We start from the raw sequence: 144,179 nt of genomic DNA, 5'->3' as shown, positions 1-144,179 counted from the left end.
CTGGGGTTGTAGGCACATCACGGTACACATTCTCCTTTAACGTACCCCACAGAAAGAAGTCCAGAGGTGTAAGATCAGGAGAACGGGCTGGCCAATTTGTGCGTCCTCCACGTCCTATGAAACGCCCGTCGAACGTGTACCTCACCCCTCATGGTAATGTACATGTGCATCAGTGAAAAAAACCAATAAAAAGCTGTTAGCATGTGGACGTAATGTGCTGTTCCAGTCTCTTCTGTACCTAAGGTCCATCACCGTTCCCTTTGGATCCCTACGTAATTCGGTGCTCTCCGATACACACGATCCAACAGCGGAGGAGTGGTACTCAAGCGTCAACTTTAGGTTACAATATCTCCAGATGTAATTAACATTTTACAATGCAACAAACGGCACTGATTACGTATTTGTTTATATGTTCAGATGTGCTAACAAAACTAACGGGGTTCCATTTAAAAAAACGTAGGTTTGTGTTAAAAAACATACTTCCGTGCATTTTTTTATGGTTTGTATTGACCAATTACACTAGCCCCTCTCCTCACGTTCGGTCTGTGGAATCGAATCGTCAGTATTTGACGTGGTTTGCGAAATATATCCAGCGGTAATGTTAGGTGACTCACCCTGTATATATACATATATTGTGAATAGCAACGGTCCTACGACACTCCCCTGCGGCACACCTGAAATCACTCTTACTTCGGAAGACTTCTCTCCATTGAGAACGACATGCTGCGTTCTGTAATCTAGTAACTCTTCAATCCAATCACACACTTGGTCTGATAGTCCATATGCTCTTACTTTGTTCATTAAACGACTGCGGGGAACTGTATCGAACGCCTTGCGGAGGTCAAGAAACACGGCATCTTCCTGGGAACCCGTGCCTATGGCCCTCTGAGTCTCGTGGACGAATAACACGAGCTGGGTTTCACACGATCGTCTTTTTCGAAACCCATGCTGATTCCTCCAGAAAAGTCATTATACCCGAACATAATACGTGTTCCAAAATTCTACAACTGATCGACGTTAGAGATATAGGTCTATAGTTCTGCACATCTGCTCGACGTCCCTTCTTGAAAACGGGGATGACCTGTGCCCTTTTCCAATCTTTTGGACGCTACGCTCTTTTAAAGACCTAGGGTACACCGCTGCAAGAGGGGGGCAAGTTCCTTCGCGTAGTCTGTGTAAATTCGAACTGGTATCCCATCAGGTCCAGAGGCCTTTCCTCTTTTGAGCGATTTTAATTGTTTCTCTATCCCTATGTCGTCTATATAGATATCTACCTTTTTGTCATCTGTGCGACAATCTAGATAAGGAACTACAGTGCACTCTTCCTCTGTGAAACAGCTTTGGAAAAAGACATCTACTATTTCGGCCTTTAGTCTGTCATCCTCTGTTTCAGTACCATTTTGGTCACAGAGTGTCTGGACATTTTGTTTTGATCCACCTACCGCTTTGGCATAAGACCAGAATTTCTTAGGATTTTCTGCCAAGTCGATACACAGAACTTTACTTTCGAATTCGTTGAACGCCTCTCACATAGCTCTACTCACACTACATTTCTCTTCGTGTAATTTGTGTTTGTCTGCAAGGCTTTGGCAATCTTTATGTTTGCTGTGAAGTTCCCTTTGCTTCCGCAGCAGTTTTCTAACTCGGTTGTTGTACCACGGTGGCTCTTTTCCATCTCTTACGATCTTGCTTGGCACATACTCAACTCATCTAATGCATATTGTACGATGGTTTTGAACTTTGTCCACTGATCCTCAACACTATCTGTACTTGAGACAAAACTTTTGTGTTGAACCGTCAAGTACTCTGAAATCTGCTTTTTGTCACTTTTGCTAAACAGGAAAATCTTCCTACCTTTTTTAATATTTCTATTTACAGCTGAAATCGCCGATGCTGTAACCGGTTCCCCTGTACTGCATTAACTGTTTCAAATAATTTGGGTCTGATATGTTATCGCCACGAGTGGGTTCTCTGTTTAACAGCTCAAGGTAGTTTTCAGATAATGCACTTAAAAAAGTTTCACTGGATTCTTTGTCCCTGCCACCCGTTATAAGCGTTTGAGTCTCCCAGTCTATATCTGGTAAATTAAAATCTACACCCAGAACTATAACATGGTCGAGAAATCTACTCGAAATATTTTCCAAATTATCCTTCAGGTGCTCAGCCACAACAGCTGTTGAGCCAGGGGGCCTATAGAGACATCCAATTACCATGTCTGAGCCTGCTTTAACCGTGACTTTCACGCAAATTATTTCACATTTCGGATCTCCGTCAATTTCCTTCGATACTATTGCACTTCTTATCGCTATAAGCACGCCTCCCCCATCACTGTCCAGCCTGTCTCTGCGGTATACATTCCAATCTGAGTTTAGAATTTCGTTACTGTTTACATCTGGTTTCAGCCAACTTTCCATCCCTAGTACTGTGTGGGCATTGTGGTCGTTTATTGATTAGAGCAATTCTGGGACCTTTCCATAGACGCTCCTGCAGTTTACTATTACCACATTAATATTGTCATTCCCTGTAATAAGACTGTCTCTACCCTTACCTTTTATTGACTTTTTTTTTTTACTTTCAATAATATGTGAGTTTTAAGAACTGAATCATACTTCGATAACAGGGCGACTAAAATTGCAGAGTCACAGAGGAATTAAGGACATTGGCTGCGAGTGGGCATTGATTTAAAGCAATGGGGAAAGACGAAAATTTATGCCGTAGCTGCTTACTAGGGCGTATCGTCGGAAAGAGCAGACGCCACACGTCCACATAATTAGGGCGAAGGCGGCCAGTGGTCTCTTCAGGGCGGATGCACAACAGGCTCCAAATCTTACGGGAATCGGCGACATGTGGAGACACTCTCGCATTTTCGTCAGCTGCCGGCGACGTACTTCAATCTGCCTTTACTATTTTTTTAGTAATAAAATGAAATATTTCAGTTCAGTACTATTTAAAGTGGTCTCTAAGAGTACCAAGTGAAGGAATAGAAGCATGTTACGTCGTACGCTGTTATGGTCTATGTAAGCTACTGCACGACATTGTTAGCTCTCTTCTGTTTGTCGCTTGCTGCACTTATTCGTCGCTCTTGTTGCTAATATACGGTTTTTGATACGATTTCTGACGTCTATATTGACACTGCAGTGAAAGTTTCTTTATTTGTGCTGTGCAGAGAAGGTACTGAAAATGCAACAAAGTTTATTTTAAACAGTGTACGTCCTTTAACCAAAGATATCCTTGCACCAACTCGGCGCTAATTTCATCCTACGAAAGAGTTACTTTTCAAATTTGAAACTACGGAGAAAAAGAGAGAAATATTAATTAACTGTTTATTAGATGAGAACTCATTAAGAAGTGACTTTTAACTAAATACGCTACGAGAGTTTAAAAAGTGATTTTAACCCGAATTTTTAGAGTAAATAGTTTACTACGAACCACAAAGATATTAACAGTGACAGTCGTATATCAGCTTTAAACCTCAATAAGGTGCAAATAATAAAATCTCTGGTCAAATTTTACGTGAACTGGCGGGAACTATTTCTGCTGAGTAATTAAATCATATTTCTGGGCCTTGCATATTAGTAGAGACTAGAAAGTTTAATATCATAAAATTATTTAACTGAATGTTAACGCAGGCCATCTTAAATAACCGTCGCAGTCCGTTATATAGCGAGTGAATAAACAGTGCGTTAGTAACGAATCCCACACAGTACGTAATAAAAACTATTCAAACACTATATAATATGGAACTGTGTTGCTTGGAGCCAGGTTGTGTATCTTCTCAATGTCTAAATATGACCCGAGTAAGAATATTTATAAAATAGCATCGTCGTTACAATGTGAAACAATCTTCTCTGCCATGGCGACGCATCGAGATCACAGCTGCTACGAAGAGAGCCGCAAAGTTCCCAAGGAATGAGTTACAAGACTTACTGCCGAGTACGAAAGACAAGACAAGCCGCAAGGCGGGATCGACTTGAAATGGCGCGAGTAGTGGTGATGACGGCCGAGGTTCACTCCGTCGGCAGTGTGTGGGTGGGTTGAGAGTTTGCTGGGGTGGTCCGGGCAGAGGCGGCAGTGGCGCACCTGCCTGCTCAGCGGGAGACCTGGGTTCGAATCCCAGTCTGGCGCATGTTTTCAACTTACTGCATCAGTGCCGACTCGCAGCCGATGTACGTAATACCCCTGTGATTTAATTCATAGTGGCTGCTGGAACAAAATGGTGGCTGGTCTTTCGGACATGTCGGAAAGAGCTGCTACAGCGTACATAGAATTTATATTCTGGTTTCAGCCGTCGGCGATATATGTCAGTGAGTACATGGCATCACTTTTTCCACGATAAGTCATACATTGTTTGGATATAAATATTATCATATCGATGATTCATTTTCAGAACAAGACGGCTATTGGAAATCTCTTGCATATTTTTCCGCCTTAGACTTGGTTGAACATTTCCTCGTATTTTTGGTGTTTGCAAGGCGACGACGGCTAACAGATGACTGTGTCTTCCTTCGTGTTTGACGAGTTGTTCAAAAATATTTATTTAATGGAGTGACACTGAAACGGAACTTGTTGTACCGTTCCAATGTTTTATTAAATTGCTAGCACGCAGAAATTATTAGCAAGAGTTTCTTCTCTTGCAGGTAATACCTCAGCTGGTGTCCAAAAGGAGAGAATGGACCAAACAGTGTTAGTTAATTCATTTTTTTCTGTTGTGTACCACGTTTCCCATTTTCCTTTCCTTTGTGCGGCCTGGACGGGATAAATGAGTGAGTGTGCGAACTAGCAGAAAGCTTTAGGCACAGATTGTAACACTGCATGAATGGTCGTTCTGGGGCAGGGTAGTACCAACCCCCCAAGCGTGAACAAGTTTAGCAGAGATCGAGTTTGCAGGTCAGGGCAAAGACGACACGGAGGCGCGCGCATTGGCTCTGTCAGGTTGGCGCGCCACAACCCGCCACGTTTGTAAGCGGAACGGTTAGGCGAATTCTGTTAGAGGAGCTCTTGTTCCTGGGTCGTGGTGCTGGACAGACGTGGAGACGCAGCTCTTGTTTTGGTAATGTTAACGTAGGTATTACATTGTATGAAATCTGCTCTGTAATCAAGTCCAGATGTTGAAATCAGGCGCGAAATGAAGGGAATTGATTTTCTTAATTTACTCGAATTTCAGTAGACCTTGCGTTAGTGCCTTGTTCGGGCAACGCACCATGTGCCTTAAGCTCACGATCACGTTATTGCTCTGAGCTTAACGGAAATTCACTCATTCAATGTATTTTAATCTGCTCTTCCATTTGCAGTAATATTTTGGGGATTTTCATTTATTTTCCATATGTTTTCTTTGTGAACTTGCCACGTGGTCGGTTGGAGCAACCGCCGCATTGATAAATTGTAGTTTCGGTCTGAAGATATATTGTACACGACGAATAATCATACGATAGTGAGCGAGTGTAAAATGGGGAAGGAATAATCGTGTGGGTCCATATTTTTCTGGGTTTCTGTTGGCTACTGAAACTTGGCCATGTGGGTTGAACAGCATTGATGTGATGTTTCTTGTGCACCCCCTATAACGATTCGATTTGCTGGCGATGTTGTGCGTTAAGTAAAATACTCGTACCACTAGGAAAAGTATCGGAATTTAATGCCCACTGATTTGATAAAGGTTTGCGAAATACTCTTCCACCCTGACCTAGTTCTGCTTGTATTGTCTTTTCGGAACTTGTTCTGTATAATGTATAGCAACTGAATGTAATAACCGAGGGTTTAGGTATAACTGTGCGGCTGTATAGAATTACATTGAAGCCAGGTCTGCGCTCCTCTGTCCCATTCCATAATTACGTGGCGAAACTGAACCATGTTAAGTAGAGACCGGTTTTGATGATGTACATTGCAAGAGAAACACGGCTAGTTGTTGGAATACCATCGGTACTGAATAAATGTCAATTACTCTCTACCCCCGACTGATTATTTACTCCTTCCATCATAAAGAATAGGTGGCCGTCAGTACCACAGTCGAATCCTGGGTCATGAAAGCAAAAGCAAAGCTATATAATGCCTATTAAGCCCCGTATAGGTGCCTTCTGTAGTGGTTCAAAATAAATGCGTTATCCGTTGCGTTCAAATTTCTACCGGTTCGTTAAGACCTTCCGCTAGAAATTATCACTACCCAGCAATAACTCACAGGGGCCAGTAATTTCGTGGACCACACGAATTTAAGAAACCATTTACTACAGACGGTAGCTCGCAGGAGCGCTAGGACATGCCAAAGCGACGGTAATCCACCTGCTTAGGTGGAATTTTACCACCACCAGTACTGGGAGGTCACGTTGCAACACCATCAATAAATGTACTTCTTCCCTCCTTCATTTTTCTTGTACCGTCACACGCAAAACACATGCAGGTAGTCCAGAATAGCTCATTTAATTCGAGAGAATTAGAGACATATTCTCTGGTTAGTCACTTTCGGTAGCAAACTCGATTTACATCAGAAGGCAAGCTGTTTTTATCAGCCGAGCACTGGATACGGTGGACAGACAAAAAATGCAATTTCAGTGCATGGGTGGCATTTCTTTCGTGGTGGAGCAAAATCTGAAAGTTTGCGAATTCCACTGTAATCGTCGTCTGTGAGTGCAAGTCTGCGCCAGCTCCGGTATCGCCAGAGACGGAGAGAACTGTGTCTGTAGGATCAGAAGTGCAGGCATTTCCTTCCTGTGGTGTGTCATGACTGATTTGTAAAACATGACCTAAATCTAGTCTAAAACGTAATTTTAACAGATTTCAGTCGCTTTAATTTTGAAGATAAAAAGGAATAAAAAACTGAAATCGAGGGTAAATTTTGTTGCTAGCAAACTATAAATTGGACTTGTTAAATCCGAAAAAGGGAACTGCATTAAAAAACTAATTTATTAACGAGGTTGCGTTTCGTTCTGATTTTGAGAATCTTCAGGCTCTTGAGATGTAAACGTAAATGAAAGCTTGGATTGCTTTGGATTCAAAATCGCTCTATGTAATTCGAACATTGTTTTATTTTTGCCTTTTTCGGAACCAGATGTGTGTTTATATGCGCCTGAATGTGTCTAAAACATACTAATTCAAGTAATTATTAGACACGAAGGTTGCAAATTAATAACTTTTTCTTCGGAAGTCAATTAAATGAAATGTAAATTATCTGTTCATTGTAATGGACGATGTAGGTATTCTCTGTACTTAACAAATGTAACGAGAATCAAAACCATCTACACGACGCCGGAACTTTTAACAACATCAGTAAATGACAAGAACCCGTAGTACTATAAACTTGCACGAACTGACGTCCGGGCGGGAATAAACAATGAAATACGATGCCGGGAGCGAGAGATAGCAGGCTACGCCTTCAAAATGAGGTAATTTCCCCAAGTGCGTTGCTAAGGCTCTTTAAAGTTGCGTTCCGTTTCTCCACTATTATAAAACTCAATAAATTAGTTACGTTCTATATCTGTTAATTTATAAATGTCATTGACAATTTCCTGTTATCTATTTTTAATAAAAAATAGCAAACCAGTAAGAGTTTAATTATAATTAATGTAGAATGGTACGAAAATTTTTAAATGTGGGATAATTATTGAATTTAATCCGAGTTTAGAAAATCTAGTTTCCGGTAGATCTCGACGTTGTATGGTTCTAAATATTCCTATTCTCTCCGACTGTGAGTAGTACCTCCTCATTCGTAAACTGATCAGTCCACCTAATATTCAACATTCGTCTTCAGCAACACACCTCAGATGCTTCGGTTCTCTTCTGTTCCGGTTTTCCCACAGTCCATGCTTCACTACCCCAGAATGCTGTTCTCCAAACGTACAGGCTCGGAAATTTATTCCTCAAATTAAGAAGGCCTGTGTTCGATACTGGTAGACTTCTCTTGTCTAGGACTGTCCTTTTAGCCATTGCTACTCTGCTTTTGATGTCCCCCTCACTCCGTCCGTCACGGGTTATTCTCCTGGCTAGGTAGCAGAATTCCTTAACTTCATCTACTCCGTGGCCATCAGTCCTGATGTCAAGTTTCTCTCTGTTCTCGTTCCTGCTACATTTCATTACTTTCCTCTTTCTTCGATTTACTCTCAATCCATACTCTGTACTCACCAGACCGTTCATTCCTTTCGCCAGATCATGTTATTCTCCTTCACTTTCACTCAGGCTAGCAAATCGTATCACTGATATCTTCTCAGCTTGAATTTAATTCCACTTCTGAACCTTTCTTTTATTTCCATCCTTGCTTCTTCGATATTCAGATTGAACAGTAGGGGCGAAAGGCCCTTTCTTACACCCTTTTTAATCCGAGAACTTCCTTCTTTGTCTTCCACTCTTATTATTCCCTCTTGGCTCTTGTACATGTTGTGTGTTATCTGTCTCTCCCTATAGCTTACCCCTACTTTTCTCAGAATTTCTAAAATATTTCACCATTTTACAATGTCGAGCTGTTTTTCCAGGTCGACAGATCCTATGTGTCTTGATTTTTCTTTAGTCCTGCTTCCATTATTAACCGCAACGTCAGAATTGCCTCTACGGTGCCTTTACCTGACCGTCAACTAACACATCCTCAGTTTCCTTTCCCATTCTTCTGTATATTATTCTTGTAAGCAACTTGGATGCGTGAGCTTTTAAGCTGATTGTCCTGTAATTCTCGCACTTGTCGGCTCTTGCAGCCTTCGGATTTGTGTGGATGGTGTTTTCCCGAAGGCCAGGTGGTGCGTCGCCAGACTCTTACGTTCCACACACCGACGTTTTGTTGCCACTTCCCCCATTGGTTTTAGGAACGCTGATGGAATACTACCAACCCCATCTGCCGTACTTGATCTCAAATTTTCCAAAGCTGTTTCAAATTCTGATTCTAGCACTAGGTCACATATCCCCTGTTTCTTCCTTCATCACGCCATCGGACAAGTCTTCACCGTCAGAGTGGCCTTCCGTTTTCTCTTTCCACCTATCCACTATCTACTATAACCGTGGAATTCCCATTGCACTCTTAATGTTACCATCCTTGCTTTTAAATTCACCGAATGTTTTGTCTTTTCTATGTGCTGAGACAGTCCTTCCGACGATCTTTTTTGATTTCTTTACATTTTTGAGGCAGCAGTTTCGTCTTAGCTTTCCTACGCTTCTTACTTACTTCGTTCCTCAGCGGCTCGTATTTCTGTATTCCGGAAATTCCCTGAACATTTTTGTACTTTTTTTTTTCATCGGTCAACTGAGGTATTTCTTCTGTTATGCATGGTTTCTTTGTTGTTACGTACTTTGTAGCTATATTTTGCTTCCCAACTTTGCCATTTTTAGAGATGTCCATTCCTCTTCAACTGTACTGCCTACTGAGCTATTCCTTACTGCAGCATCTATAGACTTAGAGAACTTCAAGCGTATCTCGTCATTCCTTAGTACTTCCGTATTCCAGTTCTTTGCATTTTTATTCTTGCTGACTAATCTCTTAAACTTCTGCGTACTCTTCATCACTACTACATTTAGATCTGAGTCTGTATCTGCTCCCGGGTATGCCTTATAATCTGATATCTAATTTCGGAATCTCTGTCTGACTATGATGTAATCTAATTGGAAATCTTCCTGTATCATCCGGTCTTTTCCAAGTGTACCTCCTACTTTTGCGATTCTTGAACAGAGTATTCGCTATTACTAGCTGAAATTTATCACGGAACATATTCTCCTGTAAGCTTTTCTTCTCCTCCACACCCGAATGGGGGACTATTCAGGAATCTATGCTAATGCAGGGATCATCATGACAGTTTTTCAATTACAGGCCACATGTCCTGTGAATACGCTTTACGTATCTTTAATGCAGTGGTTTCCATTGCCTTCTGCATCCTCATGCGCTTGATCACGACGCTCCATTGGGGTCAGTTCCCAACCCAAGTACAGGGAAGTGTCCTGAACTTCTGTCCGTTCCTCAGCCCTCTTTGACAAGGCCGTTGGCAGAGTGAGGGTGGCTTCTTATGCCAGAAGTCTTCGGCTGACAATGCTGATTATTAATCAAAGTGTAAGCGGTGGCGGGTTTCGGCCCGAGGACGTTTTAGTTACTAATCAAAGACGCTGCCCCAAGACCACGGACATTCTAACCATAGATATCTTGAAAATTTGAAATATTTTTTTAAAACTTTCATTTTAGTATTTTCTCAAAATTTATTTCTAATCTCTTTTAAACGGCTCTACTGACTGACTGCAGAATCTAATCAACACTTTGTCTCAACAAACAACGTCAAATAACGCGTATAAAAAAAACGGTAGATTCGGCCAAAAGTTATCTCTTTCAAAAATTTCAAAAAAAAAAAAAATGTTTTTTTCAGAATAACTTTTCGATTTCTTAACCAAGAGACATTTTTGTGAGGAGGCAACTGCAAGAACTTACAACAGCACGTCGAATGCCGTCAAAATCGTTTAATTCATTTGGGAGATATTACAAAAAGTTTACGGAAAAGTACCTTTTTGAACTAACTTTCAGATATCTTGATGGAACAACAATTTTGAAGAGACATTATTTCTTGTACTGAAAAACAGCATGGAGTGCCACAATTTAGTTAATCTCTCGGTAAATATTGTCTTTCAAAATCATAAAAACGGCCATTTTTGTTAAATTTCGACCTCCTTGTGCTTTAAAAATAATAAAGTCCAGTTCTAGAGCTCAAAGAGCTCAATAACTATGACAAGAGGTATTTATGATCGTTTTGAGCTCGAAAATAGCGGGAAAATTCATAGATGGCCACGTGGTGAACTGTTTTTCAAATTTTTCTCTCTCATTTTTGTCTATTTTACATGTGGGTCGCAACCCACGCGGTGTCCTCCAGTACAACAAAAAAATATTAAAACGTTTGTTGCGATTAACTCCAATGGTGAATATGCATGGAGAAACACTAAAATCGTTCTCGTATCTCCGAAATGAAACAAAAGACACTTTTTTTCTGTCCTAGCTTCGTTGCACCCAGGATATCGAAGTACGCGAAATATCTTTCATTAGTTCTGCCGATAGTAGTTCATAGACATGGCTTTGGAGAAGACTGTTTCGTACTACACTATTTAAATACGCAGCCATATAGGTATGGCGTTCGCTTTAGGCTATTAAAACACAATGTAAGTGTTCCTTTAACGGGACTTGTGAAATCCATTTTTCGTTCCACATAATAGGCTACTGCTTTGCACCTTGCGAAGTCACTTAATTGTAAGTCCCACGCACCGTCTGCCAAAAACATGGCGGACAACTTTCTTGTTTTGGCCAGCATTCGCAGCTGATGTGTGTCGTAGTAGTTATACGGTTTTTTTCGTTGTTACCTGCTGCTTGTAGACTTGAAACAGTTAACGGAAAATTTGTGCCTAACGAGTAAATACTTCTTTCGCGGCTGAATTAAGTTTCCTCGATATTTTATCCACTGAACCGCAGCCAGGCACCTGCTTTCCCCCTCCTCCCTGGGTGGTTATTCCTGGCTGTTTTACGCCATTTATTCTCCCCGTCGATGTATCGCCAGCAGTGTAATGGAACAGTAGCTGACTCAGTCGCTCTACATTCCGCTCCAGGCCTTCCAGACAGACAAAACTTGCGGCAGCGTGCTGGAGAGCGGTCAGCCGAGGAGCGCGAGGGACGCCGTCTCTGTCAGTGTCGTCACTGCCGTCTGAGGCTGGCTGCACTCGCTAACTGTGCCGAAGAACGCACCGAGTGCTGACACTTCCAAGTAAACCGTCTCTGCCATTTTCCTATTCACTCCCCATTCGTAACTGACGACCTTTGTGCCGGTTGTTAATTTCGTCCATTGGGAGGAAAACTGAGGAGAAGGAGGGAGAGAGCGAGCCGTCTGGACTCCAGCGAGTGGAGTGGCGCTGAGCCACTGGAGCGTCACACCTCGGTAACGATGCAGGAGCACAGTCTGGAAGGGCGTCACTCGCCCGTAACTTGCCCAGAACTGAGGAAAAATGGCCAGCTGGCAGACCAGTTCCGGTCAATGTTCTGAAAACGCAAGCTGGACTGGCATTATTCTTCAAGTCCACTTCAGTTTCTCCTCGGCGCAACCAGAGCTCTTTTTTATTAGGCCACATTCCTTACAACGTAACATCAGACTGCCAGGGACAGCTGAGAGAGATAAGAAATTACTGAGCTGAGCAACAGCAGAAGCAAGGAACGGCGATTCGTTCAGTTGGAAGAGAACGACAAGACGATTCTGTATCTGAACAGGCCTTATTCGTCTTGCTCACGTTAACCCTTTCAGACCCTCTGGCTACAATTGTGCACACCAACTTTTACCGTGTCTCAGCTGCGACGGAAATAATTTTTCCCAATCGGAACTTGAGCTACGCACTTGTGAACGTCCAACCTTCTCATCATTCACAAGTGCTGCCAACTGTTGGGCATCACTGTGAAAGTACCAGCAGATCGGTGCAGCAGTGGACAGCATCTCGTGACAGCCAGAATACACGGATGTCGTTGGTTCCCTATATTCCGCTGCATAATTAAATACTGTTATTGTTATTTTGCGTGATAATTATTGAATGATCGTTTTACTATTTGTTATAACGAAGAGTATTTCGTAACTAGTCATTTTAGTACATAAACTTAAGCCAAGTGTACAATGTATGTTTTGAAAATGAGTGTATATTTTTGTACAAATCTTGCGTCTAAAGTCATTAGTAAATCACATATCAGCATTACCACACAAAGAAAAATTTTCCTTCCTTGAGAAAAAATTGACGTTTGAAAGGGTTCACATTTGATCAACAAGGCTAAAAATTATTTTAGACATCCTCACATCTTGATACCTAAAGGCAACTGGGAGATCAGCTCACACTGGGAATTACTGGTGGTACCCACTTCAGTATTGCCACAACACACCCACAGGTCATTGTAGACCAAGTTCCTCATAAGAAGATACCAGCGAACCCGAGGAAGATGTGAAATGTTTGAGCTGGAAATTTGGACAAGTAAGAAATGCAATATTGTCGAGCTGCAGAATCACGTGACACGACAGCTACAGAAACAGGTGGTGACTGATTTATTATTCTCGCAGTTAACGTCAGTTTTTCCTTAAGAAACAGCAGACATGCGTTGCAGAATGAATTTTCAATTTACAGCACAGAGGTGCTCAGTTTGAAAACTGGCGGCAGATTAAAACTGTGTGCTGGAGCGGGTCTCGAACCCTAAACCTTTGTGACTCAGGGAGATCTGCCCAACTTAGTAAACTACTGGATCTTGACTCGCTGTCCTCCCTAAAATCTTACTACCTGGGGTGCTGGTCCCGCAAGAATTGGAGCAGAAACTCCTCGAAGTCTGGACAGCGGTAAAGACTTGCTGGCTGAAGGAAGCCAGGTTTACAGGTATACAGTGGACAGCTAAGCTGGTGGAACGACGGCGCACGAGAGGCAGAGTGTCTGGACCCGAGACCTGATCTGCTAATTTTTCAGGAAGGTTCAGAAACCGTAGATAGCTTCAAATAATGGTACCTCGTAAAATAATGTCCAAAGAAGGTCCTGTTTGTTGCTGCAAGGAAGCTGAGAAACATGACGAAAGGGTGAGCGTTGAAAGTCACAGAGAAGGGGGCGTTGTGCAGCTGGAAGACCACATCCCAGCCGTTCTGTAGCACATATTTCATTTTGCCTACTTCAGTGTGTCATCAACAAAAGCAGGAGATGGTCCTGTATGTAACTGCAAGGCAGGTAAGGGTCATATGGGATGGTTGAGCTGAATAACAGCGTAAGCGAGAAATGATGCGTTGTCGTCCTGGAATATCATGTCCAAATACTGTCGCAGAAACAAAAGGAGGGTTTGCTTTGTAACGCAACACACTTCAATGATTCGTTAACAAAGAGCGGAGGTTACTTTAAGTTACTGTCCCCTCCTGCCTGGCACCTACAGTTTGTATTGTTTGTGACAGCAAGGGAGCTGAGGAACATACGTGACGGTTGGAGAACAGTAACTTTGTAAAGGCTTCATTATATGCGGCTGTAGTAACTGAAGAGGACTTGGCTGTATTTATATGGTTTACTTCAGTATTCACTCCAAAAATTCGGAAAGTCATTTTAGATCAGCATTCACGGGTGACGTACATTGGAGTAACGGACCTGAGGAACACGTCGAAGAGTGAGAACAGCTACACAGTAAGCAAACTGTCCAGTCGGATCCTGGTGTGTCGCTGATGGCGCAGGAACGGAAGCAAAGTACACTCACCGTGCACACCTCGTCGTCCCCTGAGAGAACACAAGAGTCTATTCGAGGTCACTGTTCGCTGCAGCACGGTACCCGGAGTTGCTCCAGTATGTCGCAGCAGAGGAGTTGAGGAAGAGTCGCGAGGGCTGGCGAGGGTAATGAGGGAAGCCCGGAGCAGCTGGAAGGCCGGCCGCCGCTGGCTGACAGCCGGCTCTGTGTGTCCCCCAGGCGTCATCAGGTGGTGGCGGCTGGCAAGTAGCGACTGCCCGCGCCCACACAACCGTCTCAACCACACAAATTTTGTGTGAAATGCGGATGTAGGGACTTCGCATTTTCCCAACTCATTATTACCTGCATCCCGGTCCAAGGCATATAGTCCTGCATTAGCAGTCCAATGATACATTTAATCGTTGACGAAAATCATCCAAAAATGAGTCTAAAACCTTAGTAAGGTTTAAAGTTGAGATTGTTTATAAGTAACTAATCTTTTCAAAGATGCTTGAAAGCGCTAATAATTGAAATTTAATGTTTGCAAGAACTATTTAAAAGAACATGATCTAGTCAAATTCATTAGCTTATTCATTCATATACCTAAATAAAGGAATATTTTTCACCTGTTTTTTGTGGATTTCTTGCCTACTGCATTGTAGCATCGAAAAAGTGTTTTGTCGTTCACTTAGGGGCTTTATTATTACGCTAAAGGAATGTTATTAATGATATTCAGGTAGCTGAACAGAACTATCTATTACAGTTTTTGGCAGTTACAGCAGGAGTGAGGTCACACCATTCATAATCATCATGTTGTGCACATCCACTATTCAGTCGATTATGAGTCTATCAATCTCTGTGTAAAATAAAACTAACTTAATGGTACAATATTTGCTCCTAATTAAATTTCACTCTTCCAAAAAAGACAAATCTTTTTGTCAGCACGACTACTGAATGACGTCTTCAGAGCGAGTAGAACCCATTCTTATGTGTAAATTATTCTCATCATAATTAATTGATTCAGTAGTAAATTATCTGCCCTAGGAGTGCCGACTGTATTGTACACTCCTGGAAATGGGACACCGGTGTGTCAGACCCACCATACTTGCTCCGGACACTGCGAGAGGGCTGTACAAGCAATGATCGCACGCACGGCACAGCTGACACACCAGGAACCGCGGTGTTGGCCGTCGAATGGCGCTAGCTGCGCAGCATTTGTGCACCGCCGCCGTCAGTGTCAGCCAGTTTGCCGTGGCATACGGAGCTCCATCGCAGTCTTTAACACTGGTAGCATGCCGCGACAGCGTGGGCGTGAACCGTATGTGCAGTTGACGGACTTTGAGCGAGGGCGTATAGTGGGCATGCGGGAGGCCGGGTGGACGTACCGCCGAATTGCTCAACACGTGGGGCGTGAGGTCTCCACAGTACATCGATGTTGTCGCCAGTGGTCGGCGGAAGGTGCACGTGCCCGTCGACCTGGGACCGGACCGCAGCGACGCACGGATGCACGCCAAGACCGTAGGATCCTACGCAGTGCCGTAGGGGACCGCATCGCCACTTCCCAGCAAATTAGGGACACTGTTGCTCCTGGGGTATCGACGAGGACCATTCGCAACCGTCTCCATGAAGCTGGGCTACGGTCCCGCACACCGTTAGGCCGTCTTCCGCTCACGCTCCAACATCGTGCAGCCCGCCTCCAGTGGTGTCGCGACAGGCGTGAATGGAGGGACGAATGGAGACGTGTCGTCTTCAGCGATGAGAGTCGCTTCTGCCTTGGTGCCAATGATGGTCGTATGCGTGTTTGGCGCCGTGCAGGTGAGCGCCACAATCAGGACTGCATACGACCGAGGCACACAGGGCCAACACCCGGCATCATGGTGTGGGGAGCGATCTCCTACACTGGCCGTACACCACTGGTGATCGTCGAGGGGACACTGAATAGTGCACGGTACATCCAAACCGTCATCGAACCCATCGTTCTACCATTCCTAGACCGGCAAGGGAACTTGCTGTTCCAACAGGACAATGCACGTCCGCATGTATCCCGTGCCACCCAACGTGCTCTAGAAGGTGTAAGTCAACTACCCTGGCCAGCAAGATCTCCGGATCTGTCCCCCATTGAGCATGTTTGGGACTGGATGAAGCGTCGTCTCACGCGGTCTGCACGTCCAGCACGAACGCTGGTCCAACTGAGGCGCCAGGTGGAAATGGCATGGCAAGCCGTTCCACAGGACTACATCCAGCATCTCTACGATCGTCTCCATGGGAGAATAGCAGCCTGCATTGCTGCGAAAGGTGGATATACACTGTACTAGTGCCGACATTGTGCATGCTCTGTTGCCTGTGTCTATGTGCCTGTGGTTCTGTCAGTGTGATCATGTGATGTATCTGACCCCAGGAACGTGTCAATAAAGTTTCCCCTTCCTGGGACAATGAATTCACGGTGTTCTTATTTCAATTTCCAGGAGTGTATTTTTACCCGATTTTCCATTTGTAATATAAATTACAATAAACCATACTTTTAGCTTATGAATAGCAGTTAAACATTCTCCCAGGTAAGCAATCAAAAATGAACTTTATTGATTGCAGTTATTTTAATTAAGTGTTGACTGAGACAGTACAGTAAATGGCCATGTTGGTGATTAGTTGTACGCTTTCTCGTATCGTTTTGTTCCCAATAATTTGGAACTGATACCTTACCGTATTATTATATACCCATAATCATTGTCGAAATTAATGAAGCCTTAGTGTGAGGACCACAACCTGGCTGCTCTCAGATTTGATCGTGTGCAGGTGTATCGCCTGATGAACTTGTCACCCCGCAGTTGTACTAAAGTGGACTTGGTGTTTTGCTTCCATATGCACTCGAGGATTTACATCTGCCCAAACTTGGTTGTTGTGGTAATTCATTGTCTATCTCTCCTCACCTGGGAATAAAAGGCAAGTTGTGAACTCTGAATCTTCAGTGCCCCGTCTTAGTATGCACTGGTAGAACTGTAATCTCCCATGACTTGAGGGCTCGCACAGGCTTCAAGTGGTGTGGACAAAGTGAGTGTCTGTGCAGAACTGACCAGCCGAGAGCGTGCGTAATGCCTCAACAACTACAGTTATCCACACACTTTTTACAGGACCATCTCCTAGTCGTGGCAACACTCCCCCCTCTATCCCCTCCCTCCCTCTCCCCCCTCTGCCCTCTCCCCCCTCCTGTCCCCTCCCCGGCATGTCATGTCTTGTCCTTGCTGCAGGTACTCCATGTCTGAGAGTCGCCAGAACGACCTGATTGATGCTGTGCAGTGTTGAAGATGTCGCTCAGCATACCCGATCTGTACCTCTCGGTTAACACCACAGCGAGCACCATGTCTGTCATTTCCCGTGTGGAATAGTAGAGTAGAATTTCACTGTTTAAAGTGGTCGCACTCCACGGTGCGATTAGCCCTTCCCTGATGCCAGCACCACCTCAAAATGATACGTGGGTAATGGCTGACGTACAAGGCACTTGCAGGTGCTGTGTCTGAGATAATGGCAGCACAGTAAGAGGGAGTGAGGTCAGAGACAAACACGACCAACAGGAAATGAGCGACGGCCGTCTACAGGGAGTCTGCCAAAACCACTGAATACTGGGTCTAAACTGTGGGAAGAGGTGCGTGACGTATGGTATGTATAAGGACAAAGAGGCAGAGAATGGGACCAGGTATGAAGTGCTCAGATTAGAGATGTTACAAGACATGGATGTATTGTCTAGTGCTATTGTTCATGGTTTGCATGACTGAAGTAATGAGAGAAATGAAAGAGAGATTCAGGAGTTGGATTAAAATTCCGGGTGAAAGGGTGCCGACGACAAGATTCGCAAATGACGGAATTGAAACAATGCTGTGTTGAATGGAATGAAGGGGGTGTTGAGCACACGTTGTGGGTTGAAAGAAAACTGAAGACGTACAAAAGAAATAACGTGTAGCGGTGATAAATTTAATATCAGAATTGTGGGGAGCGGCAACAGAGCAGGCAAAGTGAAGGAATTTTGCTACGTGGGAAGCCAAACATAGACCTTCATTTGCAGAAAGAAATGTCTGGGGAAGTGATTCACGGACTGTGGAGACAACTGGAAAGGAAGAGAATCTGAGCGTTTCTGATTTCGTGCCGTCAAAGGATTCCGAAAACTGAGGGGACTCACAAGAGACGGGGAGGTTCTCCGCAGGAATGGCGATGAGTGCAACAAGTGGAAAAGATTGACAGAAAGAAGGGAAAGGGTGATGGGACACGTATAAAGATGTGGAGGAATAAAGACGTGAAGGAATACCGTCCGCGATAGTTGAGGGGGCTGTAGAGGGAAAAAACTTTTTGGGAAAGGCAGATATTGGAATACATCCAACAAAAATACCTTAGGATGTTAATCGCAAGTGCTACTCCGAGATGAAGAACCTGACACAGGAGGGGATTTCGTGGGGACCCGCATCAAACCAGCCACAGGACTGACTACCGAAAAAAAAGGACAGAGAGATCCAAAGTAAGAAGTTTTATCAGGCATTTACAAATTCCCAGACGTCAGTATTTGATGTGCCAAAGGTTTATACCAGCTCCTTGCAGCTGATCGGCTATTCTACCGCCATTTTCGCGACTGCTGCGACTCGGCAGTGTTGCGAGGATTTTGGCAGGGCGGCCTGCGTGCCGGCCACGCCTCAGCGCAGTCTGCCTCGGTGCGCAGCGTGTTGGGTGGACCGCGGTGGGCGGCGAGGGGCAGAGCCGCGCCGCCCCCCTGGCGGCGGGACGTGCGTGCCGCGGCGGCGCCAGCCCCAAGTGCGGGGGCGTGACGACCGCTGCCGGCCACTGATTTCCTCCTGAACGGTGTCTCAATATTTTTCTCATTCGAATGGTTTCTTTTAACAAGTCAGGACATTGCTTCACTGCATTTAGGTACAAGTCTGTTGGCATTTCATTGCACTTACCTGTGTCTTACAGTGATACTTATCAAGGTCTGGGAAAAAGCCAAAGGAATTATTATTTGCGTCGACTAGCAACGATAATAGCAGTGGTCGTGCGTTGGAAAACCTTCGGGTAGGCAGGTGTTGCGCGGAGTGGGCGTGGAGAGAGGCAGAGAGGTTGCGGCGCTTGCAGGGTGCGGCAGTGCGGCGTCGACGCTCTCGCACCAGAGGGCACCAGTTCCGGCTGCATCGTGTCGGCGCGCCGGCCGCATGTCCAGCAGCAGCAGGGAGGGCAGTGGACGGGCCGGACAGGCTGTGTCGACTACGACTGCCCGCTCCTGTGATTAGCCGTGCCTCCACGACATCCTGCCGCCCTCAACAACAACAACAACAACAGCAGTTCCGGCAACTCGGATTCGCCGCCGGCTCCGAGTTTCGTCGCACGCACAGCACTCAAGTACTAACGGCTAACCCAGCACCGCAACTGAATGTGATCTGATTCGTAAAATTTATTTCAATAATAATCAGTTAAATTCAGGGCGATTGTGTCCTCTTTGTCGCCAGACATCGTTACCAACCAGGATCCTTGTTCCATTTTTTCCCCCTTATATGCTAACCGAGTACCAAAAGAAACAAATTGAATATTTACAGCCAGTTTATTAATGAATAATTTCACTTTTAAGAACTTCAGCCTCAGTCTACTTTCAACTAACTGTCGTACAACAGAGTCTTCAGTATTTGAGTAAAGTAAAGCAATTCCAGTTTTCAAGTTTCACAATCTATCACTGGAAAAAATCCAAATCTAAACAAAATGCACAATTTAAGAGTGCAGAAGTTTTATTTATTTTACATATAGCTTCGAACACATGGCTGTTTAGTGTGGTACGTATTCTAGTATTTAATTCTGTTCAAGTCGGTAAGAAAAAGGCTCAGTTGTTCAGACAAATATGAAATCCAATTTGCAAAACAAGTGACTTCAAAGTAAAAGGTGCTTGCCTTTTTTCTAAATTTCTTTGATGACGTTATGTTGGGGTCGCTGAAAGTCATTGTTCACGTAACAAAATTCAGTACTAACATATAGTATAATTGTATATTTTCAAATCATTACTCAACTGCCTCTTTCAAAATTTAATGCCAAACATAACGTAAGACCGACTTCTCAGTTTTGTTTATCATTACATACTCACTTACAATTAGTGTCAAAAAACGTCACAACCTTCAGTTGCCACGTCAGTGGTTAATAATACGTGTTTTTGTTTCCCATCATCTTGTAGAGAATTTTGGATATAAATTGCCCTAGTGGGCTGGCGACCGTTAATTATTTCCTTTTTGTTCATTAGTCTAATTTTTGCATTCATGATCGGTGGTACCCCTTTTCTGACCAGTGTTGTTCGTGAGTGAATGTATAAAATAAGATTCATTTTTCCAAATTATAGCCCTGTTCGGTTAACTACTTTTTATTTGTAGTAGACTTTTCCATCAGAAGGGTCGGTTGTACACTTTCCTCCTACTTGTTGATATTACTCCTTCGGGAAAGATAGCCTTATCCAGTTAGTAAAAATCCAGCAGGCATACACGCGATCCACGGTCATATTTCATATCGCAGGCAGGATAGGCAGGTTAGTAAGGGGGAGGTTACACGTGGCGACGCAGGGGATAGGACAATACCAGTTTGGTACTGTTCTGGGTACGAATTTGCAATGTGCAGTTTTGTAGCGAATGGTAACTTGTTGCTACAAACAAAGTCACTAACATACAATAACAGTTGTTGTTGTTGTGGTCTTCACTCCTGAGACTGGTTTGATGCAGCTCTCCATGCTACTCTATCCTGTGCAAGCTTTTTTATCTCCCAGTACCTACTGCAACCTACATCCTCCTGAATCTGCTTAGTGTATTCATCTCTTGGTCTCCCTCCACGCTGCCCTCCAATACTAAATTGGTGGTCCCTTGATGCCTCAGAACATGTCCTACCAAACGATCCCTTCTTCTTGTCAAGTTGTGTCACAAACTTCTCTTCTCCCCAATTCTATTCAAGACCTCCTCATTAGTTATGTGATCTACCCATCTAATCTTCAGCATTCTTCTGTAGCACCACATTTCGAAAGCTTCTATTCTCTTCTTGTCTAAACTATTTATCGTCCATGTTTCACTTCCATACATGGCTACACTCCATGCAAATACTTTCAGAAACGACTTCCTGACACTTAAATCAATACTCGATGTTGCCATTGCCAGTCTACGTTTTATATCCTCTCTACTTCGACCATCATCAGTTAGTTTGCTCCACAAATAGCAAAACTCTTTTACTACTTTAAGTGTCTCATTTCCTAATCTAATTCCATCAGCATGATCCGACTTAATTATCCTCGTTTTGCTTTTGTTGATGATCTCTTATATCCTTCTTTCAAGACACTGTCCATTCCGTTCAACTGCTCTTCCAAGTCCGTTACTGTCTCTGACAGAATTACAATGTCATCGACCAACCTCAAAGTTTTTATTTCTTCTCCATGGATTTTAATACGTACTCCGAACTTTTCTTTTGTTTCCTTTACTGCTTGCTCAATATACAGATTGAATAACATCGGGGAGAGGCTACAACCCTGTCTCACTCCCTTCCCAACCACTGCTTTCATGCTCCTCGACTCTTATAACTGCCATCTGGTTTCTGTACAACTTCTAAATAGCCTTTGGCTCCCTGTATTTTACCCCTGCCACCTTCAGAATTTGAAAGAGAGTATTCCAGTCAACATTGTCAAAAGCTTTCTCTAAGTCTACAAATGCTAGAAACGTAGGTTCGCCTTTCCTTAACCTTTCTTCTAAGATAAGTCGTAAGGTCAGTATTGCCTCGCGTGTTCCAACATTTCTACGGAATCTAAACTGATCTTCCCCGAGGTCGGCTTCTACCGGTTTTTCCATTCGTCTGTAAAGAATTCGCGTTACTATTTTGCAGGTGTGAGTTATTAAACTGATAGTTCGGTAATTTTCACATCTGTCAACACCTGGTTTCTTTGAGATTGGAATCATTATAATAGTAAGTGGCAGAAATAAGCAGCACATTTAAATTTCACAGTAATCAGCAAACTGGCCAACATGAATAAATTAGGCGAAACAAGTAATTTGATTGTACCAAATGCGGAACAATCGGTCGAACAATGCACTATCATGAAGCGGGAGGCATTGTTCAGAGTTCGGCAGCTAGCATCACAGACGCTGCTGCAGAAAACCGAACAATGGCGGAAATGGAATTCCACGCACTCGCAAATGCTACGGAATACAGAATAAAAAGTAAAATGGAACCTACTGATGACGCATACGAGGAATCTATTAAGACAAACCGGTGTTGCAACGTGTGATTTCCGGAAATATAAAAGGTTTGTTCAGTTCGTTAATGAGTAAAATGGATGCCCAATCACCAACAATAGATAACCAGAATAAAGCAGTTGGAACTGTTAACGGTAATGTTGGGATTATTAACTCAAAGGTAGATAGAATTGGAGCAGAGGTAGTGGAGCTGAGTACAGAAATCGGTAATCTGGAGAGTGATGTGGAGGAATCCCAAATAAAGATGGGAGACATAAATAGTCGTTTCGAAACTGAAGTAGGGAGGATCAAACAGAAGCTGGTAGGGACTGTTGGCCCCACAATAGAGAGCTGAAAAATTGAAAGTAGCTCGAGAAGAAGATCCTGGAAAAATAATGAGTTTACAGACTTTAGTACCCGACGTAGGTGCTAAAGTAAATAGACAATTGGTTGTGTGTGATGAAAAGAAGCAGGAGGTGGAAGCGTTATCAGTTACAACTCGCCAACTGGTTACAAATGAGTTAGAGAGACGATTAGGAGAAAATCAGCACTGTGTGTCATACCACGCACATAGCGCCGAAATATTAGCGGAGGAAAAGCGTTTAGATCCCCTCAAAAGGCTGGGTGGACTGCACGCTGCCGACTTGATTAAATATTGTGAAAGGGGATTGCCGGAATCATGGCCAGACAAGGGAAAAATATATGCAGTAATCGACGTGTTAGCTGGCTAGGCTAAGCGATGGGGTTTAAACCTCGACATAACAAACATGACGTTTCAAGAGTTCAAAATGTATTCTTGAAAGAGTTGTGGTCAGAGCTGATACAAGAGTGTGTATGGCACTATTTCGTAATGTCCAGGCCCTACGATGTAAACACGCGAGGCTCCATGAAAGAATTTTGTGGAAACTGGATCCGCAAATTGGAATATCTGCGCGATCGGAAAAGTGAATCGGAGATTTGTGTGGGAGCTGTGGCAGAAGCTTCCAGATGACTCCAACAGATACTTGGGCAGTAGTTCGAGAACGATTGCTGCGTTTGTAGAGAAAACAGAAAACGAATACAAATAGCGGAATAACGGCGAAAATGTTAAAAGTCGTGGCAATGGTAACAATTACCACCAAAGTCACCGTGGCAATAATGGTATCAACCACCATGGTAATAACAATCCACAGCAGTATAACAATAATGGTTATAGTAACAGTAACAACAACTGTAGAAATGATAGAGGCCAGTATCAAGTAAGTACGGTACGTGGTCCTTGGAGGAATGGTAGTAGAGAGGAGCGGAATGACAGTTCACGCCGGTGTGGCAGCCACAGGTCTATGGGAATTGGTGAGGGAAGCAACCAGCCGCACCCGTTAGGGGGCGGGGAGACCTCGGCGGCCCAAACGAGAACCTAGACAATGCCGCTATGAGAAATCCGGAAGGATAACTCAGCGATGGGGGAATGTGCGAGAGAGTAAAGAGGGCGGCGCACCTAGAGTAATGGTGGAAACGGCAGGCGACGCAGCTGTCATTGCTCGTAAAAGTAATAACGATATTAGCGTACCGGTAGGGGAGAAGGAAGCGGCCCCAACAACGGTTACCCAAGTTTCAGCACAGTACGAGTCGCCAGCGGAAGAAATAGAGCCGACCTCGAATAAAGTTTCCGGAATCGAGCAGGGAAATGCGAGGAGGCGTGGTCGGTCTGTTCGGTCGGATGTACTACGAGCTGAAAAGTTAGAGAGGATTGTATGGGAGGTGTGTTAATGGGGAGAGCGGACAGAAACCGACGCTTCTCAGCCCTCAAGAAATTAACGTTTCTGAAACGGAAAGCACTGTACCTGAACGGCAGGCTTGTCCAAATCAAGTTTTTGAAGTAGCCAAGCCCAGCGACGCTAGTCGTTGAAAACAGAGGCGGATGTTGCGAGGAGGGGCAAGATGAATTTGGCCACAATGACCAGGTACGAGTAATTGAAAGCCACGTAGACTGCAGTATCCACGGGGCCAGACCTGACGTTACACGAGCAGTCGAGGCTGATGACGGTAGCGTGAGCTCGCGAGATGAGACAGAACACAAAACAGAGCACTTTGCTCCAAACATCTCGGAAGATGACAGCCATCTTTGCGAAGAACACCTACCTGACGTGACAATTAGGGAACTATTGCATAAGCAAAGTTCATTAATCGATGAGCCAATAAATAACTGTCCTTCGCCGAAGAGTGGGAAGCAGTTAAAGAGTTTCCTAGGCCTCTCAGGATTCTATCGCAAGTCGGCGCAGGGCCATGCGTTAAACGATCCAAACCTGAACAGCTTGTTGCGAAAAGATACGCCCTTTGTGTGGAGTGACGAGTGTGAGGCCGTATCTAAAAGACTGAAAAATGAATTACTGCAGAATAACATGTTGTACCATGCTGATCTTGCGTTGCCATTTCGTATGGGAACGGACTCGTCTAATTATGGCTTAGGAGTGGAATTGTTTCAAGAAGTAGGAGAAGGAGAAAATAAAGAACTCAGAACAGTCGCGCTCGCAAGCCGAACGTTGACGAAATGTGACGGAAACTATACGATTTCTGAGAAAGAATGTCTCGCTACCGTATGGGTTTTCAGAAAATTTAAAGGTTATTTGTGGGACCGAAAGGTGATAATTCACACTGACCACAAGGCGCTCACTTATCCAAAGGATCGTCGTTTCCCGCGTGAAAGACCGACTCGGTGGTCTCTCTCTTCTTGCAGCAGTTTTACTCTGACATTTGTCACGTGAGAGGATCGGCCAACTGTATAGCGGACGCGCTGCCACGTCTGCCTGAAACCGGTCATCGGCTTGTGGAGGACGAGTCTGAAGCCGCACTGAAATTGTACTGCTTTCAAGATGTAGAAGGTCGTAAAAGAGTAGAGACCGTCTGTAAAAACATGCGTCGTCAGCAAAACGCGGATGACTGTCTAATAATTGTTAAAAACGAGTATGACGAAAAGAGTAGACAAGGGGAGAAACTGAGAAAGTATTACAAAATATATAACCATATCTTGTACATACGTAAAGGTGAAGAAAGCTATAAATGGCGAGTGTGTTGGCCAGGCAAGTACGTCACGGACATGATTGACTACTATCATTTACAGTCAATAAACTACTATCACTTAGCGTATGGTCACTGCGGACTAAAGAAGTGCGCTGAGAAGCTGGCGGAAGTTGTAAATATTAGTAATATGCAGAAAAGAGTTGCTCAACGAATAAGGACATGTGACAAGTGCCAGAGGGTGAAGGTAACGAACTGCACGAACCGTGGCCCTAGGCAGAGCATAAGACGTAACGATGTGCTGGATTTGGCCTGTACGGACCTCTACGGTCTACTGCTCAAGACTTCAGTGAATTTCGCGTACACGTTAGTGGTGCTGGAAACATTTCCTAACTGTGTCAAGTTTCATCCGATAAGAAAGGCTACAGCTAGAGCGGTTTATAAGAGATTTGAAACTTCCTGGCAGATTAAAACTGTGTGCCCGACCGAGACTCGAACTCGGAACCTTTGCTTTTCACGGGCAAGTGCTCTACCACCTGAGCTACCCTAGCACGACTCACGCCCCGTCCTCACAGCTTTACTTCTGCCCGTACTTCGTTCCCCACCTTCCAAACTTTACAGAAGCAATATCCTTTCTTTCAGAAGTGCTAGTTCTGCAAGGTCTGCAGGAGAGCTTGTACAACAGTACAACAGTATTGAGTAAAGTAAAGCAATTTCAATTTTCAAGTTTGAGAATCTATCACTGGAAAAAATCCAAATCTAAAGAAAATGCGCAGATTAAGAGTGCAGAAGTTTTATTTATTTTACATATAGCTTGGAGCACGTGGCTTTTTAGTGTGATACGTATTCTAGTATTTAATTCTGTTCAATTCATTAAGAAAAAGGCACAGTTGTTCAGATAATAATATGAAATCCAGTTTGCAAAATAACTAACTTCAAAGTAAAAAGTGGTTGCCTTTTCTCTAAATTTCTTTGATGACGTTATGTTGACGTCACTGAAGGTCATTGTTCACGTAACGAAGTTCAGTACTAACATACAGTTTAATTGTATATTTTCAAATGATTACTCGATTGCCTTACTCAAACTTTAATGCCAAACACAATGTAAGAGTGACTTCTCAGTTTTCTTTATCATTACATACTCACTTAAAATTAGTGTCAAGAAACGTGACAACCTACAGTTACCATGTCAGTGTTTAATAAATAATACATGTTTTTCTCTCCCATCATCTTGTAGAGGATTTTGGATGTAAATTGCCCTAGTGTGCTGGCGTCCGTTAATTATTTCCTTTTCGTTCATTATTGTAACTTTTGGATTCGTGATCAGTGGTACCCCTTTTCTGACCAGTGTTGTTCCTGAGTGAATGTACAAAATAACTTTCATTTTTCCAAATTATAGCCCTATTCGGTTAACTACTTTTTACTTGTAGTACATATCTCCATCAGAAGGATCGGTTGTACATTTTCCTCCTACTTGTTGATATTACTCCTTCGGGAAAGATAGCCTTATCCAGTTAGTAAAAATCCATTAGGCATACACGCGATCCACGGTCTTATTTTATATCACAAGCAGGGTAGGCCTTTTAGTAAGGGGGAGGGTACAGCCTCCTCAGAAGGTACGGTGCGCTAGACTGAAGCGAACTTTGGCCGTTTGTCAGCTGTGATCTTTGTCACTGCTGCACTAACACCTATGTAAACTTGTACACCACAGGACTTGGCAGTGGAAAAATTATAAATTGCTTAGGGAAAGAGTTGACCTATTGTCTTGGGTTGATATCAGACACTGCTGCCGGGTTAAAATGCATTTACCTGGAAATGTCAGTGAGCTGACAACACGTGATAAGCTGAAAGGCGAGACCACCTTATCGGAATTCCCCACACTCGTGGACACCAGACCGGCGACGTGCCGGCGCGCACGTTTCGAGGCAGGCGAAGGTCACTCCGAACAGCCCGAGCGACTGCGTAGTTGAGGGGTCAGAGCTGGCAGCAGGGTCAGCCGCCAGTGCGCGCTCCAGGAGTCTGGAGGCGGAATGTGTCGACATCCGTACGGAACTTGACTTTGGAACGGGGTGCTCGGATGTAGCCTAACCCCGCTGCATGTGACGCACTGTGGGGAAGGGTCACTCGCTGCACTGAGAACCCTGTCCACAGTCCAGACTGTTGACAGACGGCAGTGATGTGTGGCTTCTGTCCCAGGATTCAGTACTGCAGGCGACATCTGACTGGCAAGTAGTGTTTCGTATTCCAAGTGTTGTGGGCGTCAAGGATGATTAAGAATGGGCATCAGTATATGGTGGACTATATCATAAAAAAGGGATGTAACTCACTGCCATTGTGTAAACATCATAAAGAATCAACTGAAGACCAACCATTAAAAATAATGCAGTTTTGGGAGATGGTGCCCACGCTTGTATTCCAGATGAAGCAGCAAATGATGTGTGAAAATGTTTTTCAACTAAAAAAAAAAAAAAAGTGAAAAAGAAACAGATACTACAATTTCGTCAGTTTACGTTGAAGAAGTAGTGCTTCAATCGAGGCTAAGACTTTTCTAACTACGTTACCGTCTCGTACAAGTGCAAAACAGTAACTGCATTGCATTAGGAAAAACTGCATCCGACCAATTCTGGAGGAATATTCTTTCAAGAAAAAATTTACTGCCGAATGATGGCAGCAAACTTTTATCTGCGGATGATCTCAGTGGACTGAATGACAGCACTGGTGTCTGTTGGCGGAAAAGAAAAAATCGTGTTCATCAAGCTGTGAATCATTCTTTACGGATGTAACGCTGTAAAATTCGAACAAGTAGTTTGGACATTTGTTTATAATACATACCAGTATTACGAGTTCTTGGGAGGAACCATGCACAATTTCATTGGTGTATGTTTCTCTACGCAATAAAAAGCGTGAAACATACGGTTTTTTGTTTATCTGATGAAACGTGCTTGGATGGAATCCTGGTTCTCTCATGATGGCTTTGGAAGTCGCTGTTGTCGAATCAGCTGGAAATTTCTTCCCTGAGCCAGATATTATAGGTTGCAATTTCCATTTTGATCAACGTTTGTGGAATCAAGTTAAGTTTCGCTGATTTTCTTACCTGTCTTTAGCACAACGAAGAAATACACACATAAGAACGTATGCAGCTCTACCCTATGTTACCTTATAAATACTGCATGATGGTGGGCTGTCTATTCAGAAGAAAAACAAGAGTTTCATAACTTATTCGACTATTTTTGGACCAGCTGGTTGATAACGAGGATGTGCCAAGACAAGAGAGATGTGGAGTTACGGTGGAAGGCCCCATCACACTATCAACGCCTCTGAAAGATGGAACCAGGCGATAGACATGTTAATACCAAAACTTCGACCAAATGTTTACTCATTACTGAAAAGCCTGGTACAGTGTCCTTTGACCACAAGTTTGACCCATTAATTTCGAATTTCGGTGGGAAAATAGGAGAGAATTGAGAAATTTAGACTGATGAGACTACTGTAAAGAATCAAACTGATGCCAGCTTAAAATCATTTCTGACCTGTGTCACCTCTGTACGGAAATTGCAGTGAAGAAGGAATCGTGACAACCATTGGAAATTATGTGAACATTGAAAACAAGTTCACTGTAACTCGTACACACTGGAATGCTTATAAATCCACGAGTCTGGATGGATGTACCGCTTGTTGTCAGACAATATGAATGTGTGTGTGTGTGTTTGTCTAAAAGCTCCAGAATACATCTTCTGGAAAGGGAGGCAGACTCTCTCATCTCTGAACTGCTCATCCTGAAAATGATGGCTGGATACACGGTGGCTTGCAGTCACTGGATAAAACGCCGACGCTGTTTATGACCGTTTTATACTGCATTCTTTACCACAGAGATGGGCCCTGCATCTTCTTCTTCAGGAAACAAGAGGTAAATATCAGTCTGTTCAAACGAGTGTTGGTATGTCAATCTATTTAGACTTGCAGTGGTAATGGAAGCCAGAGGCTGTGGAGGTGCCAAGTTAGACGCGTTAGGTGCTGCTGGTAAAAGTATCCGCCAGCCACACACCTCGAAGTAGTCGACACTATTCTCACCTCCTTACGGCGCAGACCGAGGTGTGCAGGCAGACATCGTCCCTCGATTGCCACACGACCACAATAAGACAGTATGCGGATAACATCGCTACAGACCTCACACCTCCCTCCGCCAAACACCCACCTCTGTGTCGAGGATGCTACAGGATGTTTGAAAAAGTGTCCCGCGATCTTTAAAGGTAAGCGCGAGAACTCAAACGCTTAGAACTCGACGAAAATGAGCTTAGAATATAAGTCGCTCATCCCAGAAATTACGCTACGAAGCACTCGCATGCCAAACAGCACGTCTTAGCACGAGACACATTCGAATGATCACCTTTCGGAGGTCCAAGAGAAGAACTTTGGGAACGCGAAGAAACAAAATGTCGACATACTAGCGCCAAAAGCACGCGTGTATCATCGCCGTGCTTGTCGCTACATTCCGCTCTGCTTAAAATAATTACAGCGAACTTTTTCTGCTCAAAATAAAGTGTTGCACAGCCATTGAAACTTGGGTGTACAGGAGTTGGGTACACACTAATTACATTTTCAGACGCCGTTATTTATACGTGAGTTCGTGACCTGCCTTTTGGTAAAAGTGTTGTAACGTAAGCTTGCATTTCGATGCAAAAAGTCTACTGTATGGCACAGAGTGAAGTCTAACGGTGAACCTACGATCGTGTAGCTTTACGCGTCGTTTTCCACTCTGCGTTCTTACAAAATCGACGACCCTTCTCACGCAGAGCTTACGCAGTGTTTTGGTTTCCCTCGCTGTGCTTTCGGTGCTGTTGTACGGACACTGGAAATGTTCCTCCCTCACCCCTCGAACAGGTGGTCGTCCAAATGCCTCTCGTGGTCAGACGGGCTGTTTTGTACACGAGTGCACAGGGCGTACCAAAAAGGACTGCGCAGAGTTACACGGCTGAAAGTACACGACAGTAGAAGCGCAAATGTCGAGTAGACATGGGCCCCGAGACGCACACCTCAAAAGTTATGAGCACTTGTACACTGGAAGAGTTGTGTTCCAAAGTACCGAAGGTGAACAGGTGCTCAAAGTGTGCTGCCCCTGAGTAAAAATTCGCTCATATTTTATCAGCACAAGATGTACATAGCCTCAAAATACGCAAAGTGGTAGGATAATGAATACATAAATTTTATTTGTTAAAAGGAATTCTGTTATATGTTATAGACCGCAAGACAAAGTGGTGGGCGTGGCTGCCGATCGCGGTACAACAGCGACCTGGCGTCTAAAGAAAAAAAGAATACAGAAGGCCAAAAAAGAGTTAATCATTTAAAACAACAATGATGTAAAAGAATAAGAATTTTAGTAGTATGTGAGAAGTAGGTCTGAAGCAGACACAGAGTTCGTCGTTTGTTCTTGGTTAGGACACTAGTTCAGCGTTTGACTCTTAATTAATATTATATCTGGCAGTGGGAGAATTTATGATCTGACTTACGTATTTACATCGATACGTAAAGAAAGGAAAATTAGCAAGATAATATTGGATTCTATCCTGATTGGAAAATTTGAAATTTGTCATCACTTACGTAAGGCTCATGTTTTCGTTTAATTCTGAAGAAGATAAGTCTGTTTTCACTTAAGATGAGTGAACAACCATATAAAATTCGTTGTATAAAAGCGAATAATTCTCGGTCGGAGATCGTTCTTATGTTAATTGAAATGGGAAGTTTTAAAGCTAGATGCTACCAAATGGTTTATAAAACAAGGACTGAGCTGTTCTAGAAAGTTGAACAGAGGTTCAATGTAGTATCTGAAGTTAGTTTCAGAATAAATTTTGTTTGGGTTGAAAAGTGACGTAGCTGACTTTGGTTGAACTTTCGTTGTCTTCGGAGTAGTAGTTCTATATTGTAAAATGCCTACTACAGTAGTACAAGTTTATATGACTACTGGCTCTGCAGATCATGAAGAAATTGATGAAATGTATGATGAGATAAAAGAAATTATTCAGGAAGTGATGGGAGGCGAAAATTTAATAAAAAAAGTGGCTCTGAGCACTATGGGACTTAACATCTAAGGTCATCAGTCCCCTAGACTTAGAACTACTTAAACCTAACTAACCTATGGACACCACACACATCCATGCCCGAGGTAGAATTCGAACCTGCGGCCGTAGCAGCAGCGCGGTTCCGGACTGAAGTGCCTAGAACCGCTCGGCCACAAAGACCGGCCAAAATTTAATAGTCATGGGTGACTGAAATTCAAGAGTGGGAAAAGGGAGAGAAGGAAACATAGTAGGTGAATATGGATTGGGAGTAAGAAATGAAAGAGGAAGCCGTCTGGTAGAATTTTGCACAGAGCATAACTTAATCATAGCTAACACTTGGTTCAAGAATCATGAAAGAAGTTTGTATACATGGAAGAATCCTGGAGATATTGACAGGTTTCACATAGATTATGTAATGGTAAGACAGAGATTTAGGAACCAGGTTTTAAATTGTAAGACATTTCCAGGGGCAGATGTGGATTCTGGCCACAATCTATTGGTTATGAACTGTAGATTAAAACTGAAGAAACTGCAAAAAGGTGGGAATTTAAGGAGATGGGACCTGGATAAATTGACTAAACCAGAGGCTGTACAGACTTTCAGGGAGAGCATAAGGGAACAATAGACAGGAATGGGGAAAGAAATACAATAGAAGAAGAATAAGTAGCTCTGAGGGATGAAGTAGTGAAGGCAGCAGAGAATCAAGTAGGTAAAAAGACGAGAGCTAGTAGAAATCCTTTGGTAACAGAAGAGATACTGAATCTAATTGATGAAAGGAGAAAATATAAAAATGCAGTAAATGAAACAGACAAAAAGGAATACAAACGTCTCAAAAATGAGATGTACAGGAAGTGCAAAATGGCTAAGCAGGGATGGCTAGAGAACAAATGTAAGGCCGTAGAGGCTTATCTCACTAGGGGTAAGATAGATACTGCCTACAGGAAAATTAAAGAGACCTTTGGAGAAAAGAGAGCCCCTTGTATGAATATCAAGAGCTCAGATGGAAACCCAGTTCTAAGCAATGAAGGGAAAGCAGAAAGGTGGAAGGAGTATATAGAGGGTCTATACAAGGGTGATGTACTTGATGGCAATGTTATGGAAATGGAAGAGGATGTAGATGAAGATGAAATGGGAGTTACGATACTGCGTGAAGAGTTTGACAGAGAACTGTAAGACCTGAGTCGAAACAAGGCCCCAGGAGTGGACAATATTCCATTAGAACTACTGGCGGCCTTGGGAGAACCAGTCCTGACAAAACTCTACCATCTGGTGAGCAAGATGTATGAGACAGGCGACATTCCCTCAGACTTCAAGAAGAATATAATAATTCCAATCCCAAAGAAAGCAGGTGTTGACAGATGTGATAATTACCGAACAATCAGTTTAATAAGTCACAGCTGCAAAATACTAGCGCAAATTCTTTACAGATGAATGGAAAAACTGGTAGATGCCGACCTCGGGGAAGATCAGTTTGGATTCCGTAGAAATGTTGGAACACATGAGGCAATACTGACCTTACGACTTATCTCAGAAGAAAGATTAAGGAAAGGAAAACCTACGTTTCTAACATTTGTAGACTTAGAGAAACCTTATGACAATGTTGACTTGAATACTCTCTTTCAAATTCTAAAGGTGGCAGGGGCAAAATACAGGGAGCACACAATTTGTACGGAAACCAGATAGCAGTTATAAGAGTTGAGGGGCACGAAAGGGAAGCAGTGGTTGGGAAGGGAGTGAGACAGGGTTGTAGCCCCTCCCCGATGTTATTCAATCTGTATATTGAGCAAGCAGTAAAGGAAACAAAAGGAAAATTCAGACTAGGTATTAAAATCCATGGCGAAGAAATAAAAACTTTGAGGTTCGCCGATGACATTGCATTTCTGTTAGAGACAGCAATGGACTTGGAAGAGCAGTTGAACGGAATGGACAGTGTCTTGAAAGGAAGATATAAGAGGAACGCCAACAAAAGCAAAACGAGTATAATGGAATGTAGTCGAATTAAGTCGGGTGATGCTGAGGGAGTTAGATTTAGAAATGAGACACTTAAAGTAGTAAAGGAGTTTTGCTATTTGGGGAGCAAAATAACTGATGATGGTCGGAGTAGAGAGGATATAAAATGTAGACTGGCAATGGCAAGGAAAGCGTTTCTGAAGAAGAGAAATTTGTTAACATCGAATATAGATTTAAGTGTGAGGAAATCATTTCTGAAAGTATTTGTATGGAGTGTAGCCATGTATGGAAGTGAAACATGGATGATAAATAGCTTGGACAAGAGGAGAATAGAAGCTTTCGAAATGTGGTGCTACAGAAGAATGCTGAAGATTAGATGGGTAGATCACATAACTAATGGGGAGGTATTGAACAGGATTGGGGAGAAGAGAAGTTTGTGGCACAACTTGACAAGAAGAAGGGACCGGTTGGTAGGACATGTTCTGATGCATCAAGGGATCACAAATTTAGCATTGGAGGGCAGCGTGGAGGGTAAAAATCGTAGAGGGAGACCAAGAGGTGAATACACTAAACAGATTCAGAAGGATGTAGGTAGCAGTAAGTACTGGGAGATGAAGAAGCTTGCAGAGGATAGAGTAGCATGGAGAGCTGCATCGAACCAGTCACAGGACTGAAGACCACAACAACAACAACAACATTGTAAAATACGCGAAGCTATCAATTGATGAGAAAGTGACGACAAGCGTAAGTGAAGCCTCTGTTGTATATTGATTTATTTTGATGATAGGTGTCGGTATATGTAGTGGTAATGGTAGTATGGACCAAAACAAGAAAAACATGTCCAGTAAACATGTGCCCTAAAATGCATACCTTAACAGCTTCTGAACTGCTACCCCTGAAGAAACGTTATTACCGGCCAGTGTTCAACAGAAGATCCCAAAGAGGATGGAAATAGATAATCGCTTTAGACTACAATGTGAGTTCTGAGGAAAACAGCACACCACTTCTGAGCTGTGGTTGCCTGGCTGACGTATCTGAAGATTCCGGTGAAGATATCAAGAGAAGATACTGACAGGGTACGACACCATAAATCGATGACGCTACCCAACTAGCGTATCAAACAGATTTTCAAGGAATAGTGTCAATAGGCAATCACAATATGATACAATCTACCTTCTTAGTTGTGGAATCAGTAGAAACGATTAGCGGTGTTAAAATATATTGATGTACAGTTGTAATCTCTCACGATCAATATCGTAAATCAATCCACAATATATAAGAAAACTTCTGAGTACACTACAGAGAATCTTTAGGGATGGATTCTCTACACTAATGTGCGTTAGTTGGGCCTATACTTTGGTAACAACAACTTCCTTCAGTAATATAACACCACAGTTTTATTTAGGCCGTTAGTGTCGAAAAGTGTAGGCAACCTGTACGCGTACGTTATATGCAACAAAATTAATCTGACACCGACTCATTGGATCAATAGTTTTTTTCTCTTTTCAGAATACGTCCAGCGCCACCTCAATTCAGCACCCAAATAAAAACTCATAATGTTGTAATTCCAAGTCGGCAAATCACAAATCACAAATGTACCCATTTGTTGGCGGTTGTGACTACTAACCCCTGTGGAGAGTGTAAACGATTGTGTGATTAAATCCTGGCCATTTCACCTGAGGAATTTATGCTGTTGTAATAGTTGTTCTTCCCATTTCATACTGAAATAAGCAATTGCGAGTTTAATTACTGTGAGCACTTACGCTGATGACATTACTATTTGATAGTAAGTAAAGTGAACAATTGCCAGACAAACTAAAAAAAAAGTTCTTATTCTACATTTAAAAAGGGTTAGTAACCGCAAATGTCCAACGCCTGAAGAGGTTGAGTCTTGTACATTATTTCATGCAGGGACAAAAGTGGCGGTGGAGCTTACTCATTTGTTTTTCTTTATTTTTGATTTATTATTCAATACTGAAAGTAGGGACTTTTTTTTCAAATCTTTTCCAGCAAAATATTATATAACAACTGAAATTGTTGAAACATAAAAGACTGAAATATTGTGTAACGTTCCTCAAGGACAATAAGTTAATGTTCATCGTTAAATTAAAATCAAAATTCCACTGGTGTCCGAACTCATTGCGTAGTTAGTTAATACTACTTATATTCTTGTGTCAATGTCTCTGATCATTTTAAATGCAGAAATAATAATACAAATACTTCTGAAGAGAAATATTTAGTAACGTTTTTCTCTAAAGTGAAAAGCATAAGATTGAATTTTGACAGTTACGATATAAAGTTTAAACTGTCAGAGAGGTTACCTGCCTCTGGTAGAAAAGATATATTTTATCACATCCAAACAGTACGCAAACAGCAGTCATTTGTCTATCAGATCAGCTGAACGCAAATAGTCGTTTTTGTGTCGTTAATTTTCTTTAACGTTGTTTTATCAATCTGATGGAAATAACGATTTCTTTTATCATCTAAAGAAATACCTTTTTATATTAATCCTCTTCAAATACATGGCACAGGCATAGGATTGTTTTATCGTAAGCAAACATGACTTACAGATTGCAATACTCGGGTACGTAATATTTTGTGCGTCTCTGCACTGAGAGTCCCACTAGTATCTCTATTGGCATTTATTTGGGCGGAAGCTATAAGTAGGGCAGTAATTTGTGAATTTGTGATTTGCCGACTTGGAATTACAACGTTGTGGTGTTATATTACTGAACGAAGTTGTTACCAAAGTATAGGCCCAACTAACACACATTAGTGTAGAGAATCCATCTCTAAAGATTCTCTGTAGTGTACTCAGAAGTTTTCTTATATATTGTGGATTAATTTACGCTATTGATCGTGAGAGATTACAACTGTACATCAATATATTTTAACACCGCTAATCGTTTCTACTGATTTCCCAACTGAGAAGGTAGATTGCATTATGTTGTGATTGCCTATTGACACTATTCCTTGAAAATCTGTTTGATACGCTAGTCGGGTGGTGTCGTCAATTTATGGTGTTATACCCTGTCAGTATCTTCTCTTGATATCTTCACCGGAATCTTCAGATACGTCAGCCAGGCAACCACAGCTCAGAAGTGGTGTGCTGTTTTCCTCAGAACTGATGTTGTACTTTGAAGTGATTATCTATTGCCATCCTCTTTGGGATCTTCTGTTGAACACTGGCCGGTAATAACGTTTCTTCAGAGGTAGCAGTTCAGAAGCTGTTAAGGTATGCATTTTAGAGCACATGTTTACTGGACATGTTTTTCTTGTTTTGATCCGTACTACCACTTGCCAAAATATGGGAAGCAAAGAGCTTGCAGTAGAAGAGATTTATTTCACAATATTGAAAACCAAGAATACCTCATAGCTCTTAAGGTATGCGTTTTAGAACTCATGTTTACTTGACACTTGTGCTCCTATTATCGTGTACTTTCAGCTCGGTAGGTTTGCTCCATCCTTTTTTAATACACCCTGTATACACACACACACACACACACACACACACACAAACGGTGATTCTCATTCCGGAAAACGGAAGGTGTCCCTGATCTTCTGTAGCTGTGTAGATACAGAGAGGACAGCAAAAGAAATTTTGTAACATCAAACTTAATGAAAGAAGAAATGTACATTCTTTTGCTAAAGGGTGAGATAGCGTGTCCGACACTTTCAGACTCTCCTTTCAAGTTAAGCTCGATTTATCTGCAGACGTCGGCTGTGTTGACGTTATCGCACTTTGGAGTAAGCGCTCGGAGAGATAAGCTGGTTACCAAGTGACCCTTATCGCAATTTAACAATTGTGAAGTCGGCTGACAGATGTACCGCGCTGTGTGCTCTGGGGAGAGTTAAGTTTTTCAAACAGTGATTCCCGTTAGCGAAACTGCTAAGAAAATACGGTAGCTCCCATCAGAGTGACTCTTATCAACACAATAATAGCAACTACAAATAAGAGAAGGAAGTCGGCAGTTACGTTTGGGATAACATCTCGAGCCATTAATATCACGAATTGCTATAAAATATCACGAATTTCTATAAAATTACCACTACAGGGAGCGAGTGGACTCGTATTTGACATTCTCTTTTCTACTGGTTCGTGATAATTTCGAGGAGCAAACTGTCTTTCTTTGCCCTGAATCGACAACAGATTACCTTTCTTCGAAAATCATTCACCAGATGTAGTGATGCAGCAATAAATTTACAACTGCTGCAAGTTTAAATTTCAGTTTTGTGACCACAGCACAGAATAAACGTCAATAAGGTAACTTCGAGAACGAGTGTTACGTTTCTGATGCTTCAAGGCCGGTGTCGTACCCCATCCTCGAGGTGTCCACGAGAGTAGTTCTTCGACAAGATAACGCGACACCCGGCCTGCCTCAGTACGGAAGGCACTGGGCTACTCCCCCGGCTGGCGCACTCTCCGAGTCTCTCAGCCGCCGGACACTTTCGGTGACGGGCCGCCGACAGCCTGTCGCAGACGCTGCTGGCCGGCCGCTACCACCGGTGGGGTCTGCACGCAGTGGCTGACTGAGCTCACTCTGGTTCGGTGCCGGGCTGCGACAGAGCAGTTTCTGAACTATCGATTGCAGTGGCCAATATTCTGAAGGTCCAAAAAAAATTATACATACTATTTGTCTGTTTCACGTCAGACTATTCGCTCAAATGAAAGAGAACTGACTTACGACCATCAGCAGTACAACTCCACCTGTTCCGCAGACAATGGAAAACAAACTGTTTCAGCCCATTCGAATACAGATTGTGTACAAACTTATCACTCGAGAAGTACCAAATTTCGGTCAGACACAGAACTAGTGTCGAAATTTTAAAATTTCTGAAAGTGAGACGTGTCAGCCGGCAACGACAGACAGGTTACCTAACCCCGGTCGGTCGGCGCGCTCTAGATCGGAGATAACCTGATAGGGGCCGCCACCTGACGGTCTTGCACGCGGCAACAGGTGGACAGAGTGACGTCACGCGGACTCTGCCCCCGCCGCCAGCCATATAAGCGGGGAGCGGGCTGTCCGCGCCGACACCGCTGCACCGGCGACCGACGGAGCGTTCTGCGTGCTGCGCTGACTTTGTGACGTCACTTCTCCCCGAGTCTGAGGTGAGTAGAGGCTGAGGCCCGCCTGCCGGCACAGTGGCTCCACGCTGCCAGCAGGCGCCGCACTGCTCGGACAGCCGGTAGCGCCTCCCCGCTCTGCCGAGTCTGTGCGCGGCAGCTCTGTAATTTGCAAAGGGACACAGGGTGGGGCCGTAGTACGGGCCACGCGGCCGCCACCGTCACAGTCGTCGTGGCCGCGTCTCCCCGATGCCCTGGGCCTTCGTGTTCTGCACCTGTAGCGTTACACGTCTTTCGTGTTCTAACCGGGAAAAAAATGGTTTTCCCGGAGCTGAAAGACGCCACTGTAATAAACTGTCGCAAATGTCAGGACGACATTGTGCAGTGTAAAGTTATCGACGTGAACAGTTCCTCCAAATGAAATGTGATTCGTACACTTTTCAATTCAAACACGTTGTTCCCTTCACTTGCAGATCAATTCACAGCCTTTGTCTCCAGGGAGGTAAGCTCAGACCAAGTTGCCAAAAAGCCTCTCAATGTTACACAGAGATCAGACTATTGCTGTGATGTTATTTACTGTGATTTGTGCAGACAGTGGAAACTGCTACGTAGGACAACTCACACGATACAACTGAGAAGAAAATAGCAGCTAACTGGTAACAAAACTCAGTTTCTCAGTTTTTGCCTATGCTAACCAACGAGTGCTTCAGATGTTGAAGCACTGTGTGTTGGCGTAGCTATAATCCTAGATGGAAACATAAACTGTGAGTGTGTCGTATTAAGACAGAAAGTGCGACGCCTGTCTATCTCCTCACGTTGCCCCCTTTAAGCATGTAGTGCCTCGTCACATCAGCTGATATGCACGGGGTAGGAGCGTATTCCATTGTGTGAAAAGTGTGAGGTCATCCGCGTGAGTGCTAAAAGGAATTCCTTAAACTTCGGTTACACAATAAATCAGTCAAATCCAAGGTCGTAAATTCAACTAAATACCTAGGAATTACAATTACAAACAACTTAAATTGGAAGGAACACACAGAAAATGTTGTGGGGAACGCTAAGCAAAGACTGTGTTTTATTGGCAGGACACTCAGAAAATGTAACAGATCTACTAAGGAGACTGACTACACTACACTTGTCCGTCCTCTTTTAGAATACTGCTGCGCGGTGTGGGGTCCTTACCAGATAGTACTGTCGGAGTATATTGAACATGTTCAAAGAAGGGCAGCACGTTTTGTATTATCGCGAAATACGGGAGAGAGTGTCACAGAAATGATACAGGATTTGGGCTGGACATAATTAAAAGAAAGGCGTTTGTCGTTGCGACGGAATGTTGTCACGAAATTCCAATCACCAGCTTTCTCTTCCGAATGCGGAAATATTTTGTTGACATCGACCTACATAGGGAGAAACGATTACAACGAAAAAATAAGGGAAATCAGAGCTCATACGCTATACGAGATTGGAATAATAGAGAATTCTGAAGGACATTGAACCGACTGCCAGGCACTTGAATGTGATTTGCAGAGTATCCATGTAGATGTGGATGTAGAGAAGTTTTTGTGGCGAAAATATCTGGAACTCTGTAGAGTAGTCGATTAAATGTGAAGGTTTCGTGCAATGGGAGAGGCGTCTTCCTTTACAGTTCAGTCATGTATGCTCTGAGACATCCAGTGATGGATGTGTGTCACAGATAAGGAGGAAGAAAATCATCCTCAGTCTGGATTTAAATATAAATGATGTCACGTTACGAGTAAAAGAAGTTTGTTGGTTTACCAGTTTTTACCACGACACAAATGAATAATCTTTGGACTTGGAATGATAAAATTTTTAGCAGATGAAAGCAGTTTCGAAGGGACTCCTGAAGCGTGTGTGTCACGCAACCCCGGTGACGAGTTTTCTGGACTGGTAGCTTCACTCGTTTCGTGGCAAATGGACGGGGGAGGAACATGTGGTAGTTCCGAGGCTGTATTACATTGCTACAGCTTCATTATTGTTTTTCACTTCGTTATGTCATAGAGGTATGAAATTATACCCTGTAGCGAATTATGGCAGTCTGTGTTGAGTGCAGAGATTTGGGCATTACTGTGGAAAAGGAAAAAAAAAAGTACTCACAGTGTCTGTGTCCGTGTGTGTGTGTGTGTGTGTGTGTGTGTGTGTGTGTGTGTGTGTGTAAAGTCATAACAGAAATAGACACGAATATAAAAGAGGAAATATGTTTATGGCTCTTGAGCAAGTACAGTTGTAATGCAGTGGTCATTCTAGCAGTATGGCACATTTTGACACTGTGCAGTGACCTATTTTCGTCTTGAACTCTGTGATAGCCGTTTCGAATAAGCGAATACACACTACTTCACACCAGTCACTGGTGAATGCTCAGAACAGACAGCAGTGAGTGATGTAGGGAGTGTGACTTGTCAAGTGGGAGAGAGTCTGCAGAGGACACCGTACAGGCTGTGAAAGATGATGAGAACATATGTGGAGGAAGTAGGATCGCCCACCCCTGTAGTGTGACGTATAGCGCGCTCGCTTGGCGGCAGGCAGGTGAAGTGGAAATTCCGCACAGCGGATTACCGACTGTGGGTGGTGCAGCCGCCCGCCTCAGTGAGGTTTTCAGGCGGTTTCCCACACTCGTTTACGCTAATGCTGGGTCGGTTCACGATTTCCACTGCACAAAATGCGGTACAGAAGCAGCGAGAGTGCGAACACAGAACGAAGTGTACACAGTCAATAGACAGGATCCACAAGTGTCTCTCCTCCATTAGGTAACTGACCATTGTAGTGAGATTAACTGTAAAAAGAAGAAGAAGAAGAAAAAGAAGAAGAGGAGGAGGAGGAGGTGTTGAGAAATAATGATCGCTAGTATTGATGTAGCATGAGGGGAAAAGCGTAACCACAAGATGTGTGGCTCACAATATAGGACAGTGAGGCTCTTAAGTCGCAGACAGTCAGTGTTAAATACATTAGTGACAACGTATAACTTACCGAGATTTGATCTGTGATGTTAGTAAGGGGAATAGTGAGACATGAGTTGCTTAGTTTACTGTATGAGAGTATGGGTCGACATTGTGACTCGATCGAATTTGAGTGGGGAAGAGGAAGAAGTCGTGGTGTTAAGGTAACTGCAATAAATAATGGGCAGCTATTTGTCCCCTGGTTTAGGTGAATTGTGTCAGTATCTAAAGTAGAGGTTATAAACACCGAATTTGAAATGCAATTAAATATTTGGTCTCCTAGAATCAGAAAGTGTAACTGAGAAATAAGATAAATGAAAACGATGCTGTTACGAATACCATCATTTACATTGTGAGTGTGTGACATCAGTTACAAAACGATAGCTCATGTCTCAGCCAACTGACAGACACATTCTCTGTGAGCCGCTGCAGAGCTGACCAATTCTCGGTTAGGTGTCGTCTTGTCGGAATGCGTCCGAAAGGCCGGGAAGGATTCGCAGTCCGAGTCCGACAGTTACCCCGTGGCAGTGTTCGCCGTTAAGTCACCCCCGACTTTAGTAGCAGAAGTTCGGTGCACTGTGCGAGGGAGCTGCTACGAGACGTGGGCAACTAGCTGCTAGCCGCGGAAGAATACAGATTTCTGGAGTCAAATACAATTCTTTTCGTAAATAACTGGAGAGACTGGGACGGTTACTGTCTCCATTTCTGCAGAAAGAAGTTAGGCAAATGATGCCTGCAAGGCTCCTGAGGGCGCGTCCAAAATCAGGGTGCTGCGGCGAGACGGTAAGTCCGGAAAGCTGTGTTGTCGGAGATGTGCTGCTCGTCACGTGTGGCGCGAGTAGGCTCGTGCGCCGTACGAGTGTGGAGGGTGCCGTGTAAGGTGGGCTCGGTGGCGCCGTGTTTCAGGACCTTCCGCCATGTCGGCAGCTGCTGAGGTTCAGAGGACGGCGGCCGTGGACCTGGGCGCCCTGCTGGACGCGGGCGACGGCGCGGTCGTCACGCTGGTGGCGGGACAGACGCGGCTGGCGGCGCACCGCGCGGTCCTGGCCGCCAGGAGCCCCGTGTTCCGAGCCATGTTCCAGCACGACACGCTGGAGGCCAGCTGCGGCGAGGTCAGAATCGCGGACGTGGGGGGCCCGGTGATCCTGTAGTTCCCATCGCTAGTGGAACCAACACGACAATATCAGCCAGCTTTTAGAGTAATTTACCCGAGATTTTGGGGGCAGAGCGCATCGAAGTCAGGTTCCTGATACAGAGAATAATTTTTACCCGACGTCTTACTTACGTTGTGGGAAAGTGTATTTGCTGCTTCTTAAAGGTCACGCATTTTCTTTGGCCTCCAGGATTCTCACCTCTTTTTTGGTTGATTCTTTTACTGGTAATTCAGGGTGTAAAAATATGCTTTTCCCCGGGTGAAAATACACTTTTTCCGTGCCAAGTGACGGTAGGTTTCCAGTAAATTTTCCCTCGGAACTGTAAAACTTATCAATCCTTTGAATGGTTTACGGTTTATACACTGGCGTGGAACTTCCTGGAAAAAATGGAACGGGGAGAGAAGTTTTTGAACGGCCTTTCATTTGCAGCAACATATAGGCCTACGCTGCATATTTTCGTATTACGAAACTATAAATTTGAATTGCACCAAACACGGCACCCTAGTTTCCGGAGCTTTGAAATCGAGATTGCGACGTCATGGCACGTGACTTGGCCAGCCGATGACAGCAGACATTCAGAGCATAGGACCTGCGCTGTATTAAGCCAATAGCAATCACCTGCGTAGCGCGAACACACAAATAGGAAAAGTTAGGGGTTTACATTAAAATATGAAGTGTAGCAACAAGAAAAGCCAAGCTTTCACATACAATATCGACGTTTATTGCGTGTGTTGTACTTTGAGGTACGTCGCACAAATTTGCCAGTAAATTTAAAATACTGACGTAAATGTCTGGTCTTCAGGGCTCGAAACGAGAGTCGAACGCTCTGTTTTTTTAAGACATTCATCCCACTTCCTCACACGTAACATAATTCATCCTGCGTAGAAGCATATTTAGTTTGAAAGTAACACTTTTCAAACCACCATTCGCAAAACTATCCCGAGACGGTCTCAAATACCTTCGGCTTAGCAGTAGCCAGAGAGCGCCAGAAAACAGGCATTACTGCGCGTGCGCAGCTGCAGTGACGTAGGAAGGCCGCATGTTTGTGTGTATAAAGCACAAAGAGGTATTACATTACACCATAAAAGAAACAGGACGTCAGAGGATACTCCGAGTGCATCGGAATTTCGTAAACTATACTAACGTGAATACTTCGGTCTGAAGTGCACACTGTCCAGATTCACAATTAAGTAGGTCCCACCTGACATTAAGCTTTTCGGTGTGGTTTTTGGGACGTAAGTTTTCTTTCAGTAGCAGTATTGTAGCATCTCGTGTTTTTTTTTCTCTTCATTATGACATAATGCCATACATGGCAGAACATGAAAACGTGCACTTTACATTCAACGAACAGCTGTGGAATGAAACACTTCGTTTCAAATAAATTGACTTCCTCAGCGAGAATAGTAACGCCAGATTTGTGTAGCAAACTGACAACAATAACTTCATAGTTCTGCAAAGCAGTTAATGCTTGACTGCCAAAAACTTTGAAATAAAATCCAGAAAAGTGAAACTAATAATATATTTTTGCCTTCAATAAATATGTTAATGTATTTTAATTCGCTTCATAGCTCCCGGCCACAGAAATACGTTTTGTGTTCATTAGACGTGGGAGCTGTATATGAAGAGGAAGCAGCGAATTATATCACTAAACGCAAACACGGGTCACGTGGACACTACCCCCCCTCCACCCCTTCGCTGCAACTCAGATAACTCTGCGCATGCGCGAATGCGGCAGCCAGGGCGCGCGACGCAGCTAACGGCCGGAGCAGTCCGAGCAGCGCACAGCCTCTCCATCCAGCCAGTCCCCCATCTCCCCCCGACAGGTTTTCCACTCAGGTGGTTTGGGGCCTCCGTTTGGCTCGTATTCCTCACTTCCTCTAATTCCTTCTTCCACTTCCACAGTTCACGCCCAGATTGTACGAAACGGAAACGCCTTCACACACTGCGTAACTTCGAGCGTTTTCCCGTCCTTCGTCTAACCGATACTTGGCTGCCTTCTGTTTGTCGCTGAAAGCTGTTGCAGTACGTGTGTTGTTTCCAGACTTGGGAGGTATTCTCCTTCACAACTGTTACTGGCACTGCAGACGCCGTCCCAACCACAGTTCACGGAATCGTCACCGTTATTTCGTATTTCTTCTCACGTATCCACAGTTTCAAACGAAATGTCGACATCATTCGAATGAATGTCAAGGAAATCAACTAACAAATGACAAATATGTACGTCCTCAGGAGAAGTAGGTCATTTCGGCTGGAAGCCACGTTGTCCATATTTCATCGTTGCTAAATTGAGAACGTTAATTCGAATCCACATTATTGTGAAACAAGAACAAAAAAAAAATCTTCTGTTAGTAGGCGTGCCTTCCCGAACCTCACTAAATATTAACTCAGCTCTATCTTTATTCTCAGTAGCTCCCAATACTGCAAAATACAACTGATAATTTGTAATACATGTTTCTTGACTGGCTAATTCCAGAGAATAGTAACATTGTACTATAGTGTCCGAGAAACTATCAAGGAAAGGTTACCTGAGACGTCCTTTACAAACTACAGTTGGGGTTGTGTCGTGTTTCCTGTTTATAAATGCACCGCCGATGTCGGCTGTGTTGCGCATGCGCAGCTGCTACAGCATCAGTAGGGGTGTACATATCTACCACCGCCTGGCGCGCAACGCATTTGGCAATTTTCAACTTTTTTTCCTTTTTTTTTTTTGGTAGTGTCTCTTACCAGCTAATATTTTGACAGTGCATTTCTTTCGTTGCCTTCTTCCTGTGTAAAAAATTTGAGGGCTATGTTTCGACTTGTCTTATTGGAACATTCCCTTGTTAGTTTTCTTCATCACTATGTGAAACGAATAAAAAATTGTAATCCTTATCTCCTCTTCTAAACTTAGCCATCCGCCTTATTTAACTACTGGACATCATAAAGTTGTTCCATAAATCTGCGCGATTCGCATCTCTATGCCTTCTTCCAAAATCATTGCCCACTGTGGGACAAAAGCATCTACTTTTCATCCAAATTTATTCGTTGTCTTGCGAAAGGCATTCCATACAGTTTCGCACGCCCGCCTGATCAACAAAATAAGGAGCGTAAGGAATATGAGACCAGCTGTGTGACTGGACAGAAGAGCGCCCAGCAAACGGAACACAGCGTATCATCCTGAACGGAGAGGAGTCTTCGGACGTAAAAGTAACTTAAGCGGGCATTACACGAGGATTCGCCGCGAATGGTACTGGTCTAGCGCGACAGCCATCTAGCGGTAGAACGGGTGAAACTACGAAATTTAGCGGACACATTACCCGCAGTGCTTACTGCTTGTTGTTTGGTTGCTGCTAGGTGTCCAGCGGCTAAATTCAGATTTTCGTGTTGGGAAGTTTTCGCGTTGGGGATCTTACACATTTTATTTTTCAGTAAGCAGGTTTCATAAATGCGGTAGACTCTTTTATACTAGCCGTTTGAGAAAGGATTTTTCTATTGATGGCTTGGTATTCTAGAAATGAAATGCAGCAAAGAGGCGTTAAGCGTCTTAAATGAGGCATACAGCGAGGAAGGCCATTTATGACCCACTGTATCGTATTAAGCTACATCGGAAGTCGTTTTCTCCTGAGTAATATGCATATACGGCGATTTACGATTTGTATCGTAATTTCCTAGTTTACGAAAGTTCCGGTTTGATTTGATAGCGTCTCTTGCTCTATTTCAGCATGCGAGAAAAGAGGAACTGGCAGTGAAAGGCAGAAAGTCGTTGCATTTTGACACAGTGCGACAGACGAGGACTGCAAAACTCTGAGTAGATCATATATATAGAGGGGACCAAAAAAAAGTATCGACTGTTTAAAAGTCCATAACTTGCAAGCTAATTGACGGTGTTGTCTCATTTTTGGTGAAAGTGTAGCGTAAAGTCCTTCTTAAAGACGTCACTGTAAGTGTTCGAAATGGTCACCATTAACATCCACACACAAACGATGCCGCCGAACTGCAGCACGAACTACCGACTGCAACGTGTTCAGTTGGATATTTGCACATGAGTGTACGATGGATTCTCAAAGTTCATCCAATGTGCGAGGCCTTTGTCGATAAACGACGTCTTTAAGTGTTCCCCACAGGTAAAAGTCCAGAGGAGTTAGGTCTGGGGAATGTGGTGGGTGCTCCACAGCACCTCTACGGCCTATCCATCTTCCTGGTAGATTTTCGACGAGATACGCCACGATTTTGGTAGTGGGCTGGGGCACCATCTTGTTGAAAGCAAACTCTTCTGTCTCCATACAAGTCTCGGATGGCAGGTAAAATGGATGTCTGAAGCTTCTGAAGGTACACCTCGCCGCCAAAGAAGAATGGCCCAATCGAGCCCTGGTGAGACAACCCACACCACACATTTACTCCTGGCAAATTCACGGCTTTGTCTACAGGGACGTCTCATATTTTCGGCGGCCCAGTAGATGCAATTGTGGCGATTTACTGTACCATTGAGTTTGAACTGTGCCTCATCAGACTACACAATCATCTCTGCAAACTCTTCATCCTTGCACACGATGTTAGTAAACCACTCACAGTACTCCATTCTACGATCTGGCTCGTCCTCTTTCATTCCGTGTAGCTTCCACTCTGCTGTCTTCAAAAGTCGCCAAACACTCGAGCGAGTCACTCCAGTTTCACGGGCACACTGCCTCACAGACTTCTGTGGTGGGCGAGTGAACTGTTTTAACACGCGGCGGGAGTTAGCCGGACTTGTTACTGTTACGGGTCGTCCAGATCCTTGTTTGTGTACATCTGTAACGCAGCCCTCGGCTTCACATTTCTCTCGAATGCGTCGAATCGTTAAACGTGTCGGTGGGTCTGTTTGCTACTCATTTCGCCATTGCTGTCGGACCTCATTAATGTTTTGGTACTTGAAATACCTCTTCAAAACTGACTTCCTTTCATCGAATGTAAGCCTTGCGCCAGCCATGTTTACTCGTGTAACTAGGTGCAGCTAACAACAAAACACTGACTATCTGTCGACTGCGATCTGACAAAACAAAACGACGCAATACAACGCTTGTGTGGCGATTGCCGGAACTACCATCTATTACACTACCAAAGATGAGACAACTCTGTCAATTAGTTTGCCGATTATGGACTTTTAAACAGTGGATACAGTTTTGGACCCCTCTGTGTATATATACATTCCAAACTTGGAAAATTAACACAAGTACAGCTTTACGTTGTGCTGCAAATTGCAGAGCATACATCGACAACAAGTTTTGAAATGGTGGGCTGTGGTATTATGTGCTTAATAGCCAGACTTTTGAAAGATTCCCCAGTCAGCAGGAAACGTAGTGTTACATCCAGCCTGCATCGTAACAGTGCATTTACCGGTATTTTATTGATGATGTAGGCTGGTATAACCACCAAATGTATAAATATATGATTTTATTCTTAGTTTCAAGAATGTGAGATAGCCTCCCTTATGATTGTGTCACACTTGTTAATTCCATCTTCTATCACAGACAGACGAGGATAATGGAATGTAGTCGAATTAAGTCGGATGATGCTGAGGGAATTAGATTAGGAAATGAGACACTTAAAGTAGTAAAGGAGTTTTGCTATTTGGGGAGCAAAATAACTGATGATGGTCGAAGTAGAGAGGATATAAAATGTAGACTGGCAATGGCAAGGAAAGCGTTTCTGAAGAAGAGAACTTTGTTAACATCGAGTATAGATGTAAGTGTCAGGAAGTCATTTCTGAAAGTATTTGTATGGAGTGTAGCCATGTATGGAAGTGAAACATGGACGATAAATAGTTTGGACAAGAAGAGAATAGAAGCTTTCGAAATGTGGTGCTACAGAAGAATGCTGAAGATTAGATGGGTAGATCATATAACTAATGAGAAAGTATTGAAAAGGATTGGGGAGAAGAGAAGTTTGTGGCACAACTTGACCAGAAGACGGGATCGGTTGGTAGGACATGTTCTGAGGCATCAAGGGACCACCAGTTTAGTATTGGAGGGCAGCGTGGAGGGTAAAAATCGTAGAGGGAGACCAAGAGATGAATACACTAAGCAGATTGAGAGGGATGTAGGTCGCAGTAGGTACTGGGAGATGAAGAATCTTGCACAGGATAGAGTAGCATGGAGAGCTGCATCAAACCAGACTCACGACTCAAGACCACAACAACAACGACATCATAGACAGCAGCTTCTCGAAACAGGCCATGTCCATCCTCACGAAGGTCCGAAATTCATGCGTATACTTCGAGCCTCAGTTCTTTCGTAAGCAGTGAATTTAATCCCATGCATTTGTCGCTTCTTTTCAACCAGGATCGAACTCACCAACAACATCTGGCTTTCTGTTTCCGTCGCCTTTCTGCCCCAGTCCGAAGATTTACTGTCACTGCCAGGGCAACAGCTGCAAAAACAAGTGGGTCCTGCATGTGCAGAATGCTGTATGAACACATATAGCTGTGTAAGCCAGTGTCGTAATGTAAAACTAAGTGTTGAGTCTGTAATTCAGAACAGTAGTAACCTACATAAGAAATTAACAACTACTTGATAAATAATGATACACAGTTTCATATGAAAGAGGAACCTTGAGTGAGATGAATAATTCGAACAGATGACGTTCCAATACGTCACACGGTCCCCCTCGTGTTTCACGCGGAAGAATGAACGACTCCACAACAGATCAGACAGTCGTGTTTGCAATTCGCGCGTTACCACTGTCTGCTGCGCATGCGCGCCAGGTATGTCCCGCGTGGATGGCGTAACAGCTCTACGTGAACCAGCCTGTAGTTACGGATATGCACCGTTCGGTCGCTGGTGCATAGGTCTACGGTTTAGGGGCATAAGTGTTCAAAAATGGCTCAAATGGCTCTGAGCACTATGGGACTTAACATCTGAGGTCATCAGTCCCCTAGGACTTAGAACTACTTAAACCTATCTAAGCTAAGGACATCACACACGTCCATGCCCGAGGCGGGATTCGAATCTGTGACCGTAGCGATCGCGCGGCGCCAGACTGAAGCGCCTACAACCGCTCGGCCACCACGGCCGGCGGCATAAGTGTAATATAGGCTTCTAGGGTGTGCCCCCAAGGGAGTGCTACAGGACCGTTACTTTTCGCTATATATGTATGACGTAGTAGATGACGTCAGGAGTTACGTCAGGCTTCAGCTGCTGCACACGGAGGAGTCGCGGCGGTGGAAAACTGCAGCGGAGTACAGGAGGACCTGCAGGGGGAGCAGGCTTTGGTGCAGGGAGTCGCAGCGGACCCTCAACACGGACAGGCGTAACGTAGTGCGAGTACGTACACAGGAAGACCAGTCACTGTAAGATTACAAAGTTACAGAACAACCACTGGACAAATGGTTGCAGTAAGTATCAGCTCTTAACTTCTCGAATTTTCTCGATGTGGCCATTTCGCGAGATGTGTGAGGGGGGAGAGGCAGTGTGTAGTGCGATTCTTCGTGGAAAATGCTCTCTCGCAATGTCAGCAGCAGACCTCTCCCTGATGCACAATGCCTCTCCTGCAGCGTCTGCCGCTCGACTTTGTTGGCCGTCTCTGTGACGCTCTCTCTCGCGCAGACCAAAAGGTCCCGTGACGAAACGCGCCGCTATTCTTTGGACCTCCCCTGTCTCTTTCTCCAGTCCCACCTGGTGAGCGTCCCACACTGACGAACAGTACTCAAGAATCGGTCGCACAAGCACCTTGTGAGCCACGTGTCTCGAGGATGCTTTATGTTTCCTTAAGATTCTCCCTACGAATGTGTCTGGCATCCCCTTTTGCTGCTAATTGGTTTCCATCCTCATTCCACATAGGTTCGCTGTGGATAGGTACTCATAGATTTACGACTGTCACAGCAGGGGCCACAGAACCACTTGTTCAGAATGTAGTCTACCACTACTAGTCACACATCCACGGACAGGGATGCCAAGTCTAACTCTACGACAGCAGACAGGGGAATGAACGTTGGAAATGTCGTCTGCCAGAATACGTACACGGGGACACACACTGATGCTACGAGTGATTTAGATGTGCAAGTCCAGTGCGTCCACCGCACACTTCTCGTAAGCTATTTTTAGTGTTTTTTCATTACCTCCCACCTCACAGCTGTTGCCCCAATAAGTTTCTTCTCCGTCGTTCGCGAGCTGTAACGCTTGTACCGTAAACACTGCTCAATAGTGGGATGACTATGTACGTTTTAAAGCTCAGAATAACAAGAACCATAAGATGCTAGGATCCCACCTAATTTTGTTGTATTTCACCAATCACAAAATCAGTAAGATGATTTCTACAGCCAGTCTACTGTTGATATTCATAACAAGATTCCCAGCCACTATTCAGTAGTTCCAGAGGAGAGCAGCGCGTTTCTTCACAGGTTCGTTTAGCGAGCGCCAAAGCGCCTCCTTCTGCTGGAAAAGTTATGGCTGTGGTATTTCTCGATTCCAAAGGACTCTTGCTTGTGGACATCATGCCAAGTGGAACCACCATAAATTTTGGTGCATATGTGATGACACTGAAGAAACTTCAAGCTCGATTGGGTCGTGTTTGACCACATCGGCAAAAGCGGCATGTTTTGCTGTTGCACGAGAATGCACGGCCACGTCAGGCAAAAAACCGTGGAAGCGATCACAAACCTGGGAGGGACAACACTGAAACACCCGCCTTACAGCCTTACAGTCCTGACCTGGCTCCATGTGACTATCATCTCTTTGGGAAACTGGAAGGCTCTCTTCGTGGAACAAGGTTTGAAGATGATGACTCCCTCGTGCACACTGCCAAACAGTGGCTCCAACAGGTGGGTCCAGAATTTAACTGTGCGGGTATACAGGTGCTGGTTCCAAGCTGGTGCAAGGCAGTTGAGAGGGATGGAAATTATGTGGAGAAAAGAAAATGTTCTTCCTAAAGGATGTATCTACACAGTGTACAACTTTCAAACATGTAGAATAAAAGATGGATATTAAAAAAATGGTGTGCATTTCTTTTGGAGTGACCTCCGCATAGCAGCTTTGAGTAAAGTTTCCTGTATCAGCATCATAAGTTAACTTTTGTCACTGGCCTCACTATAATATCTCAGTATGTCTGACCTGGAGTAGTGTGCAAAGTATGCACTGTGGCCACATGCTTAAGCAATAACTACGAGTTACAAACAGTATAGTTATGTTTGTGCATTAAAAATGTTGCCGTCAGTGATATTAGTGATTCATGTTTTCCTTTCAAATATTTCAGTTGCTACTTCTTGCAAAACATCTTGTTCCCTGCAAATAACATACTCAAAATTGCACAAAAGGAGAGATGTGAGAAATTGTTTTACTGTCTGCGATTCTCTCTCAGTACTGGCTACTGGATCACACGTGTCACTGAGCAGTGAGAGTGCATGAGTGTGAGTGGCCCACCTTCTCAAGACAAGGCAAGGCAAAGCATACACTATCAAAGGGAGAGCCACCCGAGAAACGACACACGTCATATACCAGCTGTTAAGTAAACAATGTCTTCTACATCGGCAAGACTACCACCAAATTATCAATTACGATGAATGGGCGTAGGTGTATACTGGTAACTCACAATATCCTGTTGCAGAGCATGCTCTACTACATGACATTCGTGATCTGGGGACCTGCTTCATCACACGCACCATCTGAATTCTTCCTCCAGACACCAGTTTCTCAGACCTCCGCAGATGTCCTTGGTTCTCATCACCTGCCTGGCCTTAATTTATGTTAATTTCTTCTGTCTCAGCATTTGTTCACTGTAACTACTCTTTGCTTCACTCCATTTTGGTTTTCTACATTTTTCGTTGTCTGACCCGTCAATTTTTCACTGCCCTATCCATCTCTGTTATGTACAATGCACTTGGCTTTTTAGTCTTATTAACTCCTGGATGATGATTAAGCAGTAATCTATCTGCATATTACCCTGTCTTCCGTCTTCAAGCTCTCCGGTTTTCGAATCTTGTCCGTTGCAGTCCCCAACAATAAGTATTTCCTTTTCATCCTGTCCAATGTATCTCCCCTCACCTTGGGTACTGGGTGACTTTTCTGAACTATACCCCTTCTATAAACCTCTCCAGTACTTTTCCTTCACCCTTCTTCCTTCCCCTTCAACCCTTCTGCCTGAAGAAGGAGCCACTGGCTCCAAAGGCTTGTAAAAGTAAATCCTTTGTGTGTGTGTCTTCCCCTGCCACTGCTTGGTGAGTCAATTTTTTATCTATCTGTTTATACTATAATTGTATTTCTGCATTTGTCATCCTGATAAGACTTTTAAACCAACATTTTTCTTTGAAAACCCTAGATTCAAACAAGAACAAAGAACTGTTTAAGTTTGTAGGACTTTGGTTCCACCTTGCCAACTTACAGAATTGAACATTATTTTTGTTGGTTGAAGAGTATCAATCCTGAAAGAGTTTTTAACCTTATATTTTGATATCAGTATAACATGTGTTAATCAAGAAAGCCACAAGTTTTATTATCACAGCCAAGTGCACTTCCAAACAAAAAGGGGACACATGAAAATAATTTCTGTGTATCATTTGGACAGTGAAGCACTTAAATTAAGTATAATTGGCTCTAATGTATTACTCAACAAAGCAAACCGTGGACCTGGGCATAGCTGGAACTGGAACACTTACCCTGTGATGACAGTGTCATTAAATTTGTTGGTAAGGGGAAGTCACAACTGACAAAATGTGAATAAAACAAAGTAAAGAAAACAAAATTGAGCAAATTTGTTTCTAGGTACCAATTTTTTATGATTAATTGTGCTTCCATTCTGTGCACCATATTTCATTGATAGACCCAGCTGTCTTTCAGGTGCTCAGAGTTTTGCTGTTGTGTGCTCACTGCTTGGACCAGACTGAAGTATTGTTTAGTCTCTCACTTACTTGTAGCTGAGTTACATTCCTGAACTGTACTATACCATTTGATGGATATGTCCTTTTTTTTTTTTTTTTTTTTTTTTAAGAGCTAGCATTGATCCTGTCAACTGCAAATTCAGAATTTCTAACTCTGGAAAATGTTATGGGCACTGATTGCCAAGCATTATTTAAATTGATCCCCCTGTCTAGTGTAACAGGTTCCCTGATGTCTTTATTTCAATATATAAACTATGCTGTTCCGGTGACTGTTCCCACCACCATACTAGTTTCATATTTCGTTTCACAATTATATTGGAGGCTCTGCTTGGTGACAGCTGCTTTGCTCTGTTTTAGTCAGTCACTGGTGTTCCTTGCACCTTTCTTTACCTGTTCAGGCAGTCTGCCACAGCTAACAGATGCAACATTCACATGGAATATAATATGCATCCAGATTTTGGAGACCTAGGTCATCAATATTACAAAGGATAGCTTCTACCTTACGAGGAGAACATAGCAAGTGCCACACCCTGATTTCCCAGAAACTTCATTCAGTTTAAGAGTGGTCAAAATAAGTGAACACTTTACTTACCTGTGTAGACACTCTACTGTTTTGAGTAAATGACAGTCAAAGTTTCAGGAACTTTATGTACCTTTTAGTGCATAAGTAATACATAAAGTGGTGGCAGATTGGCTAGCATCACAGCTACACATTTTGTGCCCTGTGTTTGAAACCCCACTAACTTGTATTTTTGTTTTTTATTTGTCTACCCTGACCCACATAAGTTTACTACACAAATATATTCCACTGCATACTGAAACAGCATTGGCCATGTTTGCTGCTGAATAAATTTGAGGAAGAAGAATAAATCAATAAGAAAATTGTTTGAAACTTTTCAGTGAAAATCATGTTGTGTATCTTTACCAAAAATGATTAACAAGTGGATGTTTCTAGAAAAGTGATGATCCATTACACATGGTTTGCAAGTCAATTTATTGCCCATGTGTGAAATCTTCAATCTTAATTCTGTTTCGTAAGTGAAATTCATATGGAGAAATGTCACTGGCAAACCTGCATTCTTGCAATGCTCATGGTATTCAAAATGTGTTTCAAATTTTTCTGTGGTCAGCATCATTCAAGGGAGTGCTCCAAGTCTTTCTGAAGACTAGACACGAGAATAAAACATCTCATTCTTATATTATGAGACTAAAAGGATTGTAACACCTTCAAATACTGTACAAACATTTAACTGGTTGTTACTGACAGTTATGATAAGTCTTAGTTTGCTACACAGTCATGGTGGCACATCAAGTAGTCCCTCGTTCATTATGTCTGAGGAATAAAATTCTGCTAAGGGGTTTACCAATTAAAAGTTAATCTAGGCCTGTGCTACCCCCACAGCAACTAGTTGGGGCCTTATGATTCATTGAACACCCAAGGGCCACTGAGTACCATGTTATAAATTGTGACTATACACATTTTTATCCCTTCAATTATATCACCATCAGCGACAAAATGAAGAAATTGCTTGAGATAAAATGTATGCAGATATTGCTTTAGAATCTTAATCTGAAATATTCAGTGGGAACTGCAGATCATTGCAAAGTAGGTTCCTGCCACCCACACACAAAAGGGGGCGGATCGAGTGGGGTATTGTTGGAAGTTCACTCTTATACAAGCTGGAATTGTAACTTTTTTGATCTAATGTGTAGTTTCAGATATTTCAATGTCATCACTTAAAATGAACACCCTGTACAATAAATGTGTGACGCAAATCCAGTTGTAACTTTACAATTAATGTAACTCTTTTACTACTCAAATGGTTATCACATTTGGGAATACCTCATGGAAAAAGAAGAAGTAAAGAAAAAAATCTGGTTTTGATCACAGGGTGGAAAACAGGCTGCAATACTTGCTACTGTGTTACTATTTTGGCTGAGATTAGTGTGCTTTACGACACATAAATTACATCTACAACTGTTTTTTACTCAGCTACTTTCAGGTATCTACACATAAGCCAACATTCTTTCCCTTATTTTGCTCTTCTTACACCAAGAAAAGTTTCTGGGAAATATAATTAGGACACTTGCACTTCCTCAATCTCTGTCTCTTCTTTCTTAAGCATTCTTGCCTTTGACTGTATTGCCTGTTCAATAGTTCAGTCTTATTGGATTTCAGGTGGCCAGTACACAAAACAGCCAAACTCCCAGAAACCTGAAGATAGTTATGCCATCAAAGTATTGTGCACAAAAATCAAAGCAACATCTCTGCCAAATATTAGGTTGTACACTATTAACTCCATTGAGTAAATGAGATTACAGTTTCTATGCAGTTAGAAACAATACAAATCAATAACTCTACAGTTTTTCATAAATACTTACAGGCTAGTGAGAATACAATAAAATTGTTTATATGGGATTTGATCTTTGAATATGCCAGGTAAATGAGTTGTGCAAACAAGATGACAGCTTCAAGAATAACATCCACCAAAATTTATGTGAAAGTAACCATATTAAGGGATCCATGATGTGGGAAACTGACCAACTTAATTTACTCATCATTTTTAGTTACATTCCAGAATATGTGAATGTCTATTCTTTGACCTCTGCTTTGCAAGATGGCCAGCCTGGTGCTAAGTGAGTGTATGCAACGGCTGAGCATCATTACAGCACTGTTTTCATTTTACTCTTTGTGATTGGAAATAGGGTAGCACCCATTTCACAAGAATTTCTGCAAGTATGACATCACACTCAACATTGACAACTGCAGGAGCTATGATCTACTCTGTAACTAGGAACAATACAAATTTTATTGTTGTTTCTTTCACTCACAGTAACTTAAACTGTCCTCAGGTTTCTGCCTAGCCCCATACTCTGAATTTACCAAAAATTTATTTCATTATCTGTTTTCAAATCAGATGGAAACATAAATAACATTTAATATTGCAGAACAAACTTCATTACATTCCTAATAAAGTACCAGAATGTGTTAACACTAAGAACAAAATATTTTCATGTAGCAGGAAAATAACCTATGTCAACTGCATAAACTACGACATTATCCATTATGTTAGCACCTCATCATGTGAATTAGTGTCCTGTGTCATGATAGCACCTTTTGGAAGATTAAATTGATGCAATGTTAATGACATTTAGCAGTAATCATGACATGTCAGAAATTTTCAGTGCACTGTTATTTTGAAACAGGGTACTGCAAGTTTTAATAAAAGTATGTTCCATGCTTAGCTACCAGTAAGTCATACAATCAATTGTACCAAGGATGGAGAGTTTTTATAACTTATACACATGAATGAAGCCCATATCTCATGCTAATTAAAGTTTATGGCAGTTCCTGCTGCTGTTAATAGAGGATCTCTGTCATTCTCTCTGTCCAGAGGCCCCAAGTTGCCACGTATTGGAGAACTAGTGTACCTGCCAATGAATATAGACACAACCATCCCCCCCCCCCTCAATGTCAATAGCAATGTTATAAAATCTGTCTATAGATACTTAGCTAGCAAAAACATGCTTGATAATAGTAAGTGAGGAAGAACTCATTCCCAGTGAAAGTTTCAATAATTGTCTGTGGGAATGCATTCCTGTAATAGTGTTTGTGGCAAATGTAGGATAAATCTTGCAATTCACAACCATATTACCCAAAATCTGAATAATTTCCATGTGAATTGTGCATCCCTTTTTAGGGGTTCATAATGGAAATTTTTATACTTAGGCACATGTCACATGCTGCTAATAGAAATTGTAAGAGTAAGGTGAGACAATCTTGCCGGTTTTATAGCATTTGTGATGCCAGTTTAATTTTTCCTTTTCAGATTTTGTCAACAACACATGCACATTATTTACAGGAAATTTCTTGTTTTAATCAATTCAATGCACTGGCACAATGCCATTTGAATACCTTTTTGTACTTGTGCTTAAGTAGTTATAAAACACTAAAATTTTTATCTAGCATTACACTAACACCATCACTACATGCTCCACTTGTCATTCAAACACCTTGAAGAAAAACCATACTTAGAAATTTTGAAAGTTCGAGGTCTATTGTTTCTGCATATATTTTCTGAAGTTCAGTGAACTACATATATCATCACATACTGGAATTCTTTGATATTGTGAACGGAGCTTGTCTCTCAGTTTCTGCAATGCAGTTATTGTGTAGTAATCTGTTGAGCCAACAATGCTTTGCCCATGTGGAGGCTGTTTTCATTTTGCAAATCTACAAGGTTTTGGAAGACCAAATATGGTTAAGCTGTAGCTACAAAATATACTGTGTGAAACATATCTTGTACTTTTAAAAAATTTCTTTCCCTTGTTCTGCTACAAGGTCCTTTACAACATTCTTTTTTCTTTGTCTGTATGCAATTAAATAAACTTTGGAATTCCTATGTTTATGTATCTTAATCAGTGGTGTTAACTGAGCTTGTTTACTTCCACAGATTGGACCAACCCAAATACACTACTCTTTAGACATGGACACCCTCTATGATTTACTCATTCTTACATTCTGCACTTCTTTCCACAATGAGCCACCCATCTTGTCTCCCTTACACACCCACTCATATTTTGTCACAAATTATGTGTGTACTGTTGTTGAAATGAGTGAGATATGTAGATATTTTGAGACTCCAAATATGAAGGAATTACTTCATATGATTAGCCTGTATCTTCAACACCACCTGTTCCAGTGGTACTGTTTGTATATGGTGCAGGTTTACTGTTACCAGTTACACACCCTTAGAACTGTGCAGTCAGTTTTCTGCAGCTGAGACTCTGGAACTCACTGAAATAATTTGCTATACTGTTTCAAACTGAAAAAATGACACCTTTCAATTATGAGAACATTTTATACACTTATCACTTTAAAATGTAATAAATCAGGAGTGGAAACAGGGAATTTACACACAGAATCACAGAAGTAAATGGAACTGTTTGCTTCTGTGACTACCTCTTTGCTGACAAGAAAATTGAAACAGTACCCATCCCATCCTTCCATGTTGTGACTAATGATTAAAGCTGTTAATCACACTGTAAATACACAAATGGAAGACACAGTGACTGAAAATAAACAGCTCAACTACTTACTGCAATATATCATAGTAGACGATTAACATCTGACATTAAATGTTCCATAATTAAGGATGTAATATCAGTGTAAGGAAGCAGGAAATGTTTTTATTTTACCAATGCCTTCTTATAGCTTAAATTTCAGATAAGAGTGAAGTTAGATTACAGCATTAAAGAATGCAACACCAGTGCCAGAAAGCACTAAGAAGTGAGTTGTCATGAATTTTCATCGATCATGTTACATACTGGCTCTTGTGCAGTATTCATTCCATTCATTTGCTTGAACACTGTTCCATAAATCCCATCATAAAACAGAGCCTTATATTTTCCCTCTCTTCTTTCATATTAAGATGTTCTGATTTTAATCTAAAATGTGGTCGGGATTGTTGGCGAAAAAAGTAAAGGATATTTATTACAATGTTGGAATCACATATATTCTGCACAGTCACAAATACAGTTTACATTTATGCTAATGGTAATCAAGGTTGCTATGGAGGCACAAGTATTAGTAAAAATGGATAGAGTTTTGCTTGTAATGGTTTAATTACATTAGCAAAACTTGCCACTCGCTAGAAGATATCAGAAGTAGCCCGAAACTTTTACTGTTATTACCAATTAAATTAGTTGTTGTGAAGAGAGGCAACCTATGTAGAGTAAAGATTTGTACTCATGAAAAATAAGTTTATTCATAGCAAGATGGCATTTGATGTTAAGCATTTCCGTGACAGAAATAAATTCAATTGTGATCTCACAGACATTGTGAAATAAACCAAAGTCTTGTTGCTTACTGCAGTTAAATATGTCCATGCAAGCCCATAAAAATTCTGATAAAATGAACTTTGCAAATATTAATGCTTGAAAATTATAAATATGCAAAGTATTTATAATGTTAATTTGAGGGTGAAGCCAATATTTAATATCTAATTAAATATTTTGTAGTGGCTGATTGTGCACCATTACAACAAAAGCCAGATGGCCAACCTTCTACAGACTACACTTTAAATTATTTTTCACTTAAATGTTTCCCCAGAGAGGAAGAGATTTTGAGTAGGAACAGGAGAAATTCACTTTTAACCATATATTACAAAAGAAAATACGTATGTCAAATATCTAGTGTGTCAGAATACCAAAGCGATTTAATTCTTAAACATCACAGACAAAAGTAGTAGTCAGTCTTTGAAACAGCTGCTTTTTTCAATTTTAATGAGATTTGATAATAAAATACATTTTGTTTACATTTTTAACAGAAATATCACTGAGTTGCAGGTTTTATAGTTACTTGTTGTATTAGTTATGGTTTTCATCACAGAAATACAGTTTTGTGCTTTCTTTACACTGGACATTTAGACATGTGGTATATGTTTAGCTTCATTTTTATAGGGCTTTCCAGGAGAAGTCACACCCTTCAGCAAGTGTGCAAAGTGTAGTAGTCACTAACAGGCAAAAGCCACCATTCGAAGCAGTTTTTTTATAAATACACTAAACACAAACTGATTAGTCCAAGGATAACTTTAAAAATTAACAGTGAACTTCAAAAAACAACTCATACAGATTCAGATTCAGCAAATATTTGAGAAAATATTTGAAACACTACACAGGACACTATCATCTGTCTACCTACTGGAAAACTCAAAACTACTCTGCGTTAAACATTACAGGTAAGGGGAATTTACATCCTTAAGTTTGTGTTCTGGAAAAATATACAAAAAGAGTCTAGTAAGATAATTTCTGAAATTTCATGGGTACTTCAGAATGTTTCTGCTTCATGTTGTAATATTCCTAACTTTTCACATTTTGTAGTTCTTGTTGTAAGTCTTGAAAAGATGTTTGTTCACCATCCAGTGGTGTATCACAAGCTCACTTTCATTCATCAGTGCTCTAATCCTAAGATTGGATTGTGTAGAGTACTTTCCAGATAAAATACCACAGGTCAACACTTAACATAATCTGAGAGGCTTAACACAGCTTTTAAAGTGTTAACACAGGCATTATAAGGCATAGTGAATACCAGCTTCACACTCTCTGAAAACTACATGTTTACAATTTTATTCTGGGGCACTGACGAGTTACATGAAGAAACAGATTGTGCATAAGATCATTGCTAGGCCCCAACTCTGATAGATTTGTACGTCAACAACTGTGTGATGACTTATACTTTGTGCATGATCCCTATTTATAGGTGCAAGAATTACAAAAACTATACATACACAAAATACTCATCTATTACATTTTAGCTGTTAATTAGAAGATAGCAAACTTAGAGGGTCCAAAGGTGCTGTTGTTGTTGCGGTCTTCAGTCCTGAGACTGGTTTGATGCAGTTCTCCATGCTACTCTATCCTGTGCAAGCTTCTTCATCTCCCAGTACCTACTGCAACCTACATCCTTCTGAATCTGCTTAGTGTATTCATCTCTTGATCTCCCCCTACGATTTTTACCCTCCACGCTGCCCTCCAATGCTAAATTGGTGATCCCTTGATGCCTCAGAACATGTCCTACCAACCGATCCCTTCTTCTGGTCAAGTTGTGCCACAAACTCCTCTTCTCCTCAATCCTATTCAGTACCTCCTCATTAGTTATGTGATCTACCCATCTAATCTTCAGCATTCTTCTGTAGCACCACATTTCGAAAGCTTCTATTCTCTTCTTGTCCAAACTATTTACCATCCATGTTTCACTTCCATACATGGTTACACTCCATACAAATACTTTCAGAAACGACTTCCTGACACTGAAATCTATACTCGATGTTAACAAATTTCTCTTCTTCAGAAACGCTTTACTTGCCATTGCCAGTCTACATTTTATATCCTCTCTACTTCGACCATCATCAGTTATTTTGCTCCCCAAATAGCAAAACACCTCTACTACTTTAAGTGTCTCATTTCCTAATCTAATTCCCTCAACATCACCTGACGTAATTCGACTACATTCCATTATCCTCGTTTTGCTTTTGTTGATGTTCATCTTATATCCTCCCTTCAAGACACCATCCATTCCGTTCAACTGCTCTTCCAAGTCCTTTGCTGTCTCTGACAGAATTACAATGTCATCTGCGAACCTCAAAGTTTTTATTTCTTCTCCATGGATTTTAATACCTACTCTGAATTTTTCTTTTGTTTCCTTTACTGCTTGCTCAATATACAGATTGAATAACATCGGGGAGAGGCTACAACCCTGTCTTACTCCCTTCCCAACCACTGCTTCCCTTTCATGTCCCTCGACTCTTATAACTGCCATCTGGTTTCTATACAAATTGTAAATAGCCTTTCGCTCCCTGTATTTTACCCCTGCCACCTTTAGAATTTGAAAGAGAGTATTCCAGTCAACATTGTCAAAAGCTTTCTCTAAGTCTACAAATGCTAGAAACATAGGTTTGCCTTTCCTTAATCTTTCTTCTAAGATAAGTCGTAAGGTCAGTATTGCCTCACGTGCTCCAGTATTTCTGCGGAATCCAAACTGATCTTCCCCGAGGTCGGCTTCTACTAGTTTTTCCATTCGTCTGTAAAGAATTCGTGTTAGTATTTTGCAGCTGTGGCTTATTAAACTGATTGTTCGGTAATTCTCACATCTGTCAACACCTGCTTTCTTTCGGATTGGAATTATTATATTCTTCTTGAAGTCTGAGGGTATTTCGCCTGTCTCATACATCTTGCTCACCAGATGCCAGAGTTTTGTCAGGACTGGCTCTCCCAAGGCCGTCAGTAGTTCCAATGGAATGTTGTCTACTCCAGGGGCCTTGTTTCGACTCAGACATTTCAGTGCTCTGTCAAACTCTTCACGCAGTATCGTATCTCCCATTTCATCTTCATCTACATCCTCTTCCATTTCCATAATATTGTCCTCAAGTACATCACCCTTGTATAAACACTCTATATACTCCTTCCACCTTTCTGCCTTCCCTTCTTTGCTTAGAACTGGGTTTCCATCTGAGCTCTTAATATTCATACAAGTGGTTGTCCTTTCCCCAAAGGTCTCTTTAATTTTCCTGTAGGCAGTATCTATCTTACCCCTAGTGAGATAAGCCTCTACATCCTTACATTTGTCCTCTAGCCATGCCTGCTTAGCCATTTTGCACTTCCGGTCGATCTCATTTTTGAGACATTTGTATTCCTTTTTGCCTGCTTAATTTACTGCATTTTTATATTTTCTTCTTTCATCAATTAAATTCAATATTTCTTCTGTTACCTAAGGATTTCTACTAGCACTCGTCTTTTTACCTACTTGATCCTCTGCTGCCTTCACTACTTCATCCCTCAAAGCTACCCATTCTTCTTCTACTGTATTTCTTTCCCCCATTCCTGTCAATTGTTCCCTTATGCTCTCCCTGAAACTCTGTACAACCTCTGGTTCTTTCAGTTTATCCAGGTCCCATCTCCTTAAGTTCCCACCTGTTTGCAGTTTCTTCAGTTTTAATCTACAGTTCATAACCAATAGATTGTGGTCAGAGTCCACATCTGCCCCTGGAAATGTCTTACAATTTAAAACCTGGTTCCTAAATCTCTGTCTTACCTTTATATAATCTATCTGATACCTTTTAGTATATCCAGGGTTCTTCCATGTATACAACCTTCTATCATGATTCTTAAACCAAGTGTTAGCTATGATTAAGTTGTGCTCTGTGCAAAATTCTACCAGGCGGCTTCCTCTTTCATTTCTTAGCCCCAATCCATATTCACCTACTACGTTTCCTTCTCTCCCTTTTCCTACACTCGAATTCCAGTTACCCATGACTATTAAATTTTCGTCTCCCTTCACTATCTGAATAATTTCTTTTATTTCATCATACATTTCTTCAATTTCTTTGTCATCTACAGAGCTAGTTGTCATATAAACTTGTACTACTGTAGTAGGTGTGGGCTTCGTATCTATCTTGGCCACAATAATGCGTTCACTAAGATGTTTGTAGTAGCTTACCCACGTTCCTATTTTCCTATTCATTATTAAGCCTACTCCTGCATTACCCCTATTTGACTTTGTGTTTATAACCCTGTAGTCACCTGACCAAAAGTCTTGTTCCTCCTGCCACCGAACTTCACTAATTCCCACTATATCTAACTTTAACCTATCCATTTCCCTTTTTAAATTTTCTAACCTACCTTCCCTATTAAGGGACCTGACATTCCACGCTCTGATCCGTGGAACGCCAGTTTTCTTTCTCCTGATAACGACATCCTCTTGAGTAGTCCCCGCCCGTAGATCCGAATGGGGGACTATTTTACCTCCGGAATATTTTACCCAAGAGGACGCCATCATCATTTAATCATACAGTAAAGCTGCATGCCCTCGGGAAAAATTACGGCCGTAGTTTCCCCTTGCTTTCAGCCGTTCGCAGTACCAGCACAGCAAGGCCGTTTTGGTTATTGTTACAAGGCCAGATCAGTCAATCATCCAGACTGTTGCCCTTGCAACTACTGAAAAGGCTGTTGCCCCTCTTCAGGAACTACACGTTTGTCTGGCCTCTCAGCAGATACCCCTCCGTTGTGATTGTACCTACGGTACGGCTATCTGTATCGCTGAGGCACACAAGCCTCCCCACCAGCGGCAAGGTCCATGGTCATGGGGGGTCCAAAGATACTGATTCTGAAAATACACCAGAAAGTTTAGAGAAAGTATGCTTTAAACTTGGATAGTTAAATAGAAGTATGCATTTAATAAACAGAAAAATGAAGCCTCCAAACCTATTTTAATGGATTGTGAAAATAACTTGATTTTAGTATTTGAACACTGTAGATAAAAATTATGACTATATAGTTTTTGGGAAAAGTGTTTATTGACCATAGGAAAATGATTGCTTTTCAATACACTATAAGAATCTGAAAACAAGAAATCTAGCAACATGGAAAATTATTTATCTTTTGCATGTATAGTAAATTAAAAATAATTTAGATTCAAATGTAGCATTATCAGAAGTTTGAAAACGTCACTGTGAATAAATTTTAACAGATGTTCAAATGAGATGAGTAAAAATGAAGCATGAGAGAAGAGTTCAACAGCGTGCAGAAAACACTATGAAGCCTCAAGTTTCTGTGCAACAATGCCCTGTTTTCTCGTGTTTTTTTGGAGATTAGTATTTTCTCAGTACCTCAGAAAGGACATTGGTGTACATTCCATCATACAGGGCAATTATGAGGTCAGTAGAAGCCATTGAACAATTTAAAGAAAGCCATGTGCTTGAACAAGGGAAGCAGAGAAAGTTATTTCAGAAGAGCATTTCAAAAACATTTCACTGGTTCCTAGAAGATAATTAAGCAAAATGACTTCCCAAATTAACAGGAAACAATTTTGTCAGGGCATTAGAGACAATGAAGCAAAGGCTAATTTCAAACAAAAATACTCAAATCCTACATGAAAGATATGAATACTTTGTACATTAAGAAATGGCCCTGTGACATTGCAAGCCCATTGCTAGAAGGGCAAGAACATTAGGACCTTTTGAGAATTTTCAAATGTAACCAAAGTTGTGTTGATGTACTCCCTGTAGTACATCAGAGAAAGAGTCTTCCATACAGTTTTGACAGCACTGCATAATTAACTTTTTTGCAATCTACTTTGATGTTTATTTCGGTTGTGGGACCTCCACTGCATGTATGGAACCCCAAAAATTACATCAAAGTAAGGTTGAAAACAGGCATGCCGATATCCTATGCTAAAAGACTAATCTGCATGCGCAGCAGTGAGTGATACTTCAAGTTGCAGAATCTTTACGCATGTCCTGATTTTGTTAGGAATACAGCACTGCAGATAAGGAACTAAGTTAACATTAACAAGTGGTCCAGGTGTGAGCACAGCTTTGCATGTACAAAGGGTCCAAGTTCCCTGGTATCAGCAAGCTTGTGCTCACTGAATGTAGGCCCTTGAGAAATCTTAAGACAGATGAACCACAGTCGCAGAGCCTGATACTACTGGCTCTTTACTGCAGCCGTCCACCTGTTGTCACATAGAAAGTGCACTCAAACCTTCCCAGCTACTGCAACACACATGACTTACGTAACATCAATTTAAGCATATGTTAAGTCCCTGTCCCCTCCTGACATTTAACAAATGTGCAAATAAATAGTTCTTTCACAGGTATACCTACACTGAAGTCTAGGAGAAGCATTTTTGGCTTTATTGCAATGTGGGTTACTTCACTGTTTCAGTTATGAACCCAACACATTTATACTGAGCCGATACAGTAACATTCTTTAGGAATGCTGTGAGTGTGAGTGCTTGAGTTCCTACAGAAAGATGCTTATAGATACTGCTTTAGCAGGACCTCATGAAAAAACCCGTACTCCATTTGGATAAACCTGCCTTTGTTTCAGGCAGTGTCAAACAACTCACGTGGCAGACATGGGAGAGCAAACAACTGCTCAGCTGCTTGAGCAGTGATAGCAGATGTTGATGAAATGTATTTGTAGTATGTCAGCTGAACCAGTACTGAGGTTACAATGTAAGTGACATTAAATATTTGAAAATTTAAGGATACTGAAATGTGTTTTAATTACCTGAGAGCAGCAAGTTGCAGCCTGCAGTGCTTTGCTGGCAAAATGTACAAAATCTGTGCATTGCTCCATAGTGTTATTTTCTGACAAATGTGTGACCTACTGCAGTTCACACAGAATGATTGATGGTTTTGTACCCAAGGACGACCTTCATTATGTGAAAGGGTCAGAAAGGAACTCACCTCATATTAATATGGACCAGGATGCCACCATACTTTGCCTTTTTAAGTCTACATTAAGGAAACATTTTTTCAGATATAGTGGAAACATTGTTGACACCTCAGGTCAAAGACAAGGGAGCCATGGGTCACCATTACAGCAGCACACCTCGCTGTTCAGGTACAAGAGTTTCTGCATGCAACAATTTTGAGGCCAATGGATTGACTCTCCAGCTGCAATAAAATGGGCAATATAAGCTCAGACCTTGCCATATCAAACATCTCATTATGAGGAACAATTAAGTTCTACTCAGTCCACCATTAATGCAAGACTAAGAATGGCGTCAAAGTGTACAACTTTCAGGGTATCAGATTTTCTCCAGCCTTGTCAAGCATGACATGAGAGACACAGGTATCTAAAGCATAATTGTGCCCATGCAGATCCACTGGATATACAGCTTTTTTATCTAACCATTGTAGTACACAGTATACTTTTTTTTGGACATAGTATTAACACACACTGCTTTCCCTGTATCTTGCAACTGGCCCTGTCCCTTAAATGACTGCTTATGAACATTTGAGAAACATTCTATGATATTGTTCAAATGTGTGGGGCCCATACTAAAGAGCACTAGCAGGATATTAACATAACACAAAGAAGGGCAGTGGGAACAGTTACAGGTTTACTTTTATCACCCAAGAGCATCTCAAAGATGCTGAAAAACTATCAGAATCTTGAGAAACCAGCTATCCCAAAAACCCTGCTTAAGAACTTTAAAGATGAGTGCTGACAAATTGCAGAATGCATCACAGTCCTCTGTGTATATCTCCAATGATGGCCACAATAACTGGATTATTTATTACAATATGTGCAGCGGTGCTTAAGTAATCATCCGTCTGAACACTGCATCAAAATGCTACAGGAGATAGTCAAAGTTGTACAATATGACATTCTTTCTACCCTGCATTTATTAACAGCAGTTTTCAGACCATGGACGTAAATGTGACTGAAGTTCAGTCACAAAAACTCCTAAAAATTGTTAAAACCATGAGGCCTCACTGCACAAAATTTACAGTGAAGATATGCTCAGTTTTACATAGTAGAACAAGAGGAGATAGCAGTCTTGGTTGTGATGCTGAAATTAGTGTTTCTTTATTCATCAATGACTCATGGCTTGCATAATTCCAGACATTTTCAGAGTGGCTGATGTTGATAAGCAAGTTGAAGATATCTGTGATACGAAAACAACAAAAATAAATTTTCTTCATGGGGATGTTTTATTGATATCCATAACTTAACACATATCAGAAAATCTGAAGATACTTTGAATTAGGCAAAACACAAATCACTGATGAATTTAAAGATCAATATGTCTGCTTGTGTCTGTATGTGTGGGTGGATATGTGTGTGTGTGTGCAAGTGTATTCCTGTCCTTTTTTCCCCCTAAGGTAAGTCTTTCCGCTCCCGGGATTGGAATGACTCCTTACCCTCTCCCTTAAAACCCACATCCTTTCGTCTTTCCCTCTCCTTCCCTCTTTCCTGATGAGGCAACCGTTGGTTGTGAAAGCTAGAATTTTGTGTGTATGTTTGTGTTTGTTTGTGTGTCTATCGACCTGCCAGCACTTTCGTTCGGTAAGTCACCTCATCTTTGTTTTGTTTCCCTCTATTTTATATATATAGAGAGGGATGAGTCTCTGAGATGTTGAAAGAAGCCAAGGCTTTAACATGTTATTTAATCAAATGAAAAGTCAGATTGTCATAAAATATTATAGTATTTCAATGCTGATATTAACTGAATTGAAACCTTTCTGTGAAGATACTCCATGGAGTAAAAGAACTTGCCACATAATACATCTTTAATTTATGAATGTACCTAGAGTAAATAAGACACCCAGTAGTTGGAGTGGGCTTAGTGTGGCTGCTTTGCGTGTACATGTAAACCAGTCACGTAATACAGTTTTGTACACATCTCTTCGGTGGGGCAGGTACCTCCCCCACTCTAAAAGAAATGGTCTTCACAAAGGGAAGTCACATTCTGTCCCAACACACAAAATGATGTGACACATTAATATAAGCCTGAAGAAAAGCAAGATGTGATAGATACAGCAAGTTTTGCCCATAATGATTAGTTGTAAAATCTCAAAATTATTTTGCCATTCACCAAAGAATTTATCAGTTGCTATCCTTCCTCCTTCCCAGCCTAGATCCTGGATATACTCTACTTTAGTTTACTTAGCAATTCCACTACATTTCTGTCCAGAGATTTTTCTACTGGCACTGTACTCATACTTAGCATTATTTTTAAAAACAGAGAAATATTGGTGACAAAGGGGTAGTGTTTTAGTGCTAATTCCCATCATCTCCCTTCTTCCCCTCCACCCCCCACTCCCCATTTACACGATTTCTTGGTTGTGTTGGCATACTGATGTGTAACATAGCCTGAGGTCTGGTTTAGATTATGTGGTGTCAGTTTCATTCAAAGTTTGGGGAGAAGACATTTGTGAATGCAAACAAAATGTGTGGTAAGAGATTGGTTTGCAGTGTAGCCCAATGCCTAATGCACCACATGTGACTTTCTTTTTAACCTGCAACATGTTAATGTAATTACCCTGGGCTTTCTTCCAGCAACTAGGCAGTTCTCTGTTGGGTTGGTGGCGATGGGAGGAGAGTATTCTGGTATGTTATGGTTAAATAGTATGGGGGTGTCTCTCAGCTGCAAAGCCCACTTATAATCTGACAGGGAATCCACAGGGTCTTCTCCAATGTTAGCAGTTTTGGATGACTCAGTGCCACCAACATCAATGTCATTGTCACTTAGCTCTGAAGTGGTGTGGAAAGTAAACTTGTGGAAGTACTCATGGATCTTCTTCTTTGGAAGGAAAATACTTAGCACTAATTCCAGTTGTTTCTCTGATGTTACATTCATTTAGGGATAATGAAGAAGATGTATCTATTTGGAGTAAGGGACCCTTTTCCAGAAATGACAGTCAGAAGTTATAAGTGGAAACCACTCTGGTGCCTTTGACTATGACACTTTTCTGCTGCAAAGTTTTTGCTTACCATATTTTGGGAATAAGTAGTATGTATCAAGACAATAAAAAAATTGTCTGGTAAACATGGGTCCTAAAACACTTACCTTAGGAGCTATGATCAATTAGTCAGTATAAGAGATGTTTCATAGTAGCAAATATGAATAAGTGTTTATACAGCTCTTCATGTGTGCACTTTTCCAGAAATGACAGTCAGAAGTTATAAGTGGAAACCACTCTGGTGCCTTTGACTATGACACTTTTCTGCTGCAAAGTTTTTGCTTACCATATTTTGGGAATAAGTAGTATGTATCAAGACAATAAAAAAATTGTCTGGTAAACATGGGTCCTAAAACACTTACCTTAGGAGCTATGATCAATTAGTCAGTATAAGAGATGTTTCATAGTAGCAAATATGAATAAGTGTTTATACAGCTCTTCATGTGTGCACTTTCAAGCCCATGCATACTGAATTTTTTTTTATTGATTTGGTTTGAACTACCTCCTCCAAGAAATACAGAAAGCAAAGAGATTACGATACAAGAGTTTCTCTGTCAGAGGTATGAGAACAATTTTCGCGTATGACTTACAACATTTGCTGTTTTTCAACTAGGGATTCTTACCTCAAAATGATACATTTACCTCCCTCCATCATATATCAAAGTTGGTAACATCTTTACAGACTCTCCCTGTAATACTTTTATTTCATTGTTCAAGCAGACTGTACTGATTATGGTGCAGTGAATGTTGTGTACCAAGTGTAGTCATAATTATGAATGCTCTCTCACAATGCAAGACCAAAGTAATAACAAAAAGTATGCAATCAGATATACCATTTCTTCCACCTGTAACTATTAATAGACAATGATGGTCAATGGTGTTCAGTTTTTGTTCTGGTTCTTTACTGAATATGCAGTTTGACACATCACTGGCCAGTTACATATTACTTAACCACTTAATTGGTCTCCAGCTTAAATGACATTTACTTCATTATATTTACATAATTATTTTTTTACTTCTCGGCTGTATTTCACTCATTACTTATTTTCCAAAAAAATTGCCTCAATTACAATAATATGACACCCCTACAATTACTGTTTACTAACCACAGGACACTAAACATTTGAAATAATTTGATATGTCTTAGCTGTAAATGGTGTAGAGAATTCTCACAGTTCTCAGTGGACTAGGCAGTATAATATTCATGTTGACTGCTTACAAAAACAGCTTATTCTTGATGAGTTTTGTTTAGTGAGACCTTCATTAATGTGTAACCAGACCAGATAGCAGCTTAACATCACTCACTGTGGATAGTAGAAAACTAGAGCACAAGTATGTTGAGTAATTGTTCATGGCATGAAGACTTGATTTCAGTAAAATTTTGGGTAACATTTGTGATAAATGTGGTTGTTCGGATGGATAATGATATATGATATTGTCAATACACAGTGACCAAATGTGTTATCAATAAGGCTCATCAATTTGGAAATTCTCTTTTGATATATGTGGCCTTGTGATCCATTTAATGTAGAAATGAATTCCAGTTTGCTACAATTAAATGTTTAATGAAAAAACAGCAGAATAAAACTCTTTAGTATTTATGTAGTCAGTTCAGTTGATTAGCCTCCTTGTAAGTCATTAGTCATGTTTCATTAAATGTCACATTATTAGATCTGCATGGAACAATTTCAGTTATATGTTGATAAAATATTATATACAACATTGGGTCATATAGTTACTGGTTTGTCCTCTCTGCAGCCATGCTCCAAGCAACCTGAGGTCTAATACACAACTAAAATGAGGGAATTTTACAGGTGCCTCACAACTCTGGTACAGAAATCCCGAGGACTAGGAAGACGCCTGACAACTCAGTGATAGAAATCAACAGGACTGAGATCATAATTTTTTATGATGAGAGTAGTAATGTAAGTCAGGTCAATAACATTTTTCCTTTTTATTGTACAGTAAGTAATAATTGATATACTGAAACATTTTTTTCCCTTAGATCGATAGCCCACCATGTACATCAAATAGTGAACGCCCAGATATCACAATTGATGTAAGTAAAAGACTCGCTTGAGGTAATGTTCATAACCTCCTACACAAATAAGTTCATTCCAGCTTGCAAAGACAGAGATTAAATCTTAACCTCCCAGCGTTACTTTTATTGATAACAGTAGCCATTAATGAAATTAAACAAACTTAAACAGTCCTCTTGAACACTAATGCCATTTTTCATTACAGAATATGGATGTGGTGGTAGTTAACAACAGTGCTGAATTTGAGGTGCCTAGTACTCCAGTGGTTTCTGGTGCATATTCCACTACACCAAAAGTTCGGAAGATGAGAAAGAGTGATAGTAATCCCTTACTAAATACAGTACTGGAGAACTTAAACTCAAAATTAACCCAAAAGGCATTAGACCCATCTCCACATGATGCTTTGGGACACTTCATTGTTGAAGAGTTGTCCAGAATACGAAATCCAATGACTGTGAGAGACACAAAACATAAGATACTGAAATTTATCATGGAAGCTCAAATAATGGATGATAATTGTTGAATTGTATGCATTTAGTGTTTATTACTTTGAAAATACATTACCATTCAAAAATTGAAGTTTTTAATTGACTCCATTGCCAAGGGACAGAAACACTCGTATTAAAATATTCACAGTATTCACAGACTTCCTTTGCTTGCCTCGCAGTTCTGCTGGTGTACGCTACCCCACAGAGCACCAGCACGCCATGACCCTTCCTCCATCATACAAGACTCCGTGTTTTCCACGTCTCTGGTTGACGTATATGTGCTGTCTGTTTCATCAGTCTAAAAAAATATGTAAAATGCAAAGTGTTTCCGTAATTAATTCCACTTTGTCTACAGCAAGTTTAATAGTTGTCAGTAATATTCAGAAAAGGTTCAAGAAGGGTCGTCGAGCAGATGCGCAAAACTATAGACCTATACCTCTTACGTCGATCTCTTGTAGAATTTTAGAACATGTTTTTTGCTCGTGTATCATGTCATTTCTGGAAACCCAGAATCTACTATGTAGGAATCAACATGGATTCCGGAAACAGCGATCGTGTGAGACCCAACTTGCCTTATTTGTTCATGAGACCCAGAAAATATTAGATACAGGCTCCCAGGTAGATGCTATTTTTCTTGACTTCCGGAAGGTGTTCGATACAGTTCCGCACTGTCGCCTGATAAACAAAGTAAGAGCCTATGGAATATCAGACCAGCTGTGTGGCTGGATTGAAGAGTTTTTAGCAAACAGAACACAGCATGTTGTTATCAATGGAGAGACGTCTACAGACGTTAAAGTAACTTCTGGCGTGCCACAGGGGAGTGTTATGGGACCATTGCTTTTCACAATATATATAAATGACTTAGTAGATAGTGTCGGAAGTTCCATGCGGCTTTTCGCAGATGATGCTGTAGTATACAGAGAAGTTGCAGCATTAGAAAATTGTAGCGAAATGCAGGAAGATCTGCAGCGGATAGGCACTTGGTGCAGGGAGTGGCAACTGACCCTTAACATAGACAAATGCAATGTATTGCGAATACATAGAAAGAAGGATCCTTTATTGTATGATTATATGATAGCGGAACAAACACTGGTAGCAGTTACGTCTGTAAAATATCTGGGAGTATGCGTGCGGAACGATTTGAAGTGGAATGATCATATAAAATTAATTGTTGGTAAGGCGGGTACCAGGTTGAGATTCATTGGGAGAGTGCTTAGAAAATGTAGTCTATCAACAAAGGAGGTGGGTTACAAAACACTCGTTCGACCTATACTTGAGTATTGCTCATCAGTGTGGGATCCGTACCAGGTCGGGTTGACGGAGGAGATGGAGAAGATCCAAAGAAGAGCGGCGCGTTTCATCACCAGGTTATTTGGTAAGCATGATAGTGTTACGGAGATGTTTAGCAAACTCAAGTGGCAGACTCTGCAAGAGAGGCGCTCTGCATCGCGGTGTAGCTTGCTCGCCAGGTTTCGAGAGGGTTCGTTTCTGGATGAGGTATCGAATATATTGCTTCCCCCTACTTATACCTCCCGAGGAGATCACGAATGTAAAATTAGAGAGATTAGAGCGTGCATGGAGGCTTTCAGACAGTCGTTCTTCCCGCGAACCACACGCGACTGGAACAGGAAAGGGAAGTAATGACAGTGGCACGTAAAGTGCCCTCCGCCACACACCGTTGGGTGGCTTGCGGAGTATCAATGTAGATGTAGATGTAGAATACCAAAGGCATTTTCAACAACTCATCTTGCCCTTGATAATCTGTAATTGAAAACATTTTTGTGAGTTTCATTTTTATAGTCTTTATAGGGCTTCATGCTGTATGACTGGAGTCTGAAAGCGTCATCTGCCACAACAACATGTGGAAGAGATATGTTGCTGTTTTTTAGCACTTTTTCTTGTGGAACTTGCAACCAATTTTCCCTTAGTGCAGAGCTTATTTTACATTGCTGAAAGACTCCTCCATCGCTTACTCGCCCATTGCACCCAATGTCAATCAGAGAAAACCAATACTTAGCATCAACGATTGCCTGTAATACAATGCTATTAAATTTTTTGTAATTATAATAAAGTGAGTCAGCTGATCTTGGTGCAGCAATCGCAACATGTTTCCCATCCATTGCACCTGTCAATAAAACAACAGAGATGATTTGTCAATTTTGTTTAAGTAGATTTTATTTGGAGACAGTTATAATAAACTACACAAAATGTAAATTCCTTGATTAAGTAACATACCTAAGCAATTTGGGAACTGCCACAGTTCATCAAACATGTCATCAGTCAGCTGCCGCTCTCTTTCTGTTGTCGGAGCCTACAGAATGGTGACAGCAGTGAGATATTGATGACATTGTTTTCACAGTAATGATGGAGGATATTGGTTTTGGTGGGACGATACTTCAACTATAGCTTTAAAGAACACACTTACCTTCAAATATTTATCTTTCAGTACATCTCGAATTGCTGTGCATACTTGCATGATAATATGTGAAATACTCGGCACAAATATTCTGTGCAAGAATGACAAACTCTTGTAACTTTCCCCTGTTGCCAAGAACCTGAGAGTAACAGCAAGCCTGTAAAAAAATTTTTATTCATTCACACATCAAGTTCAATAGATCCAATACTGAATGACTCAAGACATGTACAAGAGGCAGAAGCAATATATGCTGGCTGCTTCTATATTCTATACTAGCAACAAAATGATGACTAGCATCAATCTACTCAGTTATGGTAATTATTTGTAGATTATATAAGTATGTTACAATAAAACACCTTTTTTGAGAAAGACAACTGCTTCATTGCTCAGCTGCTGCTGTATAATACCTCACACAAACCAGTATAAGCTGTCTATATACAGGCAAAGTAAGGTTGCACCCTAATACTAACATTACTGTTATGCAGAAATCACATTCTGGGGTCCCAGTATTCAAGTATCTTAGAGTGGCTAAAGAAACACTCATTTCCTTTATATTTAAATATATCAAATTTTCAGTCTCCTGCTTGATGTCCACTGGTAACTTGTTAGATGCTACTACATTAGAATGTAAAACTCCTCTCTGTTACCTTTAGTATTGTGGCTGTGAATTACTGAGTTCAAACTAAATACTATTTGGCGTTATTATTATTGGCATGTAAGAATCCCTAGGTCTTTGAAACTTCAGCAAGATGTTAAATTAGCAATATCCTAATACGCTGTTACTGCACAGTTCTGTAAAATGGTTACGTATCCACCATGCTTGTAACATCTCAGTTAATTATCCATCTAATGCCCACAAACTTAACATTTGGAGTCTTATAAACTGAATTCCCTATTAATCACTACTTCTGGTACCTGTTAAGTCATTTTGATATGTTTGTAATTTCATATTAAGGTTAAAGGTAGTGGCTGTGAACCAGCTGTAGGCCTTTATTATTCTGCTGGTTGACTCTAGTATTGATATGTTTGGACATTTTATCAGTACATAGCGCCATCAGCAGACATTGGAGATTTTGAAGTCACATGTTTCTTATAAATTGTTTATGTAGACCAGGAACAGGTGTCAGCTAAGCACTAAACTTAGCAGAACAGCATATTAATATTTTCCCACTGTCAGTTTATTCTTATTCCCATTTTATTTAGTAGCCTCCATTTTCCAGTGTTAATATATGACTGTCAGTATGTGGGGGAGACCACTACTCCCATACCATATTACTTTCCCTAGCAGAATTTTATAATCTACACATTCAAAGGCCTATACAACATCACAAAAAATGCCTATTAGATTTTTTAGTTAGTTTTACAACAATTTATGAGATTATTGCATCTTCAGTAGAGAAGCCTTTTCAAAAGCCAAATTGAGCTGTTACAAGGTTATCCAGAAGACTTATTTACATTGATGGTTGCAGAATGAATAGTGATATATATATACAAATTATATAACGATACTGCAGTTAGGAGTAATCAAATATTAAAAGAACAAATGCAATCTAAATTACCACTCAAAATCCCGCTGTATACATCAATGTGCAAAGTTGCCTGAATACGGTGAAATCTGGAAAACATAACTGCTACAGGATATAATGCATTTGAATTACAAATAAGTGGCCAAAAATAATACTAACAGTGCTAGATTACTGTGATTTTTCTGTGTAAACCGTAAATAATTTAGCATAAAAGTGCTCTTCAGCAGCTTAATGATGTAGTGGAAGGGCACATAAACATTCCATTTGGTCTTAGTAAAAGTTAATATGTGCAACTGGTATGCATTCAAATACACTTTTCCAGTTATGTTTACAGTGCCACTGATTGTACCCTACCAATGAACGAAACTTTGTTGGTATTCTCAGACTCTAAATGACAACCCACTTGCAGTATTGTTGAAGAAATCACCACAAAGTAAATACAGACAGTACACACACAAAAATTGTAATCCTAACAATATGGTATATTGCAGTACATACAATCTTACCTTCAACTAGGAGAAATTGATTCCTTCATGACGGTGTCTTTGTGACAAATGTTATCACTGATGAACGACAGCAATTTGTCATAACATGACTTGTCCATGCCTACAAAATTGCAGAATTCATTGGGGTCCTCTGGTTCCATTTTGTTCATCGCATGTTGTATATACCCCTCCCTTCTTCACGTCTCTGCAGCCAATGTCGAGCCCAACAACCTCTTTTTCTGCCTCTTCTGTCCTTCTTTTCCACTTCCAGTGCAGCGATTGCTATCATTGCTGTAGCAATTTCTAGCAGATTCCTATCCATTGCTGTGTTTTCAGAACATTGAAACAAGTATGTAGTTGCACACGGTTAAATGCAGATCATAAATTCACAGAATACGGTGCATATGATATAAATGCATGTCCTCAAATAAATTAGATATACCTTTAGAACTGAGATACGACACTCAACAACTATTCATGGGTTGTTTAGAGGAAGCCTTCTTAGTTAGCCAGGCCTGCCAACCCAAATTTGGTACAGATTAATTGATGACATCTTCATGATCTGGACTCACAGTGAAGAAGAACTCTAGAATTTCCTCTCCAACCTCAACTCCTTTGGTTCCATCAGATTCACCTGGTCTTACTCCAAATCCCATGCCACTTTCCTTGACGTTGACCTCCATCTGTCCAAAGGCCAGCTTCACACGTCCGTCCACATCAAACCCACCAACAAGCAACAGTACCTCCATTATGACAGCTGCCACCCATTCCACATCAAACGGTCCCTTCCCTACAGCCTAGGTCTTCGTGGCAAATGAATCTGCTCCAGTCCAGAATCCTTGAACCATTACACCAACAACCTGAAAGCAGCTTTCGCATCCCGCAACTACCCTCCCAACCTGGTACAGAAGCAAATAACCAGAGCCACTTCCTCATCCCCTGAAACCCAGAACCTCCCACAGAAGAAACACAAAAGTGCCCCAGTTGTGACAGGATACTTTCCGGGACTGGATCAGACTCTGAATGTGGCTCTCCAGCAGGGATACGACTTCCTCAAATCCTGCCCTGAAATGAGATCCATCCTTCATGAAATCCTCCCCACTCCACCAAGAGTGTCTTTCCGCCATCCACCTAACCTTCGTAACCTCTTAGTTCATCCCTATGAAATCCCCAAACCACCTTCCCTACCCTCTGGCTCCTATCCTTGTAACTGCCCCCAGTGTAAAACCTGGCCCGTGCACCCTCCCACGACCACCTACTCCAGTCCTGTAACCTGGAAGGTGTACACGATCAAAGCCAGAGCCACATGTGAAAGCACCCATGTGATTTACCAAATGACCTGCCTACACTGTGAAGCTTTCTATGTGGGAATGACCAGCAACAAACTGTCCATTTGCATGAATGGACACAGGCAGACAGTGTTTGTTGGTAATGAGGATCACCCTGTGGCTAAACATGCCTTGGTGCACGGCCAGCACATCTTGGCACAGTGTTACACCGTCCAGGTTATCTGGATACTTCCCACTAACACCAACCTGTCAGAACTCTGGAGATGGGAACTTGCCCTTCAGTATATCCCCTCTTCTCGTTATCCACCAGGCCTCAACCTCCGCTAATTTCAAGTTGCTGCCGCTCATACCTCACCTGTCTTTCAACAACATCTTTGCCTCTTTACTTCCGCCTTGACTGACATCTCTGCCCAAACTCTTTGCCTTTACAAATGTCTGCTTGTGTCTGTGTATGTGCGGATGGATATGTGTGTGTGTGCGAGTGTATACCCATCCTTTTTTCCCCCTAAGGTAAGTCTTTCCGCTCCCAGGATTGCAATGACTCCTTACCCTCTCCCTTAAAACCCACATCCTTTCGTCTTTCCCCCTCCTTCCCTCTTTCCTGACGAAGCAACCATTGGTTGCGAAAGCTAGAATTTTGTGTGTATGTTTGTGTTTGTTTGTGTGTCTATCGACCTGCCAGCGCTTTTGTTTGGTAAGTCTCATCATCTTTGGTTTTAGAAATAAATTATTTTGTTATGTTTTTGAGCTTCCACTGCAAAGTGTGTGAATCCTGAATGCTTCCTGGTGTTGCTGACAAAGTTTTATTAATTTATTTGTAACATTATAGACACTGGAAATTAAAATGTCCTATGTTGACTCTCAGGCCAAAGTCAGCCTATTTGACGTCCTACCACCCTTAATATACATCATACTCAGCATCCAGAAGTCAACAGTTGATGCTGCTTCATCACACGTTTCGGGTAACATTACTGCGATGTGTGGACAAGATACAAAATTTTCTTCCCCCAACTCACTGCAAACAGCATATATAATCCAATGTTTACTGTTGTGTAAATCTTACTTTGGGAGAAAATTGAAACTGTCATTATCTTAGCATAACACTAAATTGTCTACACAATTCATACAAATAGAAACAAGCACTAATTCAATGTAAAAATCCAAGTAGAGGAACAATCCATTTTCCCCTGATATCAACAATACTTACACATTAATTTACTTTTCAGCTACTTACAGGTTTAAATGTAAGTACAAGGTAAATCAAGTATGTCTGCACAAAATTCTTACCTGTAATAGTAGAATTATGTTATAGTGAGTACCATTAAAATATGAGAAACAAAATGACAGTAGCTGTACCACTGCCTTTTTGTTTCATGGAAATGAGTCCATTGACAATAGCCTACTTTCACCGCCAACTTATCAGCCACTTTTCTAAGGTGGTCCTGGCTATCGAGGATGTCTGCACAGGTGAACAGTATAGGCTCCAATGTGTTCAGATTTGACTTTGTTGTTACCTTGCAATTCTAAACTTATGTGACTGTTAACCACCTTTTTTTGTGGACAATGTGAGTGCAGCTCAACACTTAACAATTCCTTCAGTTCTTCTCGCACTTAATTTCTAAACAGCCTGTAGATGCCAACTAGCTGCAAGTGACACAGGGTGGCAGTAAGTATGCCTCCGGCATGGAGACCTAGGGCAGTAACACTTTGTGGATGAGAGAGCCAATATAATTCTGCTGGGTCACAGAACAATGTTAATTTATTAAGAGGCTTCAGCAGAACTTTGAAGTACCAGTATAGTTTGGCCAAAGTATGCCTAGAATAATTCACAACTGGAAGAGCAGCCACAGTTAACATTACTGTGCTGAGCTAATACACGATGCCAGGAACTTCACAGTAATGCTGGGCCTTCTCAGACTCAGTTCTGTGAAAGACTTTCTATCCTCTGGGGAGGTTTTTGGACAAAACAGTTGTACATACTTAATGATTCTTCTACAGTTGCTACTGATCCATGTAACTTACCACAACCAGGGTCAACATTCTGTTCTCCTTAACACTGATAATCACATGAGCTCCAGAAACTTCAGTTTGAGAGAAACTTAGCCTAACTCTCTGGCAGTTATGGTAAGTTGAGAAACAATTTCTTGTTGATTAATCAAATTCCCTATGCAAATATTTTACTGCAATCGATTTTACTAACTTTTGTAAGGAACATTTGATAATTGCCAAAAATATTGAATGTGGAAGAAGAGTTTACTTTAACTCTCAGCCAAACGTACTAACGATTTTTATGTGTCTCGATAAATGTGAATATCAGTGTCTTTGTATTCTAATGATTTGTCATCAGCTGTCATTATCAAATTACACTAATGGTACCTTGACCTTTCAAAGTCTCAAACATCTACGATGCATGGACACAGACTGAAGTGGCAAATGAAAATTTGTAGAGAGGCCAAGATTTGAGCCCAGTTCTCCTCACTGCTTCACTATGCAGATGCACTACCACTACACCATCCTTGCACAGTGTCTTTGGACACCTGCACAAACTATCTTAGCCCGACTCCTTCAATCCAGTTTTCTATTCACACCTTGTCCAATGCTGAGATGCTATTCCAACACATTTGGAGAACCTGTGCAATGTTGGTCAAGTTTGGGGGGAATACCATGTGGGCTGAGGTGTGAACAGGAATGTCGATTGAGGAGACATGTGCTAGGGTAGTCTGCAGTTGTGCAAAGCCACTGCACCAGTGTGGTGTAGTGGTTGGTGCATCCGCGTAGTGAGCGGCAGGTGTGGGTTAAAATTTTCATTTGTCTGTCCTGTCTGCACATATAGATTGATATCTATGTTTCCAACACTGAATTTTAAGTATTTTGAATGGTTCATTTTCCAAAAGGAATAACAGTTAAGATAACTTTAACAATACACTTATAATTATGCCACAATGCAGTAATTCAGTTTTGATCTCAAAGAGCTTAATCTTGAGTGCTCATTATGTACTCCAAGTTTTCTAATGACTTCCTGTGAGCCATGACTTTTTGTCTATACCCATATTACTAATTTTTATGTACACTTAACTTTAATCAAATGTAAGTGGTTTCAGTAGTCATCAATTTTAGGACTGGCAACCTTATTTCTTTGTATAACTGAAGTTTCATTTAACTGCAGTTTCTTTAATAACTAATTCAACTATTCAAAATTTATTTGTAATTATGAGTGTTTCCATTTATTAAGATAGTATCCACTTGTGGAGAAGTGTAGAACTAATCTTCACATTTCAGTTTGTTTTCTTTGGAATCTATGCCTTTCTGATAACTAGGTAAGCTTAATCATAGTCAGTATCAAAGTAAACTGAAGGATGTGGGTGGATTACAAGGTCACTCAATACTGATTCCATACCATTCAACAGCAGTCAAAGTTCCAAATTTATTATCCTGTCTTGCACTGAATTTTGACTATACTAAGGCTTTCTACATGGTTATATGAACTAGGCTGTGGGAAATATCCTGAAGTACGGTTTTCTCACTACACCCAGTGAAGGTTGTATAATGGTTATTCAAATACACCTCCATTCCCTTTCCCACTTCATATGTTTTGACTATAACAACTAAGCTGTTAGTCAATAATCCAGTATTCTAATGACACAGAGAAATGTAAACCAGTGTTTTTAATGTTTTTTGAGCTTACTGCTCTGTCCTGATTTGCTCCAACATTTGGATTATCATTTAAAGGTAACATACACCAAAAATTACCTAAACAATTCAGGACTATTTTCTACAATTTTTAAATCATTAATGCCTGAACAATGAAGCTCAGTTTGGACATGCATTTGGTGAACAAGCAACCCTCTACATCAACTACAAATGTTAAAACAAATTCAAAGGAGATTAATGATTTCTCATTGTTCTAATTCTTAAATGCCCAAGTACTACTGTTACTGATGAAAAAAATATTGCCATTGTTTGAGCAATGATTTAGTAATACCGAAATGAGTATTGCTCAAACATTGGGCATTGGTGTGATAATGTAACATCAGCAGTTCAATTTGAAAAGTTTTAATGGATTATCCATAAACTGACTAAACAACACCAATAGGTGGAGAAAAAAACTGCAACAGCACTTTAAATTTATTTGTAATACTGTTACTGGTGAGTTTTCACTGTTGTGATCCTGAAAAGAAGTCCATCAGCTGAGCACACATTTTGAACAGAATCTAAGCCTACTGAATTACTGATGACTGACAACAGTAAATAGAGGACTGATGTCTCACAACATACCGGCACCCTAATCTATGAAGCAGAGGCAATTTTATAGCCTAGAATATAATTTTCATGCAGTTGCCTGGCAAACTTACCATGGTTATTACACTGACACAGATATTTAGGATATTTTCAGTTTTGCACAAAAATATAATGTAATGGAAAAAGGAAAATTCTGATGATGATTTTTTTTTTTTTTTTTTTTTTTTTTTTTTTTTGCAAAATTTATAGGAGAATTTGGAGACTTTCATTTTTACCACATTGTGGTCATCTTTGGTCAGTCAATAGATGAAAAGTGAGGACTGATGCCTACAAAACCTCCACAGCAAACATTTACTTAAGAAAATCCTAACCTAAAGCACATGGTGAAGCAGTTTATTTTGCTTATAATGTTGGCAACAGCCTAGAAAGTTAAAACACTGGCAGTAGTAAATCCCTCTACTAGCAGTTCAATATAAAAAAAAATAATTTGAAGGTAATATAAAGGAACTTAAAGCAAGCAATGCTTAGAGTTTATTTCTTAATCTAGTCTGTGCACTGCCAGAGTTATTTGGTCAGTGGGTATGGCCAAAGCAAAGAGAACAAAGTGCAGACTGCCAATAGCTGTAGAAGTTTCTCTGAAAAACTTGTGGCAAAATCAAAATTTTAAGTGCCAGGATCTCCTGAAGAAATTTATTTGGAGTGTGGAATTTTGTGCTAGGGAAACACTGACAGTGCAGAGAAGAATAGAACACTTTTGAAATACAGTCTCACAGAAGAATGCTAATGATTAGTTGGGTATATCTGATAACTTAGGAAGTATCTATATGGGTAAAGGGGAAAGCAAAGACACAGTGAGGCATGTAACTGCTCTTCAGACAATATTCCAGTGCAAACCATAGTGACTGAAAGAATTACAACAGCACTTAGAAACTGTAACAAAAGTGTTAAAGCACGCAACAAAACTGCTTAAATATGCAAATCAAAGTAATTAATGATTTTATATAAAAATTAAAAATCTGGCACAATTTGCTTTCTTTCAGCTATATCCTCTTGGACTATGTTTTACCTGACTTTCTCTATATGTATCTGTCTTTTAGGATGTTGTTGTTGTTTTGGTCTTCAGTCCTGAGACTGGTTTGATGCAGCTCTCCATGCTACTCTATCCTGTGCAGGCTTCCTCATCTCCCAGTACCTACTGCAGCCTACATCCTTCTGAATCTGCTTAGTGTATTCATCTCTATGTCTCCCTCTATGATTTTTACCCTCCATGCTGCCCTCCAATACTAAATTGGTGATCCCTTGATGCCTCAGAACATGTCCTACCAACCGATCCCTTCTTCTGGTCAAGTTGTGCCACAAACTCCTCTTCTCCTCAATCCTATTCAGTACCTCCTCATTATTTATGTGATCTGCCCATCTAATCTTCAGCATTCTTCCGTAGCACCACATTTCATAAGCTTCTACTCTCTTCTTGTCCAAACTATTTATCGTCCATGTTTCACTTCCATACATGGCTGCACTCCATAGAAATACTTTCAGAAACGACTTCCTGTCACTTAAATATATACTCGATGTTAACAAATTTCTCTTATTCAGAAACGCTTTCCTTGTCATTGCCAGTCTACATTTTATATCCTCTCTACTTCAACCATCATCAGTTATTTTGCTCCCCAAATAGCAAAACTCCTCTACTACTTTAAGTGTCTCATTTCCTAATCTAATTCCCTCAACATCACCTGACATAATTCGACTACATTCCATTATCCTCGTTTTGCTTTTGTTGATGTTCATCTTATATCCTCCCTTCAAGACACCATCCATTCCGTTCAACTGCTCTTCCAAGTCCTTTGCTGTCTCTGACAGAATTACAATGTCATCTGCGAACCTCAAAGTTTTTATTTCTTCTCCATGGATTTTAATACCTACTCTGAATTTTTCTTTTGTTTCTTTTACTGCTTGCTCAATATACAGATTGAATAACATCGGGGAGAGGCTACAACCCTGTCTTACTCCCTTCCCAACCACTGCTTCCCTTTCATGTCCCTCGACTCTTATAACTGCCATCTGGTTTCTGTACAAATTGTAAATAGCCTTTCGCTCCCTGTATTTTACCCCTGCCACCTTTAGAATTTGAAAGATAGTATTCCAGTCAACATTGTCAAAAGCTTTCTCTAAGTCTACAAATGCTAGAAACATAGGTTTGCCTTTCCTTAATCTTTCTTCTAAGATAAGTCGTAAGGTCAGTATTGCCTCACGTGTTCCAGTATTTCTACTGAATCCAAACTGATCTTCCCCGAGGCCGGCTTCTACTAGTTTTTCCATTCGTCTGTAAAGAATTCGTGTTAGTATTTTGCAGCTGTGGCTTATTAAACTGATTGTCCGGTAATTCTCACATCTGTCAACACCTGCTTTCTTTGGGATTGGAATTATTATATTCTTTTTGAAGTCTGAGGGTATTTCGCCTGTTTCATACATCTTGCTCACCAGATGGTAGAGTTTTGTCAGGACTGGCTCTCCCAAGGCCGTCAGTAGTTCCGATCCTTAGAACGCCAGTTTTCTTTCTCCTGATAACTTCATCCTCTTGAGTAGTCCCCGCCCGGAGATCTGAATGGGGGACTATTTTACCTCCGGAACATCATTTAATCATACAGTAAAGCTGCATGCCCTCGGGAAAAATTACGGCCGTAGGTTCCCCTTGCTTTCAGCCGTTCGCAGTACCAGCACAGCAAGGCCGTTTTGGTTATTGTTACAAGGCCAGATCAGTCAATCATCCAGACTGTTGCCCCTGCAACTACTGAAAAGGCTGTAGCCCCTCTTCAGGAACCACATGTTTGTCTGGCTTCTCAGCAGATACCCCTCCATTGTGATTGTACCTACGGTACGGCCATCTGTTTCGCTGAGGCACACAAGTCTCCCCACCAGCGGCAAGGTCCATGGTCATGGGGGGTCCAAAGATACTGATTCTGAAAATACACCAGAAAGTTTAGAGAAAGTATGCTTTAAACTTGGATAGTTAAATAGAAGTATGCATTTAATAAACAGAAAAATGAAGCCTCCAAACCTATTTTAATGGATTGTGAAAATAACTTGATTTTAGTATTTGAACACTGTAGATAAAAATTATAACTATATAGTTTTTGGGAAAAGTGTTTATTGACCATAGGAAAATGATTGCTTTTCAATACACTATAAGAATCTGAAAACAAGAAATCTAGCAACATGGAAATTTTTTTATCTTTTGCATGTATAGTAAATTAAAAATAATTTAGATTCAAATGTAGCATTATCAGAAGTTTGGAAACGTCACTGTGAATAAATTTTAACAAATGTTCAAATGAGATGAGTAAAAATGAAGCATGAGAGAAGAGTTCAACAGCGTGCAGAAAACACTATGAAGCCTCAAGTTTCTGTGCAACAATGCCCTGTTTTCTCGTGTTTTTTTGGAGATTAGTATTTTCTCAGTACCTCAGAAAGGACATTGGTGTACATTCCATCATACAGGGCAATTATGAGGTCAGTAGAAGCCATTGAACAATTTAAAGAAAGCCATGTGCTTGAACAAGGGAAGCAGAGAAAGTTATTTCAGAAGAGCATTTCAAAAACATTTCACTGGTTCCTAGAAGATAATTAAGCAAAATGACTTCCCAAATTAACAGGAAACAATTTTGTCAGGGCATTAGAGACAATGAAGCAAAGGCTAATTTCAAACAAAAATACTCAAATCCTACATGAAAGATATGAATATTTTGTACATTAAGAAATGGCCCTGTGACATTGCAAGCCCACTGCTAGAAGGGCAAGAACATTAGGACCTTTTGAGAATTTTCAAATGTAACCAAAGTTGTGTTGATGTACTCCCTGTAGTACATCATAGAAAGAGTCTTCCATACAGTTTTGACAGCACTGCATAATTAACTTTTTTGCAATCTACTTTGATGTTTATTTCAGTTGTGGGACCTCCACTGCATGTATGGAACCCCAAAAATTACATCAAAGTAAGGATGAAAACAGGCATGCTGATATCCTATACTAAAAGGCTAATCTGCATGCGCAGCAGTGAGTGATACTTCAAATTGCAGAATCTTTACGCATGTCCTGATTTTGTTAGGAATACAGCATTGCAGATAAGGAACTAAGTTAACATTAACAAATGGTCCAGGTGTGAGCACATCTTTCCATGTACAAAGGGTCCAAGTTCCCTGGTATCAGCAAGCTTGTGCTCACTGAATGTAGGCCCTTGAGAAACCTTAAGACAGATGAACCACAGTCCCAGAGCCTGATACTACTGGTTCTTTACTGCAGCCGTCCACCTGTTGTCACATGGAAAGTGCACTCAAACCTTCCCAGCTACTGCAACACACATGACTTACGTAACATCAATTTAAGCATATGTTAAGTCCCTGTCCCCTCCTGACATTTAACAAATGTGCAAATAAATAGTTCTTTCACAGGTATACCTACACTGAAGTCTAGGAGAAGCATTTTTGGCTTTATTGCAATGTGGGTTACTTCACTGTTTCAGTTATGAACCCAACACATTTATACTGAGCCGATACAGTAACATTCTTTAGGAATGCTGTGAGTGTGAGTGCTTGAGTTCCTACAGAAAGATGCTTATAGATACTGCTTTAGCAGGACCTCATGAAAAAACCCGTACTCCATTTGGATAAACCTGCCTTTGTTTCAGGCAGTGTCAAACAACTCACGTGGCAGACATGGGAGAGCAAACAACTGCTCAGCTGCTTGAGCAGTGATAGCAGATGTTGATGAAATGTATTTGTAGTATGTCAGCTGAACCAGTACTGAGGTTACAATGTAAGTGACATTAAATATTTGAAAATTTAAGGATACTGAAATGTGTTTTAATTACCTGAGAGCAGCAAGTTGCAGCCTGCAGTGCTTTGCTGGCATAATGTACAAAATCTGTGCATTGCTCCATAGTGTTATTTTCTGACAAATGTGTGACCTACTGCAGTTCACACAGAATGATTGATGCTTTTGTACCCAAGGACGACCTTCATTATGTGAAAGGGTCAGAAAGGAACTCACCTCATATTAATATGGACCAGGATGCCACCATACTTTGCCTTTTTAAGTCTACATTAAGGAAACATTTTTTCAGATATAGTGGAAACATTGTTGACACCTCAGGTCAAAGACAAGGGAGTCATGGGTCACCATTACAGCAGCACACCTCGCTGTTCAGGTACAAGAGTTTCTGCATGCAACAATTTTGAGGCCAATGGATTGACTCTCCAGCTGCAATAAAATGGGCAATATAAGCTCAGACCTTGCCATATCAAACATCTCATTATGAGGAACAATTAAGTTCTACTCAGTCCACCATTAATGCAAGACTAAGAATGGCGTCAAAGTGTACAACTTTCAGGGTATCAGATTTTCTCCAGCCTTGTCAAGCATGACGTGAGAGACACAGGTATCTAAAGCATAATTGTGCCCATGCAGATCCACTGGATATACAGCATTTTTATCTAACCATTGCAGTATACAGTATACTTTCTTTTTGGGACATGAATAGTATTAACACACACTGCTTTCCCTGTATCTTGAAACTGGCCCTGTCCCTTAAATGACTGCTTACTAATACTTGAGAAACATTCTACGATATTGTTCAAATGTGTGGGGCCCTTACTAAAGAGCACTAGCAGGATATTAACATAACACGAAGAAGGGCAGCAGGAACAGTTACTGGTTTACTTTTATAACCCAAGAGCATCTCAAAGATGCTGAAAAACTATCAGAATCTTGAGAAACCAGCTATCCCAAAAACCCTGCTTAAGAACTTTAAAGAAGAGTGCTGACAAATTGAAGAATGCATCACAGTCCTCTGTGTATCTCTCCAATGATGGCCACAATAACTGGATTATTTATTACAATATGTGCAGCGGTGCTTAAGTAATCATCCGTCTGAACACTGCATCAAAATGCTACAGGAGATAGTCAAAGTTGTACAATATGACATTCTTTCTACCCTGCATTTATTAACAGCAGTTTTCAGACCATGGACGTAAATGTGACTGAAGTTCAGTCACAAAAACTCCTAAAAATTATTAAAACCATGAGGCCTCACTGCACAAAATTTACAGTGAAGATATGCTCAGTTTTACATAGTAGAACAAGAGGAGATAGCAGTCTTGGCTGTGATGCTGAAATTAGTGTTTCTTTATTCATCAATGACTCATGGCTTGCATAATTCCAGGCATTTTCAGAGTGGCTGATGTTGATAAGCAAGTTGAAGATATCTGTGATACGAAAACAGCAAAAATAAATTTTCTTCATGGGGATGTTTTATTGATATCCATAACTTAACACATATCAGAAAATCTGAAGATACTTTGAATTAGGCAAAACACAAATCACTGATGAATGAATAAGCAGTAATTTCAACATTTCATCTAAGACTATTCACATTCTATACACTGGTTGCTATATCTGAATGCCATAGCAAGTGGAAAACGTTTCACATGTGGAGAATAGGTTTGTCAGTAATATATGCATCTAAAATAACAGTTTAGCTATTATTACCATCAGAGGTAAGACTTCCTATGGTGCTCATCCCCATATCTGCCACAAAGACTCGGTCCAGGCTGCTGTCTTACCACAGAGACACGTAGGGCCCCAACACATCCCTCAGCACGTGGACCTGCTGTCCAGAACTGTCCACCAGGATCTTGACCATGTCCACATGTGAAGATGAGCCAAATGCCACAAACACGTACCTGTAGCAGAATACCAGACAGTCCATGTTATTAAAGTCAATTTCTTATTTTATAGTAAGTACAGCATTTTCACCAAATCTAGTGAGCTTTACAGAACATTATAACCTACAAATCATTTAAGGCAGTCTGATTCCCATTTTTCAATCATTACCTGCCAAATCATTTGGCTTCTACAGTATTTCAAAATATACCTAAACAGACAGCTGGATAACAATACGATAACAAGTACCGAGTAATAACATGGCTTACATCTTATTGGACTGTGCTACGTTAGTACAAACATAAAAGCTGGGAAAGGAAACACTGAACCAACCAATACTGTGTCTTCTTTGATCCACTGCAAAATGACGGACATTAACTTCTCACAGAATTCCAATATGCATAAAATAGGCACCACAAGAATTTTAATTATGCTCATGACCTAACAGTTTGCTTCATAAATTTCTAACCAATTTGTCATCTATTAATATGAAGGAGACCTCGGCATATAATACAGTTTTGTCACCACCATCTCCATTCCACAAAATAGAGGAGGCAAATTATATCATCAGGAATCTGTCCAATTTGTCTTTGTGTGGATGAAAAAGCCAAATCAGGTAATGGGTTAAAGATGAGGTTCAGTATCATGTTCAGTCTGTGCAAGAGCACTTCTGCAACCCCATGTTCACAAAATAGGTAGTTACTTGCAACATTTACTGCCTAACCCAATCAAAATGCAAAGATAATTCCTTATGCTACATCCTTACAGACTTCCAGCACTTTATATTTTCCTTTAATGCAGAGTGCTACATCGGTTATTCTAATTGGAATACAACAGCTATGACTTTTCTACAAGGTCTGTTCAACAAAGACCTTCTTTCCTGTTGCTTCTGTGACACTTTGCTGTCTCTACCATGAATTGGAAAGAGCAGATTTTTATGTATAGGTGGCAGCACACACTCAACAGTAAGTTGGTAGTAATGCTCTATTTTGTGGACACTATGCATTTCACTCCTCAAACCATGGAGGTATTGGAAGAGGAGGAGTATGGGGCAATAAAATTCTGTGTTTTTTAAAACTGTACAGCCACCAACACATACACAAACCTGCGGTAAGTTTATAGTGAAGATGCACTACTTTGAGCAACAATTTTTAAATAATTCAACCACTTAAAGAAGGCCACCTTGTCTGTGTTAAACAAGGTGAGCTTTGTGTTTTGGCTTCTACTATGACTGAAGTCAACATCACCAGCATGCTGCAACTGTCCATAAGGATCAGCAGGTAACATTATGTAACCTCAAAGCAGTATTAAAAATTTCATATGTCACTGTCCTCAAAATTATGCAGGATCATATCCTTATAACCCATGCTTGTACCTGCTTGTACCTGTTCAAACAAAATGCTGTGTCAGTAGCAACAAGCCATGACGTGCTGCACCTCTTTGCTGATGGAGGGGATCTGTGTTTGGAATCTAATATCACTGGTGACGAGTCACAGTTCAGATGCATCATTACGATCTTTAAGGAGAATGAGCCAGCACAGTGAGGAAACCACTCAGTTTTCCAACTCCAAAAGATAACTGAAAGTTTTTCCATCTGCAGGGAAGTCCTGGAATGATTTACTGGCATGCAGATCCTTCACACTACTGTTACAGCAGCATACTGCATGTCAGTATTGGCTGAACTGGTGAAGCACACTGCAAGCAAAGACCAGAAGTTCCTCAGACTGGATGACAACTTCATAACAATGTGCAGCCTCACATCACAAATCAAGTTTTCCAGTTTCTGGTTCAGTTCAACATTACCTGTGTGCTGCATCCACATTATAGCCCCAGTCTTGCACTCTGTGATTTTCTTTTTAATTCCTTTCACTAAAGACAAAACTTTGAGGCCTTTTATTTGAGGACTGTAAGCATTGCTGAAGAAGTGAGCAGTGCTTAAGAAGTGAGGATTCTCAAGGACCTGATAAAAAATTGTCTGCAGTGTGTGTTTGAGCACTAGCAGAGATGCTATAGAAGGTGCATTTCAGTAGGAGGGAAGTACTTTGGAAAAGTTGCTACCATTTGAATGGAGTAATAAACATCTGTGAACAAAATTAGTCTGTCTGTTAATCAGCCCTCTTAAATCACATGATGTGGAGTGATTCATGGTAGAAACCAAAGTAGTAGATACCGGTTGACATGCCACTTGGACACACAAACTTCTGAAGTAAGGACATTCGTGAATAAGCAGTGCTAGTGTGTTGGGCTTCAACAGTGTACCACTAACCTAAGTTCATAACTTTGAGTCAGGTCAGGACTGTACATAGAATTTTACATATCTTACTTTAAAGTGGCAGAAGTCATTGAATTATTTATACTTGAGCTGCCAGATGAAAGCATAACATCTCTACACCAGAGGCTTCAATGAAAAAACCATTACAAACTCAAACAAACTCAGGAAGTTTAACCCCTGAACATAAAACCCTGAGTTCTGGGTTTTATTGTCTGACAGAAATGTAAAATCCTGGGTACACTCAGTCAACTCAAGAACAGAGCTTTAAAACATTAAACCCTGCATTTGTCTGTTTCAAGACTGGTAGTCAGGTTCTACATTTGTAGCGTGTTTCAGTTGAGGTGGTTGCCAATAGATACCTTTACTGTGTGCAGTTTTGGATACTCAAAACACACACTTTCAGACTCTCCTGTATTGTTTAAACAATGCTTTCAAAAAAGGATGGCAACAGTGAACCTGTGTTTTACACAGAAACATTAAATTATTGATAAAATTATTTAATTGGACACATAAAAAATCTACTCATCAACCAGCGCCAGAACACACTCATAAAAGATTGTTGTCAATGGCAAGCTTTCAGAGCCAGTGGGTCCTTCTTCAGGCAGACAGGTTGAAGGGGAAGGAAGAAGGGAGAAGGAAAAGGACTGGAGGGGTCTAGGAAAGGGGTAGATTTTAGGAAAGTCACCGAGAACTGTGGGTTGGGGAGACTTTCCATACGGAATGAGAAGGAAAGACTGATTGTTGGGGAATGCATTGGATCTGAAAACCTCAGAGCTTACAGGTGGAAGACAGGGTAATATGCAAGCACTACTAAATCATTGTGCATGAGTTAGTAAGAGTGAGAAGCTAAGTGCATTGTGTGTAACAGAGGTGGGAGGGATCAGTGAAAAAAGATGGGAAAGACAGTAAATGATGTAGAACAGAGTGAAGCAAAGAGTAGTTTCAGTGAAGAAAATCTGAGATGGAAGAAATTAATGTCAATTAAGGTCAGGTGGGTGGCAAGAGCCAGGGACATGTTGTAGTGCTACTTCCCACCTGCGGAATTCTGAGAAACTGATGTCTGAAGAGGGTGTTGTGAGTTGTCGGTATATACCCTCTGCCTATGCCCATTTATCCTAATTGATTATTTGGTGGTAGTCATACCAATGTAGAAGACTGAACAGTGTTTACATAATAGCTGGATGGGGCTTTCCTGGGGATCCGTAAGTCTTGAGACTTCTGGTTTGGTTTGAATACTTGATGACATATTTACCATATGGACTCATGGTGATGCTGAACTGCTTAAATTCCTGGAGTCTCATAATACCTTCTCCCAGTTAAATTTCACATAGTCTTATTCCAAATCATGTGCCACTTTCATTGATGTTGATCTCGTCCTCACCGAAGGCCAGCTACACACTTCTGTCCACATTAAACCTACCAGCAAACAACAGTACTTACATTTTGACAGCTGCCATCCATTCCATGTTGAACGTTCCCTCCCATACAGCCTTGGCATCCGAGGCAAATGTATTTGTTCAGATGCAGACACTTTACAGCAATACACCACCATTTTCACCTCAGCCTTCACTGCACATAATTACAGCACCAGTCTAGTTGAAAAGCCAATTTCTCAGGCCATTATATTCCTGGTAGTGCTGATCCCTCCACAAAACAGCTTCAGAGCACACTATTTGTGACTCCTGGTCTGGAATGTGTTAATCAGCTACTTTGACAGGACCATGACTTCCTAAAATCGTGTCCTGAAATGAGATCCATTCTGTCAGACATTTTTCCCACTGCATCTATAATAGCTTTCCATCGCTCTCTCCATCTCCGCAATATTCTTGTCAGACCCTATGCTCCTTCTGCACCCATGTCCCTACCCTATTGCTCCTACCCGTCATGATCCCCTACGCACCCTCCTGCCACCACCTGTAACAGCCCTGTAACTGGCAAAACATGTACTATCAAAGGGAAAGCCACCTGCAAAACATCTGACATATACCAGCTAATACGTAAACACTGTTCATCCTTGTACATTGGCATGACTCCCACCAAATTATCAATCAGGATGAATGGGCACAGGCAGAGAGTATATACTGGCAACTTGCAATATCATGTTGCAGACCACGCTCTACAACATGACATTCACGACATCGGTGCCTGTTTCTCCACATGTCTGGATTCTTCTCTCAGACACCAGTTCCTCAGAACTCCACAGGTGTCAACTAGCTCTACAACATGTCCTTGGGTCTCACCACCAACATGACTTTAATTTACGTTAATTTCTCAGCTTTTCTTCGCTGTAACTACTCTCTGCTTCAGTCCGTTTTATTTTTCTACATCTTTCATTATCATTCCCATCTATTTTTCATCGCCCACTCCCACCCCCTTTACATACAATGCACTTAGCTTCTCACTCTTATTAACTTGTACACAATGTTTTAATAGTAATCTCTGTCTTGTGTATTACCCTTTCTTCCGCCTTTAAGCACTAATTTTTCAACCTTGTCCGATGCAGTCCTCAACAATCAATCTTGCCTTCTCATTCCGTACTTTAAGTCACCTCTGACTTGCAGTTCTGGATGACTTTCCCAAAATCTACCCCTTTTCTTAGACCTCTCCAGTCCTTTTCCTTCACCCTTCTTCCTTCCCTTCAACTCTTCTGCCTGAAGAGGGAACCACTGTCTCCGAAAGCTTGCCAACCACAACTGTCTAATGTGTGTGTTCTGCCACCGCTTGGTGAGTACATTGTTTATCTATCAACTTTAATGAGCTTGACGCTGAATTTAGTGGCCAAGAAAGTGAAGAATATTGTTGTTTCATTGGTTACTGAAAGCAATGATAGTTTGTCAGTTGAGTTACAGGTGCTCACCAGTGTTTCAAGATAAATACATTCACTGTGCTCCAGCCAGCTCCACCAATTACGTACACAAGAAATTTTTGTGGAATACATGGTTGGACTTCATAGCTACACACATCCAAAAATAACTTCAGGTTTCAGGATATATTAGTCAAAGTCCAGTGCATGAATATATGAGGTCTGTTCAAAAAAATTTTGCAAATTACTCCACAAAATTTGTCTACACTTGTCTTTTACTTATTGTGTATGGTCTACTATGAAATACTCTTCCACAATTGGTAGACTGCTTCCAACACCATTTCCACTTCTGGAAGCAGTCTTGGCACACCACTTGCTAGACTGTGCAAAGTACTGTCTACAAATTTTTAACTCATCTATCACTGCAAAATCTTCATCCTTTTGACAGAGTTTTCAACTTTAGAAACAAAAGAAGTCCACGGCTTCCACGTCTGGGGAGTATGGAGGATGAGGCAGCACACTGATTTTGTTTTGTGGAATAGTGACGCACCAACAGGGATGAATGTGTGGTTGCATTATTGTGACGCAAGAGCCATGAATTCTCTCTCCACATTTGAGGCCATTTCCTTCTCACATTTTCTCACAGATGTCGCAACATATCTTGATAGTACAATTAATTGACAGTTTGTCCCTGAACTAATCCTTCAAAGGAAACTATCAGCATGGCTTTGACATTTGACCTGGCCTGATGAGCTTTTGTTGGTCTCTGAGAACCTTTCCCAATTCAATGTGAAAGTTGAACCTCAGCCTCAGCATCATAACCATAGATCCACATCTCATCATGAGTTATGATTCTCTTAATGAACAGCTCTCTCTCTCTCATTTGTGTGACCCAAAAGCTCTTCACAGATTGCAAGGAGAAGCTCTTTCTTTCGTCATGAACCATGGGATGAACTTGGTGGCTACATGACGCATTCCAAGAAACTGTGTCAGGATTTCATGACGCGCTCCAACTGATATGTTACATTCTTCTGCAGTCTCTCAGACAGTCAGTCTTTGATTGGCAGACACAGTTTCATTGACATTCCTGATATGAGCATCGTCTGTGGACATCGGAGGGAGTCCTGAATGAGGATCATCTTTAACTTCTGTCCGGCCATTTTCAAACCGTGTGAACCATTTGTAACAGAGAGTACAGCTTAAGTACTCATCACCATAGGCTTCCTGCATCACCTGACGTCTCTATAAAAGTTTTCTTGAGTTTCACGCAAAATTTAATACACACGTGTTGCTCCTCTAACTGCCTTTTTGAAATTCGCTAACTGTGGAATGCAACATTCTACTCAACAAAGCATTATGGCATTGAACAACAACTCACAGACGTACAACAATGCAAGTTCTGGCAGTTACACATTAAAAGCAAGTGTGTGCATGGATGTCAACTGCATTTTACTCCAACACACCACTGCTGCAAAATTAGGAGAGTTTAGAAATTTTTTGCACAGACCTTGTACTCTAGAGTTTATTGTTTGTAATATTCAAAATTTTATAACTTATTTTGAACTTTAAAAGCTGTCTTTATATGTCAGTCATGATTTTCATTAATGGAAAGTATTCTTTGGAACAATTTGAAAAAAAAAAAAAAAAAAATGTTAAGGGGTTATTTGTGTGCGTATCCAAGCAACAGTCGTAATGACATCAGACCACTACTTATGATCATAGAATCCTGCCAGTGTGTGTTTTGGATCTTATAGTGAGAAATACTTGGTATTTGTTTTACTCAGCACTAAGGCGCACCAAATGTCTAAATTTAATCCTCTACTTCTGTTAAGGTAGTTCTGTGCTTTTGAATTTGTGTGGTCTGTACATCCTAGCTTAGTAATGATTGGATTAAACCACAGTAGCCGAGATATGAATTTGGGGCTTCTTTGTCCCAGTGCATGACCTATATTTGCTTATTTATCTGTTGTCTGATCAATCCTTGACCAAGAGTTACAAAGTTTTTCACGGCAGTTGCTTTCAAATGCATGTACCTACATGCCCTGCAATCACTGCCATCCAAGTTGATGGATTCTATTGACTGCAGCTTGACATCCACCCAGTACAAACACTTGTTTGCCAGTGTTTACAGTTATTTCGTTGGGCCAGCGCACGCCAACTGTCGCAATCTTCAGTTTGTTATCCCAGTCACACCAGAACATTGACCTGCAGAACAAATGATCATTGGCTTGCATGTCATGTCAGATTAACAATTCTGAAAATAAAATTTAAACAGAGGAGGGTATAATTAGAAAACACAAAAATAAAATATCTTGTTCTGATAGAGACGCCATGGCTTACATCATCATACAGTTAGCAAACTTCTAATCAGTTCCTAGTGGAAACCAAGGAGCTCAGCACAGTTCAAAACATAAAGCATTACAGTATATCCTACACTTAATACCATATACATTGAATCAATTCAGTATCACTATAGCCTATTCAAGTGAGATTACTGTAGTCAACTGTCCTAAAAGCAAAAATCCCCACAAGATGATTAAAACTACACTACATATTAAAAGCATGTTGTGCTGTTACAGCTACAAATATTTAATTCATCACTATCACAGGGTGTCTCTCCAGTCTTAAGTACATCACACTGGAACACCTCAAATGTAGGACAGATAACTGACCTATGAACTAATGCTTTGGAAAAGAAAATTTAAAGTATTGAAAATGAGCATATGCAACTAGATTCTAAGCCAGTCACAGGTTGTACTCTCCACTGAATGTAGGATTTAAAATTGACAGCATTTTGGATTATGTTAAAATTCCATTGACAGCATTTTAGACTATGAATGACAATATTTCATTCATCATGATTTGTGTAATGGGTCCATGACAATTAACAAAATCATCATCTTTTGAAGAAGCTTTAAGCTTGTGACTTTCAAAGCATAGTTACTAAATGGTTCACTTAACGTTTAACTGATCAGAAGCATGAAGAGAGATACTGTGGAAGTCTGACTTGTTTGGGAGTGGGAAATAAAAGGACAGGCTGGTCCCAGCAAGAAGTTTTGTGGAACAGTGTAGTGCACCGTCACCTCTCCTCTTCTTTGTGATTTTTGACAACAGTGACCAAGGTGGCAGAAGAAACTGGAGAAGACAAGACATAAGGAATACTGTTTAGGCAAAAGCAATACTGTTTGTATTGGTTATGATCTGGGTAAACAGGATATTCATGAACATCTGCATGCTTGGGAATAAGCAGTAGGGGATGAAATTTATTGTAAACAAATGTGAGATTCTGCTTCCAAGTAGAAAGATAGACCAAATAGCAGAATAAGGATAGGAGGAACAATTGAAAGTGGAGAGTGTGAAGTACTTGAGAAGTGTGGCAGAGGAAAATGGAAGAAGTGAGCCTTCAGTGAATGTGGCAGACAGGCTGAGGAATTCTTGCTAAGTGTTAAAAACTTAAAGGATGCCCCACAAAACCAAAGAAGTGATGTACGGAAGTCACTACCATCTGAAACATGGGTAATGAAGGAAATATGTGAGCAGATTACAGGTGTGTGAAATGAAGTTTCTCAGAAGCAGGACGGCAGTAAGAAGAAGAGATGATATGGAATGGAAATGTGAGAAAAATAGTAAAAAGGAATGCTTACAGAGCAGGATAGAAACAACAAGGCTACAATGGCACCAAGGCTATGATGGTATGGGCACTTAAATTGAATGGAAAACAAGAGGGTTCCAAGAAGAGACATGAAATGGAGATGTGAAAGAAACAACAAAGAGGAAAGGCAAGGGGACAGATGGCTGAAAAGTGTGAAGCATTGCTGAAAATGAGAGACAAGGACTGGACCAGAGTGAACGCAGACAGTGAGGAAACAGGACTATATGGTGAGGCTTATGTTCCAAACAGACCCAGCCTGGGGCTGGAAAATGTTCAAGATAAGCAAAATGTGGTAGACAGCTCACACAGCTCTGGTGAATATTCTAATGGCATTTAACAGGACCCACTCTTTCTTCTCAAGCAAATCACCTATCTCATACCAAAAAGATAAATTAGGCTCACTTATGATTCTTATGTGATCAGCATAGCATACAACAGAGCTGCAATAGCACAACAAGAGTGCTGCAGCAGCAGTACAAGTAATTAGTTAAGGTCTTCATCCTTAATAAATGGAGTTTTACTTAGAAAGACTGTGCAAGGCAAGAATATCAACAATTCAGCACAGGAAGGGAACTCAACATTTAAGACCTCACTATTCCCAAATGTCCACATTTCTGAATGTGCATTTTCCACAATTAGCAGGAAGTCACAACCAGATCTTTCCAAATGCTCCTTAAATTCAGAATCAGAAATTTAATGTACTTTGTCTACGTCCATTCTATGTTAAATGGACTAATTTTCTGTGACAATTCCAGACAAACTACTCCTTGCACAGAAAGATAACATACTGTGTATCCTAACTTCAAGAAGACAACTGTCTAAAAGCATGAGGCTGTTATGTCTTATGTTTTTACCGAGTTTGTTGGAGAGAATTGTGAGACATTTGACAATAATTTTCATAAAACAGTATAACACTAGGAGCAAAAAACCACCACTAGCCACACTCCTCGACAAAGGGGAGCAAAGTACAATGCCATAATCCATTGCGAATTAAATAATGATGTTGAAGTATTTGCACAGGCCCTACAGAAACTGATACTACACCTCGATAAGTGGCCTAAATATAGGATTTTAATTTTTAGTGACATAAATATTGATATAAGGCAAAACATTCCTAAACAACTTAATCTTCTGAATATGCTAAGATCACATGACTTGCACTGCATTAATGGAAACCCAAGAAGACAGTCTGCCTGCCTTGAGTATGTAATCACAAATGTTGAGACAAATCGGTATGAACTAGGGCTATTCAATACTCATTATTTATCAGACCATAAAGGTATTTGGTTAAAATTGATAACAAAAGAGCCAGAATCTGTCTCCAATAAAATTAAATACATTAGGCTTTTGAATGAAGAGAACATTGATAACTACAGAACACAAATAAAGATGACAAATTGGAATTACATTCTGCTAGAAAGTAATCATATCGAAAAGGCATTTACATTATTCATTAGTGCATTGTCAGACACATTTAAAACTTGCTGCCCTAAAGTAATGAGAAAAAATAAGGGAACTATGAGGAAACATGGTCTCACATCAGTGCATAACTGGTTCAAACCTGACCTACAAAGGCTCAGAACTCTGTTAATGATTTCCTATGACAAATCAAAAAATAGTGAAGCCAAAAAAGCAAACTACATAAGTTTGAGGAACAAATACAAGGCAGAAAATAGGTTAAGCAATTGCAAGGCAAATGATGATTATATTAGTAAGTCCCAAAATAAATGCAAAGCGGCCTGGACTGTTATCAAGACTCATCTGGGTAGAAATAAAGATGCTAACAAAAGTAATTCGTGTTGTGCTTGTATCACACCAGATGAACATATCCATAAATGTGACAACAACCATATCTCAAATAATAGAAATTCATTTCTACAAAATTTTGAGGGTATGGTTCCTGTGTTTAAATGGAAAGAAGTAAAAGTAACAGGTATTAAGACTGCAATAGCAAAATTAAGTTACTCAAAATCAGAAGACATTTATGGTCTCTCCAATTTTGTAATAAAAGAAATAGCAGATGTAATAGCACATCCACTCTGTTCTCTTATGAACCGGATGTTTGTCAGTGGCTGTTTCCCTTCATCCTTAAAAATGGCAGTCGTTACTCCACTGCACAAGAAAGGTGACAAGTCTTGTCCTAATAATTACTGTCCAATCTCCTTGTACCCATCATATCAAAAGTAGTGGAATATTGCATACAGCTCCAAATCAGTCAACATCTGTCTGTGAATAATATTCTTAGTGACTCTCAGTATGGCTTCAGGTCTATGGCAAAAGCAGTTGAAGATGATGTTTCATATATATTGACATCATTCGAATCAGAATTATCAGTTAATGCCACTTTTGTGGACCTCAGCAAGGCATTTGACTCTATCAGTCACAGGATACTATTAGAAAAACTGCACTGCTATGTTATTAGAGGCTCAGAACTATCTCTGATCAGATCCTATATGAGCAACAGAAAACAAATTGTGCATTTTAACAATATGAGGTCAAATGTCTTGGATATCATGCAGGGTGTTCCACAAGCCTCTGTATTTGGTCCTTTACTTTTTATAATATATGTAAATGACTTGCCCAGAACCATGTTATGTAAATCCACACTCTATGCAAATGATAAAACTTTTGTTAGAGCAGGGAAAGATTTAGGAAAATTAAATGAGGAAAGTGAAGCTCATCTCAGAGCAGCCATCAAGTGGTTCCAGCTCAATGACTTGCATATAAATCATGATAAAACTTTAAATATTCTCTTTAGCTTGTGTGTTAAGAGTGATAAGATTGATTGTGTCTCAACTAAACTACTTGGGATCCATCTTGACTCAAAATTAACATGGAAGAGTCATACCGATTATATTTGTACTAAGTTAGCACATGTGACATATTTGATAGGTAAACTAAGGTCATGTGTTAGTGATAAGTTATTACTCAATGCATACTATGCCTTTTTCCACACCCATTTAACATACGCCACTATGTTGAGGGGAAACTCAGCTGGAGCAAAACAAGTTTTCATTTGGCAAAAGATGGCAGTCAGATGCATCCATGGAGTCAGAAATAATGAGTCTTGTAGACCATATTTCAAAAATCTAAAAATACTAACAGTTGCAGCCCTCTTTATACTAAGTTGTCTGATACACACAAAAGAAAACCAACACAGTCACAAACTACGACAATCTATCCATCACCATGACACATGTTTAAACAGCAAATTGACATCCCAGTTGCTAGACTAAAGAAAACTCAAGATAGTTACAGGTACATGGGAGTAAAACTATTTAACATGTTGCCAATAGAGGCACAATGTGTCACTGAATGAGTTTAAAAGTGTAACAAAGAAATGGCTTAGAGAAAAAGCTTTTTATTGAATAGAAGAGTTTATAATGTGCACTAAAGATGATCTTAAGTACTGGTACTAATAGAGTTTCACTTAGATTAAACTTATACATGTAAATATAATGCAAATACCTTGTGCAGCATCAAGAACAAATTTTTTTACCTTATTAGACAATAATGATCTACATTATATTAGACCATTTCTGTTACTTATGTAAACTGTATATGTACACAAATGATGACATCAATTGCATTTTTAATGCCTAAAGATGGATAATAAAATAAATAAATGTCTGCTTGTGTTTGTGTATGTGCGGATGGATGTGTGTGTGTGTGTGTGTGTGTGTGTGTGTGCGAGTGTGTGCCTGTCCTTTTTTCCCCCTAGGGTGGGTCTTTCCACTCCCGGGATTGGGGTGACTCCTTGCCCTCTCCCTTGGAACCCACATCCTTTCGTCTTTCCCTCTTTCTTGGTGGGGCAGCCGTTGGTTGCGAGGGCTGGAATTTCGTGTGTATGTTTGTGTTTGTTTGTGTGTCTACCGACCTGCCGGCGCTTTCGTTTGGTGAGTTGCATCATCTTTGTTTTTGGATATATAAAATAAATAAATGTGCTGGAAGATAAAGATGTTGACAAGGAATTTCAAAATTCTGGAAAATTGAGTATATTTGAACTACAAAAATTAGGACTAAAGTTATTTGGTTTGATGCTGTTTTACTGTAGCAGTTTTAAAAGTACTGAAAATTGTTCACAGTCCAAACAATATTGGCAGGTGGTGAAAATATCTTATGTATCAATAGTTTATTTCAAATTCACTTATAACAGGAACTAAATACATGTAAGAAAGATGGAACATTTATCTGTTCAGCAAATGGTAAATGTGTGCTTTCAGAAAATGTGTGAGAGTACACAATTTTGTTCAACTAAATTTGGGACCTTTTCACCATAAGCATTAGAAGTGCCAAGCTTTCTGTATCCTTATCTGTAAATGGAGATATGCACCAATAATTTAATGTTTAAGATTATACTTTATTTATATTTTATATATAGGATATTCTCTATTGCTAGCCGGAGTGGCCGAGTGGTTCTAGGTGCTTCAGCCTGGATTTGCGCGACCGCTACGGTTGCAGGTTTGAATCCTGCCTCGGGCATGGATGTGTGTGATGTCCTTAGGTTAGTTAGGTTTAAGTAGTTCTAAGTTCTAGGGGACTGATCACCTCAGAAGTTAAGTCCTATAGTGCTCAGAGCCATTTGAATGATTTTTTTATTCTCTATTAGTGCAAAAATTTGTATTGTAGAGGTACTTCAGCACCAAGCAGTCATTTTAGTTCATCAGGAGACATCTTTATGCCACAGGAAATTTTGCAAAGCTAACACCACACAGACCACCCCAAGGGGACCTTTTAATAGCCAACTATATGAGTTGCCAATGAAAATGAGAAACGTCAAGAACTTATGTAGTTTTGGCATTTTGAATGCTCTTATGCATTCTTTCACCACCATCTAAGATTTCATTTTCTTATAATAATCCTTTTGGCAGGAAAAAATTTGAATGCGGAGGAAGGTTCACATGTGATGTCTAAGTTAAACTGTAGTATCTTGTGGGTCTTATTTAATAGACAGTATAATTATTCCACCTTCATATATAGCTGCTGTATTGCACAGAAGAACTTAATGTGGTCTTTGTATCTAGCTAATACTTAAACATTAAAGTTTCATTGGCTTTCTTTAACCCACTTTTACAAAGGCAATCCTAAGTGAAATTTACATGTTTTATTCTTTATGGACTGTATACCAACATTTAAAGTTCCACTGTATTTTCCATTCCCCAAGAACAAAATTAAGTCTTTACCATCTGCAGAGAAACCAACACAATCATCACTTGCTTCAGATTGATCATCTGATGTTTCAACACTTCAGTGTTCCTATATGTTCAAGACTTTTTGCTTGTCTCATAGTACTTTATGAAAAATATTTGTCTCAGTTATGATGATGACATTGCCCACAGCTTTTATTTGTCATTAATAGGAAAGTTACATGCAGACTGGGAGTGCCAATTCTTAGTTAAGGATTATTTTGTGGCAACTGATGCTATAAAATTATTCAAATTCTTCAGTTATCTTATAACTTACAGGAAACTTACTGCATCCTTAAGAGGTAAAATACATAAAGTGAAGCTGATAGGAAGCGATTTTAAAGGAGGAAAGTGTTGTAGCCCACACATTTTAGTCTGTACATGCAAAAAAAAAAACTAAAATATGGAAAAGAAAAATAAAACATTTAAATGATACTTAAATTCCACCAGATGGCAAGTATTTAAAAACAGTGATTGATACTTCCTTGGAAAGAGGCTTTAAGACTAAAAGTACAACACTAGAGAGATGAGAGGTTAGCTTCAGATATGAGAAAGGTGAAGTAAAGTTACTGGCAATGTCAGAAATACAGAAGATATAAAATGTAGTTTGTGTACAGCGAGAAAAGCTTTCCTTGGAGTTAAATTTCTTTATCAACACATTATCTTATCTTAGAAAGTAGATTAAGGAAAGCCAAACCTACGTTTGAACATTACCAACACATTTTCTTTTTCGTCCTTCCCTCCTTGTTTTATTCCTTCTTATTATTACTATTTTAACTTTATTTATTTAATTTCCCTATCCACCAGTTACCCACTGTGTACCCTAATCCTGTATCACATTATTTACATTCATTCCGGAATCATGCATTCACTGTAGCCAAACTGCAACCCCACATACTTTTCCTCCGGTCCTGCTTAAACATTGGAATTACCCCTAAAGGACTTACCTTAAAAGTTCCCATCCCTTGGTGCAATCCCTCCTTCCACCAGTCTCTCCCAGACTTCCAGAACCTTCAGTCCTTAACCCTTACCCAACTTGTCCTGAATCTCTGCACTATTTCGTCTAACCACCACTACCAATGGCTCCTATCTCTCATCAAAGTCCTCCACCTCTCAGACCCCTGCTTGGAGAACACACTCAGGAACATCATCCTAAAAGCAAGCTGTAAACTTGAATTCCATACCACACACCACCTGAAAAAACTATCCACAGTGCTAGTGCAACACTTAAGAAGTGGGGTCCCTCTCCCTATCCCTCACAAACACCAACCACAACAGAACCTGCAACAAACCCCCCTCATAGCCAACAAACCTAGCCTTGCCACCCTACTCAATCTCCCAATCCCAGCACATACCCCACACAGGCCAAATCTCAACTATAACCACAGTCAAATGCCTCATATCACCAGTCCTAATTCAGTTCTAAACCTCTCATCCAGATCCCTCTCTCCTCCAGAGATATCTGTTCTATCAAAAGGCTTAACCTTTAGCCCCACATCTAAATTCAACCACACTGCCCTGGTTAAAGATCTTCTCTCATTCACCCAGAACCTCAACTTGACCACCCAAACACAGCCCCCAAATAGTAGACCCAGTGTTGAACCCTGTCTAGAACAGCTCTGACTGTCTTCTCAAAGGGATCCTCCTCCCTTCCCCCAAAACCATCCCTTGCAGACATTTCATGAATTCCTCACATCCAGTGTTTCCTCCCAGTCCTTTTTGAAGAACATCCCGACAACCCCCTAACATCACCCCAGCTGAATCCTGTGCCATTAAGGAGCTGAAAACAGACCACTCTATTGTCATCCTCCCGGCAGATAAAGGCTCCACAGCTGTGGTACTTGACCATGTGGAGTAGGCGGCAGAAGGACTGCGTCAACTCTCCAACACCTGAACCTACAAAGCTGTTACCCAGGATCCCATTCCTCCCATCCAGACTGAGCTGCAGAAAATCCTAAAAATCGAAGGTCCCTTACAAGGCCTCACAACGGCCTCCATAGACCTACTCACTCCACCTGAGTCACGTACCCCTACCTTATACCTATTACCCAAAATCCACAAAGAGAACCATCCTGACCGTCCCATTGTGACAGGCTTCAAAGGCCCAACAGAACGTATCTCAGCTCTGGTAGACCAACACCTCCAACCTATCACCCGCAGACTCCCATCCTACATCAAAGACACAAACCACTTCCACGAATGCCTCAAATCCATTCCCACTCCCCTCCCACCTGAAACCTTTCTTGTCACCATAGATGTTACATCCCTTTACACAAACATCCCACATACCCATGGTCTCTCTGCCCTTGAACACTACCTCTCCCAATGCCCACCCAAAGATCTTCGAAAAACCTCGTTCCTTATCACACTTACCAACTTCATCCTCACCCATAATTACTTCACTTTTGAAGTCCAGACCTACAAACAAATCAGGGGAACGGCCATGGGAATCAGGATGGCTCCATCCTATGCCAACCTCTTCTTGGGCCGCATGGAAGAGGCTTTCCTCAAGACCCAACAGCTGCTTTCCCTGGCCTGGTATAGGTTTATAGATGACATTTTTGTGGTCTGGACTCATGGTGAAGAAACACTCCTTAATTTCCTCCATAACCTCAACTCCTCTTCGAATCTGAATTTCACCTGGTCATTCTCCAAAACACAAGCCAGCTTGCTAGATGTTGACCTTCATCTTGTTGAAGCTCACATCCACACCTCTGTCCACATCAAACCGACAAACAAACAACAGTGCCTTCACTTTGACAGCTTCCATCCATTCCACATCAAACACTCCCTTCCCTACAGCCTAGGTATTCATGGCAAATGTATCTGCTCCAGTGACGAATCCCTCAACAATTACACCAAAAACCTGACCAGTGCTTTCCTCTCCCGCAACTATCCTGCAGACCTTGTCCACAAACATATCTCCCGAGCAATACATTCCTCCCCATCCCACAAGAATGTTCCTATCCCCAGACCACACAGAAGCACCCCCTTGTCACCCAATATTATCCTGGCCTCGAATACATCAACAAATTACTCTGCCAGGAATATGACTTTCTCAAGTCAAGCCCTGAAATGAGATCATCCCTTGACAATATTCTCCTCACACAACCCAGAATTGCCTTTCATCACCCCCCCCCCCCCCCCCCCTGACCTCCGTAACATCCTTGTCAAACCCTACAATATTCCCACACCACCTTCTCTACCCAGCGGTTCCTACCCCTGTAACCGACCACGCTGCAAAACCTGCCCCATGCATCCCCCACAACCAACTACTCCAGCCTCGCTACTGGTAAAACATACACAATTAAAGGCAGGGCCACATGTGAAACAACACATGTCATTTATCAGCTGACATGCCTGCACTGCCAAGCCTTTTACATAGGTATGACGACAACTAAACTGGCTGAGCGCATGAACGGGTGCAGACAAACTGTCCGCCTAGGAGGTGTCCAATACCTAGTAGTGGAGCATGCCCTCCACCATAATTCTCGGGACCTAGGAACCTGCTACACTGTAAATGCCATTTGGCTTCTCCCACCCAACACCAGTCCCTTGGAAATGCGGAGATGGGAACTTGCACTGCAACACATTCTTTCATCCCACCAAACCCCTGGACTGAACCTACGTTATCCAACCTCACTCCCATTTACTCTTCAGTCTTCTCCTCTTTCCCTTTCCTCTTTAGCCATTCACACATCTTTTCATCCTACATAGTTGTGTTTATCTTTTACTATATACCTCTTCACTTGTATATGCATCCTCTTTGGTTTGAAGCTGGCACAGTACTTACAGTAGAATATCTATGGCTTCCCTCTGACACCCATGCCTCCATCTTTGCTACCCTCCCTGTTTACCTTTCTCCTGTTGCTTCATAACCTGGGTTGTGAGTAACTGAATCCACTTTCCCTTCTTCCCCTTCTTTTCCCCTCTCTCCTCCCTGACGAAGGAACAAAGTTCCAAAAGCTAGGATAAAAATGTTCTGTTCTGTTTTGTGTATCTATTGTTTGTACTGAGCTGAGGTAAGTACTGGCCAGCCCCTCTATCTCTTTGTTAGTATTTGTTTCAAACCTACGTTTCTAGCATTTGTAAAGTGATTACATGGAAGGATCATACTGAGGCATCAGAGTAATTTGGCACTGGAAGGAAATGTAAGAGCATAATAATAAAAGAGAGACCAAGGCTTGAATACAGTTTAGTATGTTCAAATGGACGTAGCATATAGAGAGATGAAGATGCTTGCATAGTGTAATCTGGAGGCATTTTTTGCCCATCATGACAGGCAGTTAAAAGAGTGTGTCATGTACCTTATTAGGAAGGTTAGGTGCTAAACATCTCATAGTATCCTCACATCCATTGAAGAGATACCTACATATCAGCCTAGCTGTAACGTGACATAGCAAGAGCAGCACTTCCACCCTTACCTATTCCATGTCACAAGAGACATTCCTCTGGCTTCTGGACATCCTCGTTCATGAGCACAGTGCATTCTGTCCCAGTTTTTGTGCAGACTCCAATGTAGCTCTCCTCACCATTGGTGAAGTAGATGTTGCCCATTATGAGGTCCAATGCCAGGTCTTCTGGTAGACTCAAACCTATAAATTTTGAACCATGTCAATTTACACTTCTCTGTGCCAACTGTGCTAACTCCATAATCCTTATTGAACCCATTAACAGAAAACTGTCCGTGACCCAAATATGAACACCACGTCACAGAGCAAAAGGACATTTTCCCCACTAATAAATCTCTGGTAAAGGTGAAAGGGGCAACAAATGAAAAATTTTTAAAATGACTGGGGATTGACAACCCAAACCTTTGGCTCTTGGCCTACACCCAGTGAAAATCAAAGCCACAGATCCTTTCTCATATATTTCACCAAAACTTAATTTTTCTTTTCGAAACTATACACAAAAATTGGAATCAAAGTGTTCTTCCTTATACTGTAGAAGAAACAGTTTCCTCTAAAGTTAACAACAGAACAGTGACACTGATACAGTACTGTTTTGTATTCAGTACTCTTCCACAAATGTAAATGTCTTCATTTGTCAGAAATTAGTTTCAGTATTATGATTTCTTGTAAGCAACAATTTTTTTAATTTGCTGTGAAGTAGACACATTGGCTGTGTCAGAGATGTTTCTTTATATCAAGTCTATACTCTAGTCTGGACCGAAGGGAGAGATATTTGACATAAGAGCATGGAATACAGAGTCTGCAGAACAGTAAACTGTGAAAGAGTAGGGGATCAAAATTCCCATTACAAACTTTGAGAACTTTTAGAGGGGATTGAGTATGTACCATTTTGAATAGCAACCCATGTCTGGAAACATGCTGTTTCTGTTGTGCAATAGTCTCATTTCAGATGTCTAGCTCTTCTGTTTCTGGTAGATGAATTTAATTAGGTGTGATGCAGTATAATTATTAGATAAAAATTCAAAAGGAAACTTAACAAAACATCCATTTATCACTTTAGCACATTTGTATTAACACTTTTTACATTATGTGTTTACATTATTCCGAAACGAAAAAGAACCCACCATAATGTACTTAAAGACAGTATCGTTGGTTTATGACAGCAACTCAATGTTGTGACCACTAATGTTACTGACATTGTACTTCTGAAGCATGTTGTACACTCCATCCCACTAATGTCTCTTCAGTTTCTGGTGCAACAGCCAGAACTCATGCCAGTAGATCCTCCTCCTGTCTCTACGGGAGTCAAAAACTTTACGTATGACCCGATGCAAAATAGTCCACAGGAATTAAATCTGTCAATTGTGTCAGCTAAGCGGTTGGACCAACTTAGCCTATCCATTTTTCACTATACCATATTGTCTGTTGATGTGTGTGTGAGCTGCATGTCTGAGATGAAGTGGTGCCCATCATGCTGAAACCACATTTCGTGACAGACATTCAGTGATACAGCTTTCAAGAACTGGTCTGACAAGTTTTTAGGAAGATTGAGGTTGCAGGACCATTTCCAATTATCATGAGTTGCACTTCCTTTCACTCAAGCTGTCTTAGAACAGAAACAATATGTTTCCTGACAGGTTGATATTCAAAATATTGTTTATCCGCTCCCCCTACAGGTCCTTGAAGTTTGTCACAGGAATTTCTGAACAGCCTGTAGATGCCAACTAGCTGCAAGTGACACAGGGTGGCAGTAAGTATGCCTCCAGCATGGAGACCTAGGGCAGTAACACTTTGTGGATGAGAGAGCCAATACAATTCTGCTGGGTCAGAGAACAATGTTAATTTATTAAGAGGCTTCAACAGAACTTTGAAGGACCAGTACAGTTTGGCCAAAGTATGCCAAGAATAATTCACATCTGGAAGAGATTCCACAGTTAACATTATTATGCTGAGCTAATACATGATGCCAGCAGCTTCACAGTTAATAAAACCTGTTTTACACGGACGACTTTCCGTTGAAAATTGACTACTCGATTCGAGTGTGTGCTTTGAGGGTCTGCGTGTAAATCCGGAGCCAACCACGACTCGAGCTGATCAGTGATGTCAATGATCACCTACATCTGCATCTACGTTTATAATTCACAAACCACCAAACGGTGTGTGGTGGAGGGCACTTTACATGCCACTGTCATTACCTCCCTTTCCTGTTTCAGTTGTGTATGGTTCGCAGGAAGAACGACTGCCAGAAAACCTCTGTGTGCACTCGAATCTCTCTAATTTTACATTCGTGATCTCCTTGGGAGGTATAAGTAGGGGGAAGCAATATATTCGATACCTCATCCAGAAATGCACCCTCTCGAAACCTGGACAGCAAGCTACACCGTGATGCAGAACACCTCTCTTGCAGAGTCTGCCACTCGAGTTTGCTAAACATCTCCGTAACGCTATCACACTTACCAAATAATATGATCATTCCACTTCAAATTGTTCTGTACGCATACTCCCAGATATTTTACAGAAGTAACTGCTACCAGTGTTTGTTCCGCTATCTTATAATCATACAATAAAGGATCCTTCTTTCTATCTATTCACAATAGATTACATTTCTCTATGTTAAGGGTCAGTTTCCACTCCCTGCACCAAGTGCCTTTCTGCTGCAGATCTTCCTGCATTCCGCTGCAATTTTCTAATGCTGCAACTTCTCTGTATACTACAGCATCATCTGCGAAAAGCCACATGGAACTTCTGACACTATCTACTAGGTCATTTATATGTATTGTGAAAAGCAATGAGCCCATAACACTCCCCTGTGGCATGCCAGAGATTACTTAGACGTCTGTAGACGTCTCTCCATTGAGAACAACATGCTGTGTTCTGTTTGCTAAATCTCTTCATTACAGCCACACAGCTGTTCTCATATTCTGTAGACTCTTACTCTGTTTATCAGGCGACAGTGCGGAACTGTATCAAACGCCTACCTGGGAGCCTGTATCTAATATTTTCTATGCCGAGTGCGGAGTTCTAAAATTCGGAGAATGCGGAATACTGCGCATGCACAGAAGGCATAGGCGTGCCATATTTGTTTACAGTCGTGGATTTACAGCAAAAGACAGACAGAACATTTTTGAGCACAATTCTCATAGTGAGTATCCATCATCAATTGTTAATAAATGTTGCTCATATTTTGGTATTGTCACAGTATATATGTATATAAATTATTTGTATTTTATAATTTCGTGTTATTTTTTAAAAATGGAATGGACAAAGAATTTCATCACTGCCATGATTTCTGCATATCAGGGCAAAAACGTTCTAATAGATGCAGAACATTCACTGTACCCCAACAAGGTAAACTTGTAACTTCTGTAACGTTCTTTGTGGTCCTTGTATCTTTCTACTACTTATAGGTGCAAGTAGATACATAAACGTGTAGAGAAGTATTATCGACAAATCTTGTATTTTTTCTAGAATGCAAGGAAAGAGTGTTTGGAACATGTAGCAACAAAAGTGGCCGAGGTCTTGCAAGGCATTACCGCCGATGACTGCAAGGCCAAATTCTCAACTTTGTGGTCTCACTATGGTGCTGAACTGAAGAAAATAGGCCAGAGTGAGAGCATTGGTTCATCCGGTGCCGTATACAGGCCGAGAGTCTGGTAGTTTGATGTTTTACATTTCCTGAAAGACTTCATTACACCACGCGAAAGCCGGTGTAACATTCCGAACAGTGTTGTAAGTATTTTTAGTTAACTTTTTATTCTTATGTACAGCAGTTTGTAACAGTGCTTTCTATTGACAATGTTAAGTTTGTTAATGCTGTTGGTGCTGCCCTGAAATGAAGAAAAAGATTTTAGTGAATTTTAAATAAAATATTGAGCATAGTTTTGAGATGAGCTATTAAATGTAGGAAGAAGAGAGAGCTGAAATTGCATGTATTATCAGTAAAGGAAAATGTAGTTAACTTTTACTGAGTAACTGAATATATTACTTGAAGCAGTAACTCCAGAGGCGTTCAGTGAATGTAGCATAGCTGGCAGTTATAGAACATTAGCTCTATTTAGTATGTGCATTTGTCCATTGCATCTATAACAGCAGTAACTGCTGCAGATATATCTTGCCAGATTCACTGAACTTGTACACTACTTTTTGCAGAATTAATTTCTTAACATGCTTCATGAATGAAACATGTATTTTTCATCTAACTTTACAATTCATGCTCAGCTTGTACATTTAAATGAACCATACAGGAATAGAAAATTGAACACTGTGCAATAAAAGTGCATATATTTATGGACTGAGTGGACTGCGTGTGTTTTTTTAATGTAGTTTATATCACAGGTAGATTTCTCAGTGAGTTTAGCAGTGTAATCTGCACTGGCACTGTAAACAAGTGTTTTCTTGTGTGGTGGTTTATGCTGAGCATGGTGTTACTTTAATGATCAGCTTCTTTACCAGTTAAATATATGTTAAAGAGTTGAAATGTTTGGCAAATAGAAATGCTTGGCAGAGAAAGTATGTCAAGTGCTGTGAAAACAAATTTAATTTCCTTATTTAATTCCATTCATTCTGGAGGTTTTATTCTGTATTTAAAGGTCTGGTAGTTTGATGTTTTACATTTCCTGAAAGACTTCATTACACCACGCGAAAGCCGGTGTAACATTCCGAACAGTGTTGTAAGTATTTTTAGTTAACTTTTTATTCTCATGTACAGCAGTTTGTAACAGTGCTTTCTATTGACAATGTTAAGTTTGTTAATGCTGTTGGTGCTGCCCTGAAATGAAGAAAAAGATTTTAGTGAATTTTAAATAAAATGTTGAGCATAGTTTTGAGATAAGCTATTAAATGTAGGAAGAAGAGAGAGCTGAAATTGCATGTATTATCAGTAAAGGAAAATGTAGTTAACTTTTACTGAGTAACTGAATATATTACTTGAAGCAGTAACTCCAGAGGCGTTCAGTGAATGTAGCATAGCTGGCAGTTATAGAACATTAGCTCTATTTAGTATGTGCATTTGTCCATTGCATCTATAACAGCAGTAACTGCTGCAGATATATCTTGCCAGATTCACTGAACTTGTACACTACTTTTTGCAGAATTAATTTCTTAACATGCTTCATGAATGAAACATGTATTTTTCATCTAACTTTACAATTCATGCTCAGCTTGTACATTTAAATGAACCATACAGGAATAGAAAATTGAACCCTTACTGGAGAGTTTCCTCAGAATATGAAATTTTAATTTAGGCACAACTGAGTGTAACATGCTAAGTGCTCATAACTGTTTAGACTGTGGTACAAGATTTTTCAGTTCTTAAGACATGACAGCCACTACTTAACTTACCATTAACAAACTCAATATTCCACATCACCTTTACTTCAGTTGTTGAGCTATTTATGTGATCATCATTGTTCATTCCTTTGGCAGGTCTTCTTTATTTATTTAGAACCTACATTAATGCGAGATTCATAGCAAGCATGTAGTAAAGCCTTTGTGGTATTTACACGTTTTGTGGACACTACTCTCATTGTGGCTGTAGGTTCTTATCAGTTGCTATCCTTCCTCCTTCCCAGCCTAGATCCTGGATATACTCTAGATTTAGTTTACTTTGCAATTCCACTACATTACTGTCCAGAGATTTTTCTACTGGCATTGTACTCATACTTAGCATTACTTTTAGAAACAGAGAAATATTGGTGACAAAGGGTTAGTGTTTTAGTGCTAATTCCCCTCATCTCCCTTCTTCCCCTCCACCCCCCACTCCCCATTTACACGATTTCTTGGTTGTGTTGGCATACTGATGTGTAACATAGCCTGAGGTCTGGTTTAGATTATGTGGTGTCAGTTTCATTGAAAGTTTGGGGAGCTGACATTTGTGAATGCAAACAAAATGTGTGGTATGCACCACATGTGACTTTCTTTTTAACCTGCAACATGTTAATGTAATACCTCGACCATAACCAACAAGTGTGAAGACTTGTGGGCCACAACATTACCAGGAATAGGAATCACTATATGGGTGTTCAATGTACCCCCTGAGTGTTACATTTCTTTGGTAGTGTGGTGGGATTAAAGTGAATAAAACAATTTGTCTGATAATGTATTTTACTCCATGGGATAGTACCTACACAATGTACCCTGGGCTTTCCTCCAGCAACCAGGCAGTTCTCTGTTGGGTTGGTGGCGATGGGAGGAGAGTATTCTGGTATGTTATGGTTAAATAGTATGGGGGTGTCTCTCAGCTGCAAAGCCCACTTATAATCTGACAGGGAATCCACAGGGTCTTCTCCAATGTTAGCAGTTTTGGATAACTCAGTGCCACCAACATCAATGTCATTGTCACTTAGCTCTGAAGTGGTGTGGAAAGTAAACTTGTGGAAGTACTCATGGATCTTCTTCTTTGGAAGGAAAATACTTAGCACTAATTCCAGTTGTTTCTGTGATGTTACATTCATTTAGGGATAATGAAGAAGATGTATCTATTTGGAGTAAGGGACCCTTTTCCAGAAATGACAGTCAGAAGTTATAAGTGGAAACCACTCTGGTGCCTTTGACTATGACACTTTTCTGCTGCAAGGTTTTTGCTTACCATATTTTGGGAGTAAGTAGTATGGATCAAGACAAGAAAAAAATTGTCTGGTAAACATGGGTCCTAAAACACTTACCTTAGGAGCTATGATCAATTAGTCAGTATAAGAGATGTTTCATAGTAGCAAATATGAATAAGTGTTTATACAGCTCTTGATGTGTGCACTTTCAAGCCCATGCATACTGGATTTTTTTTATTGATTTGGTTTGTACTACCTCCTCCAAGAAATACAGAAAGCAAAGAGATTACAATACAAGAGTTTCTCTGTCAGAGGTATGAGAACAATTTTCGCGTATGACTTACAGCTTTGCTGTTTTTCAACTAGGGCTTCTTACCTCAAAATGATACATTTACCTCCCTCCATCATATATCAAAGTTGGTAACATCTTTACAGAGTCTCCCTGTAATACTTTTATTTCATTGTTCAAGCGGACTGTACTGATTAAGGTGCAGTGAATGTTGTGTACCAAGTGTAGTCAAAATTATGAATGCTCTCTCCCAATGCAAGACCAAAGTAATAAGAAAAAGTACGCAATCGGATATACCATTTCTTCCACCTTCAACTATTAATACACAATGATGGTCAATGGTGTTCAGTGTTTGCTGTGGTTCTTTTACTGAATATGCAGTTTGACACATCACTGGCCAGTTACATATTACTTAACCACTTAATTGGTCTCCAGCTTAAATGACATTTACTTCATTATATTTACATAATTATTTTTTTACTTCTCGGCTGTATTTCACTCATTACTTATTTTCCAAAAAAATTGCCTCAATTACAATAATATGACACCCCTACAATTACTGTTTACTAACCACAGGACACTAAACATTTGAAATAATTTGATATGTCTTAGCTGTAAATGGTGTAGAGAATTCTCACAGTTCTCAGTGGACTAGGCAGTATAATATTCATGTTGACTGCTTACAAAAACAGCTTATTCTTGATGAGTTTTGTTTAGTGAGACCTTCATTAATGTGTAACCAGACCAGATAGCAGCTTAACATCACTCACTGTGGATAGTAGAAAACTAGAGCACAAGTGTGTTGAGTAATTGTTCATGGCATGAAGACTTGATTTCAGTAAAATTTTGGGTAACATTTGTGATAAATGTGGTTGTTCGGATGGATAATGATATATGATATTGTCAATACACAGTGACCAAATGTGTTATCAATAAGGCTCATCAATTTGGAAATTCTCTTTTGATATATGTGGCCTTGTGATCCATTTAATGTAGAAATGAATTCCAGTTTGCTACAATTAAATGTTTAATGAAAAAACAGCAGAATAAAACTCTTTAGTATTTATGTAGTCAGTTCAGTTGATTAGCCTCCTTGTAAGTCATTAGTCATGTTTCATTAAATGTCACATTATTAGATCTGCATGGAACAATTTCAGTTATATGTTGATAAAATATTATATACAACATTGGGTCATATAGTTACTGGTTTGTCCTCTCTGCAGCCATGCTCCAAGCAACCTGAGGTCTAATACACAACTAAAATGAGGGAATTTTACAGGTGCCTCACAACTCTGGTACAGAAATCCCGAGGACTAGGAAGACGCCTGACAACTCAGTGATAGAAATCAACAGGACTGAGATCATAATTTTTTATGATGAGAGTAGTAATGTAAGTCAGGTCAATAACATTTTTCCTTTTTATTGTACAGTAAGTAATAATTGATATACTGAAACATTTTTTTCCCTTAGATCGATAGCCCACCATGTACATCAAATAGTGAACGCCCAGATATCACAATTGATGTAAGTAAAAGACTCGCTTGAGGTAATGTTCATAACCTCCTACACAAATAAGTTCATTCCAGCTTGCAAAGACAGAGATTAAATCTTAACCTCCCAGCGTTACTTTTATTGATAACAGTAGCCATTAATGAAATTAAACAAACTTAAACAGTCCTCTTGAACACTAATGCCATTTTTCATTACAGAATATGGATGTGGTGGTAGTTAACAACAGTGCTGAATTTGAGGTGCCTAGTACTCCAGTGGTTTCTGGTGCATATTCCACTACACCAAAAGTTCGGAAGATGAGAAAGAGTGATAGTAATCCCTTACTAAATACAGTACTGGAGAACTTAAACTCAAAATTAACCCAAAAGGCATTAGACCCATCTCCACATGATGCTTTGGGACACTTCATTGTTGAAGAGTTGTCCAGAATACGAAATCCAATGACTGTGAGAGACACAAAACATAAGATACTGAAATTTATCATGGAAGCTCAAATAATGGATGATAATTGTTGAATTGTATGCATTTAGTGTTTATTACTTTGAAAATACATTACCATTCAAAAATTGAAGTTTTTAATTGACTCCATTGCCAAGGGACAGAAACACTCGTATTAAAATATTCACAGTATTCACAGACTTCCTTTGCTTGCCTCGCAGTTCTGCTGGTGTACGCTACCCCACAGAGCACCAGCACGCCATGACCCTTCCTCCATCATACAAGACTCCGTGTTTTCCACGTCTCTGGTTGACGTATATGTGCTGTCTGTTTCATCAGTCTAAAAAAATATGTAAAATGCAAAGTGTTTCCGTAATTAATTCCACTTTGTCTACAGCAAGTTTAATAGTTGTCAGTAATATTCAGAAAAGGTTCAAGAAGGGTCGTCGAGCAGATGCGCAAAACTATAGACCTATACCTCTTACGTCGATCTCTTGTAGAATTTTAGAACATGTTTTTTGCTCGTGTATCATGTCATTTCTGGAAACCCAGAATCTACTATGTAGGAATCAACATGGATTCCGGAAACAGCGATCGTGTGAGACCCAACTTGCCTTATTTGTTCATGAGACCCAGAAAATATTAGATACAGGCTCCCAGGTAGATGCTATTTTTCTTGACTTCCGGAAGGTGTTCGATACAGTTCCGCACTGTCGCCTGATAAACAAAGTAAGAGCCTATGGAATATCAGACCAGCTGTGTGGCTGGATTGAAGAGTTTTTAGCAAACAGAACACAGCATGTTGTTATCAATGGAGAGACGTCTACAGACGTTAAAGTAACTTCTGGCGTGCCACAGGGGAGTGTTATGGGACCATTGCTTTTCACAATATATATAAATGACTTAGTAGATAGTGTCGGAAGTTCCATGCGGCTTTTCGCAGATGATGCTGTAGTATACAGAGAAGTTGCAGCATTAGAAAATTGTAGCGAAATGCAGGAAGATCTGCAGCGGATAGGCACTTGGTGCAGGGAGTGGCAACTGACCCTTAACATAGACAAATGCAATGTATTGCGAATACATAGAAAGAAGGATCCTTTATTGTATGATTATATGATAGCGGAACAAACACTGGTAGCAGTTACGTCTGTAAAATATCTGGGAGTATGCGTGCGGAACGATTTGAAGTGGAATGATCATATAAAATTAATTGTTGGTAAGGCGGGTACCAGGTTGAGATTCATTGGGAGAGTGCTTAGAAAATGTAGTCTATCAACAAAGGAGGTGGGTTACAAAACACTCGTTCGACCTATACTTGAGTATTGCTCATCAGTGTGGGATCCGTACCAGGTCGGGTTGACGGAGGAGATGGAGAAGATCCAAAGAAGAGCGGCGCGTTTCATCACCAGGTTATTTGGTAAGCATGATAGTGTTACGGAGATGTTTAGCAAACTCAAGTGGCAGACTCTGCAAGAGAGGCGCTCTGCATCGCGGTGTAGCTTGCTCGCCAGGTTTCGAGAGGGTTCGTTTCTGGATGAGGTATCGAATATATTGCTTCCCCCTACTTATACCTCCCGAGGAGATCACGAATGTAAAATTAGAGAGATTAGAGCGTGCATGGAGGCTTTCAGACAGTCGTTCTTCCCGCGAACCACACGCGACTGGAACAGGAAAGGGAAGTAATGACAGTGGCACGTAAAGTGCCCTCCGCCACACACCGTTGGGTGGCTTGCGGAGTATCAATGTAGATGTAGATGTAGAATACCAAAGGCATTTTCAACAACTCATCTTGCCCTTGATAATCTGTAATTGAAAACATTTTTGTGAGTTTCATTTTTATAGTCTTTATAGGGCTTCATGCTGTATGACTGGAGTCTGAAAGCGTCATCTGCCACAACAACATGTGGAAGAGATATGTTGCTGTTTTTTAGCACTTTTTCTTGTGGAACTTGCAACCAATTTTCCCTTAGTGCAGAGCTTATTTTACATTGCTGAAAGACTCCTCCATCGCTTACTCGCCCATTGCACCCAATGTCAATCAGAGAAAACCAATACTTAGCATCAACGATTGCCTGTAATACAATGCTATTAAATTTTTTGTAATTATAATAAAGTGAGTCAGCTGACCTTGGTGCAGCAATCGCAACATGTTTCCCATCCATTGCACCTGTCAATAAAACAACAGAGATGATTTGTCAATTTTGTTTAAGTAGATTTTATTTGGAGACAGTTATAATAAACTACACAAAATGTAAATTCCTTGATTAAGTAACATACCTAAGCAATTTGGGAACTGCCACAGTTCATCAAACATGTCATCAGTCAGCTGCCGCTCTCTTTCTGTTGTCGGAGCCTACAGAATGGTGACAGCAGTGAGATATTGATGACATTGTTTTCACAGTAATGATGGAGGATATTGGTTTTGGTGGGACGATACTTCAACTATAGCTTTAAAGAACACACTTACCTTCAAATATTTATCTTTCAGTACATCTCGAATTGCTGTGCATACTTGCATGATAATATGTGAAATACTCGGCACAAATATTCTGTGCAAGAATGACAAACTCTTGTAACTTTCCCCTGTTGCCAAGAACCTGAGAGTAACAGCAAGCCTGTAAAAAAATTTTTATTCATTCACACATCAAGTTCAATAGATCCAATACTGAATGACTCAAGACATGTACAAGAGGCAGAAGCAATATATGCTGGCTGCTTCTATATTCTATACTAGCAACAAAATGATGACTAGCATCAATCTACTCAGTTATGGTAATTATTTGTAGATTATATAAGTATGTTACAATAAAACACCTTTTTTGAGAAAGACAACTGCTTCATTGCTCAGCTGCTGCTGTATAATACCTCACACAAACCAGTATAAGCTGTCTATATACAGGCAAAGTAAGGTTGCACCCTAATACTAACATTACTGTTATGCAGAAATCACATTCTGGGGTCCCAGTATTCAAGTATCTTAGAGTGGCTAAAGAAACACTCATTTCCTTTATATTTAAATATATCAAATTTTCAGTCTCCTGCTTGATGTCCACTGGTAACTTAGATGCTACTACATTAGAATGTAAAACTCCTCTCTGTTACCTTTAGTATTGTGGCTGTGAATTACTGAGTTCAAACTAAATACTATTTGGCGTTATTATTATTGGCATGTAAGAATCCCTAGGTCTTTGAAACTTCAGCAAGATGTTAAATTAGCAATATCCTAATACACTGTTACTGCACAGTTTGTAAAATGGTTACGTATCCACCATGCTTGTAACATCTCAGATAATTATCCATCTAATGCCCACAAACTTAACATTTGGAGTCTTATGAACTGAATTCCCTATTAATCACTACTTCTGGTACCTGTTAAGTCATTTTGATATGTTTGTAATTTCATATTAAGGTTAAAGGTAGTGGCTGTGAACCAGCTGTAGGCCTTTATTATTCTGCTGGTTGACTCTAGTATTGATATGTTTGGACATTTTATCAGTACAGTAGCGCCATCAGCAGACATTAGAGATTTTGAAGTCACATGTTTCTTATAAATTGTTTATGTAGACCAGGAACAGGTGTCAGCTAAGCACTAAACTTAGCAGAACAGCATATTAATATTTTCCCACTGTCAATTTATTCTTATTCCCATTTTATTTACTAGCCTCCATTTTCCAGTGTTAATATATGACTGTCAGTATGTGGGGAAGACCACTACTCCCATACCATATTACTTTCCCTAGCAGAATTTTATAATCTACACATTCAAAGGCCTATACAAGATCACAAAAAATGCCTATTAGATTTTTTAGTTAGTTTTACAACAATTTATGAGATTATTGCATCTTCAGTAGAGAAGCCTTTTCAAAAGCCAAATTGAGCTGTTACAGGGTTATCCAGAAGACTTATTTACATTGATGGTTGCAGAATGAATAGTGATATATATAAAAATTATATAACGATACTGCAGTTAGGAGTAATCAAATATTAAAAGAACAAATGCAATCTAAATTACCACTCAAAATCCCGCTGTATACATCAATGTGCAAAGTTGCCTGAATACGGTGAAATCTGGAAAACATAACTGCTACAGGATATAATGCATTTGAATTACAAATAAGTGGCCAAAAATAATACTAACAGTGCTAGATTACTGTGATTTTTCTGTGTAAACCGTAAATAATTTAGCATAAAAGTGCTCTTCAGCAGCTTAATGATGTAGTGGAAGGGCACATAAACATTCCATTTGGTCTTAGTAAAAGTTAATATGTGCAACTGGTATGCATTCAAATACACTTTTCCAGTTATGTTTACAGTGCCACTGATTGTACCCTACCAATGAACGAAACTTTGTTGGTATTCTCAGACTCTAAATGACAACCCACTTGCAGTATTGTTGAAGAAATCACCACAAAGTAAATACAGACAGTACACACACAAAAATTGTAATCCTAACAATATGGTATATTGCAGTACATACAATCTTACCTTCAACTAGGAGAAATTGATTCCTTCATGACGGTGTCTTTGTGACAAATGTTATCACTGATGAACGACAGCAATTTGTCATAACATGACTTGTCCATGCCTACAAAATTGCAGAATTCATTGGGGTCCTCTGGTTCCATTTTGTTCATCGCATGTTGTATATACCCCTCCCTTCTTCACGTCTCTGCAGCCAATGTCGAGCCCAACAACCTCTTTTTCTGCCTCTTCTGTCCTTCTTTTCCACTTCCAGTGCAGCGATAGCTATCATTGCTGTAGCAATTTCTAGCAGATTCCTATCCATTGCTGTGTTTTCAGAACATTGAAACAAGTATGTAGTTGCATACGGTTAAATGCAGATCATAAATTCACAGAATACGGTGCATATGATATAAATGCATGTCCACAAATAAATTAGATATACCTTTAGAACTGAGATACGACACTCAACAACTATTCATGGGTTGTTTAGAGGAAGCCTTCTTAGTTAGCCAGGCCTGCCAACCCAAAGTTTGGTACAGATTAATTTATGACATCTTCATGATCTGGACTCACAGTGAAGAAGAACTCCAGAATTTCCTCTCCAACCTCAACTCCTTTGGTTCCATCAGATTCACCTGGTCTTACTCCAAATCCCATGCCACTTTCCTTGACGTTGACCTCCATCTGTCCAATGGCCAGCTTCACACGTCCGTCCACATCAAACCCACCAACAAGCAACAGTACCCCCATTATGACAGCTGCCACCCATTCCACATCAAACGGTCCCTTCCCTACAGCCTAGGTCTTCGTGGCAAATGAATCTGCTCCAGTCCAGAATCCTTGAACCATTACACCAACAACCTGAAAGCAGCTTTCGCATCCCGCAACTACCCTCCCGACCTGGTACAGAAGCAAATAACCAGAGCCACTTCCTCATCTCCTCAAATCCAGAACCTCCCACAGAAGAACCACAAAAGTGCCCCAGTTGTGACAGGATACTTTCCGGGACTGGATCAGACTCTGAATGTGGCTCTCCAGCAGGGATACGACTTCCTCAAATCCTGCCCTGAAATGAGATCCATCCTTCATGAAATCCTCCCCACTCCACCAAGAGTGTCTTTCCGCCATCCACCTAACCTTCGTAACCTCTTAGTTCATCCCTATGAAATCCCCAAACCACCTTCCCTACCCTCTGGCTCCTACCCTTGTAACTGCCCCCGGTGTAAAACCTGGCCCGTGCACTCTCCCACTACCACCTACTCCAGTCCTGTAACCTGGAAGGTGTACACGATCAAAGGCAGAGCCACGTGTGAAAGCACCCATGTGATTTACCAAATGACCTGCCTACACTGTGAAGCTTTCTATGTGGGAATGACCAGCAACAAACTGTCCATTTGCATGAATGGACACAGGCAGACAGTGTTTGTTGGTAATGAGGATCACCCTGTGGCTAAACATGCCTTGGTGCACGGCCAGCACATCGTGGCACAGTGTTACACCGTCCGGGTTATCTGGATACTTCCCACTAACACCAACCTGTCAGAACTCTGGAGATGGGAACTTGCCCTTCAGTATATCCTCTCTTCTCGTTATCCACCAGGCCTCAACCTCCGCTAATTTCAAGTTGCCGCCACTCATACCTCACCTGTCTTTCAACAACATCTATGCCTCTTTACTTCCGCCTCGACTGACATCTCTGCCCAAACTCTTTGCCTTTACAAATGTCTGCTTGTGTCTGTGTATCTGCGGATGGATATGTGTGTGTGTGCAAGTGTATACCCGTCCTTTTTTCCCCCTAAGGTAAGTCTTTCCGCTCCCGGGATTGGAATGACTCCTTACCCTCTCCCTTAAAACCCACATCCTTTCGTCTTTCCCCCTCCTTCCCTCTTTCCTGACGAAGCAACCATTGGTTGCGAAAGCTAGAATTTTGTGTGTATGTTTGTGTTTGTTTGTGTGTCTATCGACCTGCCAGCGCTTTTGTTTGGTAAGTCTCATCATCTTTGTTTTTAGAAATAAATTATTTTGTTATGTTTTTGAGCTTCCACTGCAATGTGTGTGAATCCTGAATCCTTCCTGGTGTTGCTGACAAAGTTTTATTAATTTATTTGTAACATTATAGACACTGGAAATTAAAATGTCCTATGTTGACTCTCAGGCCAAAGTCAGCCTATTTGATGTCCTACCACGCTTAATATACATCATACTCAGCATCCAGAAGTCAACAGTTGATGCTGCTTCATCACACGTTTTGGGTAACATTACTGCGATGAGTGGACAAGATACAAAATTTTCTTCCCCCAACTCACTGCAAACAGCATATATAATCCAATGTTTACTGTTGTGTAAATCTTACTTTGGGAGAAAATTAAAACTGTCATGTTCTTAGCATAACACTAAATTGTCTACACAATTCATACAAATAGAAACAAGCACTAATTCAATGTAAAAATCCAAGTAGAGGAACAATCCATTTTCCCCTGATATCAACAATGCTTACACATTAATTTACTTTTCAGCTACTTACAGGTTTAAATGTAAGTACAAGGTAAATCAAGTATGTCTGCACAAAATTCTTACCTGTAATAGTAGAATTATGTTATAGTGAGTACCATTAAAATATGAGAAACAAAATGACAGTAGCTGTACCACTGCCTTTTTGTTTCATGGAAATGAGTCCATTGACAATAGCCTACTTTCACCGCCAACTTATCAGCCACTTTTCTAAGGTGGTCCTGGCTATCGAGGATGTCTGCACAGGTGAACAGTATAGGCTCCAGTGTGTTCAGATTTGACTTTGTTGTTACCTTGCAATTCTAAACTTATGTGACTGTTAACCACCTTTTCTTGTGGACAATGTGAGTGCAGCTCAACACTTAACAATTCCTACAGTTCTTCTCGCACTTAATTTCTAAACAGCCTGTAGATGCCAACTAGCTGCAAGTGACACAGGGTGGCAGTAAGTATGCCTCCAGCATGGAGACCTAGGGCAGTAACACTTTGTGGATGAGAGAGCCAATATAATTCTGCTGGGTCACAGAACAATGTTAATTTATTAAGAGGCTTCAGCAGAACTTTGAAGTACCAGTATAGTTTGGCGAAAGTATGCCTAGAATAATTCACAACTGGAAGAGCAGCCACAGTTAACATTACTGTGCTGAGCTAATACACAATGCCAGGAGCTTCACAGTAATACTGGGCCATCTCAGACTCAGTTCTGTGAAAGACTTTCTATCCTCTGGGGAGGTTTTTGGACAAAACAGTTGTACATACTTAATGATTCTTCTACAGTTGCTACTGATCCATGTAACTTACCACAACCAGGGTCGACAATCTGTTCTCCTTAACACTGATAATCACATGAGCTCCAGAAACTTCAGTTTGAGAGAAACTTAGCCTAACTCTCTGGCAGTTATGGTAGGTTGAGAAACAATTTCTTGTTGATTAATCAAATTCCCTATGCAAATATTTTACTGCAATCGATTTTACTAACTTTTGTAAGGAACATTTGGTAATTGCCAAAAATATTGAATGTGGAAGAAGAGTTTACTTTAACTCTCAGCCAAACGTACTAACGATTTTTATGTGTCTCGGTAAATGTGAATATCAGTGTCTTTGTATTCTAATGATTTGTCATCAGCTGTCATTATCAAATTACACTAATGGTACCTTGACCTTTCAAAGTCTCAAACATCTACGATGCATGGACACAGACTGAAGTGGCAAATGAAAATTTGTAGAGAGGCCAAGATTTGAGCCCAGTTCTCCTCACTGCTTCACTATGCAGATGCACTACCACTACACCATCCTTGCACAGTGTCTTTGGACACCTGCACAAACTATCTTAGCCCGACTCCTTCAATCCAGTTTTCTATTCACACCTTGTCCAATGCTGAGATGCTATTCCAACACATTTGGAGAACCTGTGCAATGTTGGTCAAGTTTGGGGGGAATACCATGTGGGCTGAGTTGTGAACAGGAATGTCGATTGAGGAGACATGTGCTAGGGTAGTCTGCAGTTGTGCAAAGCCACTGCACCAGTGTGGTGTAGTGGTTGGTGCATCCGCGTAGTGAGCGGCAGGTGTGGGTTAAAATTTTCATTTGTCTGTCCTGTCTGCACATATAGATTGATATCTATGTTTCCAACACTGAATTTTAAGTATTTTGAATGGTTCATTTTCCAAAAGGAATAACAGTTAAGATAACTTTAACAATACACTTATAATTATGCCACAATGCAGTAATTCAGTTTTGATCTCAAAGAGCTTAATCTTGAGTGCTCATTATGTACTCCAATTTTTCTAATGACTTCCTGTGAGCCATGACTTGTTGTCTATACCCATATTACTAATTTTTATGTACACTTAACTTTAATCAAATGTAAGTGGTTTCAGTAGTCATCAATTTTAGGACTGGCAACCTTATTTCTTTGTTTAACTGAAGTTTCATTTAACTGCAGTTTCTTTAATAACTAATTCAACTATTCAAAATTTATTTGTAATTATGAGTGTTTCCATTTATTAAGATAGTATCCACTTGTGGAGAAGTGTAGAACTAATCTTCACATTTCAGTTTGTTTTCTTTGGAATCTATGCCTTTCTGATAACTAGGTAAGCTTAATCATAGTCAGTATCAAAGTAAACTGAAGGATGTGGGTGGATTACAAGGTCACTCAATACTGATTCCATACCATTCAACAGCAGTCAAAGTTCCAAATTTATTATCCTGTCTTGCACTGAATTTTGACTATACTAAGGCTTTCTACATGGTTATATGAACTAGGCTGTGGGAAATATCCTGAAGTACGGTTTTCTCACTACACCCAGTGAAGGTTGTATAATGGTTATTCAAATACACCTCCATTCCCTTTCCCACTTCATATGTTTTGACTATAACAACTAAGCTGTTAGTCAATAATCCAGTATTCTAATGACACAGAGAAATGTAAACCAGTGTTTTTAATGTTTTTTGAGCTTACTGCTCTGTCCTGATTTGCTCCAACATTTGGATTATCATTTAAAGGTAACATACACCAAAAATTACCTAAACAATTCAGGACTATTTTCTACAATTATTAAATCATTAATGCCTGAACAATGAAGCTCAGTTTGGACATGCATTTGGTGAACAAGCAACCCCCTACATCAACTACAAATGTTAAAACAAATTCAAAGGAGATTAATGATTTCTCATTGTTCTAATTCTTAAATGCCCAAGTACTACTGTTACTGATGAAAAAAATATTGCCATTGTTTGAGCAATGATTTAGTAATACCGAAATGAGTATTGCTCAAACATTGGGCATTGGTGTGATAATGTAACATCAGCAGTTCAATTTGAAAAGTTTTAATGGATTATCCATAAACTGACTAAACAACACCAATAGGTGGAGAAAAAAACTGCAACAGCACTTTAAATTTATTTGTAATACTGTTACTGGTGAGTTTTCACTGTTGTGATCCTGAAAAGAAGTCCATCAGCTGAGCACACATTTTGAACAGAATCTAAGCCTACTGAATTACTGATGACTGACAACAGTAAATAGAGGACTGATGTCTCACAACATACCGGCACCCTAATCTATGAAGCAGAGGCAATTTTATAGCCTAGAATATAATTTTCATGCAGTTGCCTGGCAAACTTACCATGGTTATTACACTGACACAGATATTTTGGATATTTTCAGTTTTGCACAAAAATATAATGTAATGGAAAAATGAAAATTCTGATGATGATTTTTTTTTTTTTTTTTGCAAAATTTATAGGAGAATTTGGAGACTTTCATTTTTACCACATTGTGGTCATCTTTGGTCAGTCAATAGATGAAAAGTGAGGACTGATGCCTACAAAACTTCCACAGCAAACATTTACTTAAGAAAATCCTAACCTAAAGCACATGGTGAAGCAGTTTATTTTGCTTATAATGTTGGCAACAGCCTAGAAAGTTAAAACACTGGCAGTATTAAAATCCCTCTACTAGCAGTTCAATATAAAAAAAAAACTAATTTGAAGGTAATATAAATGAACTTAAAGCAAGCAATGCTGTAGAGTTTATTTCTTAATCTAGTCTATGCACTGCCAGAGTTATTTGGTTAGTGGGTATGGCCAAAGCAAAGAGAACAAAGTGCAGACTGCCAATAGCTGTAGAAGTTTCTCTGAAAAACTTGTGGCAAAATCAAAATTTTAAGTGTCAGGATCTCCTGAAGAAATTTATTTGGAGTGTGGAATTTTGTACTAGGGAAACACTGACAGTGCAGAGAAGAATAGAACACTTTTGAAATACAGTCTCACAGAAGAATGCTACTGATTAGTTGGGTATATCTGATACCTTAGGAAGTATCTATATGGGTAAAGGGGAAAGCAAAGACACAGTGAGGCGTGTAACTGCTCTTCAGACAATATTCCAGTGCAAACCATAGTGACTGAAAGAATTACAACAGCACCTAGAAACTGTAACAAAAGTGTTAAAGCACGCAACAAAACTGCTTAAATATGCAAATCAAAGTAATTAATGCTTTTATATAAAAATTAAAAATCTGGCACAATTTGCTTTCTTTCAGCTATATCCTCTTGGACTATGTTTTACCTGACTTTGTCTATATGTATCTGTCTTTTAGGATGTTGTTGTTGTTTTGGTCTTCAGTCCTGAGACTGGTTTGATGCAGCTCTCCATGCTACTCTATCCTGTGCAGGCTTCCTCATCTCCCAGTACCTACTGCAGCCTACATCCTTCTGAATCTGCTTAGTGTATTCATCTCTATGTCTCCCTCTATGATTTTTACCCTCCACGCTGCCCTCCAATACTAAATTGGTGATCCCTTGATGCCTCAGAACATGTCCTACCAACCGATCCCTTCTTCTGGTCAAGTTGTGCCACAAACTCCTCTTCTCCTCAATCCTATTCAGTACCTCCTCATTAGTTACGTGATCTGCCCATCTAATCTTCAGCATTCTTCCGTAGCACCACATTTCATAAGCTTCTACTCTCTTCTTGTCCAAACTATTTATCGTCCATGTTTCGCTTCCATACATGGCTGCACTCCATAGAAATACTTTCAGAAATGACTTCCTGTCACTTAAATATATACTCGATGTTAACAAATTTCTCTTATTCAGAAACGCTTTCCTTGTCATTGCCAGTCTACATTTTATATCCTCTCTACTTTGACCATCATCAGTTATTTTGCTCCCCAAATAGCAAACCTCCTTTACTACTTTAAGTGTCTCATTTCCTAATCTAATTCCTTCAGCATCACTCGACTTCATTCAACTACACTCCATTATCCACGTTTTGCTTTTGTTGATGTTCATCTTATATCCTCCTTTCAAGACACTGTCCATTCCATTCAACTGCTCTTCCAAGTCTTTTGCTGTCTCTGACAGAATTATAATGTCATCGGCGAACCTCAGTTTTTATTTCTTCTCCATAGATTTTAATACCTACTCCAAATTTTTCTATTGTTTCTTTTACTGCTTGCTCAATATACAGATTGAATAACATCGGGGAGAGGCTACAACCCTGTCTCACTCCCTTCCCAACCACTGCTTCCCTTTCATGTCCTTTGACTCTTATAACTGCCATCTGGTTTCTGTACAAATTGTAAAAAGCTTATCGCTCCCTGTATTTTACCCCTGCCACATTCAGAATTTGAAAGAGGGTATTCCAGTCAACATTGTCAAACGCTTTCTCTAAATCTACTAATGCTAGAAACGTGGGTTTGCCTTTTCTTAATCTTTCTTTTAAGATAAGTCGCAGGGTCAGTGTTGCCTCACGTGTTCCCATATTTCTACGGAATCCAAACTGATCTTCCCCGAGGTTAGCTTCTACCAGTTTTTCCATTCGTCTGTAAAGAATTCACATTAGTATTTTGCAGCCATGACTTATTAAACAGATAGTTCAGTAATTTTCACATCTGTCAACACCTGCTTTCTTTGGGAGTGGAATTATTATATTCTTCTTGAAGTCTGAGGGTATATCGCCTGTCTCATACATTTTGCTCACCAGATGGTAGAGTTTTGTCAGGACTGGCTCTCCCAAGACTGTTAGAAATTCTAATGGAATGTTGTCTACTCCTGGGGCCTTGTTTCGACTTAGGTCTTTCAGTGCTCTATCAAATTCTTCACGCAGTATCATATCTCCCATTTCATCTTCATCTACTTCCTCTTCCCTTTCTATAACATTGCCCTCAAGTACGTCACCTTTGTATAGTCCCTCTATATACTCCTTCCACCTTTCTGCTTTTCCTTCTTTGCTTAGGACTGGGTTTCCATCTGAGCTTTTGATATTCATGCAAGTGGTTCTCTTTTCTCCAAAGGTCTCTCTAATTTTCCTGTAGGCAGTATCTATCTTACCCCTAGTGATATAAGCCTCTACATCCTTACATTTGTTCTCTAGCCATGCCTGCTTAGCCATTTTGCACTTCCTGTCGATCTCATTTTTGAGACGTTTGTATTCCTTCTTGCCTGCTTCATTTACTGCATTTTTATATTTTCTCCTTTCATCAATTAAATTCAATATTTCTTCTGTTACCCAAGGATTTCTACTAGCCCTCGTCATTTTTACCTACTTGAATCTCTGCTGCCTTCACTACTTCATCCCTCAAAGCTACCCATTCTTCATCTACTGTATTTCTTTCCCCCATTCTTGTCAATTGTTGCCTTATGCTCTCCCTGAAACTCTGTACAACCTCTGGTTCTTTCATTTTATCCATGTCCCATCTCCTTAAATTCCAACCTTTTTGCAGTTTCTTCAGTTTTAATCTAAATTTCATAACCAATAGATTGTGTTCAGAGTCCACATCTGCCCCTGGAAATATCTTACAATTTAAAACTTGGTTCCTAAATCTCCGTCTTACCGTTATATAATCTATCTGATATCTTTTAGTATCTCCAGGATTCTTCCATGTATACAACCATCTTTTATGATTCTTGAACCAAGTGTTAGCTATGATTAAGTTATGCTCTGCCCAAAATTCTACCAGACGGCTTCCTATTTCATTTCTTAGCCCCAATCCATATTCACCTACTATGTTTCCTTCTCTCTCTTTTCCTATTCTTTAATTCCAGTCACCCATGACTATTAAATTTTCGTCTCCCTTCACTACCTGAATAATTTCTTTTATCTCATCATACATTTCTTCAATTTCTTCATCATCTGCAGAGCTAGTTGGTATATCGACTTGTACTACTGTAGTAGGCATGGGCTTCATGTCTATCTTGGCCACAATAATGCATTCACTATGTTGTTTGTTGTAGCTTACCTGAACTCCTATTTTTTTATTCATTATTAAACCTACTCTTGCATTACCCCAATTTGATTTTGTATTTATAACCCTGTATTCACCTGACCAAAAGTCTTGTTCCTCCTGCCACCGAAATTCACTAATTCCCACTATACCTATCCATTACCCTTTTAAAATTTTCTAATCTACCTGCCCGATTAAGTGATCTGACATTCCACACTCCAATCCGTAGAATGCCAGTTTTCTTTCTCCTGATAACGACGTCTTCCTGAGTAGTACCTCCCCTGAGATCCGAATGGGGGACTATTTTACCTCCAGAAAATTTGACCCAATTGGATGCCATCATCATTTATCCATACAGTGAAGCTGCATGCCCTCGGGAAAAATTACGGCTGTAGTTTCCCCTTGCTTTCAGCCGTTCACAGTACCAGCACAGCAAGGCCGTTTTGGTTAGTGTTACAAGGCCAGATCAGTCAATCATCCAGACTGTTGCCCCTGCAACTACTGAAAAGGCTGCTGCCCCTCTTCAGGAACCACATGTTTTTCTGGCCTCTCAACAGATAGCCCTCCATTGTGGTTGCACCTACAGTATGGCCATCTGTATCACTGAGGCACTCAAACTTCCCCACCAACGGCAAGGTCTATGGTTCATGGGGGAAGGGTTTTTAGGATAACATTACTTAATTTTTCTTTGCTCTAGGAAAATGACACTATCTGAAAAATTTCCTTAAAAAATTTACCACCAAATTAAGTGGAAATAAGATGGTCTCTAATTTAGGTGGTTAGATCAGAAAGTCTGGCAGCAGTATTGAACCTGCCTAGTTGGTTATTGGCTAAACTTTTTAGATGCTGTACCACATAAAAAAATACTGCTAACGGCGAGTTTTTACTAGCATTTTTGTACATCTGATGTGTTTATGCCAGTTGCATGAACTTTGTTTCATGTTTGTGTGAGGTTAATTCCTGATAAAGAGTATGTTAAAAGCACATGATTAATACTACATTAATATACATCATACTTGTCATCCAGAAGTCAACAGCTGATGCTGCTTCATCACATGTTTTGGGTCAGTTTACTGTGATGAGTGAACAAGATACAAAATTTTCTTCCCCCAACTCACTACAAACAGCATGTATAATCCAATGTTTACTGTTGTGTAAATCTTACTTTGGAAGAAAATTAAAACTGTCATGTTCTTAGCATAAGACTAAATTGTCTTCACAATTCATACAAAATAGAAACAAGCACTAATTCAATGTAAAAATCCAAGTAAAGGAACAATCCATTTTTCACTGATATCAATAATGCTTACACATTAATTTATTTTTCAGGTAGTTACAGGTTTAAATGTAAGTACAAGGTAAATGAAGTATGTCTGCACAAGATTCTTACCTGTAATAGTAGAATTGTGTTATAGTGAGTACCATTAAAATATGAGAAACAAAATGACAGCAGCTGTACCACTGCCGCTTTGTTTCATGGAAGTGAGTCCATTTCCTCACTGCCATAGCAGAAGGATGCGTTGTGCATATTTTGACACACTACTGCATCATATATATCTATGTGATTACTCTGCGATTCACAATAAAGTGCCTGGCAGAGGGTTCAATGAACCACCTTCAAGCTGTCTCTCAACTGTTCCACTCTTGAACGGCACATGGGAAAAACAAGCACTTAAATGTTTCTGTGTAAGCCCTGATTTCTCTTATTTTATCATGATGATCATTTCTTCCTGTGTAGGTGGTTGCCGACAGAACGTTTTCACAATTGGAGGCCAAAACTCCTGATCGAAATTTAATGAGAAGATCCCGTCACAATGAAGAATGCCTTTGTTTTAATGATTGCCACTCCAATTCACATATCATGTCTGTGACACTATCTCTCCTATTTTGTGATAATACAAAACAAGCTGCCCTTCTTTGTACTTTTTCGACGCCATCCGTCAGTCCCACCTGATGTGGATCCCACACCGCACAGCAATACTTCAGAATAGGGCGGACAGTCTCTTTAGTAGACCTGTTGCACCTTCTAAGTGTTCTGCCAATGAATCACAGTTTTTGGTTTGCTCTACCCACAATATTATCTATGTGATCGTTCGAATTTAGGTTATGTGTAATTGTAATCCCTAAGTATTTAGTTGAATTTACAGCCTTTAGATTTGTGTGACTCATTGCATAATCGAAATTTAGCTGGTTTCTTTTAGTACTCATGTGAATAACTTCACACTTTTCTTTATTCAGGGTCAACTGCCACTTTTTGCACCATACAGATATCTTATCTAAATGAGTTTACAAGTCATTTTAACCATCTGATGACTTAACAAGACGGTAAATGACAGCATCATCTGCAAACAGTCTAAGACGGCTACTCAGATTGTCTCCTATGTCATTAATATTGATCAGGAACATTAGAGGGCCTATAACACTTCCCTGGTTAACGCCGGATATTACTTCTGTTTTACTTGATGACTGTCCATCTATTACTATGAACTGTGACTTTTCTGACAGGAAATCATGAATCCAGTCACACAACTGAGGCGATACTCCATAGGCACTCAGTTTGTATAGAAGACACTTGTGAGGAACAATGTCGAAAGCCTTCTGGAAATCTAAAAATATGGAATCAATTTGACATCCCCTATTGATAGCACTTATTACTTCATTAGTATGAAGAGCTAGTTTTCTTTCACAAGAATGATATTTTCTGAGACCGTGCTGATTATGTGTCAATAAATCGTTTTTTTTTCGAGGTATTTCATAATGTTCGAATACAGTATATGTTCCAAAACCATACTTCAAAACGACATTAGTGATACAGGCCTGTAAGTCAGCTGATTACTCCTAATCATATTCTGAACTGAAGCTTTACTGCTGAATAAATAGGTGTGTCCAAATAAATATCACCTACCAAATTTGTATGAGTCAAATTTGACTTAATTTTCTGGTTTTAGAAAACATTTACTGATCAGTCTAGCATTTGTAAGAACTAAGTGACATAATCAGGGGATGGTGTTTGAAGATATGTCACTGTCTTCGAGATAGGGAAGGAAGTTACAGGAAAAAAAGGTAAAGAAAGATTGATTAGATAATGGATGAACACCCCCCCGCCCCCCCACCCCCCACCCTTTCCCACACACCATCTCAACAGTTACTGACAATCTGAAATTTTTCACTGTGTTCATTATACTTTAATTGTTTTTTCTTCAGTTTCTACATCTACATACGTACTCCACAAGTACCATACATTGCATGTCAGAGGGTACCCTGTATCAGGACGAGCCATTGCTTTCCTGTTCCACTTGCAAACAGAATGAGGGGGAAATAATTGTCAATATGCCCCATATGAGCCCTAATTTCTCTTATCTTCATGGTCCTTAGACAGAATTTTTGCTGGGGCTGTAGAATCGTTCTGCAGTCAGCTTTTAACTTCTTTGATTGGGGGAAGATCCAAGCACCCCAGTAGCACTCAAGAATAGTTCATATGAGCACCCTATATGCAGTCACTTACCTAAAATTCTCCAATTATGTAGGTTTCAGACACCTGCAGGTGTTTTAGTCTTTGTATGACTGCACATCAAAAGTAGTTGCTACAATGCCAACAAGGGTTTATCAGTGTCCAAAACCTTTTGAGGCACTGAACAATTCTTTTACCTATTAACTAGGTCACAACAGGAATGCTAAGTAAATTTAGGCTGTAATGCAGTAATGTAACCAACAAGCAAGACCTGCAGGTTGTTTAACTTCACTACAGCTACTGAATTTCATGCACTTTGGCATGTATACATTCACATTTTGCTTAATGTCCTTAAGGACTCTCTAGTTTAGAATCTGTGAAGGCAACGTCAGTTCGCTTGTCAGTATTTTCCCAAAATCCTCTGTATCACTGAGCATTCATCAACAGACATCCAACAGAGAAAGAAGAAAACTAGCAGGCAGATCTGTCTGCCACACTTGCCAGAAGATACGAGCACGTCAGTAACGGATCCGTAGGGGCCGCTCCGGACGACTGGCGCCTCTCCGCTGTGGACGCTCGCCAAGTAGACGTACGGCCCGTAGTGAGCTACTCCTGCCGTGTGCTGCTGCCCGTCTGCCACCAACGTTTACACCTCTTTCCACATGAGGTACACCCGAACAACTGTATTCGTTGACAAAAGCAAGATAGCTTCCCCTTCTGCACAACAGCAAGAAGTAGAAGTAGTACAATTATTTCTCAAAGTATTACGACAGTAAGGTATACACAGCATACTACCATCTTACCGCTGGTTAGATAATCTGTACCATAGATCCCATTCAACACACCATATTTACACAAATAATCTGCACATTTTTCCTGAATTCAAGGACAAAAACTGGAGTCTGTGGAGGTAATTGTAATAAGATTGGTACTGCTCCACCAACAATAGATCCTGTTATATTGTAGCACTGCAGCTTCAGTCTGACATGTCAGGTGCACATTAAAAGAACACAATAACACTGGAAACTGTGGGAAGAAAGTACAGTAGGAGTGAGGGTCGTATTCATGCCTGGCTCTAAGGACTCCTATTACGGCTGCACGGTTACTAGTCAAATGTGCTTACTCAAGCACTGGCTTCAGTCAAAGAACTGGGCATCTCTGGTTTCAAAACTAGTGAGGGCTGACTATCGAGATATTTGAATTGAAACTGATGAGAGAAGCTGAAGGAGTGATTTGATTTGTGCCACAGCTGGGACTAACCTGGTCTCCTGCTTATAAGTCAGATGTGCTGACTACTACACTGCTGTATCAGTAGGTTTAGCGCAGCTCCACGCTCTACACTAGTCCAGTGCCCTCCGTAACATTAACATCTACTCACAACTTCAGCCCAGTTTTGCCTTCCCAAATAGTCAGTGAAGGTGTGAATTTAAATCTGTGTTAGGGAGGCACTGGACTATCGCAGTCTGTGCACCTGTGTTAGCCATACTGCTACAGTGATGCAATGGTCAGCACATCTGCCTAGTGTGGCAGGAGACCAGGGTTCAAATCCCAGCTATCCCACAATTCTTAATTCATTTCTCCAGCGTCTATTATTATTGAAGATAAACTGTAAATTGTTGTAAGAAATTGTAATTCCATCAGATCAATGAAATGGATTAGATCCATGGAGGAAAACTACTGTAACTCCATAGCATTCAGGTGATGAAGAGAAGTGATTTTTCATCACTACATGATAAATCTGCACTGTGAACATTTCTGTGTTTGGTAACAGAGATCAAATGGCAGTCCATTCTGAGATGCCACTCTACAAGGAACAGTGAAGTGAAATCCAGCCTCATTATACGAACTGGTGGCAATGAGAAGCAAAGATGAACAGTGATGTTTGTAACTGGTGATGGATGAAAGCTACCACCTTACATTATATTTTAAAGGAAAACTACTCCAAAAATTTCAGTGAATGGCATACTGGTGAGGGAAAAACTGAAGGAGTGGCTGGAAATGACTGTGGTCGAAAGGGTGGCCCGTGTTTGGCAACATCACCCTGGAGTTACTGGATAAGTGGAACTTGTTGCTCCTGGACAGCTTTGATGGACTTTGAACTGAGAAAGTCATAGTTAAGTTATGGAAAGTGAAAACTGACTACCATTATGCCCGGATGCCTAACAAAGTCCTGTTGCACTTCATGTTTGTTGTAATAAGTCATCCAAATCTGCACTTAAACAGCAATACACATAATGGATGGCTGATGAAAACAAGTTCGCACCAAGTTGAAAATCAAGCAGCGAGATTTGTAAGTGGCTGAAATGTGCATAGGACTCCACATTCCACAAGCACTCATGGAAAAGATTCTTAAAATTTATCACATATTAACGAGATGGAACTGAGAACTATGCTCTATGGGAAGATGGTGACAATGATTCTTCCGCTAGTGATTGAGAATAGAGCCTTGTTAGAACAATTTTCTGTAAATAAAACAAATAAAAGCTGATATCTCTTTCCTCCCTTAAATTTAGGGTGCAGATTGGATGCCTAATTATGTAAATGTACACTATTTTAATTTTTGTGTAATGCTGTCCCACATAAGCTGCAAATTTTCCCCAAAATTTGTCCACAAAGAGTTTATATTTGTGATTCTGATATGTTTTTGCATAGCAGACTGGTGCTCATTTCTTAGAAATGGTGTAAAAATGTGGACAGTACCTGGAAATTATACATGATGTAAAGTTGGAATCATTTTGACATTTCAGTTTTAATACTGACCAATGTAATCAGTCAGTTATTTCCCATGACAAGGGATGTACAGCGTTTCTGCAACTAGATAGTTAAATTTAGGCTTAACCAGTGGGTTGGAAGATCATAACAAAATCAATGAACCTTTAAATTCAGCATAGTTATGCAATTTTGAAACTTGAAGTTAATTGTTACATTTCTAACACAGAAGCCAACAGAATGGTTTTGACAAATCCAGTGTGTTCAGTGTTGATTCACTGAGCTGTAAACAGCTGTTTCACCACTGAAATACAAAAAAAAAAGTTTGGGCAGATCTTTAATTCAAGCTACAGTCAATTTCCTTGCATAATGTAAAGAGACAAAGTACTTATTTCTTGACAAGCTAATCAAGCCTTGGAAATTATTTGGACATACCACAGACATAATGCAAACAGAAGTATTGGTTGACAGCTTAAGATTTTGTGTAACAGATTTACTGCCTCAATCTTTGGGCTGCCATGAGATTTTACTAATTAACTGTTCACTTAATCCAAATTCAACATAAACAGTCACCATATAAACCAGGCAGTAGAGGTAATTGAATGTGCAGTCTTTTGGGAGATTCCAAGCAATACCATCATGGACTATGAAGGGACATGTACCTGATTAACTGTGTACAGAAAACCAGTGACTACAGTGATGTCAGTTACTACAGGAGAAAGAGAGCAACATCTTATGTTATAAGGATGTGTATAACAATTCTCAAACTTAACTTCATTAGTCATTCAGTGACTTAAAGTAAAAGACAGGATGAGAACATAACTGCCTGCAAGTTTCTGTTGAGTAAAGATGTGGGGAACACCTTTCTGCAGCTGTGGATTTTCCTCTCTGGTAGTATAAGATCAGTTGCATGCAAACTGCCAGTGACAGGGTGTGTCACAGGTGTGCATCTGATTATGAATTTTATAAATTTTAAGACACCAAAAAATAAGCAGCAATACTACATCGAGTTTTCCCAAAAACTTGGCAACAGCCAAGTAAGAACCAATCAGAAGCACAAATATGTTTCCGATGACAGTGCCACGAGCAACTATCGGATAAAAGTGTGGCACAACTGCTTCAAAAATGGCCAAAAATCACAGGGCAGAACCACATTATGGCAAATAGTGAAGATGAAGGGAATGGCACTGAGTAAGTGTAAGCTATGGTCCAAAAGTTCATTGAATCATTCTAGAAGATCTTGTGACCAAGACAGGAGTAAGCACTGGATTTGTGCAGGGTGACACTCATTCAACTAAATGAAATAAAACCGTCATAACTTCTGAACTGAACAGTTGGCTGCAAGGCATGATGAGAATTAGTAAGCACCTTGTTGTTTGGTTTAGCAATTGTGCCCGCTTTCATTTGGACAGGTTCATCAGTGAGTGAAATTGGTGCATTTGGGGGCCTGAGAATCCTCATTTTGGGATCAATATCTCTCTTCACCCTCAATGGGTGACTGTGTGGTGTGCAATGTCCAGTCACAGAATAATTGGTGTGATATTCTTCGATGGCACAGTGACTACGGAATGGTATGTGAAGGTTTTGGAAGATGATTTCATCACCGTTATCCAAAGTGACACTCATTTTGACAGGGTGTGGTTAGTGCATGATAGAACTCGACCCCATCAAAGCAGAAAAGAGTTTGATGTCCTGGAGGAGCACTTTGGGGACCGCTTTCTGGCTCTGGGGTAACCAGAGATCACTGCCATGGGCCTAAATTGGCTGCCATATTTTCTGGACCTGAACATATTCTTGTGAAAATACATTATAAATCCATGTAGGACATGCTATTGTATTTAAATACAATATTCAGCAGTCATCATTATGAATATATGAATTCATTTACTCTACCCATATGAATGGATGCCTCTTTATTTTCTGTAAACAATGTCATATACTTAATATATTTTGTCCATGTTATACTAGACAAAATTTTGTTCGTAGTCAAATATTACAGAACACAAAATGGGCTTAAAATAGAGTTAATTTTGTATTTCTATGTCCAATATCCTCCAAGGCATTAATTTTTTAACACAGACAAAATTGCCTGTATTCTGCAGACATGTATAAGTAGTGGGCTGGTACTGGTAGTGTTAAACTAATATGCTGGGAACAAATATGACATTGTACTATTTCCTGGGACATTCATGAAATAATGAAGCCTCTCTTTGTTACCATCAATATGAGTATAGTGTTTAGTAGAAGCAGGAATGAGTTCCTCCAAACAAGTGATACACATTAAATAAAATGCCTAGGAATACATGTCCAATATTCATGAAAGAGTAATGGGCCATATTTCACAAGAAATTTGTTGCTAGAAATTTGCTATCATTTGCCATCCATACCCACTAGAGTTCATGCACATTCTTCACATTGGTGATAAAAGGAAATTTGTTTATGTCTTCCACATTCTCAATGAGCACTGTCAACAGACGTTTACTCCAATTGAGTTTCATTGATGAAGAAGCTCTTCATATTCAAGTAAGGTTAACCAGAATAATATGCACATATTGAGATGCAGAATGCTCTGGGAGTCAGTGAACATGAAAAATTTAAATGTTCATGCTTTGTGGCTTTTCTTACACGAAAAGAGTAATGGTCCTGCTATATTTGTGTTGCATTCTGAAATATTGCAAATGTGGCTTAATGGTTGCAGAGTAACATGTTCCACTTGTAACCGCTCAGGCTATAACATAACAGGGGTCAGTGTTGCATGATAATACATATCATAGCTGTGGCTATGTACTGGGGAAAATTTTGCAGAGAAAAGTCATTTAGACAAAATAACTCTCAAGACAAGACATCCACAACCAAACATTTCTACTTTAATGCACATAAGATTTAACTGTCTTTTGAATGAGAAGTTAGCAATCAATATTAAAAACAAAAAATAACATTTGAATAACACAATGTTGAACTGGAAGCTGTAAAAATAATAAGACTTTTGATTAGTTTATGTAGATTCCAAGGATGTGATCTAAAAAGAAAGTATATTTTATGACAATTATGAACTGAAGAAATTTTAAATTTTGCGACAAATAATTTTAATGAATATGATTTAAATGCTAAATATAAACGACAATTTGTGAGCAAATGCAGTTGGCTGCAGATGGAGTTTTGACTGGGATAGTAGTCATGTGACTGACAGAGCTGAGAACATGCAGGGATGTTTTGTAGTCTTTTGCTGACGGATGCCCATATGGTATCATTTATGTGGCAAAGTGATGCTTATGTATGTGAACTGAGTATGGCATTCTGGAAGTATGTTTTGAGGATAGTACGGAAATGGGAGGTAGCGTTGCTCACATCCGTAGGTTTAACCTTAAAATACCCTACACGAGCCTCCTGGGTGGTGCTAATTGAGCAACAGTGATTACAGGCAGCCAGACTATCCATAGGATCTCCTGGCAATGACATATCAACTAAATAGCAGAAACAGTTCTTTTCAGAGCCCATCAACAAGAAACATTAGACCAACTATCAGACTCCTTCAACTGAATATCGAAAGCATTAGCAGGGCAAAGTGTGACTACCTGTCAAAATTTTTGCTGGGCAACTATATCGATGTCGTTACCATTCAAGAAACTCGTGTTTCCAGTGAAGAAATATTCCGAAGCTGAGGTTGAATTCCTGGATATTCTGCACTTGGTGTAACTTACCACGAGGTGTATGGAATTGCTACGTATGTCCGTAACAACATAAACGAAGCTTCACTGATTTCTGTAAGTGTGGAGGCAGATATACATACAGTTGTCATACAATTGCACAGCATTACTATTACAAATGTTTACAAACCACCCAAAACAATATGGCCTGATTTTGTCCTACACACAGCAGAACATCCTGCTATTTACATAGGAGACTTCAATAGTCACCATGAACTCTGGAAGTACTCTCAAAATGATGAAAATGGGAGCATGCTTGCAGAATGGATCAAAGAGAATAATCTTCATCTAGTGTTTGATGCCAAAGATCAAGGCACTTTTAGGTCAGCTGCTTGGGACAAGGATTCAAATCCTGACTTATGCTTTGTTAGCTGCAATGAAACTGGCTTTCCCATCAACACCACAAGGAAAGTGATAGATGCCTTTCCTCACAGCCAACACAGACCTGTAATAATACAAATTGGCTGCACTGTTCCTGTCATACGATCAACTCCGCATGCTCAATGGAATTTCCAGAAAGCTGACTGGATGAAGTTTTCAACGGAACTGGATAAGACCATTCGATGGATACCTCCATCACATAATAACTATCAACACTCCATTGGTGCAGTAACAGCAACAGCTAAAAAGTGTATGCCAAGAGAATACCGAGAAGAATATCTTCCAGGATGGAATGACGAAAGTGAAACACTGTACCAACACTTCCAGCAAAATGGTGAACCTACCGAGCGAGGTGGCGCAGTGGTTAGCACACTGGACTCACATTCGGGAGGACGATGATTCAATCCCGTCTCCGGCCATCCTGATTTAGGTTTTCCGTGATTTCCCTAAATCGTTTCAGGCAATTGCCGGGATGGTTCCTTTGAAAGGGCATGGCCGATTTCCTTCCCAATCCTTCCCTAACCCGAGCTTGCGCACCGTCTCTAATGACCTCGTTGTCGACGGGATGTTAAACACTAACCAGCCCCCCCCTCCCCCCCCCCCCCCAAAGTGTTGAACCAGAGATAGCTATGGAACTATTGTCCAGCTTGGACATGTCTCGGAGGCAGAAATGGGTAGAAACAGTCGAAAATATGAACTTAACCCACTCGAGCAGGAAAGCATGGAGTCTTCTGAGGAAACTGGGAGGAAGTGCACCAGCATGCAGAAAAATTTCTGAAGTAACACCAGACCAAATTGCTTCCCACATCATTACTACCTCAAGAGTACCTCCTGACAAGAAACATACAAGACATATCAGACGACAGCTTCCTGACCTGAAGAAGAAGGCATCCCCCTCATCTGAGTATATCCATCCCTTCACAGTTTCAGACATTGACTCTGGACTGAAGGACCTCAAACCTCGATGGTATCCACCCATGATTCCTGATCCATATGGGAGGAAAAGCTAAGAAATGGCTGGCAGAACTCTTCACTGACATCCTGCTGACTGGTCAACTTCCATCAGAGTTTAAAAAGGTGAAGATAATATCTGTTCTGAAACCTGGCAAACCCAGCAACAGGGTAGAAAACTATCGCCCCATTTCCCTACTCAGCTGCTGCTACAAGCTTTTTGAAAGGCTAATATATAACAGAATAAATAGCGCTATCTTAGAGAACGTTCCAGTTGAACCGGCAGGCTTCAGACCAGGGCGTAGCTGCCACGACCAAGTATTGTCTCTCACATCCTTCATAGAGTCAGGATACCAAACGATGCAGAAAACATCTGTGGCATTTGTTGATCTAACTGCCGCCTTCGACACTATGTGGAGGGACGGCCTTATCTATGTTTCCTTCTCTGCCTTTTCCTACTCTCAAATTCCAGTCACCCATGGGTATTAAATTTTCATCTCTTTTCACTACCTCAATAATTTCTTTTATCTCTTCATACATTTAATCAATTTCTTAATCATCTGCAGAGCTAGTTGGCATATAAACTTGTACTAATGTAGTAGGCATGGGCCTCATGTCTATTTTGGCCACAATAATGCGTTCACTATGCTGTTTGTAGTAGCTTACCCGCAGTCCTATATTTTTATTCATTATTAAACCTACTCCCGCATTACGCCTATTTGATTTTGTATTTATAACTCTGTATTCACCTGACCAAAGTCTTGTTCCTCCTGCCACTGAACTTCACTAATTCCCACTACATCTAACTTTAACCTATCAATTTCCCTTTTTAAATTTTCTAACCTACCTGCCCGAACTGAACTTAAAATTCCAAGGGGCTGCCAAGTATCTTTGTAGATTCTGTGGTAACTAATGTGAGATTCCAGATTTGGAGTACACAATTTAGTTAGCTTAATTTTTCTGTATAGTTCATCATATAGCACTATTAGTGTGTTAACATTAAATATAATGAAATTTACTTAGATTTGCAATATGGTGCTCACTCATGTAAATGGGGATACACATTTCAAATGGAGAAACTGTGTTTATTTATTTCTCTACATTTGTATTTAGCAAAATTTTCTGTAATTTAAAATTTGATTGGCCCTTGTTGTTATTTTAAAACAAATAAATCCAACGTGGCCATATTTTTAAAGCATTATGTCGTTTGCAAAATCCCTTCACTGCCATGACCATTACACACGCTGAAAGAGATATAATATAGTGAGCTCATAATAGGTTTGTTGGTCTAGAACAGATTAAAATTCTGTGTGCTAATGACCATTGCAGTTTTGTGCAAAAAAAAAAAAAAAAAAAAAAAAAAAAAAAAAAAAAAAAAAAAAAAAAAAAAAAAAAAAAAAAAAGAAAAGATTAAAATTCTAGAAGTAATTTTTTCAGTTAAGTTCATACGATTATTATGTAATGGCTGAAACAGATTAACCTCACCCAAATTCACTGCAGAAGTTAATGACTGAATCAAACTTTAACATTGAATTGCAATGAAAATGTTGAGTAACAAAATTGCAGTCTTGCTGTGCTCTTGTGGTTACTTTTTGTGATTATTCACTGTGACAAATATTGTGATATATTAAAATTTGCATAGAATGCACACAGAAATCTATTTTGATTTATGTTGATTGCTTATTTTCCACACACCAAGCATTGCAAACTGTTGGTGATTGGTTACTGCACATGAACTGCAACTATATAACTGTTACCAGGTGTGGTAAGTAGCTACCTATTTCTGTAAAAAACTGAAGTAATAGAGACCCAAACAGGCCATGAACAATATTTCAGATAAGTGCTATTAAAGTGTTCAAGCTTAGTTTTGGTGAGGACTAAATTATTGACAATAGCGTACTTTCACCGCCAACTTATCAGCCACTTTTGTAAGGTGGTCCTGGCTATCGAGGATGTCTGCACAGGTGAACAGTATAGGCTGCAATGTGTTCAGATTTGACTTTGTTGTTACCTTGCAATTCTAAACCTATGTGACTGTTAACCAAATTCTTTTGTGGACAATGTCAGTGCAGCTCAACACTTAACCACCCCTACAGTTCTTCTTGCACTTAAATCTTAAAATCTGCAGAAATTTCAGGTCACTCTGAAGAAAAACATATGTCTTTTGACAGGTGCTTACACTATTCAATGTACAATCACTTACTGTAATTAGACATTTAGTAACAGGGAAACATGACTCGTATGTACAGTTTATCATACATTTGACATGCGACATTTTTAGACAGCTCTCTAGACTACTTCTATTGTACCATGACATTCAGCATTGTCATGGTACAAGCATTTTCTTAGTGGTGCTCTGCATCACTCCAAACTGGATCACTGATTAATGTAGGTTATACAAACCCAACACAGGTACTGCTGCTTGTGGAAAAAAACCATCCCATCTTGAAAAACTTGCGGTGTCCAACTGTATAAAAATACATGCATCACAGATGACAACCTCACAAAATATCACTTTGCTGCAGCTAAGCCACAGCTTGTACATACAAGTGGAGATATCCATTCACTGCACTGTTGGACACTGAGCAGTTGATACAAACACAGGCAAGCATTCAACCATTGTAGATAAGCTTTACACTAAGGAATGTTTTAAAAAAGATCTAATGTTTTAACAGTCTACATTTATTGATAAAAATAGTTTGGAAAAATGGCAAACATTAAGTTTTTTTTAATTTTGCAATTGCATTACAAATGCTCAGTCTACCATTTCTACATCTACGTCTACATGATTACTATGAAATTCACATTTAAGTGCTTGGCAGAGGGTTCATTGAACCTCAATCAAACTATCTCCCTACCATTCCACTCCTGAACAGCTCGCAGGAAAAACGAACACCTAAACCCTTCTGTTTGAGCTCAGATTTCTCTTATTTTATTTTGATGGTCATTCCTACCTATGTAGGTTGGGCTCAACAAAATATTTTTGCATTCGGAAGAGAAAGTTGGTGACTCAAATTTCGTAAATAGATCTCGCCGCGGCAAAAAACGTCTTTGCTTTAATGACTTCCATCCCAACTCGTGTATCATATCTGCCACACTCTCTCCCCTATTATGTGATAATAAAAAACGAGCTGCCCTTTTTTGCACCCTTTCGATGTCCTGCGTCAATCCCACCTGGTAAGGATTCCACACGGTGCACCAATATTCTAACAGAGGACGAACGAGAGTAGTGTAAGCTGTCTCTTTAGTGGACTTGTTGCATCTTCTAAGTGTCCTGCCAATGAAACGCAACCTTTGGCTCGCCTTCCCCACAATATTATCTATGTGGTCTTTCCAACTGAAGTTGTTCGTAATTTTTACACCCAGTTACTTAGTTGAATTGACAGCCTTGAGAATTGTACTATTTATCGAGTAATCAAATTCCAACGGATTTCTTTTGGAACTTATGTGGATCACCTCACACTTTTCGTTATTTAGCGTCATCTGTCATTTCCACACCATACAGCAATCTTTTCTAAATCACTTTGCAACTGATACTGGTCTTCGGATGACCTTACTAGACTGTAAACTACAGCATCATCTGCGAACATCCCAAGACAACTGCTCAGATTGTCACCCAGGTCATTTATATAGATTAGGAACAGCAGAGGTCCCAGGACACTTGCCTGGGGAATACCTGATATCACTTCAGTTTTACTCGATGATTTGCCGTCTATTACTATGAACTGTGACCTTCCTGACAGGAAATCACGAATCCAGTCGCACAACTGAGATGATACCCCATAGGCCCGCAGCTTGATTAGAAGTCACTTGTGAGGAATGGTGCCAAAAGCTTACCGGAAATC

At 40.4% G+C, this 144,179-nt stretch overlaps 2 long non-coding RNA genes across 5 annotated transcripts; both read left to right on the top strand.

Moving 5' to 3' along the window:
• The first annotated feature begins 65,756 nt into the window (after nt 1-65,756).
• On the top strand, nt 65,757-71,750 carry LOC124553954. Of its 2 annotated transcripts, XR_006968183.1 has the most exons (4): nt 65,757-65,878; nt 70,933-71,043; nt 71,124-71,177; nt 71,363-71,750. It is a non-coding gene; the product is annotated as an uncharacterized LOC124553954 (long non-coding RNA). The 2 variants fall into 2 exon arrangements; XR_006968182.1 differs by lacking the exon at nt 65,757-65,878 and having other exon boundaries at nt 70,905-71,043.
• A 14,543-nt stretch (nt 71,751-86,293) lies between these two features.
• Nucleotides 86,294-115,576, top strand: LOC124554115. 3 transcript variants are annotated; one of them, XR_006968246.1, is made up of 4 exons: nt 86,294-86,415; nt 114,759-114,869; nt 114,950-115,003; nt 115,189-115,576. It is a non-coding gene; the product is annotated as an uncharacterized LOC124554115 (long non-coding RNA). The 3 variants fall into 3 exon arrangements; XR_006968247.1 differs by lacking the exon at nt 86,294-86,415 and adding an exon at nt 110,269-110,374; XR_006968245.1 differs by lacking the exon at nt 86,294-86,415 and having other exon boundaries at nt 114,731-114,869.
• Nucleotides 115,577-144,179: the final 28,603 nt, after the last annotated feature.

Source organism: Schistocerca americana, chromosome 11 (assembly GCF_021461395.2).
Source record: "Schistocerca americana isolate TAMUIC-IGC-003095 chromosome 11, iqSchAmer2.1, whole genome shotgun sequence".
Taxonomy (NCBI): Eukaryota; Metazoa; Arthropoda; class Insecta; order Orthoptera; family Acrididae; genus Schistocerca; species Schistocerca americana.
This window is presented reverse-complemented; position numbering and strand designations above follow the sequence as displayed.